The sequence below is a fragment of the Gymnoscopelus braueri genome (assembly GCF_963280865.1).
Source record: "Gymnoscopelus braueri genome assembly, chromosome: 11".
Lineage (NCBI taxonomy): Eukaryota > Metazoa > Chordata > Actinopteri > Myctophiformes > Myctophidae > Gymnoscopelus > Gymnoscopelus braueri.
Window position 1 is genome coordinate 23,451,462 of NC_137613.1, and position 138,715 is coordinate 23,590,176.

General features: G+C 40.7%; 11 protein-coding genes across 16 annotated transcripts in view; 4 read left to right on the forward strand and 7 right to left on the reverse strand.

Moving 5' to 3' along the window:
* Positions 1-323: 323 nt before the first annotated feature.
* Positions 324-13,035, reverse strand: atp6v1c1b (ATPase H+ transporting V1 subunit C1b). Its single transcript, XM_080441378.1, has 13 exons — positions 12,876-13,035; positions 10,126-10,316; positions 9,174-9,241; positions 8,605-8,690; positions 7,979-8,073; positions 6,905-6,996; positions 6,282-6,380; positions 5,703-5,771; positions 4,255-4,347; positions 3,848-3,941; positions 3,004-3,101; positions 2,279-2,402; positions 324-1,921 (listed from the first exon to the last, which is right to left on the reverse strand). The coding sequence occupies exons 2-13, from the start codon at positions 10,255-10,257 to the stop codon at positions 1,823-1,825; spliced, it is 1,149 nt and encodes a 382-aa protein (XP_080297504.1). The 5' UTR covers positions 10,258-10,316; positions 12,876-13,035; the 3' UTR covers positions 324-1,822.
* A 7,102-nt stretch (positions 13,036-20,137) lies between these two features.
* Positions 20,138-34,472, forward strand: azin1b (antizyme inhibitor 1b). The gene is made up of 11 exons (XM_080442440.1): positions 20,138-20,324; positions 22,875-23,018; positions 24,253-24,450; positions 25,797-25,970; positions 26,993-27,165; positions 27,531-27,744; positions 29,311-29,385; positions 29,822-29,987; positions 30,472-30,587; positions 31,377-31,594; positions 32,062-34,472. The coding sequence occupies exons 3-11, from the start codon at positions 24,349-24,351 to the stop codon at positions 32,123-32,125; spliced, it is 1,302 nt and encodes a 433-aa protein (XP_080298566.1). The 5' UTR covers positions 20,138-20,324; positions 22,875-23,018; positions 24,253-24,348; the 3' UTR covers positions 32,126-34,472.
* Positions 34,473-46,117: 11,645 nt separating this feature from the next.
* Positions 46,118-58,374, forward strand: adnp2b (ADNP homeobox 2b). The gene is made up of 4 exons (XM_080443237.1): positions 46,118-46,449; positions 48,081-48,202; positions 50,886-50,990; positions 53,799-58,374. The coding sequence occupies exons 2-4, from the start codon at positions 48,095-48,097 to the stop codon at positions 56,682-56,684; spliced, it is 3,099 nt and encodes a 1,032-aa protein (XP_080299363.1). The 5' UTR covers positions 46,118-46,449; positions 48,081-48,094; the 3' UTR covers positions 56,685-58,374.
* Positions 58,375-59,876: 1,502 nt separating this feature from the next.
* Positions 59,877-63,271, reverse strand: ggcta (gamma-glutamylcyclotransferase a). The gene is made up of 4 exons (XM_080442302.1): positions 63,067-63,271; positions 61,656-61,801; positions 60,901-61,033; positions 59,877-60,349 (listed from the first exon to the last, which is right to left on the reverse strand). The coding sequence occupies exons 1-4, from the start codon at positions 63,175-63,177 to the stop codon at positions 60,224-60,226; spliced, it is 516 nt and encodes a 171-aa protein (XP_080298428.1). The 5' UTR covers positions 63,178-63,271; the 3' UTR covers positions 59,877-60,223.
* A 687-nt stretch (positions 63,272-63,958) lies between these two features.
* Positions 63,959-68,855, reverse strand: snrpd1 (small nuclear ribonucleoprotein D1 polypeptide). Its single transcript, XM_080443153.1, has 4 exons — positions 68,713-68,855; positions 67,296-67,372; positions 66,680-66,871; positions 63,959-64,184 (listed from the first exon to the last, which is right to left on the reverse strand). The coding sequence occupies exons 1-4, from the start codon at positions 68,724-68,726 to the stop codon at positions 64,108-64,110; spliced, it is 360 nt and encodes a 119-aa protein (XP_080299279.1). The 5' UTR covers positions 68,727-68,855; the 3' UTR covers positions 63,959-64,107.
* A 3,771-nt stretch (positions 68,856-72,626) lies between these two features.
* On the reverse strand, positions 72,627-78,724 carry LOC308094842 (receptor-transporting protein 3-like; the record flags this gene model as incomplete). Its single annotated transcript, XM_080441668.1, has 5 exons — positions 72,627-73,408; positions 75,945-76,110; positions 77,639-77,692; positions 77,986-78,009; positions 78,700-78,724. 5 exons carry the CDS (start codon positions 78,722-78,724, stop codon positions 73,093-73,095), a joined length of 585 nt encoding a protein of 194 aa, XP_080297794.1. The 3' UTR covers positions 72,627-73,092.
* Positions 78,725-84,105: 5,381 nt separating this feature from the next.
* LOC308094844 (uncharacterized protein) lies at positions 84,106-93,512 on the reverse strand (the record flags this gene model as incomplete). Its single annotated transcript, XM_080441670.1, has 7 exons — positions 93,246-93,512; positions 90,515-90,556; positions 88,416-88,633; positions 88,132-88,162; positions 86,702-86,865; positions 86,553-86,583; positions 84,106-84,287 (listed from the first exon to the last, which is right to left on the reverse strand). The coding sequence occupies exons 1-7, from the start codon at positions 93,508-93,510 to the stop codon at positions 84,106-84,108; spliced, it is 933 nt and encodes a 310-aa protein (XP_080297796.1). The 5' UTR covers positions 93,511-93,512.
* Positions 93,513-101,069: 7,557 nt separating this feature from the next.
* LOC308094656 (uncharacterized protein) lies at positions 101,070-114,403 on the reverse strand. The gene is made up of 5 exons (XM_080441424.1): positions 114,335-114,403; positions 110,389-110,688; positions 105,090-105,331; positions 101,873-101,948; positions 101,070-101,375 (listed from the first exon to the last, which is right to left on the reverse strand). Exons 2-5 carry the CDS (start codon positions 110,669-110,671, stop codon positions 101,116-101,118), a joined length of 861 nt encoding a protein of 286 aa, XP_080297550.1. The 5' UTR covers positions 110,672-110,688; positions 114,335-114,403; the 3' UTR covers positions 101,070-101,115.
* Positions 114,404-115,029: 626 nt separating this feature from the next.
* LOC308095960 (uncharacterized protein) lies at positions 115,030-126,329 on the reverse strand. Of its 4 annotated transcripts, none has more exons than XM_080443147.1 (16): positions 126,222-126,329; positions 122,968-123,104; positions 122,409-122,557; positions 122,220-122,308; positions 121,223-121,363; positions 120,645-120,745; positions 120,176-120,233; positions 119,783-119,832; positions 119,641-119,693; positions 119,238-119,464; positions 117,556-117,866; positions 117,120-117,245; positions 116,849-116,978; positions 116,710-116,757; positions 116,543-116,614; positions 115,030-116,393 (listed from the first exon to the last, which is right to left on the reverse strand). In XM_080443147.1, exons 1-16 carry the CDS (start codon positions 126,289-126,291, stop codon positions 116,065-116,067), a joined length of 2,091 nt encoding a protein of 696 aa, XP_080299273.1. In that variant the 5' UTR covers positions 126,292-126,329; the 3' UTR covers positions 115,030-116,064. The 4 variants fall into 4 exon arrangements, with proteins under 4 accessions (XP_080299273.1, XP_080299275.1, XP_080299274.1 ...); XM_080443149.1 differs by lacking the exon at positions 126,222-126,329 and adding an exon at positions 124,626-124,773; XM_080443148.1 differs by lacking the exon at positions 126,222-126,329 and adding an exon at positions 124,070-124,198.
* Positions 125,157-130,002, forward strand: psmb4 (proteasome 20S subunit beta 4). The gene is made up of 8 exons (XM_080443152.1): positions 125,157-125,292; positions 126,283-126,409; positions 127,856-127,935; positions 128,039-128,185; positions 128,339-128,420; positions 128,854-128,970; positions 129,290-129,378; positions 129,821-130,002. Exons 1-8 carry the CDS (start codon positions 125,177-125,179, stop codon positions 129,831-129,833), a joined length of 771 nt encoding a protein of 256 aa, XP_080299278.1. The 5' UTR covers positions 125,157-125,176; the 3' UTR covers positions 129,834-130,002.
* Positions 130,003-131,351: 1,349 nt separating this feature from the next.
* rfx5 (regulatory factor X, 5) overlaps positions 131,352-138,715 on the forward strand; it is a 14,550-nt gene continuing 7,186 nt past the window's right edge. Inside the window, exons 1-8 of one of the 3 annotated variants that reach the window (XM_080441340.1) lie at positions 131,352-131,379; positions 134,079-134,240; positions 134,693-134,726; positions 135,256-135,338; positions 136,094-136,219; positions 136,570-136,686; positions 138,059-138,137; positions 138,623-138,715. The exon at positions 138,623-138,715 is cut by the window's right edge and continues 106 nt beyond it. In XM_080441340.1, the coding sequence (XP_080297466.1) occupies positions 134,119-134,240; positions 134,693-134,726; positions 135,256-135,338; positions 136,094-136,219; positions 136,570-136,686; positions 138,059-138,137; positions 138,623-138,715 (654 nt within the window). In that variant the 5' untranslated portion in view covers positions 131,352-131,379; positions 134,079-134,118. Of the gene's footprint in view, positions 131,380-133,785; positions 133,869-134,078; positions 134,241-134,692; positions 134,727-135,255; positions 135,339-136,093; positions 136,220-136,569; positions 136,687-138,058; positions 138,138-138,622 lie in introns of those variants that run through there. The other 2 variants (XM_080441342.1, XM_080441341.1) reach the window with 2 other exon arrangements.

Consider the following 138,715-nt stretch of genomic DNA (forward strand, 5'->3'; position numbering starts at 1 on the left):
TTTAACAGAGTATAATTTGTACACACTACTGATAGAAATGGAAAAATTAACATTGAGGCTTTTACTGTGTGGGTAATTATGAATATATTATTTAAAAGAATGAATCGTTTTGGAGTCTGATGCACAGGCAGATGCTCAGGTAGTTATCGGTTGAAATTGAGTCTATATCCTCTGTTTAGCGGGATCCAGTCAGGAAGCTGTGTTGCTCCTTATACCTGCGTCATCAAACAATATTGATCATCACCTCATCAATAACATCAATGATAATCACAGAAGCCCATGGAAAAACAATGCTGATATTTACGTTGTTTCCAACAGCCACATTTATTCTGCAGTACATATGCATGGACATTTGACTTCCAAAGAAAGGGCATTTACAGTATATCGCACATACACATTTATTTTTTTATACGTTTTTCACTTTTTGACTGTCTTCATTTTTCAATGACATTGTATCGTCAATACAGCATTTGCACATATATATATTATTTTCTTAAATATAATATACAGAAATTGTGGTAGCATACAGTTAAACATATTGCTTCTTGATAAAATGAGCTGTATTTCACTTGACAGTAGCTCAGTTGCATCTCGTCACATCTACTTCTAAACAGATATTCCACACAGAGCTAGACGGACACCACACCTTCAAAACAACAAACAAATGACCGTTTCTACCCATTGCTTTTATAATCTTAAAATAAATACGGTCTTTAACATACATATATACTGTGTATTTGTACCATTTTCCCATGAACATGAACCGATCCCTTTACTAGTAGCAGATAAAGGGTAAAATCCAACTACACTTCAAATTCTCAGTGTCATTTCTCTCAGAGTGTCTTTACAGTCTCTGGGTTAAATTAATGCTGAGGATTTTACTGTGTATATGAAGTCCAATATTCACCATGTCCATTGTTGCCCTAGTGAATGTTATAACCCTTAGGACATCAACAATGGCAACTGTCCAATTAAGCTTTTCAACCTGGGACAACCTTGCGCAACAACCTATAAATCAGGCTTTAGACCACGTGTGAGAGGGAAATAGAGACATCGTCACAGAACTTTAAGACAAAAGAGACAGTTCAGGGGTCCCTTATGCATCAAGCATGGTAGAACATCAGCTATATACATCAGCTATAATCCTCTGCGGTGCATTGCATGGTCGGTCGTTCCGGCCGAACACAGATGGCGAAAGGGAAAGCCATGGGAAGCAGGAGGAGGGTGATCTGTCCCTGCACTAAAGCGACTCCTAAACGTTGGTTGGGGTGCCTGTTCAGCGGGGAATGGAACAGGGAGGGATAGTTTATTCCTGTGCACACTGTATGCCCTCTCAGTGAAACTCTTCACTGTCGGGTGAAAAGAAGTGGCTGGCGACTCCATTGGAGGAGATACGGGGTTGTCTCTACACCCTGATCCAAGATATAACAGTAGGGGTTGACAGTGACAGGGACTATACACATTGGGGGAGAATTGGCGTAACAACTAAATTGGGGAGAAAAATTTCCCAGAAGAAGAAGAACTCAGTCTACCTGTAAACAGCACTTCTGTTCCCCATAGCTTCATGAATATGGGCCATGGGTACGTATAAAGGAATGTTAAATATGAAAGAGAGAGGTAGAAAGAGAGATAGAGAGAGAGATTGGGAGATGGAAAAAAGGAAGAGAACAAGAACAAATGTAAAAAATGAAAGCTGGTAGCTTGTTTGAGTTGTGTCAGAATGCTGCCTCTGGTCGGCAGAGTGGGTTTCCATGGGCAGAATGGATGTCTGGGGGTGGGTTTCCGTGGGTAGGACAGATGTTTGGGGGTGGGGAGGGGTGTCTTAGAGCTTGAAGTCGAGCATGTTGCAGTCAATCTTGTAGTAAACGTAGGGGTAATACTCCTGCAGGCTCAGATTCAAACCTGGGATGTCCATAGCAGCCTGCGGATCAGAGAGCAATAAACCACTTAACCACAAAAATGTTCTACATTATTTAAAAAACAGATGATCTATTTTAAGCTTAACCAAATTAACCACAAACCTTTTCTTGAAGTATTTTTAAAACAGCTGATCAATGAGCTATAATGCGTGGCACCACATTGAATGCTTATAGATCTGTCATTTTGTGACAGTTTTTCACCTACAATGGCTTTAACCCGGCCAGGGTGCCCAGGGAGCCGTGAAGTGGCATTGTGACGCGTTGTGATCGTTGTGATCGTAACTTGTGCACTCCACGTTGTGATCAACGTGAAGTGGCACAGAGCTGCAGGTAGTGAGAAGTGCAAGGAGGAGACTCACGTCGATGATGTTAGCACTGCTGTCCAGGTGTTTGTAGAGGTCATACAGAACCTCCCGCAACTTCTTCATGTTCTTCTTGTTGGGCTGACACAACATGGCCTGGAAGTTGACCGGAAGACCATATCTACAATAGAGGAATATGAAGAAAAATTGAATCATGTGGATCTCAGGGTCAACATAGGAACCACGTGGCTCCAATGTGGATGTAGGACTTCATGTGTTCAGTTATCTATGACTTATGACTCCATATTACAGCATCGTCTCAGCCTGATCAGAGCCCCCGTTGACTTCCATTATGAAATTTAAGTTAAATATTTCAAAAAAATATAAAACATAGTGTAAGTGGAAACCAATAAGTGGAGTTACTTCTGTGGCCTACTGGCAGCTTGCACAAAAAACGTAGGGCGGTTTTCTTCAGACACAGAGGCAGAGAGACATACATTCTTAAATGGCTAGACTCGATCACCGTCTTACAAAGGTGAATAAATTAGGCTTAACCCATTAATTACTTAACAAAACATATTTTCCTACATGTGATACATGTAGTGCACGTTCACAAGATGCTACAGAAGATGATTTTGTCACCTTTGCTTGGTGATAACACACTTTCTTTCAATGTATTTTTTTATGTAGCATTAAACAGCAAACAGCTATGGAGGCTAACTGTTGCAAGGCATTAGGTTATGTACAGTATGTAAAACAAGTGAGAAGGAGGTCTTCCTCACCTTAAGACCGACTCCACAAATACTCGCAGGGCTTTGATGTGGATCCATGCGATGAAGGCCTCGCTGAAGTTCACTTTCAGCCATCGTACCAAGGGCCCCTATATGAACCAAATTTGCATTTTAAGGAGACACGTTTTAAATTAGCAGGACACCAAAGAGTTAACCACTTTCAACCTGGGCCCTATATTAGGCATGTCATTATTGGTGAGATTACAGAAAATGTAAATAAATTAAAAAAACGTAGGTGCTCCGATGGCCTTGTGGTTAAAGCGCATACGTATTGGCTCGCTGCAGCCTGGCAGCGAGTCGTCGTTTCTATTCCCGAGCCTGATGACCTTTGCTGCGTGTCACTCCCCGTCTCTCTCTCCCCCCGTTTCCTGTCAATCTTCACTGTACTATCAAAATAAGGGCTGAAAAGGGCCCCAAAAATATATTTTAAAAGATTTGTCAATAGCATATGTATAACTCATTGCTTGTGAGCTTGTAGATTGGCTATTTTAGATATTCTAAAGATTAAGTCCTTTTGAAAGAGGAGGCAATTGTTGCAATTAAATATGCAAAACCAAACCCTGTTCAGCTCGACATGTATGAGGTCTGCTGCATTTACACATTTTCTTTGTAATAAAAAAAGAAAGAAAAAAAGACATTAGTTAGGGTGACCAAATATTTAGCCCCTCAAAATGGGACCCTTAAATCAACGTGCATGTTCGTCATGCATGCGCACTGCCATTCATGCACAATTTTGTAGTTGAAAACCGGGACATATTAGAGTTTTTGGGAGACGCAGCTTGAAATCGGGACAATCTGGTCACCCTAATATCAGTTGTGGTTTGAAAAGACATACAAACTGTTTCTTCTTGTCTGTGGACAGACGCGTCATCTCTTCTTTGTCGGCCTTCATCTCTTCCTCATTGTACTGAAAGTCACGCACCGTAAACCTGGCAAACACGGCACAAGAGAGAGGCTGGCCATGAGTCACCAGGCGCGCGTACACACACTCGCGCATGCGCACACACACACACACACACACACACACACACACACACACACACACACACGCACACGGGTCATGCTGACTGGAGTGGCTGTTAAGCATGATTATGATTGGCTATTTCAATTGTTAGGCCAAAACAAGCCTGTCATTGAATGGGGACAGAGAGCAAATAAAACACAACACGCGGGGGGGTCCCTTTAGAGGTGGAATCTACACATGAACACATGAATGGCTCAAGGGAAAGCGTGCTGGTTTACTTGTTTTCCCTGGCTTTGTGCTTGAAGTCGTCGATGGCCTTCCTGAAGAGGGTGACGCTGAACAGGCCACTGTCGTTGTCCTCAAACAGGAGGCTATGGAGGGGGACACACAAGGACATCAGCAGGAGAGTTGGAACACAGGTTTTTAAAAGATAGAAATAATAATAATAATAATAAATCACTTATATACCGTAGCACCTTTCTACAGGGTACTAGATGCTTTTAAAAACAAAAGAAAGTAACTTTATTAAATCAAAAAAGAAAACAAAAAGAAAATAGGGGCTACAAAATATGATTAAAAACAAAACAAAAAAAAGCAAGCTCTGCATGTCTGAAGAGGTGGGTTTATTAACCCATTAAAACCGCTTTGGCTATTCAAAAATATCAGATATACAAGCTCATAGCGCATCACTTCGTGCCGCGCTATGAGCTTGTAGATCTGCTATTTATGAAAAATCATGAACATTTGTGCAAATCTTTGACAATATATTCTTTAAAGCAAACATTTTTAACTCTAATCCTTGCTTCTGGGCGGGTCCCTGGAACAACATATTTTGAGATGGGGTCGGCGGCAAAATACATACAACAGTGACAGTGATCTAGAGAGGGACAGGAATGGCAGGGGAGAGAGAGGATGACATGCGGCAAAAGGCCTCAGGTCAGATTTTACAGCTGCAGGAAGGACAATAGCTAATCGGTGGCGTATCTTTTGGCCAAATTGTATATAATGGTATTTATTGTGCCTCTGTGAGCCTGATGATTGCAAAAATCGGTTGTCTTGTGTACAATGATTGAATTCATTGTACATTCAAGTTTCACAACATCATCATTGTGAAACATAAAATTTCAATTTCCGATTAATAGTTTCACTTAATTGTGCGGCCCTACAGTATATGCAATCACCCATATCTACCTCTTTCACTACTGTCCTGTTTGATCAACCAAAAATGTCAAGAAAATAGCACTAGCACTACAATTTATGAAAGAATCTACATTTCCATATCTCCTCAATGAACAGGATGTCCTCCAATTATCATAAAAGCAGATCTTTGAATAACAAAAATAACTGAGTGGAACCACTTAAAATCCCATGATCCAAAACAAAGTCCTCTCAACAATCTCTGTTTTGGAACAGCGGATGTGCATTTTCCCCCTCCAGGTCACTTCAGTGAAGGGCATCGTATATTTTCTGCCAACAAAGGTTGCTAGGTTACCGCATCACACCGTGCCTGCCAGTGAGAGGCTGCAATTAATTACAAGAGAGGGGGCTGATCCGAAATGGACCTCTAAACAAGGTATTCTAGTGTTTGAGATCATATTTGGTCTTTTTCGATCAGTCGAATAATTGAGAAGTGTTTCTTTTGCTGATTATTTAAAAAGAATTATATATCATCGGCACAACCCTAGAAATCGAATCTCATCTATTGAATGTAGGTGCTAAAACTTACGTAGTAGAGCGCGGTACCACCATATCAGACAGGGTTTCATAGGTCTTCTGCCAGTCAGTGTAGCCTATCCTGTTCACAGTAAAGAAAAATATGTTAAATACATTTAGAGAAACATACGATATATTGGAAGAGATTATATTGATAAATCCCAATGACTTAAAATAAAGGTATTCCAACAGGTAGATGTGTAACGTGTTGTATGAAGGTTCAGGTCAGCCTGTGTAAAGTTTTCAATCTACCCTAATTTATGCTTCGTCTAGTGCCTTGATTTTCAGTCAGTTGTTTTTATAGAGAAAATAAGAAATTTGTTGAGTCTTTATCAACTCAATCATCTCAAACAGACACTCTCCCCTACAGTAGGTCCTCTGTGCTATGTATGCTATGCTATGTCTACTGAATGCAGCTTACCATTTGTATGATATCGTAATTTTTTTATGTATTATTTTTTACATGGCAAAGTGTGCTATTTCTTAAATGTTATTTTTGTACTGTACTGGGGGTTTTATTCCTATATTATGAAATGTGCAGAATAAAAGTATGACTGAAGTTGACCTGCAGAGGCCGATGTGGAGCACTTACTTTGGGACGACCACGATCATAGTAATCAGGTACTCAGAGTCGAGAACAAAATCGTCTTTCTTCACTATGTCAGCAAGACTCCTGGTCAGCAGGCTCCCCCTACAGCACAATGCATATACAGTAATATCACACACATACAAAATATATCTCTTGGATGATGAATAAAATAAACAAATAAAAACACATATGAGCAATACAAAGTTATTTGTGATTTAAACGACCATACAGCATCCGGATTCACAAAACAACAGGAAAAGCATAATAAGATGTTAGGCAACAATGTTGTCTTTCAGTTGGGTTTAAACTAAAACTCAAGGGCACAATTTTCACCTTCAGACAAAACGTCTGACAGTTACAGTATGTCAATACCTACAGAAGCTGGTGCCAATGCGTTACAGGTTAGCTATTGAATGGCCATTCAAGAACTACTGTATATATGGTAATTGGAAGAATTAACCTTAATGGAGGATTAATGACCAACCGTACTTCAGTTGATACATGACATGCATACATCAATCCCGTCGCAACGCTTTGTTAGCTTGAAAATCTGTTTAGTTTTTTAGGCAAGCAACACCGTCATGCTACACCGTCATACTACAGACTACAAATGAAGCTTTACTCACGCATTCTTCCTCTCCAGGTTTTGCAGGTTGCCCTTCAGGTTGTTGTAGGCGGACGCTCTCGCCTTCAGGTCGTTGTCTATCTGAGACACTTGCTACAACACAAAAGGGATGCTGGGCAATAAGTGCTCAGGGTTGGCTACCACGGAGCACTTTTACAGGCAAAAACATTCTAAAGACCCCCAGCTTCTGAAATATACCGGGGCATATCTTCTGCTGAGATTATGTAACATTTTACAAGCCTGGGTCATGTCTAATGATTAAACTGCACTTTCTGGAGTAACTCCTGGAAATATAATATAAAATAAAATAGAGATAATGGAACATAATTTCAGGTAATGAGGACTATTATAAGTGTCTCAAAACTAAAGAATATAAGTGAAATGTGTCTCCACCGCTCTCACAATTTTACAAAGGAATTTACTACACTGAATTAACGTCTGTGTTTCCTGAAACCATCACTGGATCTGACATTATGGGTCAATAGAGATGCAAGGACAGTAAAGGACCTCTAAGAAATAGAATAATCTCTATTTATCTCAAAGCTTAAAATGTGGCTAGAGCGGTTGACTGGGAATCAAAAGGTTCCCGGTTCGATCTCTGTTCCTCCAGGCATCACAATGTTAAAGTATCCTTGAGCAAGACAGTAGACACTGAAATCCTAACTGCGCCCCAACGAGCAGGCTGGTGTGTACAGACTTCAAGACATCTTTCACACACCTCCATCAGTATGTGAATGGGTGAATGGTAAATGGTGAATTCAATCCAAAGTGGTTTTGTAATGTGAATTACAATATATTCACACACCGACAGGAGGAAACCATTCAAGGCACCAACCTGCTCATCGGAAGCAGTTAGGTTTTCATTGTGTTGCTCGAGAACATGTCGACACGAGGCCAGGAGGAGCCGGGGACCAAACCGTGAACCTTATGATTCCAAGACGGCCACTCTACCTCCTGATCCAGTGCCGCAGTGAGTGAACGTAATGCACATTGTTAAGTGGCGTGCTTTGGATGGAGGGGCTATACGTAAATCCATATAAATTATTCAACTTGTTCACATGCCACTATAGACTACCTTGGAAATGATCTCCGAGATGTTTTTCAGAGACTGTTTGATGGGGTACTTGGCCATGTCCCACTGGAATCTTGTGACATAGGTGACAAGGTCAACTGGAAAAGACACCACACAAAAATACTTTAAGCATTTCTCACTGCTCAACCAATTTTTTACAACTATATATAGTTTCAGTTGTCCCCCATTGTGATATTTCTTGTGACCCTTGTAAAGAATGTACCGTTTCAAATTTAGATTCTAGGAGACATTCATTCATCTCTTTCAGTACAACGGGACAGTATGATCTCTTACTCCTTTGAATCAAAGGAGTAATGCTTTCTTATGGAAGATCAGGTCTGTGCCCTCAGTTGCTGCAATACCTTTTGCACCACCTACTGTATCTGGGGAGCAGTGAGTAGCAAAATCCAGAATGTTCTTTTTAAATCAAATTAGCAGACTGGAGTGAATGTCAATGTTTTTATTATTCTAGTTATGGGTCACTCTCTAATTGTTACTTTTTTATAGCTTCTATTAACAACATGTGATGTACTTTTGGGAACATTGCTTTTTGCACACACACACACACACACACACAAAAAAGTGCAATACAAATAAATGTAATCATTTATTATTCATAACATTATTACCTCCGTTGGCCAGTAGGTTCTCCTGGACTTTGTCTCGGCTGTCTTCCAGAACATCAGCCATGTACTGGGCCACCTTCTTCACAACACTAGAAAGCCCCAAAATAATAACAGTTCAGAGGCATGCCGAGACCACTTTCAACCCGGCGTCCTTATTTTGGGCATATCATTATCGGAAATGTCGTATTTTGAAAAATAGCAAAAACAGCAGATCTACAAGCTCACGTCATGTCGTGATGCAACACATTGTGAGGTTGTGGATCTGCTATTTTCACCATGCGACACCGCATGAAACAGGAAGTGGTTAATGGCCAAGTGATGAGGAGAAGAGGCACATGGTGACAGCAGCAGCCTTTATGATACTGAAGTGCTAGAATGTGATATGCATTCCTCACATAACTGAGCTAGGGAGCCTCTTTGCTGTCACCACTAACCATACTGCTGTGGTTCCCAACATGCAGTGGACACAGAAGTCAGTGTTACTTAACTTCATAATAAAGATTTTTTTATTTAAATCATAAAATATCAGATACTAATATGGGGTTGGTCCTACTTATAGCAATACACGTTACCCCTCCACAAAAGTGTCCAATTTCGCCAGCTCGTCAGACAGGCCCACCAAGACATCTAGCGTTCCAACCTGTTGTCAGACAGAACATAGAATATTTCAATACAAACTCATAAGTATTGAAAGCACAACACCTCATGATGTTACCTGCAGTGTTTGCCAATGCCCTTCCCACACTGAACTGAAAACTCAGCTCATGTTTGACTTTGTATTGTTTTTATTCTGGCCTTGAGCGTTGAATGGAATATGATCAGCCAATTTCTAAGACCGAAATGCGAAATTTTGAACTCAGTTGACAGCCCTGGAGCTCTTGTAGCACAACTCAAACCCTGCTCCTCAGAATAACACTGAATGCTGGGTGTGATTTTGTACGTACTTTATCATCTAGGCTAAATACCTGAAGGGTCACTTCAACCACTGCAAGTCCTGTCAAATCTTCCCAAGCACTACATTTCTTTTTAAATTATATTTATTATTTATTTTCTATTACATTCCACTGTCTAAACCAAATTTTTAATCATGTCTATATGTTTGTTTGTCAGGTACATTTCTTTATTCCACTGCATGTCTTACAGATTTTTTGTCTTTATTTTTTTTAAAGGAAAATGTGACAGCAATAACAATATGGGGGGAGGGATGGGGAAGGGGAGAAAATGAAAAAATGTCTGACTGACTTCATGTCTACACTGTGAACCTAATAAAGATATTTGTTAAAAAAAATCTTCCCAAGCACTGTAAAACCTGATTTATACAAATTTTGTGACAGTGACGTGTGAAAATAGTAAATAATTTTCAGCGCGTGACACTGGCCTGCAACTAAGCCAAGGCGTATAGTCAAATAAACAAATACATCAGGCTTCAGCTGCTCTGCATAAAACCTGTCGGCTAAATGAAAGACAAGGCTTAGACTGAAAATATTTTTTGTCAGACACAAACACATGGATGCAGCTCATGACCTTGAGATCCGGGATGTTGAACTTGCTGTTGTTGGAGATGTTGTTGGTACGCGTGGTGGCCACCATCATCTTGTCCCAGGTCTGCTGGCACGTCTTCTCTCCCGGCGCCGAGATCAACCAGAATTCAGCCATGGCTGCTGCCAGAAAGGTACAGTACAGTAGTCCACCGGCTCACGGATACAGAGAATTCACTTAGGCAAGGAGAGAAGGGGATCATTTATTTGATAGAATGCTACTGAGGCACGCTTGTAGTTCGAACCAATATACCACTTAATAGTGTAAGTGATATTTTTGGGGTTAAAACAGTGTTTTATTAAAAGGTCAAAGCTCTATATTCCGATAGTAATCTTTGCTATAGAGTCTTTGTTTAGTAACAGGAGTCTCCCCGTCTTATTTTCATGTGGGGTTGGCAATTTCAGTCAATTAGGAGAGAGTACCCATTTTACAGTGTTCCAGTTCCAATTTTGTCTGCACACTTCTTTGTGTCATCACTCATCACTGCTAATTTCACTTGTTTATCCTGCATCCTGTGCGAGTTTTCTCTCCTGAATGGATAAAATCGGTATCCCGACCTGAAAATGCATTTTCTGTTAACTAAAGAGCTAGCTGCTAGAGAGACGGGGAGACTCCTGTTACTGAACAAACACTATAGCAATGAGTACTATCAGAATATAGATAATCTATATTCTAATCTAGTCTAGGTGACGAGGTCAACTGAGAAAGACATAAATCACACAAAAATACTTTGAGCATTTGTCACTGCTCAACCAATTTGTAAAGAATGACCTTCGTAAAGAATGTACAGTAACCTTTCAAATAAAGATTCTAGGAGACATTCATTCATCTCCTTCAGTACAGGGACAGTGTGATCTCTTACTCCTTTGAATCAATGCATTCTTATGGAAGATCAGGTCTGTGCCCTCAGTTGCTGGAATACGTTGGCACCACCAGTCTGGGGAGCAGTGAGTAGCAAAATCCATAATGTTCTTTTTAAATTATTCTAAATCTTATTTTAACATAATAAATAAAGAAATCACTTACCCCACCTTTAATTAGCTTAGTTAAAACTGACCTCCGCTATCTTACTGCTTTCGACTTCCTCTCTATACTATACTAACATTGTGTAACTGGCACTGCCCTCCAAGATAGTAACATCAAAACGTATAACTTAACTTAGCCATCTGATTGATTGATTGAATACTTTATTAGCAGTTTGCAAAAACTGCTAATTGTAATAAGTCCAATGTCTAAACATAACCATTTATAACATTATACCTAAACATAGCATCTATAACCTAATGTCCAAACACAACACCATATACCTAAACTTAACAATTAACAATTTTAAACTTGCCCAACAAAAACATTGTCATGAAACTACAACAAAACTTAAGGCATAGAGGAAAGTACCATTATTACACCCCTGGAAGAATCAGTGTCACGTTGCAAAAAAACCTTCCTCTTTTTGGTCTAAATCCAGATTGTGTTCCAATCAACACCAACAGTCACGAGTGTCGAGTTATTCACTGTACTTGATGTGATCAGAGGAGATCAATGATTGAATATCATGTGATGCTGATATAGTGTGTGCTCAAAAACACTTCAGAATATTAGCCATTATACTCATTGAGAGTATGTTGAATAAATAAAATGTTCTGTGACATTGGAAGCAGTGGTGTAAAATAACTAAGTACATGTACTCAAGTACTGTACTTAAATACAATTTTTAGGTACTTTTACTTTACTGGAGTATTTCAAATTTTCAGTACTTTTACCTTACTCCACTACATCTCAAAGGCAAATATTGTGCTTTTGCTCCCCTACAATTATTTGAAAACTCAAGTTACTAGTTACTGTAGATTTTCATTATTATTACAAAACATACATTACCCACTTCAGCCCTATATACATTTAGGCCATTTGAAAATAGCCGGTATACAAGCTCACAATGTGTCGCGATGCGACGCATTGTCAGCTTGTAGATCTGCTATTATAACATTCTGAGCGTGTAGATCTGCTATTATAAGATTTTTATACATTTTAAAACATTCTGCCTTTCTACTTTTGGTACTTTAAGTACATTTTGATACCAATACTTTTATACTTTTACTCAAGTCTTTTACTTTTAGACAAAGTGTTTGACTGTACTTGTGCTGTTTTTACATTTCTGTCTAATAAAATATTCAATCAATTCAATCAATCAAGTACATTTTGAATTCCAGACTTTTACTTGTGACAGATTACTTCTGCATTGCAGTATTGCTACTTTCACTTAAAATGTAGTACTTTTTCCACCACTGCAATCTAGTGATTGGATATCATGCGACATGTGATGATGTGTGTGTGTGTGTGTGTGTGCTCAATAACACTTCAGAATATGAACCATTATACTCATTGAAAGTGTGTTGAATACATACATGTGTCTCTGTGACATTGTGAAGGTACTGTTATTATGGTCACTCAGCATTAGATCACTAATATTAACCATTATATTACTCATTGAGAGCATGCTGAATAAAGACATGTTTCTGTGACATTGGAAGGTACTGTTATTACGGTAACACAGCGTTAGATCACTAACAATAACCACTATACCCATTGAGAGAGCATGTTGAATAAATACATGTTTCTGTGACATTGGAACTGTTATTATGGTCACACAGCATTAGACACTGCTGGCATTAGCCTGCTAGCAATGCAGTCTCTCAGGTTGTCACGACACACGGTATTCGTTTAATTATTGCACTTACCAAGGCGTTCAAAAGGATTCCGTACTGATCCACAACGCGGGACAATAGAATAATGTTTAAAAAACTCAGATATGTGGACGCATTATATCTCTGATAAAGAGTATTATGAATATTATGATGATGATGATGAGCCCTGCAGGTCCTTCAACAGAACATCACACTCCAGTCAGCTGATCTGAATCGTGCGCATGCGTACAACCGTTAGTTTAGAGCCGTTTAGAACACAGTCTCCCAAACAGTGGGTCGGGACCCATGTGTGGGTCGCGGACACATTTTTATGGGTCGCAAGTAAATATCCCTTTATTTTTCGTTTCCTAAATTTTGATTTAATTATTATTATTTAAATAAATACATAGGCATGAATTAAAAACAAATTCAATGTTTTTTTTTTATAAATACGAATAAATCTAATAAATCCCGTATAAACAAATGTTTAAGAATTAAGTCTTTTGGGTCTCGAGCTTAATTTGGTCTCGAGCTAAAAAAGCTTTAGGTCACATAGCCCGTGCGGACACGGATTGTGATTGGCTAGTCAGTTGTTGTCAACCGTCAACGCAACCGACACAGAAAACATGAAAGAATAATACCATGGCATGCTCGCTGCACTACTTATTTAAACAGCATAGTGTTTTGTCCGGGGGATAAGAAACTCGTGTTTGTTGTAATGGCTTGGCTTTCTTTGACATTGAGCTATGAGCTATCTTATGGTATATGGTTGGGATATCATGTGCCGAATCCTGGCGGCGCTTACTGCACTGCACTACCTAATAATGTCACTAGATGGCGATGTAGCAACGTCACTAAGGCTTTATTTCTAGAAACAGTGATATACATTTGTATTGAGGTCCATCAAATTGCTATGTCTATCTTCAAGAGGCCTTGCCTTTTCCCAGGCCGCAGTTGTAAATAAGAATGTATTCTTAATATCTTGACATTGAAAGAAAATAATGTTAATTTAAGAGTTCTGTCTTTCAGATTAACCTTTACGGTCTATCTAATAATTCAAATCATAGACACTATCTACATCTTTTTGTGTCCAAATTATGTTTTTGTCTTGTTATACTCTGATTCCAGTTTTGGACCAAAAACAAAGACCATCTGTTGCACAATGTCTCATACAATCAGAACAGAATTACACACTCATACTTGACTTACTTGACTTAAACCCTTTTGCTCATTGGGGAGCATAGGTCATTTATGAACTTCTTCCAGTTTGTTCGGTGATGGGCGATCTTCTCTGCTTCCCTCCAAGATGTCATTTTCCCCTGAGTTGCGCCTCGACAGACAGCTGTTTGTGTCCTCCTGGTTTTCTTTCCCCCTGAGGATTCCAGGTTAAGGCCTGCCTGGTTGTGTTGGAGGGTGGTTTCCTGCATTTAATTTGGGTTTCAATTTGTTCTTGTTCAAAGGTTTACCAGAGCTCTTCAGTTGTGATGGCATTAGGCCAGTAAATTCCAATTCCAATCACCCGTTAAGTGGATAAACATGATTACAGAAAGATTTATAAAAAACATTCAGCAAGGTTGGAGGGTGTCCCTCCCCAGACAAGGATGACGCTGAACTGTCTGTCTGTCTGTCTGTCTGTTTAGGTTTTTGGTAACACTTGATATGCATCCCATGTCTATAATGCATAAACATACTTATAATGCATTATAATATGTTTTAAAATATCAGGATTAACTTTATTGTCACACCACAGGTTTACAGGTGTAAAACTGTGGGGGAAATTAATGTTTTGTTATTTCCATAGAGAAAGGGAAGAAGAAAAGGGGGGCAGGGGGAGCCAGGGGAAGAGATATGAGGGTTCCAGGTTAAATACTACCTGTTTAATAATACCAGTTCATCAAATGTAATAGGTGTGGTGTGGGGTAAACGCTTGAAATTAAATAATGGCTGTTAATGGCTTGATATAATTCATTGCGCGATACTTATTCCTCTTCTTGAGATTGTACTCACATTTCTGTGGAACTTCTTGACCTCCGACTTTGCAGTAAATTACAACATTGTAGGTCACCAGGTCATTTAGTGCACTGTTTCTCAACTAGTGGCCCATGGACCACTGGTCCATGATTACAGGTGGTCCATGTCTGTCTCGTCTTGGCGTGGTGGACAGGGACAGAGTCTGGCCCTGTACATATTCTTCTGCCAGTGAAGAAAAAACACTCTCACAGTGAGTGATACTGTATGTAGTTACAAAAGGTAAAATACATTAGGTTTTTGCTGTAAGCTCTGGGAATTCTATCTGACAACTCATCCAGAACTTCAAGTGTTTCATATAATGTACCTCTTGACAGAATCTGTGGACATGTCAATGAGCTGATCCTCTTTTGTAGTAGTTAAGCTTGAAGTACTTTTGGAATTGAAGCATAAGCCTCCTCAAATGACCACTGATAATGATGATAATGTTACGAAGTTTCTCCAAAATGAAAATAAAAACTTCACTCTCCTCCATTGGGAATGTATGGTCAGGGGCCACATGCAATACCTTCACAGACCACCAGTTGAAACCCCCTGCCAGACGATTAACCAAGCCGGAAGCACCACGGTGCATGGATTCGAACCCCTGGACTCCACGGTGGTGGGCAGGTACTTTACCCCTGCACCACCTGAGTGCCGTTGTTTGGGTTTCCAGTAAAGAAATCCAGCCTTCAGACTATCAACGTCTTGTCCCAGGTTCGATTCCAGGCTAGGTCAGCATATGTGTTGATGAAATGAAATTTGTCCCTGAGCAAGACTCTTAACCCCTAATTGCTCACAGGTTCTCATTGGAAACAAGACCGCAAGGACTTAATTGAACGACCTGTTAAAAATAGGAATTATCCTTAAGTATTGGCTTTTCCTGGTTGTTTACGATGCCAATGTTTTCTGGGCCACAGTGAGAACACAACGTCCCCTGTTGAGACTTTCTTAAAAGGTCATCATGGCTAGAATGGCTTGACTATTATCAACGTATGCCCTATTTTATCATTCATCACACAACGGTGTCGCACAGTGTAAATAGACATTCTACAAGCTACGATTTGTTAGCTTGTAGATCTGTTATTTTAATTTGTTTCGTTTTTTCCGACCTATGATGACATGCCCTAAAAAGCGATGTTATGCTTGAAAAACACTTCCCTGTGTCATTCATTCACTGAACTCCTGACCGACCACACTCACTGAAGCAAGACGGGTTCATCTAATATAATGGATTGGAGTTCATAAAATTACACTTGTAGCAAGAGTGTGAGATGTTAAATGATGTGATGAGGAATTGTTGACAAATAAACTCTCAAGGTACCCAATAAGCCCTTAAATCTAAACAATCCCCTGCATTCCATGAAATGTTGGCATGGGCTCAAATACTGGGCCAAAGGCGTGTTTTGGGCATTCCACCTCCAAGTCCTAAATTCTAATTCCATTAATTTGTGCTCAAACCAAACAGTGTGTTCACTAGTGTATTGCAGTGGTTCTCAAACATTTTCATCTCAAGGACCACCAAATTGATACGTATTAAGCTGACCCCCATTTGAAAGGGTTTTGTGCCAGGGACCCTCATAAGATATTTTTTATTTGGTATATTTGGTAAATTAAACTGTTCCTCATTTTGCTGGGGGACCCCCTGGAACCCTCTCAAGGATCACTGGGGGTTCCTGGAGCCCACTATGGAGTTAGGGGTTCAATGGTGCGAGATCACTATACTGACTCCTCATGCATCACAAGAAATAGGCTGTGAGATGAAATCTGGATAGGGACGAGCTGGTTGCTCAGCCAATCAGGGGTTCAGGGCACATACAGTAATGAAATGAACTGCAGATGATGTCAGGGGATACAATTAATTTGACTCATGATTTGTGTCACCACTTATTTCAAGATTGAAGACGGTTTAATTTGTCACTCCCTCATACAGGTATACAAGCAGCAAAATGTTGCTGTGGCATAAACAAGACTAGCAACAATACAATATAACGACAAGATAATAATAACAAAAAGAATAATGGGGATTTAGTATCTGGTTTTATAGAGTGTAACGTAAGTTTAAATGCACTTATATAATTAGTACATTGGTGAAGTATCATTCCCTTCGTCTCTCTCTCTCTCTCTCTCTCTCTCTCTCTCTCTCTCTACCCTCTGATATAGGCTCATAGCCTCAAACCTTGATGATAATTTGAACTCAACAATAGGGCATACAGTACAGAAAGTCAAGTTCAGTCAGGATGTGAACAGATTCACTCATTTTATGTTATTCATGCAGGCTTTTCTTTTCTTTGCTGATTTATAGCCTTTTGTACCAGTAAACCTTCTGTATCCTTCTCATCCGACTCAACTGTAGTTCAACAGAGTTGTTCTTTTGGCAGTCAGACAAATGTCTTTGGGGCTCATGGGTTTTTGCCAGAGACAAATCAAAGATTTGGCTGAGTACTCATTGACACATTTTTTACGTAATTCATTCAACAATCTCTCTGTGCTGCAGAGCGGGTTAGTTATGTAAGACTTTTGCTTTTATTTGGGGCAGCTTCTTTGAATCCTCAAGACAAGGTAAGGCAAGTTTATTTGTCTAGCACATTTCATGCACAAAATGTTCCCAAACCTCTTTTCTCTTTAACCACGTAAAGCACTCAGTTGACCCGCAGGGTTCTATACATTAGGCCCCCTCCTATTTGTGCTGTGCACTAAATCAGTGCACAGCACCCTCCAGGGGGGTTCCCACATGACAGTAAAGTGACAATTTAATGCCTTTTTAATACCTCAAAAAAGAAAAGAAAATAAAAAAGACCATTACTGCATCAAAACTTTCAAAAGTAATCAACAAACTATACTATAAAATTGTGAAAATAGCCGATCTACGAGCTCTCAACACCTCGCAACGTGTGGCGTTGAGAGCTTGTAGATCGGCTATTTTCAAAATATTTATGTGCGGACGAGTCAAACTAAATGTAATGCTTCAACTCCTACACTTCCAAGTGCTTGTCAGGGTGGGGGGTCCCCAGTTCAAATATGATTCTTTTGGGGGGTCATGGCCTGACAAGGTTGAGAACCATTGCTCTAAATATCTTCTGTGAAAATAGCCCCAAAATAGGGATGCCATGTTGAAAGTGGTTAATTCAATGCCTATCAGAATCAACAATTCACAACTTAGCCAGAACTGTACAGAAATTCCTGTATAATTTAAATAATCTAATCTAGAAAGACTTTCTGAATATGTCTAGCATAATGCCTGTCCAAATAAACACCTGTTCATGGAATTGCACTTTTTATGCATGATAGCATGTCACTTTTCGTGCAGACAAGCCTCACTTCTTGTGAAATCTAATCCCAGACAAAAAAAAAAGACTTTGCCTTGTCTTTGTCTTGACCTCTCATGTTTATATTTAACTTTTCTCTATTAATATTTAAAAACGGGTCAAATGAACAATTATTTGTGAGTTGTGACTGTAGCAAAGATGATCAGTGCTTCTTAACCATTTACTTTACTTTACTTTATTTGTTTATTTAGACAGGACAGAGCATATTAATGAACACCCCACAAAAATGCAATGGAAATACACCGAAGAATGCTCATTTTCATCCGTAGTCCCCACAGAAAACATTAAACAGGCAACAAAACACAATAACAATAGACAAAAAAACACTGACAAAGGCAAAGAGAATACATAAACACATAATACATATGTATACACATACCTATTTTATGTATGTACACATACACATACCCATAAACACCAAGTTCACATACATACATACCTACACACACATTTAAACCCTATCTCCATTGACCAGAGTAGACTCCCTTCCTTTTCCCCCCAACACCAAATATCTTTGCAGAAAATATTTGATCTACAAGCTCACAACGTGTCGCCTTGTGACACATTGTGAGTAGAGCTTGTAGAATGGATGTTTTCGCAGAATGTTTACCCCAGAATATAGAGACACTACACGTGGCACTCAAATGGCTACAGTAATACTAATATGATGTCAGCTTTAAGCCAAGGGTACAAAGTTTCAGTCACACCCTCAGTGATTATGTTTGATGAACTTTGGAAATGCAATTAAAAACATTTCAAAGAGTAAGTTGACATGGTGAGGTGTGTATTCATTGTGGACGGTGACAATTCAGTATTTCAGCATTCTGCTAAACACTAAATGTAAGTAGTAGGACTAGAACGTTAAAGTAAACGCTGTTATTCGGATTTGTTGAAAAGATCGATTGAGTTAAAATCCCTGCTTTATCTCTTTATCTCAATGAGAATAATATGAAACCAAGTGGTGAACGGCACACTTTTTCTGACAAGAATCCTGACCTGTACACTTATACAGGTGTTGTGACTAGATACATTTTTGGGGGTCTTTGTTTGTTTACGTGGTGGTTGTTAATGTGCCTTTGCAATTGATCAGTTTCTAGGCACAGAGGGACCCTGGTAGGAAAAGATGGTTTGATTTACATGAAATGCAACTAAATACGAATGTCTTAATGTCATATTTGTACATAAGAAATACATTCATAGTGGTGTATAGTACTGAAAAATATCGTTGAAATAATCACTCATAACTTTTTGTATCGTTATCATTTCAAGTAATAATAATAATAATACCTGGAATTTATATAGCACTTTTCTAAGTACTCAAAGTCGCTTTACATGTGTGTGTGTGGGGGCCAGGGGGAGAGGGCGAAAAAAAAGAAAAATACTTTTAAGGAGAAAAGAAACTAAGATAAGGCAGAGTAAGTAAGTATAAGTATAAGAGTAAGTAAATTGAATCACAGTGAAAAGTAAATATTGACTTGGCTGCAAACCCAATCAAGGGACCTTGATGGTCCCTGGACCCCAGATTGAGAACCAATAATAGACCACGAAGGAAAATAGTTTCATTCAGCTCATGCAGACCTGAAAACAACAAGAACAATTGAGTGCTATTGAACCGCCATCTACAGCGTATATATGGAAGGTTTTGGGGAGGTTGCATAACCCAAATAAACATAACAAATCCAAGTGGTGGAAAAAGTAGTGGTCTGACATGTAGTGGGGTAGAAGTTAAAGTATTGAAAATTGTTAATACTGAAGGAAGTTAAAATACCTCAACATTGTACAGTACAGTACTTGAGTAAATGTACTTGTACTAGTTACGGTAATAATAACAATAAATAATTCGGAAATACATATTTGGTGGTGGTTGGAGAGCGGCGGGACGTGATTGGTCGAACTTGAACGACGAAGGCCCCGCCCCCGGGCGGTTGACTACGGTGGTCGCACTACTTCCTGTCCGTATCCATTCTCCTCCCAGCAGCCAACAGAGAGAGAGAGACGAACACACACACACTACCGCTCCACCGCTCCGTCCCTCCCCGCACACACACACTAAGCATATGGCACCAACAGGCCGCTTTCTTTCTTACATCGTTGTGCCCACTACTCTTTAAAAATTCCGCCGAAAAAGAGAAGACGATTTTCCAAGACATTCTCGCCGTTTTCTCACGTAAGTAACGCCGTTTTGTATCATATGTGACTTGTTTCTGTTTGTTTCTCCGTTGTGAGTGACTTCCATGATGAGCCCCGCGGGTTGAGCAGCAGAAGCAGTGTTGCCATGTCGGCTACTCGGCTTATTATAACCCACTTCGGGCTTCTTTTTCTGTAAAGTCGCTTGTAAATATTGGTGGTTGATTTTTTTGGGACTTATTTCTAAAGTGTAGGGCTTATTTGGGCTAATATTTAAACCAGTGGTTCTCAAATATTTTCATGTCATGAATGATGAATTGTATTTGTCCCCTTAACCCCCATCTGAAAATGTTTTGTGCCAGATTTGTGTTGTTATTCCACATTTTATTTTCAAGATTTAAAAAACTAATAGCAGAGATACAAGCTCACAGCGCTTGTGTTGTGAGCTTGGTTAGATTGGTTATTTGCTGTGGTTTAAAGTGTTATGTGTCGCTTCTTTTGGACTTGTTTTCCTAGACCTGGGTTGCTTATTTCTCTCTCAAAACCTGGCAACACCGAGCAGAAGCGGAGCCACCATGGCGGCCGAGGCAATGCTAGGCGGCGGGCTGCTCTTTTCTGCTCGGCCGCACATGACACACCGCCACGGCCGATTCAGCCTGTTCGTTCTCACCGTTACGTTGGATAATCTCGTGAATCAGAGCGTTTCTTTTGTCACACTGTACTGTAGATTTTTTAGATTTTTAATGTGCTTGCCGTTTTGAGATTGGGTTCTTTCTGAATGAACTGGAATGTTATGTAGCGACGTGTATAAATGTATGGAAGCTGTTAACAGCGCCACTAGCGTTCTCTATACACAGCCATTCAAATACAAGTGTCATGTTCAGCTGTATACACCAACGGTTCTCAAACCCGCAAGGGTCCATTTGGTTCCATTCGTAATCGTAGCACCGTCTCAGAGTTACAAATTGATAACTGAAGCTGTTCAAGATCTATCTGTCACATAGGTACTAGTTTGTAGTTTCATCACATGGTGGGCATGTTATTACAACACTATTACAACACTGAAGTTAGATCCTTCAAATATCTTGTGCTTAAATCACGTTTATACCTTCAGATGTCCCTGATATTAACGAGAGAGGGAAAATACAAGTGTCATCTGTATACACACAGTCCAATCCTCAGGGTTTTAGCACTCTGAGAGGGTACAAAATGGAACCAAAATGGCCCCACAAGGGTACATACCCTCTCAGAGTTACAAGTTGATAACTTAAGCTGTTCATGATCTATCTTGTCACATAGGTACTAGTTTGTAGTTTCATCGCATGGTGGGCATGTTATTACAACACTATTACAACACTGAAGTTAGATCCTTCAATGAAATCATGTTAATACCTCCATATTTTGTTCAATGTCCCTGGTATTAGCGAGAGAGGGAAAAATGTGTCCCTGGCTGCAAAGTTTTCTAACTGGGCACAAGAGTGCTTGTATTGTTGTTATCAAGCATTTAATAGTGACATATGTGTTGACATTGTATCAGCATTTATTTTTAACTAGTTATAATGGATGTTTTTACAAGGTTGGAATGTAAAGCCATTAAGCCCAGTTACCATAAAGGGAAAGTTACCTAATGTATTGATTGTGTCGGTTACGTTTAGAACAGAGGGGCAGAGAGCAAATATGACTCAAGGTTGTTGGTTAACTCTTTTAACCTCAAGACAGCGAGAGCACTACTGTTACTGTAAGCCAGTGCCACCCACTGTAGCTGTATTAAGCCACCCACACTAGCCTGTGACAACAATGTTCTTTACCTAACGTGAACACACGTGTGTGTATGCCTGCATGGTTGTACATGTCAGTGACTCAATTGTTTCCCCTAGGGCTCTATACCTGGCCCCTCCTTTTCCTCTCTCTACACCAAACCTCTTGGCTGAAATATTATATAATAACCTTAATATCTGCAAATAATGCAGGATTTGTTTCAGACCAGTTCAGTCTAGGAACACCACCAAGACTGAATTGGTCAGCACAGAGACTAAATGTCAGACTAAACGTTGGAAGAGTGTAATTAACCTCTAATATGCTGTTATTTGAAGAATGTTTGGTTTTCACTGTTGCTTGCTACACTTAAACATATTTGTGACTCATAGTCATATTATTGTGTATTGTATCGCTATTGAGATATTTGGCATAACTATTGAGGAATGACATTTTGTCCATATTGTGAAGCCCCAGCGTGCGCAGGCACGTGCACGCCCTCCAGTAGCACCTAGACTACGTTTTTTTCCCTGCGGGAGACCCTGCAATCGACTATTTTCTTCGAATGTTTGACAATTTTTGCCAAATGTTCGCTTATTATGGTGACCTGCCAAGAATAGAGATGCGAGACCTCATGTTGCTTAGCAGTACAGTGTTCTTTTATTGAACTTGTTCCTTGTTCACAACCCTGTGGGAACGCCTTGCAACCCACTTTTGGATCCTGGCACTCTGGTTGAGAAACTGTGACATAAAACCGTGTCAGGTTTGACTTTGGCACACATTCTTTTCTATGCCTTCTCTATGTAACAAACTTTGCGTGCTCTTCATCCTGCAGGGCTCCCCCGTCTCTGCACAGTTGTATAGGCGCTACCCAGAAGGCCTAGGGGCGGCTCTCTACCGGGAGCACTTTGACTTTAACGCAGAGCCGCCTTGGGATCCTAGCTGATAGTGGGACACGTCCATCTCCTGACTTGTCCATGTGAGTAGCTGAGCACACACACACACACACACATTTTTAGTAGTGAGTAGGACATGAAAATGTCAAGATTTCAGTAGATCTGCTATTTTCGGTGCATGACACCGATGTGCAACCAAGTATATATCAGGCATAATTCGTCTCCAAATGCCTAACCCCAACCTGAATCTTTTCCTAATTTATACGTTTTTTTAAACCATAAAACTCTAGTGAGGATCAGGAAAGTTGTTCTCACAATGTCCATTTCTCAAATTATGCTATACTTGTGGGGACATTTGCCCTCACAAGTATAGTAATACAAGTACACATACACTCCCTCTCTTTCTCACTCACTCACACTCACTCACACACACACACACACACACACACACACACACACACACACACACACACACACACACACACACACACACACACACACACACACACACACAATGTTATCATAACAGGCTATCAGTTGAGAACCAGACAAATCCAGAATCAGCCACTCATTCAGTGTCTTCTGAGGGGAATGTGGCTGTCAGGTGTTCAGTGAAATGTTTGCAGTGTGTGCACTAATCCGCTGGTCTGATTTCATTTGACAGTGGGTTGATGTGAGAGTAGAGTCATGTAGTCTCTGACCGTCTGTCATGCATGAGGAAGTCACGTGTGCTGCTGACGTGTAACAAATCTGACATGTCACACAGAGTCCGTCTCTTTCAAGTCCCGCTAGAAAATGTACTATATGTACTACTAAATGGGCTGCAACTGTCGATGATCTTCTCAGCGATTATTATTCAATCGATTACTTTTCTTTGATTAATTGAATAATTAATAGTTTATATAATCGACAATTGATTAGTCTGATTAACCACTTAATGTATACTTGAAATTGACCACTTAAGCCCTATTTGATTTCATTCATTTTTCCTTATGATGACATAACCAAAACAGGGCCGCCAGTTCGAAAGTGGTGAAAAATCTGGATTATCTGCAGAATTGCAGGTATTGATGCAAAAACAAAGAAGGCAAATCAATAATGACTAATATATTGGTCAGATTGATATATCGGTCTTTGTGGGTGAGAATGACCACTGTGGAACTGAAAGAATTGTGACTAACCGTGCATGTGCATTGTATCTGTTTATTCTAGATCTGGGTAAAAGTTCACTAATGTGTTGTCTATGTGTTTCGTCTTGTCTCCTTTACTCAACGGAGCAAGCTTTTGACCTGATTGTTGTTTGTTTTCTTGTGTTAGTTTGTTGCATACCGGCAGAACCCCATCGGCTCAGTCTCCCCTTGACTCGCTGAACTCCTCTTTATGATTGTAAGCTTACTGGACTACGGTTGAGAGATGAAAGGACTTGCTGACGACCCCAGCTATGTCATTGACCTCCTGGAGGGAGGAGTGACCATTGAAGATGTCATCGACGGACACATCTGTGAACAGGCTCTGGTCAGTTCACAATACACCTGTTGATTGTTCTTTTTAAACCTCATAAAGACAGGGCAACATATCTTTTTAAATCCTGGAAAATCTAATAATGTGAAAAACAGTGCCCATGTTATATAATTTGACATTGTCTCAACATGTGAACTTGAATGTTATTAGCTTTTAGACGTTGTTGTTGCTGTTAAGTATTGAAACGTTTCAGGACACCAGGTTTAATGTGCTTAATTAACTGCTTTGGAGCTCATTTCACATAAGTCCATCAGGAACATTCACCTGATTCTTATTTTGACCCCTCTGTCGATTTTATCAGACACACTAATCCTCTTGGCCCTCTCTGTCAGGTTAAATGGATTGGATAGGTATAAGCCATGTAATCCTGACCCCCCACCATAGCTCTACTTTGTGCGTTTACACCTGTTTGCCACACAAACATTACCACATGAACTCTAGCATCCCTATTCTAGGGCAAACATTCTGCGAAAATAGCACATCTACAAGCTCACAACGCGTTGCGAGCTTGTAGAGAGAAATGCATGTGGACCTAGTATAGCGCCCTGGGGGGGCGCGGTCAACTAAGTATATAGGGGTTAAGTGGCTTTTAAAGGTAGGGTGAAAGTCAGATAAGGGACAACTTCAGACATTTACATACTAGTCTATATCTGGACAACAATATCAGTTGCTTTAAAAAAAATATGATATGGAAATGACCTGCTGCAGTGATAAGTTCTCCATAACTGCTGAAAATGCAGCTGTGCGGGTATAAAGAATCATGAAATAAGTGGAGGAAGTTGCTAGATTTTCCATAGTTTATTGACTGTGTATAATATTGGCCTATAAATGTACATTATGTGTATCTCATTCTAAGCTAGCTCTATTTGCAATGCTCTGGAAGAAGCCTCTATTGTTAACTGTGAAATTAAATGTATATTGATGATATACAGTAGGTATCCTTCATTAATACAGAGCTTGGGTGAGTTCTTCCACTTCCACAAACAAATTACTGAATGTTTTCTGAATGTTGGGGGCTGGTGGATTTAGCTGTTCAAACACCAATTTCCAAAATAAATATAATATTTATTGTTCATGAGAATACTGTTCTTAACATATGTAATTTGAATTCCCAGCGTTTTAAAAGGAGCCATTTGCCCTGTCTTTAAAGAATCCCATTCTCTAGCAAGTTTTTCAGTGTCATTTTTAGTTTCTTTTTAACTGATGCGATAAGTCGCGACTCGGTCATCAATGGGGTGCTGGTCATGTTACAGGTCACAGTAACAAAGCAGCCTTTGACCATAATGGCCATAACTCATTGTGCTCACTCAGTGTATTCTTTATCCCCGATTTGTCCCCAGGCGGAGAAGAGCCCGTTTGTAGTTGGTGACCTGGGCGCCCTGATGCGGCAGCACGTGCGCTGGCAGAGCGCGGCACCCCAACTGCGGCCATATTTCCCAGTCAAGTGCAACAGCAGTCCGGTGGTCATCGAGGTGCTCTCCTCCCTGGGACTTGGATTCGTCTGTGCCAACAAGGTGAGCAGGCTCCATATACGAGTTCAGATCGCTGCCATTTAGTAGTAGGGATGCACGATATATCATTGTTCATCATCTAATATAATAATGGTATTGACCTGAAAATAGTCCTGATAGCTCATACCAAGATTATGGCACATCATTGAAATGTATGTGCTCATCTCGTACAGTAGTGAAAGCAGTGTGTAGTGTGGTCATGGGTATTTTCAGCACAGTTGTTCATGCTCGATTTGTCATGTAGGAACCACAAGCTGTGCTGGTCCAATGGCTCGTATGAAAGCACTTGACCTTGTGGTCCAGTTATGTCATCAATTGATTATTTGTCATCTAAAGACAGCTGTCCTCTCAGCTTATGCAACACACTTGCCATATGCCATTTTACCACAGTTTTTTTTTGTTTTGCAGTGCTCACAAACACTTTAACCACTTTAACCTGACTTGACCGGTCTCCCCCAAGGGTCTGTACTTGGTCCCGTAATTTTTTACCTCTTGTCGTTGAAAATAGCCAATCTACAAGCTCACAACGCGCCGTGATGCATTGTGAGCTTGTAGTTCGCTGGGGCTCATGTGGTTAAGCCTTATTTTTTTTCTTCGGCTTACGAAAGTGTCGCACAGCGAAAATAGCCGAACTGCAATTTGATGAGCTTGTATGCTATTTTCACTTATGATGTTCAATATAGGGACACCAGGGTGAAAGTGGTTTAATATTCCTAGCGTGAATCAAGCAGTTTATATTTTAATGAATTAAGTAGTTAACATTTGTATTTATTTTATTTTAACTTCTGTTGTTTTTTGTTATTGTGTGATGTTTTGTTATGTAAATTGGTTTTATTTAATATAGCTGATTTGCCAGTCGTGGATTGACACTATTCTGTTGTTTATGAGAGGACCACAATGGAAATAAGTCCTGGACTTTATAGTGTTCTATCCTCGAATGCTTTTTAGCCAACATGTATGATTTGTGGCTTATTTGCAATTTAAACAAGCCAAAAGTGTAATAATGTGTCCTGTTATCACCCCAGGCTGAGGTGAGCATGGCGCTGGAACACGGCGTACCCCCAGACAACATCATCCTGTCGGGTGTCTGCAAGCAGCTGGCCCACATCAAACATGCCGCCAAGAACAACGTCCGACACCTGGTCTGTGACAACCAGGCCGAGCTGTGCAAGATCGCCCGCGCTCACCCGTGCGCCAAGTAGGTGACCACAACGAGCTGTAAAAGCAGGCCTGCTTATCTCTTGTTTTGATTCTCTGTGTGCTCAGCAGATCTGAAAAGAACATGATACAAGGCTACGTAATTGCAGTTGACATGGGAGTCAATCCATGTCGTTTTTGGATTAGTTTTGGATCAACTGTAGTTTTTATTTCTTGCATCTCGTAAATCTAACAAATTGATTTTTTTTAATTTATTATAAAATAATGTATTTAAAATCATTTAGTTTTGACCTTTCGTTTTTTGTTAGTTATTATCATTATTATGTTTTCTTTGAAGTACATGTAAACCTTCCATCAGCGTTGTGGTTATCCTGTACTTAACGTTTTGTTCCGTCTTCACTACAGGTTGCTGCTGCAGCTGAGCACCGAGGCCCACGCGGCCGAGACCAGCATGGCGTTCGGCCTGTCCCTGAAGAGCTGCCGCCACCTCCTGGAGTTGGCGAAGGAGCTGGGCGTCCAGGTGGCCGGGGTCACCTTCCACGTCCCCACGTCCTGCCCGGACCTCCAGAAGGCCTACGCCCACGCGCTGTCGGACGCCCGCTGTGTCTTCGACATGGGGGTGAGCACACCTATGATGACATTTTCAAAGGTTTTAAGACGGTGGTTCTCAAACCTTCTTATTTCAAGGACCCCCAGTTTGATATACATAAGGCCACGGACCCCCACAAGTCAATATTTGCTCTGCTCGTCCCCAAATAAAATAAAAAAACATTGACACCTCTCTTCTGCATTTCCAATAGCCTTAGTGAAGGCAACATTTATAAAATCTTCCTTGTGTTTTTATTTCCACATCATGCCACATGATTGATAGTGAGGAAATCACAGGAGTCACTGTGAGGAGCTATTAGGCCTACTATTGTTTAAGTAGGCTACACTGTTCCTCATTTTGCCGGGGACCCCCAGGGGTCCTTGATGGGATTCCAGGGAGTCCCCAGCTGAATGAGGAACAGTTTAAACACTCAAGCCCATTTTATTTTCTAAGAGCTCACAGTGTGTTTTGTGAGCTTGTTGACAAATCCTTTTTGGGGTTCCCTGCACAAAATCATTTTTAACAGGCGTCTGTGGCCACATAGTACATATTCATTTAGGGGTCCTTGACTTGAACATATTTAAGAATCACTGGGCTACACACAGTGGCAGGGACAGCGCAGCTAGAGCGGCCACTCAGAGCAGTGTTTTCAGCTCGTGCTCAGTTTCATGTCCAGACATGTTCACAAGGAGGTGGGGTGGTGGCAGGGTAAACCGTATCTGAGCTCAACAGACCAGCTTAGCAAAAAAAAAAAGTATCAAGAAAAAACCCACTTCTAAATTCAATCGTTTTTTGCTTCATCACTTCCAATTTCACTTGTTTATGCTGTATCCTGTATGAGTTCTCTCTCCTGATTGGGTACAATTGATATCCCGACCTGAAAATGTATTTTCTGTTTACCAAAGAGCTGGAGAGACGGGGAAACCCCTGTTACTGAGCAAACACTATAGCAATGATTAACACATCGGGTGCCAGAGGTTTATTAAAAATGTATACGTTCAGTGCCTGCTATTCTTCCATCCACTTATGTTGATACCTTTCGTGCTGTAGAAGCCCCGACGCGGAAGTGCATGTAAACAAAGCGTGCGTGCGAGACGGCGGAGGGTCCCGACTAACGCCTGGAACAATAATATTTCTAACGCGATCCTCCATTGCAGAGTGATCGCCGATCGAAAACGGCTCGCTTCCACCACGTTAAACGAAATGGAGATATTAAGCTTTTAGTCAAGGAGCTAACATTGGAAAGGCCGACCGGAAGGATTTTTGACATAGATCCACATCCGGCCTCTCCTTCTCAGAAACTCCTTGGATGATCCCAAAGTTTCGTTAGAGCGCCCCACGTGCGCCCAACGTATAAAAATAAAATTGGGTCAAAAACTGTCCGGATCGTTTTCGACACTTCTCGTTTGGATTCTCAAAAACGGTCCGGACCGTTTTTGGCACTCGATGTGTTAATATCAGAAAATGGCTCTTTCACACTTTTTAACAAACATCTCACCCAATATTGAGATACTCACACCCTCTTTAAATGAGCATTGAGGATTTTACTGTGTACTGTAATAACCAAGTGTGATTGTTGGCTGTCACTCTGTGCAGGCGGAGCTGGGTTTTAGCATGAACATCTTGGACATCGGTGGTGGATTCTCTGGCTCAGACTATCAGCTCAAACAGGTAACCAAACAACTGCCTTCAGCCAAGTAATTAGTCCCTTACCAGTGAAATTGAATTATAATTTTATTACATTTGAGCATTGAAATAAAGTGTGCTGATCCTGCACACATTCTGCATATATTTCAAGTACAATGTAGGCATTTAGCTTGTATCCAGAGTGACTTACCAGTGTGTGTGTCACTGTGTGATCAGAGTAGGCATGAACCCTAGTCAACAAACGAGAAGGTACAAGTGCAAAGAGAAGTGTAGTGCCTCAAATAAATGAACTAGGTAAACATCAAACCTAGCATCCTTCTAAATAATATTCTTAACATTAATCAGTTAAATTCATTTTTGTGTTTAATTGTGTAGCTCTACAAAGCTAATTTGCTGTATCTGCTTTGTGTGTGTGTGTGTGTGTGTGTGTGTGTGTGTGTGTGTGTGTGTGCGCGTGCAGGTTGAGTGCGCGGTCAGTCCGCTGCTGGATGCCTACTTCCCCCCGCTCTCCGGGGTGCAGGTACTCGCCCAGCCTGGCAGCTTCTATGTGGCCTCAGCCTTCTGCCTGGCCGTCAACGTCATCAGCAAGAAGGCAGTGAGCCAGCACTGGGACAGCCTGACTCCAGGTGGGTGATTGTACGACATATATCAGATCTACAAGCTCGCGACGTGTTGTGAGCTTGCAGATCTGCTATTTTCGCTGTTAAAAAAAAAAGTAAATGGGTAAAAACATGTGATCACACATTTTCAAAATTTGCCCAAAATAGGGATGCCGGGGTTAAAGTACTTAAAGTCCAGCACACCCTCAGACTCTATTTTTCCCCTTCTTTCACCCTGCACCGTGCTTTCCCCTTGCAGTGAAAGCGCAGCACGGTTGCCCGTACACGTCCAAATCGCCTCCGAGCTTTTGAGATTACCATTCACATCTAATCTAAGCGCGCCGCGGTTGTGCAATAAAACCCCGACCGTTACGTGGCCGTTGCATAACAGTGTGTCGCAAGAAAAACGGCACAGATTGAATTTCCCACGTGTGGAGGTATTCACTTGAGGGAGGGCGGGCTGATATTTCACATCCTGCATTTCTGAAGTACTAATGTGTATTTTGTACAGGAGACCCGAGTCCCGGCGGTGAACCTGAGTTCCTGTATTACATGAGCGAGGGCGTGTACAGCTCATTCAGCCACAAGCTGCTAGGGAGCGCCATCCCCACCCCGGCCGCACACAAGGTAAGCAGCAAGCGAAGACCTATTGCTCCCGTTCCAGCCATCTGATAGCAACTCCAAGCTGAATGGAGAAAAGAGGCCACGAAATGAGGCCGACGATCAGGGGATAACTGGAGTCACCCGGATGTTTACAAATTGTGCCCATGAAACGGATACTATTTTGTTTTACCAGGAAGAGATCGAGCATCTTGTTTACCATGCGAGTCCTCGCCATGGTAGTAGCTGTATAAAATCATATGAACCACTTAGTCCATATTTCATACTTTAATCTGGGACGGTGTAGCACAGCCAAAGTAGAAATATATTTTTTTTAAATGAATACAAATATTTTCAGTATTTTGGAAAACATATGAAAAATTTTGAAAAGCTTTGGGCAGGTCATTATAGATAAACGTAAAAAAGTGAAAATAACAGATCTACAAGCTCACAACATGTCACAATACGACATTGCGAGCTTATAGATCAGCTAAATTCGACAATTTACTCAAGTGGTTGGATATCTGGCATCAGGGCAGTGTAGGGATTCACAATCACCACGTGGTAGCGAAAAGCAGAAACGACTCTGCAAGCCTTGCGGGTTGTTTTAATGCAGAACACAACAGTGGTTCTTCAAGTGGGGTCCCCCACCCCCAGGGGTCCCCGAGGGGGAATCCAGGCGGGTCCCCAACTAAATGATCGGTAACACATGGGGGATCCGTAGCCTAAAGCGTGGTGAACTGGGGGTCCTTGAGATGGAAAAAAGTTTGGGGATTGCTGGTTTAATTAATTTGACTGTCTCTCTCTCCCGCCCAGCGTGTGCTGCGGGCTGATGAAGCGGTGCACCCCAGCAGCCTGTGGGGCCCGTCTCTGGACCAGCTGGACCAGGTGGTGGAGCGCTGCCTGCTGCCAGAGCTCAGCGTGGGAGACTGGCTGCTCTTCCCCAACATGGGGGCGTCGGGCCTGCAGGATCTCAGCTCCCTCTGCGCCGCCCCCCAGCCTCCCATCTACTACACCATCTCCACATCCGAATGGTGAGTTTCCAGAGGTTTTAAGCCGTTCGCTGTCGGGTGGAAATGTCCAAAAACTGTTACTTTTTGAGAAAACTGAAACCTGCAGTAAAATAGCCGATCTGTGATGCGTTGTGACCTTGTAGATCAACTGTTTTGGGCTATCAATGCAAGGAAACTAGACTAAAATCATCTACCGCTTTAGTGCTTCCCCATTAATCTGTTACTCAGAAGTCTGATTTCAAAAATCATAAAGACGTTGAATTGTTATTCAGGACATTTAGAAAAACTAATATTAAGCCCTATTTCGATTTTTTTTATTTATGTTTGCCTATGATGATATTCCCACAATAGGGACGCCTAGGTTAATGTGGGTAAATGCCAACATGTGGAACATAAATCACCATATCCAATTTAAGCACAAGTAACAAAGAAAGTGTTTGAGAATGACACAGTGTTGATCCGTTGTGCTTTTGCTTTGTGCCCCTCAGGTTTGAGATGCAAGAGGCTGGAGTGTCCCTGGACAACAACACCCTGGTCCAGTACAGCATGTGACTCCGTCCTCTGTGGCTCCGCACACCCTCTCTCCTCCCTGCCTCCTCCTCCTCCTCCCCCGCAATCCATCACACACGTGGGAGGCAGGACCTAAACGCGGTCAACATTCCAGCCGACTTGGAAAATGCAGTGTCCTCCATTCAAATCAGTTCCCCCCCCTTTTTTCTCTCTCTCTCTTTGGGAAATAAAGAAATGTTTAAATGTTCCATACCTCCCAATAACTCACCTTTATAGTAATTGGGAGGTATGGAATCATAATCCCCACGACCCCCGTCCCTTTCGCTGCTTCCCCAAACAACCTGTCAAGCCGGAAGAACACCAGGCTAAACGTTATGCAACAAAATGGACGACTCTTGCCGAGATGGAGCCCCCCGCCCCCACCACTTAGGGGGCGGGGGGTACGTTTTATGTCCTTAAAAAAAACGAAAATCAAATCCAGTTTACATATATGTACAATTGATTTTAATCTTGCTCTGTCTGTGTTGATTTACTTGTCTTTTGTAAATCACTTTTTGTCTGTTCAACATCAGTACATTTTAATGTCTATAGATGAATTTCTTTTCCTTCCCCTTGCGGTATTTAAAGAGAATCGGTGCTTTCGAGACCCCAACAGATGAATTTGTGACACCGACATAACCTGTTTTCTTTTATTGCAATTATTATATATATTCTTCTGTTTATTATTTATTGGATTTGAAGAACACATGCGTTAATAGGCTCCATCTTTAACCACTTTAACCCGAGCATCGCTATACTGGGCATGTCATAATTCGGCAAACATGCATCAAAAATTGCTACAATGTACAAGCTCACAACTGGTCGCGACATGTTGTAGATTGGCCAAAGGATAGACCCCTGTGGGACCCCGGTCAACTAATTATATTATAGGGTTCAAGTGGTTAATGTTTGTGTGCTTTTCCCTTTCCCAGGTTTATGCTGTGAACCATCCAACAGTATTCCCTGATAAGATATCGATGTATTTAATTTATGTCTTTGTTGAGGTTTTTTGTCTTTTCCTGAACGCTACATGGATTAAGTGTGTTGTGATTTGCCATTTGTAACCTCAGTGTTCTCACTTTGTTGGAAAGGCATGAAGGAACCGTTGTAGTATATGATCACGTCTACGCTGTGAGCCATCGCACCCCCCCCCCCCCCAGTAAAACCCGGCCCTCCAAAAAGGCACTCCTCTCTGAACTAAACATGACGAGATATATTTTTCTTCCTAGTCTGTGATGTAGTGAGGTGTAGCAGTGGTAATGTTTTTAAGAAGATAGAGCCCAACTAATTTCAGAGCAAGGGGATGTGCCGCGGTTGCTTGCGTGATGCTTAATTTATGCTACGTCGCAAATAGCCGAAAATAGCTGATCTACAAGCCCACAATGTATGTAGTAAACTACATACATTGTAGTAAGACGGCAAATTATTTGCAAGTCGGTAGAGACACGTAACATGACACGAAATGTGGGTACAGGACAAATATCTACAACAAATATGAAATATGTTTATATTATCATTTATAATTATAATATAACTTTTCACAATAACTTGTATACCGGCTATTTTCAGCGTGTAACGCCGTTGTACGGCGAGATATGAATCTGACTCAAAGAGGTATTGGCCCTGATCCTTATTACGCTTATTCAGCATCACTCCCAAACACTAGCTTTTAACCACCAGCAGACAAGGAGCCCCATTCAGGAAACCGAGCAGTGGAGTACATTAAAAATGAAAACACTCTGTATGCGACAGGTTGCCTATGAAATGGGACACCTGCCAGTTGTCATCAATAAGCCATTCTGAAGGAGTTTAACCCATTGAAACCCGGGAAAGCATCCGTGTCATTTTAGATCTTAGCGTTGGCTATTCAAAAATAGCAGATATAAAGCTCACAGCACGTCACTTCGTGCCATGTTGCAAGCTTGTACATCTGCTATTTTTTTTATTTAAAAAATAAATAAATCTTGAAAGTGAAATTTTGAATAATTTAGAATTACGAAAAAGTTTTGAGAACTACCGATTTAGAAGGCATTTGTAGGATCGATCTCAGGTCTTAATGGGTTAAAAACCAAGTGTCTGTGTGGATGTAGGCAGCAACTCTTCCTCATGCCTGTCTAAAGTAAGAGTGAGGAACGTAACATGGAGTGTCTTGTACAGCTAAATGTCTAATATTGGTAAAGGTGACACGAGTAAACTGACCTGACAAATAATCCTGCCCCGGCGTGTTCCAAACAAGTAATGTATTTGGTAATTACTTGCAAAAGCACTAATGGACCATAGCCTGTTTTGACTGTAAATTGTGCTTGTTAAAGTAATGAAAGTGATTAATTTAATACAACTCTGACTGAAATCATTCTGTGTGATCTGTTTTTTCATTTTGTTCAGTGGTACTCACACGTGAGACAAAGGTATTGACAACATCAAAATATGCGTACTTAACCAAACATAAAAATACTCATGTAGAACGGGCCATTTCACAATCATGTTATTGGAATGTAAGTAGTAATGCCATAATATCTCAAGAACTATTCTTTTTATTTGTTTATTTGTTTCCTAGATTGGTAATGCATTAATTTGCTCTTCACTTTACCAGCTGGTAAAGGTGGGGGTGATTTTAATTACTTAATGTGCTGTACATAATGTAGGAATATTTGTTACAGTGGAGTAGAAGTATCAAAAATTAAGATACATAAGTAAACATACCTCAAAATTACCTGAGTTGATGCACTTACCTCTGTTTATTTCTTTTTGTGGTTTACATTTTGGAGGAAAGATTGTGACTGATTGTTTCTAATATTAATGTAATTACCACGCCCCACCAGGTGGGGGTGCTGCTCTGATTTGTTTTGTCTGTGAGCAACTTTACAGGAAAGCATTTCCATGGAGTGACATTCCTTTAAGGAAAGATGGATGGTGGTCCTTAGCCCACCTCAGGGGCGTCAATTGGGTATGGCAAGGTTGGCTCAAAAAAAAAAAGAAATCATGAATAGTTGCTTAATGCAGGTGTAAGACCATTGTGTTTCTACTGTGTTATAGGTCAAATGCATAGTTTTCTATGCATTTCAGGGGTTTTGGGGGGTTTGACCCCCCCAAATAAATATCTGCCCAGGATATGTGTCCCTTATTTTAATCTCTGGGAGTTGGCAACCCTAACCTTGCCATACCTTAGCTTTTGCTGAACTGACCCCACTGGCCCACCTGATAAAATTTTGGGCTTAATTAGGTCGAGGTCAAAGGTCATGAAACGTTCAAAATTAGTAGATTTTCCAAGGTGGATCAATGCCCAGATCGCTTCAATGGAGGTCTGCAAAGTGGGTACCAGGGATCCTTGAGGGATCCAAATCGAAATGGACCCTTACACTTACAGGTCTGTAACACAGAGTTATGGGGGTCCTTGAAATTAGAAAAAGTTTTTGAACCACTGCACTAAAACATCTCCCACTTACTTCAAATTGCATCTTTTTTGCTTTCAGCCAACTTCGCAATATCTGGAAGTCTAAACAATATAGCCTTAAAACCAAACTCAGGCTCTACAACAGCAATGTTAAGTCTGTCCTGCTGTATGGCTCTGAGTGCTGGAGAGTAACAAAACAGGATATGAGAAAGGTTGACGTCTTCCACAATAGCTGCTTACGATCTGCAACATCTTTTGGCCAAATAGAATCTCGAATGAGGAACTTTATAAGAAGACAGGCAGCTTGCATATGTCCCTTGAGATAAGGAGACGGAGGTTAAGATGGCTCTGTCATGTATTGAGGATGCCCAATGAAAGGTTACCCAAAGTTGCCTTGAGATGGACCCCAGTTGGGAAGAGAAAGAAGGGTAGACCAAAGATCACCTGGCGAAGGACAGTGATGATGGAGCTGAAGGAGATGGGTCTTTCCTGGGACGAAGCGCAGGCCAAAGCACGAGACAGGATTCAGTGGCAGTGTATTATTGCGGCCTTATGCCCCAACCGGGACGAAGAGGATAAGTAAGTAAGTAAGTAAAGGGTTGTATTCTATTTAGCTTTTTAGCTCACTATAATCATATTTGAACAGACCTGATGATGGTGAAGCAGATATTGTAGGTTAAGTAGGCTAGTTCTAACCAATGCATCTCCCCACCATACAGTAGTTCTAGCTTTAATCTATTATCAATTATAAATGTGGACACAAAAGGGAGACGGGAGTCACAGGACACAATGATTTCTCCGACTCTGCAGTATGTGTGGACATTGTAGCTCACTTGTGACTTGCATGTGAACCACATTGATTTCTTTCCACCTTATCAGTTCTGTGCCAAACATTTTATAATAGTGTCATACCTTTTTGTAATATAACATATCAGAAAACATTTCCATGTGTATACTTCACCTAAGTCAATAAATTAATCATAGCTGTATGAGCATGTAGGCTGAAAACATCTAATTACCCCTTTAACTGCAAGCAGTCCAGCTACTTGTTCTGTTACCTGTTTATTTCTCACTAGAGGTTCACATCTAGAGTTTGGGCCGCTATGTGGCCCTCACACCTACGTGGCACCACCGATCCGACTGATATTCCCATTTATGGAGATATCTGTATCTGTCAGTCCATGTCCCTTTTATGCCCATATATGGAGATCCCTGATGTCATCAATATATGCCTATATATGGGCATTATGATATGCCCATATACTGTATGGATATCTCTGTATCTGTCAGTCCTTGTCCCTTTTATGCCCATGGAGATCCATGATGTCATCAGTATATGCCCATATATGGGCATGCCCCCTTTTGTGCCCATATGTGGAGCTGATGCCATGACAACAGATTGAGGTTAGACAACACACTCCATATTTGGGCATAGCTGCACTACTTATATGGTTATGCCTGAGTCATGGTAGCCTAACAACACTGTTCATATCATTGTCTGGGGCTCATAAAGTAGAAACAACACCAATAAATACATAAATCCTTCAATAAATGCACAACATCTCTGCCTGTGTGTGTGTGTGTGTGTGTGTGTGTGTGTGTGTGTGTGTGTGTGTGTGTGTGTGTGTGTGTGTGTGTGTGTGTGTGTGTGTGTGTGTGTGTGTGTGTGTGTGTGTGTGTGTGTGTGTGTGTGTGTGTGTGTGTGTGAGATTGAGTGTGTCCCCTGCATTACTTGAGTACCGCCGGCGTGTGTATCAGTATCGCCGAGCACCCGCCATGTGGGAAGTTGGTTGGATCAGCGGTTGTTCCACAAATGATTAATAAATTCGCAAATAGTGATAGTACCGACATCATAGACTGGCCTAGACTCCATATTTGGGCATAGCTGACACTGAACTCCATATATGGGCATAAAAGGGACACAGACAGACAAATACAGAGATCTCCATATGGACATAAAAGGTACACAGGCTACCATATAAGGACTTATTACGCTGATCTGTGGATCTTGTGCGTGAAACATATAGCTCAATGTCATAGCAACCAAAGGGGTATATACTGTAGGCCCACCTCTTGTTCACTGTAACTTTGTCACTTTGCGGCCTACTTGTTCATTGTTAGCTTTTCCTTTTGCTATTTGCGACAGTCTGTTGAATCCATCTTCAAGTAGCCTTTTCAAACGTGGCCAGAAGACACCATGGTGGGGGTTGCAGCCTTTCTAAAGAATGTGTGGCATAAAGAGCCAGTGATATTTGTCTCCTGCACTATTGGACTTCTAGGCATGGCCCTTCCATTGGTCAGTCCCTGGACAAAGTACAGCGGAATGATGAATGCTGCTACCCCATACAATTACCCTGTCCCTGTGAGAGATGATGGAAACATGCCACATGTTCCTGCACATCCATCTGAACCAAAAGGAAATAACTTAGATTGGATGAAAAACCTATGAAGCTTCAGAGTTCGGAATGAGTTGTACCCTTTGTTCCTGTCTATCTGCAGACAGGGAGGGGGCATTGCTATTTTTCAGGGCCGTGCAGACCACTGGAGGGGCAGGTGCTCAAAGATCATAAAAGGGCACAATATGACAATTTTGGGAGGGGAACATTTTTTGGGGTCCCTCGTGCCATTTCACACCAGAAATAATACATAATGGAAGCAAGATGTTCCACAATAACTTGGCCCATGTCATTCCTGCTATCACCCTGGGCTATCTCCTCTACCTCTTGCATCTCTACCACAAACAGCCTGACCTAACATGTTCACTTTAAGACGAGGGCAAACTAAAGCCAGGAGCTAGTTTACTTAATTATCACATTGATTGGAAATAGGGGAAACAATTAGCCTGACTATACAAACCAAGCTAACAAAAGCTCATGAAATTAACACATCTCAGTTTTGTAACTATCTTTCACAAAATGTGAAGTGTGAAAGTGTGGTATCTGAACCACTGACTTCATTAGGTTTTGGTAAAGGTTCTCCTGCACTTTTGTAGTTGCCAACAACGCCATATTGTAGTTAGTTTGATGTTCCAGAGGTGTGTATGAATGGTTGGGGAATGAATTGAGGCGTCACTCCAGTCAGTGAGGTTACTTGCTTCCGATTTATTTCATAGTACAAACAGAGTTCCTATGGACCCTGAGGTCCCTCAGCCAGCTCCACAGCCTCACGGCTTGGAGTGGCACACACACTAAGTTTACATTTTAGTCAATCTTTATAGCAGTGACCACATTTAGAAAAAGAGGAGGTACATGTGTGGGTGGGTCAGCCTTGAAAGGTGAGACCCCACCTAGACAAACAATAGATCACACTTTGAGTCCCTGGACCCTGATTCGATTTGCAACTGTATGAGCCAGGAAGGGGGGGATGGCGACACAGGCCTAGACCTTCTGTCTCCCCAATTGGGAATGCTAATTGTACCCCCCACTCTGCAGGCTAGGGCCAACAGTCACCTCTCTGAATAAACTCTACTGTCTAGGCCAAAGTAGACGTGTGAAGTGAAGTAATACTAACAAATGGCTTAGATTTGTAGGCTATGTATGTTCATGAAATATACTTCAAAAGCAACAATTTATTGATGGGGGAGTGAACTTATTTTGTTTGTTGAGTGCCTGTCACAAGTTGTTTGCAATGCAGCTGCGAGATGAACGAGGTGGGAGGGCACTTGACGTCACTGCATAGATGGGTTTCCCGTTTGTAAACATGAGGGGATGATGCGCGCGCAGTGGAGGGAAGAGCCTGTAGAGGGCGCTATTACCCGCAGCAGCTCTGGCCATAGTACATTGATAAAATAAATGGTCTTCACCGGGTTTAATGAAAGTAGATTAAATGATGCAGTTTGTAATATCTTCTTTACTCAATAAAAATGATTTGTCGGAAGTTGGATCTGTCTGTATATAATAGCAGCATTATGCCTATTATGCCTATAATAGCAGCATTATGCCTATCTAAATCCCGAAAATAACAATAGAGTGAATGGCACTTCCGGGTCGTTCTACCTCCCGCATGCGCAGATTGCACACTCTGCTCTGTGATGACGTCGCGCGGAAACCCATCTATAGGCAATCTGGGAACCCATCGTCAAATAAAAAGGAAAAACAGCGCCCTCTGCTGTTTTTCACTTGTTCATCAAGCGCAGCGATGGATCTGTTCTTGAAACTGACTGATGGCTGACTGATGGCAGTAAAAAACATTTGACAACATTATTTGTCAAATGTTGTTCTTGATAAGGCATCATTCAGAGGCAAAAGGGCAGGTGCCCATGCACCCAAAGCCGTGCCTGCAATCCTGCATCGTTGCTGTCGGGTGGAAGCCTTATAAGTCCAAAACTGTTACTTTTCAGAAAATGTAAAGAACATAATGTTCCAATCGATTCAATGTAGTTATTATTTAGTCACAAACTCTTGTGAATACTTTTCATTGGTTCAATATTTATAAAACCCACAGACACCTAATCACATTTGCTTTCCAATTCTTTTTTGCAAAAAGGTCACTCAGAATCAGAATCAGAATCAGTTTTATTGTCACATCACAGGTTTACAAGGTAAAAAAGTGGGTGAAATTCGTTTTTGTACATCGTTCCCATCGCAACGTTAATTTCCATAGAAATTCGCATCCACATGTTCTGAGCTGGAAGATCGGATATTTGCTCTACTTTTTCATGGAACTGCATTACGATGAAGTAGATGAAGTAGGGAATTTATTTACGGGGGGGGAACTAAAAGTTGAAACAAGGAGATAGGAGGTTTCTGCTGCAACTCCAGAAGTAGGCCTACTGTAGATAAGACACAGGCATAGATGGTTTGGACGGATGGATGGACGGATGGATGGATTAGATTGATATGGATTGATCGACATGTTGGTGGATTTAATGCATCTTTCATTGTTCTCACATGTGTTCAGGACTGTCCAGAAAACATCACTTTAACATCACCTCTGTCAGCCCACAAACGCTCACTCACTTGTGACTCCACCTACTGGCAAGTTGGGGAGGTTGATACTGTAACAGGGCTTTTTTGGAGGAGATGGATTGTGGAGGCTGGAAGACAGAAGCGAGAAGAGAATAATAATAATAAACTTTATTTGTATAGCACCTTTCATGACATGAAATGCAGCTCAAAGTGCTTTACAGAGCAAGAATACAATTACAGTTAGAACCAATTTAACAATAAAGCAAACAAAAATAAAATAAAATAAAATAAAAGCAAAGGCAAAAGCAAAGGCATAAAACAACATTAAAATAGGGAATACAGTGAGGAATTAAAAATCAACCAAAGAATCAGCTAAAAGCAAGAGTGAAGTAATAGGTCTTGAGCTGTGCTTTAAAGCTATCGACAGAGGCTGCCTGTCTTAGGTGTAATGGGAGTTTATTCCACACTGTCGGTCCGTAAAAGCAGAATGCTGCTTCACCGTATTTTTTATATGTCATTGTAGGCACCTCGAGCAGGTCAGCACTTGAAGACCTGAGGGCCCGGTTTGGAACATATCTCTCTAGGCAGTCAGAGAGGTAGGTAGGTGCCAGACCATTTAGAGCTTTATAAACTATTAAAAGAATTTTAAAATCAATCCTATAAACAACCGGGAGCCAGTGTAGTGAAGCAAGAACTGGAGTGATATGTTCTCTCATCCTGGTTTTAGTTAAAATTCTGGCTGCCGCATTTTGAACAAGTTGTAATCTGTCAGTTGTTTTCTTTGGCAGGCCAGAGTAGAGTGCGTTGCAGTAATCAAGCCGAGAGAAAACAAAAGCGTGGATCAGCGTCTTTGCATCGTCTAACGACAGATAGTCTCTAATTCGAGCAATATTTCTAAGATGAAAGAAAGCAATCTTGGTGACATGATTAATGTGTGTATTGAAATTCAATTCAGAATCGATAATCACCCCCAGGTTCTTTACTGTGGTGTTACTTTCTACAGCCAGGTTACCAAGTCTACTTGTTATTGATTCTCTCTGCTCACTGGAGCCAATTATGAGAACTTCTGTTTTATCCTCATTTAGCTTAAGAAAGTTCTCACTCATCCAGCATTTTATACTGGACAGACAGGTCAACAATGGGTCTAGAGCGCAGGGGTCGTCTGGAGCTACTGAAAGATACAGCTGGGTATCATCAGCATAGAAATGGAAGTTCACTCCGTGATCGGCGATGAGTTCTCCCAGCGGTAGTATATACAGGGAGAACAATAAGGGACCCAGAATTGAGCCCTGTGGAATACCAGAACAGATGTTGTGTTTGTCTGAGTCAAAGTTAGCTAGACTGACAAAATAGCTTCTGCCTGTTAGGTAGGGGGGTGTGGAGAACGAAAAGAGCCATGTCCAACTAACTTGACTTGTCTTGAACCTCTGGAACCTCAAGTGCCCCATGGAGAGCCTGCTGACAGGCTGCCTGCATCACAGTGTTCTATGGAAACGGTTCCGTCCACAACTAGAATCACTACAGAGAGTTTGATTGATTGATGTAGTTTATTTAGTGAGACATGAGAATAGTACATGACAGTACATAACAGTACATGGAAGTACAAATTCACAATACGGTCTACTAAACTGGAACTCTCATTAAGCTTGTTTAAGATGAGACCCCCATGCACACAAATCATGATGACATATAAGAGGCAGACAGATATACACACTGACACTACTATACAGAATGTCATACAATCAGCTTTCAGGTTACTGGTATGAAGAGAGAAAAAAATATATATTTATATACAAAAGAGGAAAATGAAGGAGGGGGGGGGGCAGCACCGCTGCTAACCATTTAACTCTCTAGTCTGAAACATACTTCAGTTACAGCTGTACTTTTTTCAGTCTACAGTCTACACCAACTCTGACAAAAATTGCCGATATAGCTTGTAGATCTGCTATTTTTGGTGAATGCTCCCCCCAGAATGGGCATGATGGGTTCAAGTGGTTAACTCAACAGCCATAGCTGACTGGGGAGAGGTCGCCTGGGAATCAGAAGGTCCCCGGTTCACACCCCGGTCCACCCAGTCTAGAGTCTTTGAGCAAGACACACTTAACCCCTAACTGCTCCCCGGGCACTGTGTTAATAGCACCTGATAATAGCTAAGATAGGTAAATGCAGAGTTAGCGTGACAGAAAATACACAAGTGTATATGACAAATACAACTCAACCTTGAAACTTGAATCTTGATCCATGACAGGACATTCTATTTGATTGTTTTGAATAATTAAGGCCACATTTATTACTGGTAAAACTCCTCTCTGTAAGCGCCTGGGAATCAGAATGACTGGCTTGGAAGGAAGGTGGTCTACACCCTCCACAAGTCAAATAGTGGGGGTCAACACTCAACAGTGATAGGGTCTACAGTGCATTACACATGGGAATTGGGAATTACTAAATTGCGGAGAGAAATGAAAAATCACACCCTGTGTGAAGTGGGCGGTGTCTTGCTAGCTAATCACAATACTGAATGGAGTCAACCAATCATGTACAAAAAATAAATACATTTATTGAAACACTCTTTATGATGGAAGAAACCATAACTTAAAAAAAACCAAATTATGTTTTTTTTTAAGTTATGGTTTCTTATATAGGGCTATGCACATGTGTCATGTGACACTGGCCAATCACAGTCCTGAATAGACTGTGATTGGCCAATCACGGTGCAGGGTTTGCTGTACAAATATCCAAACCTCACTTGTACATTTTTGGCCAATCACAGCGCAGGATTTGTTGTACAAATATCCAAACCTCACTTATAGGGGCGGTTTCACCGCCCAAAAATAACAAGATCCGAACAAGATCGAGAAGGGGGATGAAAAACAGTATTTTGTATTAACAAGGTCGGGACCCAGTGCCATGAAAAAATAATCTTGTCAATGATGTTCTTTTTCATATGGGGTGACATCTTTCTGAACGTCCCAATAGGGTCCTGTATGGTTAATTTCTCACCTCCATTTTCCACCATCAGGGTCCGCCAGCTTATTCATTAAGCTATAACAAACAGACCTTTTCAATACTCACTAGGCCTATGCCTGTTTGAAGACATTCGACTGCCATGAGGTAGTTTTGGTATTTTTGCAGTATTAGTATTATTTTATTGTCTTGCCTTTTATGATATCTCTGCTGTCGGGCAGAAACCAGTTAACTCCAAAATGTTCATTTTTCAGGAAATGAAAAAAACAAAACAAAAAGTGGAGTTAGGAGGTTTTGCTCATCATTGATAAGAACAGCTGAATGGACCTCCAAGCTCACAATGAGGTTGGAGGTCAAAAGGGTGTGGAGCCTGGAGTCAGCAAAACCAGGTAACTCCACCCCCCTTTGGTGGAGTTAGCTGGTTTAGCAGAAAGTTTGAGGATCCAACAGAGTTAGCTGGTTTTGTCAGAAGCGCTTTTTAATAATTTTCATTGGTGCAATATAATAATAATAATATAATATAATAATATTTAACACACAGACATAAAGGGTATTCAATAGCACTGATTCATGAAAAAAAAAGAAAAAGCAGAAAAAGTTAGCTGGTTTCTGCCCGACAGCACGCAGATTTGTGACCTTGCTTGTACCCATGACTTTATAACACACGCACGCACGCACGCACGCACGCACGCACGCACGCACGCACGCACGTACACGCACGCACGCACACACACAGAGGAACCTCAACTGAAGCAAGTTTTACTGTTTTATCTTCTTATCCTTATTTAGACAGATATCAATCAATCAATCAATTGAAAAGGCAGAGGAAAATCACTCATTGTTTATAAATTTGTCCACAAAATGTAAAGTGTTGAACTTTGGTAAAATCTTTGAGGTAAATAGTTTTTCCTGTGTTCCATGAGTGGCAGCTAGACAGGTCACAAAGCTGAGTCCTTTTAGTTTCGGTAAAGTCGATTTCATGTGACACATCGAATTATGTAACACTAGCCTATAGGGGTCTGATTAGGGTTAGGTTAATATAAGGTTTTAGGTTATTGTATCATTGTTACAGGCACAATGAAACGTGATTTTTGTAACAGTAGGGGTAAATAATGCAATAGCTATCTTGTGTTGCATAACTGTATCACAGCTATCTGGTGATGTTCGGGCCTTTTCACATAGACCCTATTAAATGAACCGAACTGACTCCTCTTCAACTGGACCATGAAGTGAACCAACAGAAAAAGGACTTTTTGCGTTCAGATTGTCATTTCATTTGAAAGAGTAGCCTACTCGGTTCCCTTTCTGATCAACTTCAGCGCTGATGGGGCCTCAGTCCTCTTTCTGTTAACAGTTCACACTAGAAGTTATTTTTAGGGTTGGCAGGCACAGCAGGTGATCTGTCTACGCCTACGGCAAGCCTAGAGTTATAAAAACGGCAGAAGGTGAACTGAACCTGGAGCACTTCGTGTTCACAATGCACAGGTTAAGCGAATTGTAATCTCTGAACTGTAATCAGTAGCACCACTGCCTTAAACATGTAGTGTTGTCGTTAGAAGGAATAAACACAGAAGCACCCGGGAGGAAGTGGACTAAGAAAGGGGAGGAGCCAAACCGAGTTCCTATCTCTACACAAAAAAAGGAGATGGTTTCCCCAGAGACATAAACAAAAGGGGAAAAAAAAATTTTTCTTTTACCGAATAGGTTCCCACCCAGATTGAACAAACTGCAATGCGTACTAGAAGTGAACCAATCGTACTCATACGGTTCACTTCAGAGTTCAGACTGAGGGGGATGAGTTATTTTCACGTATTCACATAATGGAAAAGAACAGCTGAGTCATGGTCTGAGTCCACTACAGGGGCTGAAAGGGTCCAAGTGTGAAAACACCCTTACGCTTCTCCCGGAGACCTCACCTAGCTACATAAAAGCTACATAAAAAAATACATATTTCGTAAAAATTACACGATTGTGACCTAAAAAAAGCATTGAACCCGACCAAAGTTAGCTAAAAGGCCGAGAAGCCTGTGTACTGCCTGGTGATCATAATCGAAGCATGGCTTTAGGCTATCATCCGGATCTGTCATTTGTAAAACGAAATGTACAGTTTTTACTTTTACAAAAATGGCACATAACGATCATTTTTAATAGTTCGTAATTCATTGTTGTATATCCGAAAAAGTCTGTGAATCCACCTATGCTGTGTTATGGATTTCAATTTGGAATTATTTTTCGAAAATTGTTCAGTGGAGTAATGTAGTTCTACGCAACCACTAGAGGGCACATGATTTCACCGCCCCTCCCCTATTCACACGTCAAATGGCCTGATATGACGTCACCACCACAAAAAATCTGCAAGACCGCCCATTTAGCTCAATTTCTCGACATCTGATTGGTCAGCCTCAACACGTGACTGTCTTTGGCCCGTGAGAGCCACACCCCCAGCCTCAGACCAAGCTGTCAGGTGCAGCAGGGTAGCTAAACATCCAAATGAATGCGCCTTTTATCACATTTATCTGGGAAATCAGGTACTTTTTTACAACCCAGTGGTATTTTGGAGCAACATGTTAAAAGTGTTATTACAAAAAAACACAAAAACATTTGTTTTAGCCTGTTTCAGGCTGAGAAGAATCTGATTGGCTCCCCCGCGCCGTATGCAAATAAGCCAGCTCAGACGTCAGTTCCTGGATTCGAGCGCCATTTTTTCCCTCCTCAGCAGCAGGAGAGAAAAGACAAAAGCAGCGTTAAGGGGAAAAAATAAAATAAAATAATAGATCTGCGTTAAATTCACCCGTTTATGCTCGGGATCTAAACAAAGGCCGGCACGGATCATTGCACCGCGCGGCGCGCGGACCCAGGACGTCTCTCTCTCTCCCTCCCCGTGGGCGTCGCTCTACCACCACGGTGCTGCTCCGCTGCCTGGAAGTACACACTGAACAACACACAGCAACACACACACACACACACACACACACACACACACACACACACACACACACACACACACACACACACACACACACACACACACACACACACTGTGGCCGTCAACTAGCGTTCAGGTAATCTGTCTGTCTGTCTCTCTGTCTGTCTCTCGCCGTGTCTGTGTGAGAGATTGTGTGAGATAGATACACACTGTGTGTGTGTGTGTGTGTGTGTGTGTGTGTGTGTGTGTGTGTGTGTGTGTGTGTGTGTGTGTGTGTGTGTGTGTGAGAAAGGGTGATGTCTGTCTGTGACACACACACACACACACACAGCATCCTCCAGGCAGCTGCCCACTGGCTGTCTGTTCCCATGAAAGCTGCAATGAGATCCATAACTTTTATGCCTGCCCCGGGATTCGAACCCTGGTCTCAGGTGGCCCTGCCCCTGAGTGGGCAAATTCCTACCGCTCCAACAAGATATATTGCATGTTCTGAGCTTCAGGCATTACTGCTACCTGTCAAACCAGTAGGTGTCGTACCCTACACAACATGGAAACAAGTTTCGGATTGCAGCTTTTAAAACACAACTTCTCTCTTTAACCAGCATACACACGTGATGAGCATGCATGGGAGATGACCTAATGTCATGTACAATACATTGGTTTCCATTTGTGTTTAAAAACAGTTTAGGGGTGTGGATGGAAGAGGACGAGACAGCTATGTGTAGCCTATGTGTGTGTATTTGTATTTGTATTATATGTAACAATGCTTTATTTGTGTGTATATAGGGGCTCGAAAATGAGATGCTGCATCTCAAGGGGCTATCCTCTCAAGATCAATTCTAACCTAAATATCATGTATCGTTAAACAACTATTATTATTATTATTATTATTATTGTTGTTACCAACCCAGTCCTCGAAACAGCTTTGGAAATAAGTCCTTTCAATAATGCTGTCCTTTATTTATTTTTATGTCACACTCCTCTTTTGAGAGATTGTGCTTTTAAATGCCTACCAACAATCAAATCAGCTCAATAGACAGTAACATTCTGAGTGTATATTCAAAACATTTGAGTGTAAACAATTGACCTAAACGGCTCTATTTAAAGATATATTTTTTAATTTACTGGCAACCTTACACCCCTACTTTGCACATGTCATTATCATTATAGGCGGACATTTCATTAAAAAAATTGCCGATCTACAAGGCAGCTCACATTGTCATTTTGTAGATAAGCTATTTTTGCCATAAGATGAAATATATAGAGCTTAAGTGGTAAAAAGGGCCTGTTTTTCCATCATTTGTTACACTCATATTGATATATCATATTTCAGATTAAATTGGTTGCCTTTGCTGATGTGCACATGGTGCCTTGGTTTTATGTATTTATTCATCAGCAGCACTGACTGCCTAATTGTTTTAGCTTGTACAGCAGTGTTGCACAAAGAAAATAGCAGATCTACAATGCAAGCTCACAACGTGCTGTGAGCTTGTAGATAGGCTTTGTTCATTGTGCGACGGCACCGTGTGATGAAGTATATACAGGCTATTCCTCTGAGGCAAAACAAGGGCAGTGTATTCCCTATAACTTACCTATACAGTAACTACATCTCTGATCTGATTAGCAGATATATAGTATGTCCATAACACTGAATTATCATTCATAGCTGATGATAATAATTCAGAGTAGTCCAAATATAGTCCTAAGAGTTAATAATGTTCTACTACAGGTATATAACAAGTATGTATTTGTTTTCAAATGTGTTAGGCCTCCGAGACACGATGTATCAGATTCCAGTTCCAAGCGTTGAGAAGATCCGGAAAACGCGGAGGAAAGTGAAAACGGTGCTGAGCGAATTTGGCCTGGAGGAATGCCAGAACCTACTGAAGGTAAGCTGAAACGTTGTTATGGCAATACACAATCTGGTCATTTGGATTGCTACTTTGGATAAGCTGAAATTACTTAACTTGAATGTGCACAACTATTGCTTTTATCAGCAAATCACATGAAGGGGTAGGTGGAGGCAGAAAATCTATAAACTATGTAAGCTAGCTATATGGGGGGGGGGGGGGGTTGGTGTATTGTAGCATAAATGCACACTCTGTGCTCAATTACATTTCAGTTTTCACAGGCAGTTTGAATAGGTTAGGTTAGTTTTATAATTATCACCATAGAGAAATTGGTCCTACTCACCAATCAAGAGTTGCTGTCAGAATCCTTGCAGGCCTGCTACATTAAACAACAGTAGTTACATAGACTATCCCTATCAACTATTATAAATCCAAACATCAACAGTTAATTCCCTGGTGTTTAATTTAGACAAAAGTCAAAGTGAGTAAAAAAGAAAAGAAGAAAGCATTACACAAGTTGATACCTTGGTGTAATTCATTGAGGTATAGGCTTAATATTGGGATATATAGAGTGAATAGGCAATATCCATAATGACGGTCAACATGACCTCAATCTTGTGACCATGGCATGCCTTCAAGGGCTGTTGGATAAAAGATGTTGTCATGAATAAAAGGAAAGCTGACTTCCCTTTCTGGGGTTTAGGAGCTTATGGTGCAATGTCAGTTCTTTGACACTAGGTGTTTCAAAAGAAAGGAGGCTAGGTCACAGTGAAATTGCCAAGACAGTCCAAGAGGGGAGCTCTGTCTCTGTCTAGGGCCTCTCCACCTCCGGACCAGCCAGCCAATCAGCATTTTCTCCGCCTCCAGACCAGCCATTTGGTGTTTCCTCTGCCTCCAGATCAGTCAGTTGAGATTGTTCCCATTTTGAGGTGCAACAGTTAATCGAACTAATCGATTTAATCGATTATAAAAAATAACCGATAACTGAATAACAATCGATTAATAATCCCTATTTTGGGCATGTCGTTATACGTAGGTGGAAACTTTTGATTAAAAAAAAATCAAAAACAGGGAAAATAGCACTACTACACACCATAAGTGGTTAATCAATTCATTGATTGATAATGGCTACAAAAATCATCGATAGTTGCAGACCTATTCCCATTCTCCAGCTATGTTGTTCCCATTCTCCAATCGTTCTCTCTGTACTTCTCAGTAGCTTAGAAGTAGACTCCACTCCTTTTCCCTGGCTGGTTGCTAAAAACAACTGAAGATCAACAACTGAACATATGCGATAGTACCAGCTCAGTGGCCTTGTTGTTGGAGTGCAGTGTCCGTCCTAAGATTAGGAGGTTCGGGATTCAATCTCCTGGCCGGGTCATACAAAATGGGACCTAATGCCTCCCTGCTTGGCACTCAACTTCAAGGGTTGCATTGGGGGTCCCTGCGACATACTAGCGTCATGTCCAGGGGGTGTACTTGTACTGTACATCATGGCTGGGGGATCAAGCCGCCTCGCGCTACAGAAACAGGAGACAGGCTCCTGCCCCATGGGCTACATGGCTTGAGAACCACTCGTTCCAATTTCCAAGGCTACTCACTCATATCTGCGATACAAAAGCCATAATATACACAGTAAACATTCAAACTGTTTAAATGGACTGCATTTATATAAGGGCACTGCATTTATATAGCGCCTTTCTACAAAGCGCTTTACAATGTATTTTACATGTATTCACTACAGCTGTGTTTACATCTGAAGGTATCTCGCCTGTTGCGTGAGATGGAGTGTGTTCCCCCGTGAACACACTGCGTCATTGTCAGGACGACGTCACATACATCAGGAAGTAACACAGACATAGTAGTAGCCTATTTTTACACTTGTGAACGACATGACTGAGCCCGACCCGAACCCCCGACCAACAATTATAAACATAAGTCTGACCCGGCCCATCAGGTACCGACAGGCTTCAGCCGGGTAGCCTACCTCTAACACTTTAAGGACTACATACCTAGTTGGTCATGCCCGCAAGTTTTTTTTGCAGGCCACTCCCCTTGTGCAGCATGGGCAAAGGGAAACCACCAATGACGATGGCCAATGTTAGTTAGTTTATTAGTTTCCTTATCTAAACCAAACCAGACATGCCTGTTTGCTCCTATCTGCACGTTTGCTCCGCCCATTCCTCCTTATATTCCCATGTAACGTCTTAATTGCAGAGCCGTCCAAGGCAAGATGGTAAGGTACACCGTCTTAGCTCTCATAGAAAATCCAAATTAGAAAAATGTGATAGATTGGTAGACTGCCTATTCTTTAGACTAGAGGCTTATTTTGCTCAAGCCGAGGGACCGAACCGGGAACCTTCCAAATTCAAGACGGCAGCTCTACCCCCTGAGCCACTGCTGCCCCCAATTTAACTACCAGTTAACGTGCAATGCCAGCTATTTTGTATTGTGTTCATTCATTTTCAGTCTAGAGTTCCTAAAATAAGACAAAACTATTAGCTAACCCACTTCAGAAACCTGCATGTTGGCTGTAGTACTGTTTGACAAAACAAATTTAGATTAGCTGAGACGTCTCTAAATGAACACTGGTCTCATTCTATGATTGGCTGTTGCACTTTGGCCTTTCTCACAATTTTGGGGGTTGTGTTCGATGTTTTGTGTGAAAGGATTATTATTAATAATAAATAATAATAATTGTGTTTGTGTCACTTCTTTACAGGAGCTCCATAAAGACTCGGAGGTAAATTCAGATGAAGACGACAACTTTGAGGAGACGGAGTGGACTGACTTTACGGATGGCTTCGATAGTAAAATGAAGAAAAAGGTAAATATTAAGTTTCCATACGCATCTGAGATGTGTGTGTGTGAGGTGACTGAGAATAGATGAACTGAGCCCTGTTTTATATCTCGTCGTCATACGTTGGTGTCGCGCGGTGAAATTCAACCATCTACTATTTGTATTTTAACAGTTGTGGAGAAAATAATTAGCCTATAATGACATGCACAAAATAGGAATGCCAGGTTGAAAGTGTTACTGTACTGAATCACATGACCTTAATTTGACCTGATTTCCTTAATTTACATCTTCCGTAAATACAGAATTCAACAATGTGTCTCCATGTTTTACAATGTCTTGAAAGAATAATATAATGAATTTATGTATTTTGAATTACCGGTATACAAATTATATTTTAAATTATATTATTTTCTGTGCGTTTTCGCTGATCTTTACAACATTTGTTAAGGTTTCTTACTGGAGGGATGTTGTAAAGATCGGTGAATCTGCGCAAATGATGTGCACATATGATCGCGGTGAACACATGGTCCCTCCGCTGCTTTCACTCATATTCTCTGCTGCTGTTCAAACAAAAACTAATTTGTTCTGAATTCCTATCATATATGCTGTCACAGGCCCACCATAATATTGGGGCGTTTTTGTTATCGCAATGTCATGATAATGACAACATTTGTACATCCATAATAACGAAAGAATATAATTTGTTCCTTTGTATATATTTTCTCATTGAGTCAGGGGGTGTTTATCGTTTCATTCTGGATTATCTTTTACAATGTTTTGCTATTCAGAGGTCTGTCAGCAATTAAAGGCATAGCATGGTTGTGGTAGGGATATGTTTTGGTTAAAATAAGTGTTGAATAGCTCTCTATTCTGATTGTTTGTTCAGTAATGGGATTATTTAATGTTTAACCACTTTGAACATGGCATCCCTATATGTCATTATAGGTGAAAATTAGGGGTGTCACGATACGCCTAATCCACGATTCGATTCGACTTTCGATTTTAAGGTCACGATTTGATTTTCGATACGATATATATTTTTTAAACGTCCCTTTTTTCAGCTTTGAGGGCTATATGATTATTAATTTAGGCTATTGTCTTGATTTGTAAAGAAAAACACATGTTTCTCAATAAGTCCCTTTTTTTATTTGAATAATATCAAATGAGAATAACAAAAAGGGTTTTATGCTCTTACAACAACTTTAAGATGAGTTAACAACATTCTTGTGAAGCTCTATAAATAAAATCTAAATACAAAGTTGAACATGTAAGAAAAAAGGATCCAAAGACAACTGTTATTTGGCTACATGTTCTTAAACATCTTAAAGTAAGTTCACATTGTTTGAACAGGTAAGAGCTTTAACAAACAAGAAATGTGAATAATAAGCTAAGCCAGGGGTCTTCAACAGGGTTTTTTTTTTTACCTTAAAGGGTTAGTTCAGATTTTGAGTATTTTCTGTAGGAAATACTTACCATTAATGAAGTGGTTGCAAAGGTGTTAATTGCTTGCCCGAGTCCCGTGGTCAGAGTTATGGTCCGAAGTGGTCCGAAGTAGTTCCGGTAGATTTGTATTGTTGACCTATTTCTACCATATAGAGCAGGTTTCGTTCAATTTCAACCCCTCTGTCACATGGTACTATTTTTTGTGTCATATATTTTGTGCGTGAGTAGGCTGCCGCGGCGCAGTTATTCTGGACACAAACATTAGTACCATGTGACAGAGGGGTCGAAATTGAACGAAACCTGCTCTATATGGTAGAAATAGGTCAACAATACAAATGACGCTAGTTTTTTTTATTAATTTATTTTTAATGAGCGGCCCCCACCAAATCTACTAATCTACCGGAACTACTTCATATTTATCAGAAACAGACCATAACTCTGACCACGGGACTCGGGCAATCAATTAATACCTTTGCAACCACTACATTAATGGTAAGTATTTAGAAAATAATCAAAAAATCTGAACTAACCCTTTAACCCCATCCCTTTTCTGAGGTGAACTTTAGCCAAAAATAGCAGATCTACAAGCTCACAACGCCTCGCACTGCTAGGCGTTGTGAGTTTGTAGATCGTCTATTTTTGGCCGAGAGGTATAGGTGTAGAGGGGAAAAAGAGAAGACGTAGCAACTATCAATGTGGAGCATAATCGACAAACGGTAGCCGTTTTGTCAACAACGCCCTCATAATTCACTGGGAAGCCAAAATATTGCCAGACTTTTGACTTAAAGGAAGCCGGAGGGTTTTCCAATTCTTCCGTTTGTGTATCATCATTACCATCGCTGGCTTCAGCAGTGGCCATGGTGAAATGTAAAGTAGTAGTACAGACGCAACGCTACAGCGGTCTCTCTCTCTGTCTCCTCCAAACTCCTCTGGTGTGTGTGGGTTTGTCCTGTCGTCTTTTTTTTCTCCCCCGTCGTAAGCACACATGCGCGATGCACGGAAAAACACAACAGCGGCTCGAGCAAGCATGGCTTCACCCGGACGTGCAATCGGATGTGCGCATGCGCGGGAGTATTTTTTTAAAATTAACCCTTAAATCGCGATACGGTTTTTGATTTCGATACACTGTATCGAACGTCATTTTCGGTTCGATTTCGATACGTATCGAGTATCGTGACACCCTTAGTGAAAATTGCTTTGAAAATAGCCGATCTACAAGCTCACTACACGTCACATGTGAGCTAGCTTGTAGATCAGCTATCTTTACCGTGCGACAGCATCGTATGAAGTATGAATCATGCTAAAAAGGTTAAAATATATCTAGAATATTGGAGAATTTGATAAACTGTCCATAGTTCAGCCTTCATATGATGTGTTTGTGTGTTTTTCTAGTGGCCGTACCGGACCCAGGCACTGTGCTGCAGCCTGTGCAAGTATTCCACCAAGAATTCCTACTGCTTCGAGAGTCACATCAGCCGCCAACATCAGTATGAGAAGAAGGACTGCAGTCTCGCAGCCTGCAGTCATTGCCCGTTTGTGGGCCCTCCCAAAAACATCAAGAGGCATGCGCTGCTCTTCCACAATGCCCCTCTGCCGGCCGCTCCCATAGATCCCGCAAGGCACAAGGTGCCTGTGGCTACCCATCGTCCAAACGAGAGATACCAATGTCGTAAATGCGGATACCCGACAGCCACCATCTTCCCTTTAAAGAAGCATATCATTCTGAAGCACCTCCCGACTTTGGCACAACAGTTTATTGGCTATAAAACGGATAACCATTCAAAATTAAGGATCTACTGCTGTAGGGTGTGCAAGCTACAAACTGGGTCTCTAGATCACGTGATCCATCATATGTTGATAGAACCGGCTCACACTATGGTCAGCAATCAGGTGCAGACCTTTATCAACGAGAGAAATTTTTACGTCTCAGCGACACCTAACGGATTCGGTGGATATTCAACGTTCTCATTCATCGCTCCTAAGCCACAGCAACCTCATGTCCTCAGTAATGGGTCCTTGGTTTTGCAACACAACCGGCAACAACCTGGGACACTGATGACGCTGCAACAGCTGCAAGGAGCTCCGACCAACTTGATTTGCGCCCCAGGGCCTAACCAAACACTCCTGCCGCCTCAGGCTTCAGCCTTAGTGCAGCTAGCTAGTGCCGAGGCTAAAGGTCTGCTGCAGCCCGGCGCCACTATATCCCTTCAAGGCGCGTTGGCCCAAGGACGGCCCATGGTCCAGTTTCCCACGACAACACCCAGCACCTCTCTAAAACAGGCCATGTCGGTCGCAGCTCCAGTCCCTCGACCACTTATGCACAATCCTCCAACCCAGCCGGGCGTTCTCCCATCTGGAGTCAACATTTCAAGGGGGGCTGCTTCTCCATCTCAGCCCCAGAAAGCCTCCACAAACCTCCAAACTCCCCAAGGTACCATGATGACTTCACAGTCACTGTTAAATCACCTCATCCCCACTGGCAACAAGGTGAATGGCCTGCCCATATATACTTTCGCTCCAGTATCGGCCGCCAGCTCTCAGAGCAAAGGGACGCCTCTGGCTCCAATCAGGTCAGGGAGCAATTCTCCTGTGCAAGCTAAGAAATGGATCACCTGCCCACTTTGCAATGAGCTTTTCCCCTCCAACGTATATGACATACACACAGAAGTAGCTCACAAGACTAAACCTGTTACGTCGAAGTGTGAAAGCCTTGCTGCCCGGGCGCTGTTCTTGAAGAAAATGCCCGACAAAACGGTCAAGTGCTTAGTGTGCAAAATCCTCCTGTCGGAAAAGGGGGTGTTTGAGCACCTACTGCATGGCTTGAATTGTGTTTACTGCTCGGCTTTGTTCTTCTCGATCAAACAACTTGTTGAGCACGTGAAGGAGCACAATCCTACAAACAAGGCCAACTGTGACTTCCTCAGACAGGAGTTCAGGGTGTACACGAATAGCACTGGGAAAATTGTGTTCCCTTACTTTGACATCAACACCACTGCGCCGATGCAAGTCATAGGAGACACCGAGTTCCATTTAGCCTTGATCACCACCTCCTTCGATCTGATCTTCTTGAAGATGCAGCCCAGCACCCACCCCGAAGTCTGCCACTCGGCTTTGAAAAGCAGCAGCTTATATTGCCCCTTCTGCGACGAGAAGTTCTTGAATGCACTTGAGCACCTGCAGCATTTGAAACAGAAGCATTTCGTGGCACCCACCATCCACGCCATCCTAAAGACGGAGGCGTTGAAATGCATATACTGCAACGGGGTGTACACGGGAAAGGTCACGCAGCAGGCAGTGATGCTGCACATCCAGCGCTGCCGGTGTTCACCGAAGAAGCAACCAGAACCACCCAAGGTCCAGGAAACTGTTGAGGTGGCACCCACTCCGCCCAGACGGGGAAGACCGCTAGGGTCGACAAAGCCAAAGCCACTGGAACAGATCAGTCAGCCACAACCACAGCCACAACTACAGCCTCAATCACAGCCACAGCCACAGTCACACAGTCTGTATTTCCTCCAAATGCCACGGATGTCTCCTATGATACAAGGATCATCTCCGTCCATTATCCTCCAGGCTCCCTCTGTGCCGATTCCGAAGCCTCCCGTCGGACCTGTAGAAACGGAGGCTGAGCTCGAGAGCAAAAGGAGGCTGGAGGCGGCGTGGAAAGAGGTGCTTGAGGCCAACCGGCGGGAGAGAGAGGAGAGGTCAACCATGATGCGCCAGAGGCGAGAGCAGGAGAAGAGGGAGCAGGAGAAGAGGGAGCAGGAGAAGCAGCTGTCCCCAATCTCACCCGAGATGTCGGGCGACTCGCTGGTCAAGCTGGCGCTGGAGCCCAGCCCCAATGATACGCGTACCCCCGACACGCTCAAAGAATTCATGTACAGATACTTCCACATCAGCCCCTACATGTCCAGAGTCGAGACCGAGGAGCTGTGTAAGAGACTGGACATGACCAAATCCGAAGTGGTCCCCCACTTCACTAATAGACGCAGCCGCTGCATGAAGTACCTCAAGAGGAATAAGGCCGTGGTTTTCATGGGCTTCAACATGGTGGAGCTGAGCAAAGTCAAGCACAACCTGTTCATCCCCGAGGTGCAGGCCGCCGAGCCGGCGGAGCAGACGGACAAGGGCAACGAACCAGAACCAATGGAAGAGTCCACAGATCCTGAGAGAACGGCTGATTCTGAGCCAGCTGAAGAATCGGGGGAAATGGAGGGCACTGTAATCAATGCAAATGTAGATGCCTCTGACAAAGCAGAAGAAAGGGGAGAAGCTTAATTCGGCCCAGTGTTTTCGCATTGTCAACTATGTTGTACATACAATGTATTTTCCAGTACTGTATGTAAAGCAGTTTCCTGATGTAGCCGTCATTGACATTGTCCTGCTGGAGTCGTTTAATTTCGGTAGTCTTTTATCTAAATAATCGAAATCTTCTCATAACCATACGGCTGATTTTGAAGCACTTTGATGGCACATGTCATGAGCAATGCTGATTCTTGGGTAGGTCTAAAATAAGACGGTGTAACTCTTTAGCCCGGAACACAAATTACTGTAGGCCGTCAGACAAAACTCGCTCAACAATCGCTTTTGTTACCGAAGTGAATATACCTCATGTGCTGTACAATACAAACAAACAACCGATCCAAGGAACGGTCGTTTTCAAGGTTTAAATCGGTGGTTCCCAAACTTTTTAGCTTGAGGCCCAAAAGAGAAATTGCATGTCTCCCCGGGACACCCAAACTATAGTGAAAATAGCCGATCTACAAGCTCATGCTTGATTGATTTAAAAAAATCAATTTATGGATTTTCTTTATACGTTTGTTTTGAAAAAGGATGTTTTATTTCAGAACAAATTTGATTTCCTTCTTTTGAAATAATTTGAAAAAAGAATTAGGAAAACAAAAAAGGGATATTTACTCACGACCCATACAAATGGGTCTGCGACCCACAAATGGGACCCGACCCAATGTTTGGGAAACAGTAGTTTAAACCATTAAAATGAGCTCATCCAGCTGGTAATGTGACATTTGCACACTTTGCTTCAACATACAATTAAGATTATACATTCCCCACATATATTGTTTCTGGCAGGGATGGATGGATGTTCTTAAACCCTATTCTGGGGCAAACTTTCGCCTTAAATGGCAGATCTACAAGTTCACGTGTCGCAGCGTGATGCGCTGTGAGCTTGTAGATCAGCTTTTTTTTAGGTGAAGATATTTAGTGTAGAGTGAAAACAGGAGCTCTGGGGGACCCCAGTCAACTAAGTATATAGGGTTTAACATATGCGTGCCATTTCTGCTTTTGTTTTGTTTTGCCAAAATTATTTGTCTCTTATTATTTGTAGTGATGTTCACTATTTACGTTGAAAGTTCAGTTCCCACGATGATGTGTTGACTTTTTAGGGCTATGTTTCTTGGCTGTTATACCTTGTGTTTTCTCACCTCTTCACTGTGTTCTCTCTCAGTAACACACCTCTTAGGAGAATGTTTCTTCCAGCCTTAGAGCTTAAACTGTAAATCTTCAATAATCCTACTAAGATGTGATTGTTGAATTTGTTCCTAGATACAGTGAACACTTGCTTCTAAAGTTTCTAATTTATGTTACGTCGCGCGCGATGGACGTATGAATTCGGGCTGAAGTCACAGACCATGGTGTTTGCATGTGATTTTGGTTCAATGTTACTTTGAAGTCAGACTTTAACCTGCGCTGGTTTGTCCCTAACGGTTATAACACATTTACAGAGTTCTGTTGTTGATTATTATAAGATTATTTCATCCTGTTAGTGGGTCCCCCTGTGGATGCCGTGTTTATAACTTCCTGATGATTTTTTTTGTTTGTTTTGTTTTTTAACTGTACCTGTTGCGTTTTCTATGGCTCTCAAGGAACAGAAAAAGTTTGAACATGGTAGAGTCTCTAGTTCTGTCAGGGGCTATTATGTGGTATAAATAAAAATGTTTATTATTGAGCAGTGGGTTATTGTTCATTACATTTATGTATTCTTTAAATATTGTCCTGCTATACTACAATGCCTCTTCAAGGTTAACTGTCGGTGTTTTTTTACTTAAGTAAAAGTATCAATACTGCAATGTAGAAATACTCTGTTACAAGTCCAGAATTCTAAATTGACTTGAGTAAAAGTACAAAAGTATTGGTATCAAAATGTACCGGTACTTAAAAGTACCAAAAGTAGAAAGTACTCATCATGCAGAATGTCCCATTTTCAGCTCACAATGCAAATTGTGAGCTTGTACATCGGCTATTTTCAAATGGCCGAAATGTATATAGGGCTGAAGTGGGTAATGTATGTTTTGTAATAATAATGAAAATCTACATAGTAAATAGTTGTAGTGGTATAAAAGTATAATATTTGCCTCTGAGATGTAGTGGAGTAAAAGTACTGAAAATTGGAAATACTCCAGTAAAGTAAAAAAATACCTCAACAGTTTACTTTAAGTACAGTACTTGAGTAAATGTACTTAGTTACTTTCCAAAATTGCTAACTGTTCAATTGATAAAAATTACATCAACTATTACATTACTTGAATCAAGGATGATGAATGCTGTCGCTGGACAGAAACCTTTTATGTCTGAAACCGTTACTTTTCAACCTGTGGGTCGGGACCCCCAGGGGGATCCCCACATGATTTTGGGGGGTCCCCAGATGACGGTAACGTGACAATTTAAGGACTTTTAAGACTTTTTTTAATACCTTTTAAAAGAGAAAAATGAAAAAAGACCATGACATAATCAACAAACTATTCTACAAAAACTGGTCAAACATTGGCCAAATTGTCCAATAATTTTGAAAATAGCAGATCTACAAGCTTGCAGATCTACAAGCTTGTAGATCTGCTATTTTCACAATATTTATCTGTGGAACCGAGTCAAACAAAATGTAATTCTTCAACTCCTACAATTCCAAGTGCTTGTCAGGGTGGGGCTTGTTATTTTGGGTGTCCCCAGTTCAAATATGATTATTTTGGGGGTCCCCAGTTCAAATATGATTATTTTGGGGGGTCATGAGAACCTGCACTACAGTGTACTATGAGTCTAGACAGACATGGCTGTAAACTGCAAGTGGTTGGCGGAGGATACAACCGTGATGTGGTATTTTTAGTTAACCCATCCGGGAACGCATCTGTGTCACTTTAGATTTCTTTGGCGATTCAAAAGTAGCAGATCTACAAGCTCATAGCGCGGCATCGGTGCCGCGCTATGAGCTTGTAGATATGCTATTTTTTTGAAGAATCATGAAAAGTTGTGCAAATCTTTATATATATATATATATATACATTTTTAACTCAAATCATAATTCATTGCTTAAATATTTATAAAACCCAGACACGCACACTTAACCACCTGGCGTCCCTATTTTTGGGCAAATATAGGCGATATAATCGTGATGCGTTGTGAGCTTGTGTTGCAAATCAGCAATTTTCATGGAACACTATAAAAGTAGGGCATGTATCTATGAAAAAAACAATTGGTTTATTAAAATACAGATATCATTGCATTTTCAACACTTGCCCCCCAAAAACCTTTATTCCCAGTCATTTTGGGGGCATTTTAAGCTAAGCAAATGCAGAGAGAGAGTAGGCCGTGGAATGACATTCAACAAATTGTCTGGCTGGCCCGGGAATCAAACCGGGGACTCACTGAGTCTGCGCTCATGTGGTATGCACCCTAACCATTTAGCTATCAGGTCACCCTGGACATATTGAAATAATTCGATATGAATTTGAAAAGTGCCAGCCCAAAGTCTCCTGGCCATAGTGAGTGTAGTAACTCCTTCTGTCCACCAAGCGGTGCTGGTCCTACTTTTTGGCTATTGCAATTTGGTCCAGAACAGAGGGACCACTGTAGTTGTTGGTTTTCACAGCCTCCAGCTTCTGCAAGTACTCTGCTGGAAGACCGTTCTGTTCTGCTCCCAGACACACCACCTGATAAATCACAACCAGTAATTAGACTTTCAACAGCACACGGAGCAAATAAAGCAAATATAATAAAATATACTAGAAGAATTAAAAAGGTCTAGAAATGGTTCTCAAAGCGGTACTTTTTGTAAGGTGTCATTGGAGATGGAATATGTTTAGAGGGAGGGGGTTAATAAAATAAGGGATGTGTTTTATCTATCCATTTGTGAACAAATGCAGTGAGACGTTTCATGCTGATAAATACATTTGTGATCTGTATGTGTGCATGGATTTATGATCAGTTCAGCCAGATCTGTTGTGTTACAGTTGATAATGATTTGTTCCCTTCATCACAGTTAATTGTGCAGGAAGCAGAATATAATGTGGTTCAACTGTCCAGAAGGACACAACAAAAGGCAAGTCATTCACGTAATTATGGGCAGCGGAAATAGCCAATCTGCAAGCTCACAATGCGTCGCATCACGAGGTGTTGCGAGCTTGTAGATCGGCTATTTCCTCCCCTTTGATGTATAAAATAGGTGGTTAATCTGTACTGTGTTTAACTAAGTGGGTTGCACCTGTTTGTACTGAGGGGAGGGAGGGCAGGCATGGAAGTGGTTCATCTGATAGGTCCTGCAGAGCTCCGGTCCACTGTCTGTCTCGACGGTCACCTCCAATGGAGAGTACAGTCCCTGCTCCACCCCTTCCTGCCTGAAAACATGCACAATACAGGACAGCTGGAGTTCAACCAGCAGCTCAGACAGCGACACGGGCCATCATGCTGTGGGCGTGTGAAGACTGCAACTATCAATTCGTTTCTTAGCAATTACTCTATCGATGACTCTTTCGAATTAATGTTGTGCCAATTTAGTGAAGATAAACGATCTACAAGCTCCCAACACATCGCTTGTAGATCGTTTACTTACACTATTTTTGAATTTTGTTTTAAACAACTTTTCGCCTATGCCATGCCCAAAAATACGTATCGATTATTTTATTATATAATTGATTAAAGCTGCACTATGTAACTTTCTTCTTCTACCCCGGATTTTAACCCGGTTTAAATCTTGACCTTCAGGTCAAAATTTGTGTCCGAACTTTTGTCTAGGTGAGACATGACCTTTGACACGTTCTAAATGTCTCAATTGAAGAGTAGTTAGACAAAATACAACCACCCCAATTGTATAAGTGATATTGTATTAACATACTCTACCATACAGATTGGACAAAATTACATTGTATTCATAAAAAAAAGTTAGTGCTGCGTTAAATCAATTCGTTTCATTAACTGTTGTGTGTGTGTGTGTGTGTGTGTGTCGTGTGTATCACTCACTCATCCAGACTTGTGAGGTTGTCATTGTTCATAGTCCAGACGACTCCCCACACCTCTCCACCGGGACACGGTTGGATGGTGGCCGTTCCACCATGCCACCTGCAGTCCACATGCTCACCCCAAAGGCCAAAATTCAGTACATAGTCCTATATGAGGGACAGGGAGGGGGGTTAGTGACAGTGTTGCTATGTTCGCTTATTATAAACGACTTTGGGGTTTTCTGTAAAGCCGCTTGTAAATATTGGTAGTTACGGGTTACTGTTTTTTGGGATTGTTTCTAAAGTGTAGTTGCTTATTTAAAAAGAAAAATTGGGCTTGCTTCCTAAATGTTGTTTAAACCAGCGGTTCTCCACAGATTCTTCAAGATTTGTTTTAAAATAGCAGATGTGCAAGCTCACAACGCATCACTGTGAGATTGTAGATGGGCTATTTTCAAATAGCCAATGTATTATGTTTAATGTGCTCATGTGGCCTAGATTAGTCCCTTCTTTTGGGCTTGTTTTCATAGACCTGGTTGCTTATTCTCTCGCAAAATCTGGCAACACAGGTTAGTGAAGAAGTAATAAACAGACATGGTAAACATGATACAAATTAAATAAGGGACCTTTGTGTTCATGTACAGAGGGATGGTTTTAGAGAACGCCCAATAGTGGCCATGATCACATTCAGCAATTTGTTTAATCAACTAAGATAAACGTTTATTTATCCCTGGATTTGAAATGTAGGTGTCATAGCAGCAACTGTAAGAATGAAGCTAGAATGAAAAATAGAATAATGAGCTTAATTAGATTCTAGCACTAGATATCTGCAGATTCTCTGAATGTGAATTAATGTGTAGCCTACTGTCAATCAGTGAATATATACATTAATACAAGCCTATGTAGCCTACAGTCAATCAGCAGTTTGAAAAGCATGGATAAAAAAATCCTAAATCCACCCATGTAAATGTACACAGAAATATGTATGCAGTAGTATAGCCAGTCTAGTCTACTATCTTCAATGTAGTGATCGACCAATACATTGACACTCACTATTCCATGTGTAGTTAGTGTATTTTATACTTGTCTTTCAGTCTCCCAGTCCATTGACAGAACACTATTTCATGTGCAGTTACACTGAAAATGGTTACCTTCAGTCCAGTATGTGACACCATTTAATGTGTAGTTGGTGTATTTTATTTTTTTTAACTTTCCCAGTGTATTTGGTTTTCTCTGTACAGCACTTTGTTAACCCTGAACAAGTTTTAAAATGTGCTTTATAAATAAAGTGGATTGGATTGGATTTTATACCTCATTGACAGGACACTATTTCATGTGCAGTTCATAGGTGTTACACTGAAAGCGGTTACCTTCAGTTATCCATTATATTGACATGACACTATTCAGCATGTGGTTACACTGATAACGGTTACCTTGAGTTTTCCAGTACAGTGAAACAGCGCTGAGGGGTTCGCCAGCTGCAGTCTCTCTTTCAACAAATTGCTTCCAAACGCAAAATACATGAAGTGACGAGCGCTCGACATGTATAATAATAGAAATTATACTGTGTAATTAATATATTTAAAACGAGAACTCATTTGGTGGCTCATCAACATCAGGCGTTCGGCAGTGCCTCCTCTGGTCCTATGGCCGATGCTTCATGCACTTCCGGTTCACATACTTTGTCGTAGGACGGTGTTGCGCACTGAAAATAGTTGTCTATTTAAGCTCACGTTTTAAGCTTGTAAGTCGGCTATTTTCGGCGTGCGACATCATCGTACGTCGTACGATGAAGTTTAAAATGAGAATAGCTGATGAAACCATTTATTTTTCAATATTTAAAGGCAATATCATAGAAGCCCATCATTCTTAACCTCATTTGTACATTACAAAATACTTATTGCACCCTCTACTGGTCTACAATTGGATGTACTTAAAACGTGTACCCAGATTCAAGAGACTTTCTACCAACTGCAATATACATATCCATCAATATAGCTTTTTTTATTACATTTTCAGACATCAAATAAGCACTCCCTCCTTGCATGCTACTTTTCCTATAATGAAAACACTGATGCATGATAACTCCTGCAGGCCTAGTGCAGAAACATGTGTCAGTGTGGTATGTGTTGTCTATTTGAATAAAGTTTGTACAACGCCACACACAGTATTTGTTCATGACTACTCAAGGATACACATTAAAATGAGAAAAATAACACAACAGATCTTTATTCAACCATACTTCTGAAAACTCAAATTATACCACAAATCAAACCAGTCTGCACTGAACAGTCACTCACAGGGTTCAATAAAACGCAGAGCAGACAGTGTTTCTGTCCATGTTGGAACATTTTAATGTACAAAAAAAAAACAAAAAAAAAATGAGTTTCCGCATTTCCTTGGGGAAGGTAAAAGAAAAACAAAAACCTGTACAAAACAGTGAGACAAGACTGACAGCTCCGTTGGCATGGCGATCATCTCCTGGGCCCGCCTCGGCCCCTGCCTCTTCCTCGGCCACGTCCCCGTCCTCTGCCCCGCCCACGACCAGCCACTAGAGAAAACATTTTATGTTTAAATGGTTAAATACTTTTTCAATGTTACATGATCAAGTACATAACAATACAGTTGTGTATGAGCTAGTGGGTGAAAATGCGCAACTGGAGTATTGTGTGCATGGAAATTGTACAGCTTAAAACCCACTTTCAACCTGGTATATCCCTATATTGGGCATGTCGTTATAGGCGACAATAGCAGACAATTACTGACAGCACGCATCGCAATGCACTGCAACGTGACACCGGCGTAAAACAAAGTACAAAACAGAACTCAAGTGTTTAACAGGTATAAACCTTACAGTTGTGTTCCTTCAGGACAGCCATCAACCCACAACTCTGCCAGACTGGATCCAGCACCAAAACTACTTCTGCTACAGCTTGGCTTTAAAGAACCAAACCATGTCCAAGTCAAAACATTGATTCATAGGACTAGCAGGTTTTATTCATGGCTGCCTTCCTCACTTCTTGTGACGCCGTCGAAGAAATGTGAAATCATGTTGCAAACTGTACAGGTTAACAGAGGCCAACAGGGTAGAGTCTGGCCTATTGCGTCGTCTCCAACAAGAGAAGATACAATATACAAGATAACAAAACCAACCAGCTCTTGCCGCTAGAGTGTCCGCATTGAGATTGGGAGGCCAGGGTTCGATCCCCGGGCAGGTCATACCAAAGAGAAAATGGGACCCAATGCCTCCATGCTTAGCACTCAGCATCAAGGGTTGGATTGGCGGTAAATCCTTGCGACATACTAACGTCATGTCCAGAGGATGTACCCGTACATCAAGCTATCTCACGCTAAGGAGATAGGCTCGGGCCTCATGGCTCGGCAAGGCTGACACAACCTTGTTTATCTGTGACCATATCAAGTCGCCTACAATCTGATATTGAGTGACAATGACAACCCATTGGAGTGCTTGATACTGGTACGATAAATCTGCCTCTAGAAAAAAAAACACTACCAACACAATCAACACTGATATCAGAAATGGTAAGATGGTTAACAAGCCAATACAAGAGATAAAGTAACCAAATTAGTCTTTAGGTTGGGCCAACTGCATGCAATTTGCAGAAATCTATAATTCACCGAACTAAAACTATATCCTGTTAATCTGAAGAACATTTCATTAGTATATGGTAAGACAGACACAATGGGCTTGTCCTTTCATAGATGTGCTAGCAGTTTATTTATAGGCATTGGGTGCACACCGTTCTGTATGATGGCGCTTTACAAATTTTAAAATGTTAAGCCTAGACTCCCAATATATTTTACATGAATGGAGGCCAACTTCTGAACATTACAGTTTCACTACACACATTGAAGAAATAGGACCAGTGGTCTAACTCTGTAGTGGTGGACACTAACATCGAGGATCCCTGTTCCCTGTTCTGGCTTTCCATTTACAAGTAAAATTTCAACCAAGCAACGCCCAAAAGGCTCTCTTCCCATGGTCACCGTTTATGCGTTTACGTCAGCATCCAGACATATGCCACTAACCCAGACGAATACATGGGCATCAGTACGCACAGTGAGTAGTATGTGTAACCAAACATGTTTGGACAGATATGGCATCACCCTAATAAATTCTCACTCCCCAGGAGATATCAGTTATAACCAGGGAAGTGATCTTGTGATTTTCCAAAAGGTGGCTTCATAAAGGTCTCCCCGTCACACAGACCTAACGGGTTCTAATTACTTGGGTACTTGTTAGAAGGGGCCGCACAAGCAGTGACTCAGAGTTACTGAACAGTGAGGGACAGTTAGCTCCACACATAATGATATGGGGGGGCCATAGTTGAGTGGTTAGTGAGCCCGCCTAGGGAGCCAGAGGCCCCGGTTGCCCCAGGTACGATTCCAGGCCACGCCAGCATATGTGTCGATGAAATGAAATTTGTCCCTGAGCAAGACTCTTAACTCCTAATTGCTCACAGGCCCTCATTGGAAACAAGCCCGCAAGGACTTTCATGAACGTCCTGTTAAAAAGGAATTATCCTTATCCTATCCTATCCTCCTGTGCTCCAAACTGCAGCAGGGAACTACGTTATTGGTCATTGCATTGCCAGACCTTACAACATGGTTGTGGAAAAAGACACTCATTGGAATTAAATACACAATTGATGCTTGATATGCAACTAGGGCTGGGATCCTTTAGGATTTTAACAATTCCCTTTAACGTTCCAATAGGGGTTTCCAAATGGACCCTAACAGGTCTATAACTCTGAGAGTATATAAATGGGACCAAATGGACCCTTACAGAACCATTTGGTTCCACTTGTACACTCATAATTATGGTGGTCCTTGAAATGAAAAGCTTTGAGGACCACCGGTATTGTAATTGTATAGCAGACATTAAGTCCACATACCAGCTCTGACAGTGTGATAAAACCGGTCCCGGAAGCGGTTCCGGTTCCTCAATGTTGAACCCGGTTCTGGATCCCAACCCTACATGCAACCTGTTGAAGACCCCCCACTGAGCCCTTCTACGCTCCTCACCTGCTTCTCTCTTCTTGGACTTGACCTTGGGCTCAATGTCCACCAGCAAGGTGTCCAGTGGCAGGCTGTCGGGCAGGATGAAGTAGCGGATGTTGTTGCCGCGGATGCTGAGAGACTCCAGCTGGGTGGGTTCGCGGTTCTTCAGTGTCATCTTCACAGCTTTAAGGTGGGTGTTCATACTCACATCCACACCTAAGAGAGCGACCGTGTGTGTGTGATTAATGCGTTAAGGATATGTACATCTATAATAGCCTGTGAGAAACTATTGTGGCTTGTGTTGTCACTGTTTATTTGTGACATCATGTATGTAACTAAAGAGCAAGATTTCTGATGGTCACAAAATTACACCTCATACTTAACCCATAAAAATCGGGAAAGCATCTGTGTCATTTTAGATTTTTGTGTTGCCTATTCAAAAATAGCAGATATACAAGCACACAGCGCACGCAGCTGGTACAACTGCTATTTTTGAACAATTTTGAAAAATCTTTGAAGTGTGAGAACTACTGATTTAGAAGGCATTTGTAGAATCGGCCTCAGGTCTTATACAGAGACCTGACTTCATGAAATATCTCACAGAAAACAGGCCACAGTGCAAAAGCATTGGAGAACATACCTGTGATGGTTCCATGGACCTGGGTGCCATTTTTCAGTTCAATAGTGACTGTCTCATGGCTGAGTTTCATCAAAAATCTGCAAGTGAGCAACAAAAAAACGTTATAACATTATTTTAAGGTATAATCTATCACATTGGGTACGTATGCATCCTCCATGCTTGCTGGACAGTAATAAATGATCTTTTAAGCAAGTTGCACCAAAGTACCGTAGTGTGATTATACTGGATCCTTCAATCCAACAACTCATTTTATTTAATCCTGTACTTAAAATCGATCAAGACGATACCTATGGAGTCTGGCATAAGAAGAGATCGAATTAGTAGCCTAAGTGTAATGTGCAGGACTTTTGATGCAATGCCTGTTCCTCTCCTATGCACCATACAACTGTGAGAAAGACACATTTTGTATATGCCTTTATTGAAACCACAAGGGAGACCCTACAGTAGTTTCAGAAAGTGTTGAATGGTGTGATGATTATACAATGGTGCTAAAAGGATAACACAAAAGGGCTTGTTTCCATTGTGGTCGGTTGAGGTGCTAAACACTGAAATTATTCATCCTGATGAAAACACCTAAGGCATTGGTTCTTAACCTGAGGTCTTGAGGGGGTCTCAGCTAAATGATTGAAAGTTAGGAACCAAAACAAACAAATGGACCCTTGTGGGTCTGTAACGTTAACCCAATGAGTTAAGAAAAAGGGTTTTGCGGTGTAGTTAAGGTCCCACTCCACATATATATTATAACATCTTATCAAATAGGCTCCTAATGCACTTCAAACTGGTGGTCCTTGACATTAAAAGGGGCTGAGAATCACTGACCTATCGTATATGTGCATAAAAGCATACCTACACTAACACTATTTCCCGGTTTGAGGGTTTGAAAATATGGTCACGTTAGCAGTTGTTAGCCACTTAGCATCCACTTCCAAAACAAAGGGGAGAAGTCACTACAACAAAAGCCACGATGCTTCATTAACGGCACATATCTAGTGTTTAATCTGGATGTTAACCACATTAAACAGTTTAATGCGACAGTTTAATTATGTCTATTATTTCAAGTTAATAGACAGAAAGCTAAACATGGCCTAACAACAAACACCAGCGACCGCAGGTTAAGACAAATCAACGTTACAACAATATACCTGTAAAACGACACAATCATTACTACGCAATTATGCTACATAACCGTACAATGTACAGTTTGAACGAATTGCAGTCAGTTTATCCTCCAAGGAACTCATTGGTTCATTCATTCATTATGGAATCCACTCATTTACAAACACTGCTTCCCGCAAATTCCCCCAAAGAGCTGCACTGGCCATCCTCCTTTATCTACATGCATCCGTGGTCGGCAGCTCGTTTTTGGCCCAAAGTGAAGACACGTCCAGCATTCTGATAAGTATTTAATTCATCTTACCTGACTAGTTTCATGTTGGTGATGGACGTTCAATATTAATCCTCCACCAAACACACAAAAATTACGGCGCTTTTCAGTGCTTCCACAGGCCGCTGTCGTATGCGATTACGTTTAGCGTCGCGCGGACCTGACGTCATCCAAGGGCGACTTTCTTACGTTTGTAGTTTTTAGGGTGGTTGTTGTCATTCAACGGGGTTGTGGTACTTTACCGCCACCTTCTGGTCAGGAGTGACTAACATGCCTTCACCAGATGTACAGGTAATGCAGTTGGGAGACCAACATACCATCTTTCTGAGAGGTCTGATTAGTTTAAGAGGCCCGGAGGTGAAATGGAAGCACATTTAATATGGTACCAGTCAGATAGCTGATAACTGAATAATGATAGAGGCAAAGTTAGCCTACACAATCCCATGTGTATTTATGTAGTTTTTTTTTTCATTAAATGGAAACACAAATTGGCCTAAGTCATTACATCTTCTTATGTTACATAACTGACAGACAGCGTTATTTGTATGCCAATAGTCATACATTGCTACAAACCTTTTGGGCGAAATGATTAAGAAATATCATATAGTTTGTTTTGGTTCAGTTTTTTCTGTTTTCTGAAAAACGTAAACAAATTACATAGGCCATTAGCAAGGTGACGACTTGAAAACCTGTGATGTGACAAGTAAAGCTGATTCTGATTCTGATTCAAATGCATATTATAATATTTATTTAAAGGAATTGCAACACAGCTTAGCAATAAATCAGACAGTTAACAAATCCAAATAATACGTCATACAATTAATAGAATGTAAATTACATCACTAATAAAAACAATAAAATGAATGAATATTTCCTGCCACACACAAGGACAACAGGAGGACAAGGTGATGGACAAAAGAAGAGAAAGATGAAGAGAAGAATTGACTAGGTCAAGCATTATTCAGAGCACAGTTGAAATAAAGTCAAGTATGTGTGATGGGGTCAGTTTTGCAGAGTTGATGTTACTGACTGATTGAGAAAGGACCTGCACCTGCTTGATTGGGTGCACCTGGGCATGCAGCCTTTTAAAGGCAGAGAGCAGTGCAGATAGAGGAGAGCTGTGGAGAGGGGCAGAGGACAGAGACCTGGCTGGAAGGAAAGAGAGTGGCCATGGACGGGGGCTGATCTTCTGCGGGCTGACTCTCTTAAACCTCTGCATTCTGAGGAGAACTTTCTCTTTGGCCCCTGCAGCTGCACCCTTCTCAGTAATAATGTCGCTGGCCTTGGACTCACCAGGGCCAGCAGAAACAGGAGATTGAGATCGGTAGGAGTGGAAAACCCCCACATGTGACGGGGTCAGTTTTGCAGAGTTTCATGGCTATGGACGACCCTCCCATGGTTTTGGATGACTCTTGGGGCCTCAATGCAAGGGCTGATGGAGACGACGTCCCCGGTGTACGCTTCAGTCTGAGGCTGGAGGACAGTGGAGGTTTTCCAATCATCTAAAACTGTGATCATCTAAAACTGTGATCGATAAAAATCTATATCACAGCTCATGAGACAAAATGTTTTCGAAGCTGAAACATGTTGGTTCACGTTATCAGCTTGCAGCTCGTCAGTACCCATTGTTAGAGTACTTGGAGGCCAGTCTATGACATCAGTACTATGATGTCAGTACTACTATGACGTTAGCAGTGAGAGTGTTTGTCTTCTCTACTGTATATCGGTACCCGTTGCCCGGCAATGGGTACCCACCCAGTGAGCCATAGTCGGCTATTAGACCTCCGTCTAAAACGGGGTTATAATTGGTCTAACAGTGAAAGATTATTTTAGACGTCTAGGCTTAGCCTAGATGTTGATTAGCTGTTTTTTAAGCGTCTATATATAGACGTCTATATTATAGACGTCTATATTATAGACGTCATTTCAACGGCTATAATATAGACAACAAAAAAACAAACAGCTAATCAAGTCTAAAAAACTTTCACTGTTAGACCAATTATAACCCCGTTTTAGACTAGCCCTTAGACGTATTTTAGACGTCTAATAGCCCGAAAAATGCTCAGTGGGTATTGTCAGAGTACTTGGAGCAGTCTGACATCAGTACTATGATGTGAGTACTATGACGTTAGCAGTGAGTGTGTTTGTCTACTTTACTGTTGTTGCGTGAATATCATCAGAGTCGGACAAACTTCTTAGTAGGCCTATGCAATTAAATCATTTTATTTCCTATACGGTTTAACAATACTAAAATCAGGGGAAAGGGGAGGTGGAACAATGGGTTGGCATGTCATCTTCAAACAATTTCAAATCAGATCCTTCAAATCGGTCATGAAGGCAGGTGTCTCTGTCTGCCTAATAAGCACAGATAGCCTGGTCTCTGGCACAGATGGGCTCAATCCCACTAATTAGGGATGACACTGGGATGACAATGGTCACTGTCCTATTGTCCATGAAGTATCCTAAAGTGCTTTAAACATTACATAAACATTACATTCCACTTCTATCTTCAACAACTGTATATCGGTACCTGTTGCCTGGCAATGCGTGGCGGGCAAAAGGAACAAAGTGCTGTAAAGCAGGGGCGCTGGAATGGAAAATGACATGGGGGGGACACAACGGGGGACGCATGCACGCACGCGCGCGCGCGCAGCGCCCCAGGGACCACACATGGTCCCTGGGCTATGTTTAAAGTTTTTATATTTTTGTATCATTTATACAAGTTAATTTACATTTCTGGTTAATTGTTCCTAAACAGTGACACAGTGACACACATTTCGTTGGTTAAACGTTAAAATCGTCTCCTAGTATTTAGTTTCAATTTGCACTAATAGAGCCCTACACCTCAAAGCAATAAATATCAACATTTGAATGTAAAACTAGTGCCAGACACTTTTAAATATAAGGTTATAGTCAAAAAATTCACACAGACATCTTTTGAAAATAAATGCAAGTTTATTTGAAAGAAATATATCATGTAGGCTATGTTATCACAGATCAGGACATCACATTGATTGAGAAACATTTCACAAATAGGCCTAAAGGTGATTCAATGAAGCAAAATGTGTAGATTAAAAAGCATTTCTTCATGTAGGAATGAAGAAGGGAACTGCAAAGATAACTATTTATTTTATATTTTTGGACATAATGTAAAAAGTAAAACATTTAATCCATTAATCTCCATTGAGCTCACAGATTTTATTTGAAAGATTTGATGCAGATTTTTGCAATTTATTTTCCTTTTTTAAACCTTTTCTTATTTACATACTCTCCATTCATTCTCTACGTAATTTGCTACAACAGGTAGTTCCAACAAGCAATCTGACTGGTCAACTAGACATTTAGAACATTAAATCAGCATGATGCACACCTAGTGCTCAAATGAAAAATGGCCAACTGTGGATGTTTTATTGCCTTTATATAATTTTTACCCTGTATTTCCCATTAACTGTTTTCTTTTTTTTTTGTCTTGAGGATGTTCATGTTAATTTGAATTTGACTGGACCTGTGACACATTTGGGCCTCTATTTCTTTCTAATAACCACCATCTTCACCTAGAGCCTTGAGGTCAGCCGACCAGCTGCTGCTGGAGGTGCGGGCAACACCCACGAAAACAACCAGGGGTGACCGGGCCTTTGCGGTGGCTGCTTCCAGGCTCTGGAATAGTTTGCCCATATGCATCAAAGCGGCCCAGACGCTACTTTTAAATCTCTTTTCTCCCTGGCCTTCAGTGATAGCTGATGTAGCCATGTCTTTTCCCTGACTGGTGCTAATGTTTGTTTGTTTTATTTGCGCTTATTTTTTGTATGCTATTGTCTGTTTATATTGCATTGTTTGCTCTTTGTTGTGTTTTTTACCTGTACAGCACTTTGGTTATGTTAAATGTGCTATATAAATAACCTTTGATTTGATCTTGTTGGTAACAATTGTGCGTCTTTTTCGTGTGTTTTTTTTAAACATACTTAGCGATACTATGTCATGTTACCAGACTCCAGACCAGAAGCTCCTGCCCACCAACGCAGGGTTTTTCCTCTGCAGGGCATCCGGCTTGGCTGGGCGCTCCAACAAACACAATTGGCCATGCTCACCGGTGGGAAGCTGGACAGGGAGGCTTGTTGTTGTGCCAACAGCTCCTGCAGGTTGGTCAGGGTGGTGCAGGGTACATTATCTCTGGCCTGCAGTACAATCGATCCCATAGCCTGAGGGGCTGTGGTTTCAGACTGAAAAGTCAAAATAAATTTAGCAAAAAAGCATTCACGACGTCTTTAAACCCCACATCTAACCCATAAACCCTATATGCCTAATCCTAACCCTAAACCCAACATTAAAAAAACAAAAACGAAACAAACAAAAAAACCTGAAAACGCCCATTTCTCTTGTGAGGACCAAGTATAGCCAGACAAGCACACACGTCTAGTTGATACAGATGTGCTCTAGGCAGGCCTCACACAAATTTTTCTTGTGAGGTGTCACTGCTTCCACATCAAAATCATCATCATCATCATCAACACCATCATTCTGAATACACTCAAACAACTTGCACAGGGTTTTTTTCACTTCCTCATCTGAAAAACCCGGGCGTATTAACTCATCAGGGCTACATTCACATGCCTGGCCGAAGCACCGCATGATAGCAGTCCCGCGTCGTGTGTCGCTCAGCAGCCTGTACTTGAACACGACCACCACCTTCCCTGGGTTCCATTTCTTAGAGCAGATGTCACAGTGAAACCTGGCAGGTGGTGGAGAGATTGAAGGAAGGCATCAGATACAACATTCACATCAGTCAATGAACTCAAGTAAAGGATGTCAGTTATACACCAGTCAATCATACTCAGGGAACAAGAGCTTGTACAAATAATTGACAACAAGTAGGCAAGGCTAAGTGGAAGGGTCAGGGTAGTGTTTCCTGAAGAGGTGGGTTTTCAGCCTGCAGCAAAAGATGGGCAGTGACTCTGCTGTCCTGACATCAGTGGGGAGTTCATTCCACCACTGTGGGGCCAGAACAGAAAAAAAGCTGTGACCGTGTAGATCGGCCAGAAGGACCACTGAGCGACGGGGAAACCAGTCGCCCCGAGGCGGCAGACCGAAGTGGTCGGTCGGGCGGGGGTGTAAACCTCGACCATAGCCCGGAGGTAAGAAGCAGTGTTGGAAAGTAACTAAAGTAATATGTAACTTAAAGTAATATTATTACTCTTTTCCAGTAACTAGTAAAGTAACTAATTACTTTTGGCAGGGAGTAATAAGTAAAGTAACTATTACTTTTTAAACAATATGTAATAAGTAATATATTACTATGTTTTAGTAACTTTTCCAACACAGTGTTGGAAAATAATGTTTTAGTAGCTTTTCCAACACAGTGTTGGAAAGTAACTATAAAGTAATATGTAGCTTAAAGTAATATATTATTTTTTTCCAGTAACTAGTAAAGTAACTAATTACTTTTGGCAGGGAGTAATACGTAAAGTAACTATTACTTTTTGTAATATGTAATATGTAATAAGTAATATATTACTATGTTTTAGTAACTTTGCCAACACTGGTAAGAAGGAGCTGTTCCTTTCACTGCCCTATAGGCTAGCACCAGGGTTTTAAACTGGATGCGAGCCGCTACGGGGAGCCAGTGTAGAGAACGGAGAAGGGGAGTTGTGTGGGAGAACTTGGGGGCGGTTGAACACCAGACGAGCCGCAGCTTTCTGAACAAGCTCTAGAGGTCTGATGGCAGACTCCGGGGCAACGGCAAGGAGGGAGTTGCAGTAGTCCAGGCGGGAGATGACAAGAGCCTGGATGAGCACCTGCGCTGCCTTCTCAGTGAGGAAGGGGCGAATCCTCCTGATGTTGTAGAGGAGGAATCTGCAGGACCGCGTCACTGATGCGATGTTTGCCGAGAACGACAGTGGTCGTTCAGGGTCACACCCAGATTCCTCGCAGTCTGAGTTGACGTCCGGGTTATGTTGTCATAGTGACGTGGCCGTGGTTTGTTTATGGTTATGTTGTCGTAGCGACGTGGCCGTGGTTTGTTTATGGCTGAGTCAGAGTGATGTCATAGGTCCGCCCGCCCCAAAATCATATTCTGCATATATTAAACTTGCTATTTAGATGAGGTATTGCCAATGCCAACCTGCAGGTTCTCTCACATATCTCTCATATTCACAACCACAGCAAGAGATGGCACAGCACTGCCTCCTTAATCCCTCTGTCAGATTTGTGATAAAAATACATGCATACAAGTAATTTGTGGTAGCACATGCACCCAAAACTCTATGTGTTAGTGCTAAACATTAGTTTTAATTAATACCGAACCAAACCATTAACCTAATACTGAGCACTGTGTATTTGTTAAACAACAGTCTTTAAACTAATTTCTGAGTTAATTTCCAGCTAAACCACAGTTCCAACAATGAACTAGACAATGTTTTTGAGATGGAATAAAAACAGCAAATAAGACAGTTTCCAATGTCAACCATATACGATGAGGTATTGCCAATGCCAAACTGATGGTTTTCAGCATGTTTACATCTCTCTCATCTCACAACCACATCAAGAGATGGCATAGCTGTCAGCCGTACTGAACCAAACCAGTACCAAACAGAACGTTGTGTTGACATTGTCACACCATAAGTGGTGAGCTATTTAATTTAGTTTAGTTTAGTGTATTTGAGAAACAAATAAACATAACCAGTGATTGCTCTCGTCCGTTTTTTTTTTGCAGCCACAGACTGCATGGCGTAATAAAAGCTTGTTGTACTATAACCAGTCAGGGCGAGACTGCAGAACATGCTGGCTTACCATGTTCAACTCAGGGTAGCTCTAATCCAGTTCACACTCTGCCATGAACTGTGTAGTTCCCAGAGATTGTAAAGTTAAGAATTAAGAAAAAAATTAAGAATATAACTTTGCGACTCACCGAAACAATAGCGGTTTTACGATGTTGAAAGTCTATTCTCGGTGGAGGGAAGCCTCTCAGAACCTTGTTACAGCCTTAATATTATATATATATAGTATACTGTATGTTATGTTATAAGATTGGGCTGTTAAAAGATGTGAAACTTTTAGGTTTACACATATTTTTAAATACCTGTGTTAGAATGTAGAATGTGTAAAAACATTCTGTAAAATTATCATACCTGCCTACAAGCCGTTTATAGTGGCATATCATTAAAATCTTTTTATAGAAAGAAATTGGGGAACACACTTGCACACTTAAAATGATCCTGATATCTGATAATCAGTCACATATGTTATTGGCACAAATACATTATACATACATTGCAGAGGCATGGCATCCGTAGATAGTCCAACCTTTCTTCTCTTCCTCTTTGGAGACTTTGAGCTTCAGTCTCTCGTCAAAGCTAAGACTCCAATGGTCTTTGCAGTCCAGTTCTTTACCCACCATGTTGTCAAAGATGTCCAGCCACTGTGAGGGGATCCAGTCTGTGCACAAGGGCAAAATATTACACAACTAGAAAAAGTGCTCCTCGTGAGCACAGGTCTCCGCCAGGTCAGGTAGGTTATTGTGGGGCAGCAATGTTCGGAATTGGCCAATCAGGATGGAATATGAAAAATCGGACAGAAACATCTTGATCACTTGACTATAGAGATGTGTACCGATTTGCATGATGTTTGGACAAAATTTGTATGAGTAATATAAAAAAGAAAAGTGTTGCAAAAATCGGCCTCCTGGTGGCACTACAATAGGGCAATGTTAGAAGGGTGGCATTTGTTCCTCAACGTAGTGCAAATGTGCGTGCAATCGGACACTGCGTTCATGATATGCGGCATTTTGTTCAAAACGGGCCACTCCTGCAAACTTTAGATGTCAATCTTAGCCAATCAGGATGGAATATGAAAAATCAAACAGATTTTGATCATTCTTGATCACATGACTATAGAGATCATGTGTATGGATTTGTGTGAAATTTGTTATAAAATCTGAAGGCTTAATATAAAAAAATCCTAAGTCATGCCCCCCCTAGTGTGTGCCGTCGCGAATACCCCCGAGACGTAAAATGGTTGCCGTTTGGTCGAAATCTGTCCCAAGCCGTCACCCAGTAGAGAGACAGTAGGGAGTAACTATTCAAACTATGAATATTAGCGCATGTCTAATCTAAACATAGCATCATGGAATGTTAGAGGTTTGGGTCATTCTATTAAGCGCAGGACAGTTTTACCTTTGCTTCCATAGATTTACTACAAGAAACACAAATTACTTCAACAGGTCACTTCAAACTTAAATAGGACTTGGTTAGGCAGCTTCTCCTCCTCATTTAAATGTAATAGTAGAGGGGTTGCATGTCTTGGTCTGAAAGCAGGTGATTAATTGTATGGTGTATTTATGTAGCGCCTTTATTCAAGGCGTTTTACAATGTGTATCACATTCACCCATTCACACACACCTCCTGAGCCACTGCCGACACAATTTTGTCATGGATCCCATGGCCAACACATCACCATCCACAGCAATGAGATCAAAATCTTCCATAACCCTTTGGTTTATTTGAGGTGGTTGGAGAGAAATTCTTCTAGAAATTATACCTTATTTTTCCAGCTGACATAAACCGTACTCTAGAATAGATGTTTTAATTCCAAGTAATATACGTAGTGCATATAGTAATATAATGCCTTCTGGCACTTCAGAACGAAAATTCAGTGCTGTGCTCCCAGAACAGCCAGAACACACACTGACCATTCCGACTGAAATAAGTAATTGCAAAATGTGATGGTTGCAGCTTGTTTGGTACTCTCTAAACACAATTCAACATGCATCTACATACATGTAATGGAAACAAGACCGCAAGGACTTTTTTGGACGGACCTTTTAGGCAAAGTATAAAAAATGTAATTGTGCTGTTTACATTTTTTGCCTAATAAAATGTTCAATAAATCAATCAATCAAGACAAGTAATAATCAGGTTTATACATGGGATGAATTGAATGAATTTTAAAAGATGAAATGTATTACCTTCTCCTGGAATTTCTGGTTCTTCTTCAGAGGAATCTTCAGAAGTGTCATCATCTTTGAGACAGACACAAAATCCACACAGAACCGCTATTACATTACCTGTACATTTCAACATTTTGGTACATTAAATTGGTTAATTTAATATACGTATATTCATTGCCCCACAAAGTGATACATACATACACAGACCTTTGGATTTGAATGTAATTTGTATAGTTTCAGTAGTTATGTAGTTGCATAGGTAATAATATATTGCAAATACATGCTCATACAAGTACTTGATGTGTTCAGCTATTTCTGATGCAATATAGTAGAAATGTTATGGGAAGAAAAGCATGGTTACCTACCATCTCCAGAATCAGAATCTTCACCTGAATGAAACAAGACAATTTCAAGAAATAGCAATGAGTGGTATTTTTCGCATAAAGGATACTACTAATAGGCGAAAGTGAATGTGATTTTGACATGTGGTCTGTAGATAGATGCCCCTCAACATGTGATCAGAGTTTGGAGTTGATTAGACAGGGCATTCATGATTTATGGTGGGGGTTTTATGGTGTTTTTTGACAAATCTATTTCAAAAGGTAATGTTATGGACATCTATTTAAACGCTGGTGCAGGACAACGTACACCCATCACAAGAAAATAAAAGAAGAAAAAAAATAGCAATTAGCAGCTTGATGCTCAGAATAATCTATACTGCACAAATAAGCAAGCAAATAACATTTTAACCAGGTTTGGTCCTCGAAATTAATTAAATTGACCCCTGATTCTTATGTAGGCTTGTTGTGAAACATGATTTTACTAAATGGGAAAAACTGCATTTTCTCTATACACCCAAAATGCAAAGACAGATATTTTATACGGAATGTGTCAGTAAAATTACCAAATATATTTTTGAAAATCCACCAAATTTTGGAAGCCCATTATCTGCGGTGGTGGACAGCAGGGAGCGATTTCTGAAAATAAGATTTTGGTTTTGGTCTATTAATTCAGTTTGTTTTCATGTTGACAAGACAAATGAATCTTACACTCCCTGCTGCTTTATGCTCCTTACTGACTCTGTACTGCCTTATGCTGCCTCATTACTGCCTCCCTACTAATACAAATTTGTCTTAGTTCAGAAAACTCTTAACCTCAGATCCAATACTTGGCTAAGCTATGTCGTGCCTTCATCAAAATCTGAGACAGGTAAAAGAAGTCTTTCTTATTTTGGGCCATGGTCACGGAACAACTTTCAGACCAGACTCAAATTGGCTTTCCTGATTCTTCTAAGGAGTTTTAAAAGGATTACCATGGACTTACCAGTAATGCTCCTGTTCTGATGTGTAACCAATTATAAAACATGTTTTAACACAAAAGTCACTTGAAGAAGCGGCTGGCACTAATGTCTATTCAAGTGTATATTATTCTGAAACTTCTGATCTGGCATTGTATCTTTGCATTAGTGAAGCCCTGCCAGTTCATACGACTCACCTTCCTTGTCTCCTGGGGCGTCAGAAGAATCAGAATCAGTTTTCCCTACATCTTTTCCGGATGCCTCCAGCTCTTTGACATAGTTGGAAGGGAAAAGATTTTGGTTTTGGTTTGTTTATGGAATTTTTCTTTGCAGTTTAGCCCCATCAGTTGATTTCCCCAAACATTTGGTAGGCGGAGATCCTCAATTGTCTGGCTCTGCGACTGCGAGTATAGTAAAACCTAGGAGGGAGGCCCTTCAATACTGTTCTTTTGGATTCTGTATGGCCCTTACCTTGAATCATTAAAGCCTGTTCTTCCAGCATGAGCAACTGCAACTGGAATTCAAATTTGCGCTCCTTCTCCTCCTCCTGCTCCTGTGAAGACAAAGTTCTGCTGAGTCGCCATGAAATAACTTTCAGAAAGACCTAAAACGCAATTCAATAACCTATACACAGTTAAAATACAATAGAATAATCAAGAGTTACATCTTGTCTTTTTAGCAGATGCTCTTACTCTGAGCAACTTATTAAATGCCAGCAGACTGGAGTAAACAGCATGATCTCTAGTCAGTCAGTCAGTCAGTCAGTCAGTCAGTCAGTCAGTCAGTCAGTCAGTCAGTCAGTCAGTCAATGTGTTAACAGGATAAGAGGTCAAGTAAACAGAGTTCCAAGAAACCAATTAGAATACAACAAAAATACCCTGGTATACGGTCATGGAGAAATATCTTCAGCCAATAATATACTATCGCTAGTACATATACTACTAAGTTACTTTGGATAAGAGTGTCTGCTAAATTCCTAAATTGTAAATTTAAATAATGTACTTCACTGAGGAAGGTACAAATACAGATACATAATTTGAATACTTTTTAAATCTGCTCTGAGGAAGGCTGAGGCCGAAACACCTGAATGAGAATGTGTATCTAAGCCAGTCTTGCAACATTTTGGAGTGCCTGTTTTTCCACTTCGGTGGTATTTGATTCAAGTTATATTTATAGCTGAGCACCCACTGATTAAACAAATAAGGCATCCAGAGGAAGCGCACCTGCTTTTTATTTTACAGATACATAATTATAAGCATCATCAAGCAATTTGCAGGTTGAAACAACCACTGACTGCATTTTTCTTTTCAACATTCTTTCTTTTTTTTCCTCTAAGGTATTTAAAGGTTTGACCAGTGCAGTTTTATGAAGAAGAAATGAAGAAGGATATATTCTGACCTTGGTTGGAGGCCGGGTGGCCAGGAGAGGATGTTCCTCATGAAGCCCAGTGGACTGACAGTCAGTGCACAGGTCGTAGTCAGGACACACTGTACACTTAAACCTGGTCCCACTAATACTTCCTCCACAGCCGTCACAAATCACACCACGGTGGACCTTCTAAGGATCAGGGCGGCAGGGTGGAGAAGGGTTGACAGAGGGGGTGAGACCATCGAATTCAGTCATAGAGAAATATCTTCAGCCAATAATATATATATCTGGATTACCTTGCTTATTAAGTTGGATAAGAGTGTCTGCTAAATGCCTAAATTGTAAGTATAATTACGTACTTCACTGCGGAAGGTACAAATACAGATACATCATTATTATAACATTTATTCCTTTTTTTCTCTGAGGTATTTAAAGGTTCGACCAGTGTAGTTTTCAAATGAAGGATATACAGTACTCTGACCTTGGGTGGAGGCCGGGTGGCCAGGAGAGGTCGTTTTAATATATATGTGTGTATAGACCCCCCCTTCCCGCGCCACTGCCCGACGCCTAACCAACCGAGTGAGTTGAAGCCCGAGCTCTACCCGAGAACGAACAAAACATTGAATAATTGAATTAAAGGGAAATACCACTCATTTTCAACATAACAATATGTTATTACTATACCTTTATACCTGAAATAAGGAAAAATGTCCCCCCCCCCCCCCTTCAGTGTTGCCTAGAACCGGAGAATACTTTTTGGAGGGTCATGTGATCAGTCAGTGGCCGCTAGTGATGCACGGGACAGCCCATTGCCCGTGGGTCCTGCGGAACTGGGTTAAGATGCAATTGAAATTATGAAAAGCAGGCACTTAATAGCTTCTTTTTTTTTGCTGGACAGGTGAGGGTCGTTGATCTATATATATTTTTGCGGGCTGGGTGGGGCAGGTTGGGCATTCATAGCGGGGCGGGCGGGTAAAAAAAAACCTGGTCCGCGCATCACTAACGGCCCATGTTGAGTCATAAACTTTGAATCCAGTCTTTTGATCAGTTTGCTCCCCAGCAGCGTCAAGACCATTGAGAACGGTTAACACAGCTTCAGTAACTAACTACTTCCTCGAGTTCAAAATAAGACTACCATGGGAAACTTGGAGTATTATGAATAGTCAGTGCAGGTTTTATTTTGAAGTCTGAGTCTCTATTAGCTTACCTATCTGTATCTACAGTAGGTGGCCAGTGACTTTGGCCAGTTTCACTTTCAAAACCTTTGCATCATGCACGTCACACAAACAGAATGCGAAGCGTTTTGTTGATATAACAAGTTTGTTCATATAGAGTCCTATCCACAAATCCACCATTTAATTTCCACAATCCACATTATCAAAACCATTGGTGTTGTGTGGATTGGATTCGAACCAACATCATCTCGGGTCACGAGCTCCATGCAAGAGGTGTGGAAGGAAAATGGCCAAAGTCACTGGTCACCTACTATATGGTCTGTATATGTTCATTCATGTGTTTATATAAATATGATATGATATATAAAGTGGACTCTGGCTGAGGAGTCCACTTTTGGCTGAGGGGGCGGAGCCAAAAGTACACCCTGCGTATATCACTGATCACATGACCTCAATCAATTATCCTTTTCTAGGCAACACAGAAGGGGGGGGGGGGACTTTTTTCTTATTTCCACACAACAGCTCTAAGGTGTATTAAAGACATAGTTCAATGTTGAAAATGAGTGGTCTTCCCCTTTAAAGGAGGAGTTCACCCAAAAAATGACTTATTTTCTATCAATTACACACCTCATGAAGCCTTGAATTCATGGATTTATTTTTGTTTTTGTGGCATTCCTAAGCCAATAATTTGATGACCGGGTGTATTTCCAGTAGGAGACACAAATAATCTACTTTGTGTCTCCTACCGGATACATTAGCCGGTAGGAGACGGGAATCAAATTATTAGCTTAGGAATGCGACAAAAACAAAAATTGAATCCATGGATTCTTTTTTGTTTTTGTCGCATTCCTGAGCTAATAACCTATGACAAAGGTGCAATTGATAGAAAATAAGTCATTTTTTGGGTGAACTCCTCCTTTAAGTAAAAAATCTTCCACCACTGTTTAAGATACATTTCAAAACTCTGTCTGTTTACACAAAAATGTCATGGTTTGATAAGCCATTTATGTAATAGACGCGACGACGGATGGCAAGATTCTCAACGACGCACGTTTGTATGACTATTTTCTGGTAACCAGAAGTCTCGCCCCAAAACACGCGCGACCCCATTGTTTTCGCGGACCAGCGGTTCTTGTGTTCTTGCATTTGTTTTACTGAGGATAAGGTTAGAAAAAATAACCTTATCTTACTGATGTTATATATAGGAATAAGGTTAGGGTTTGGCACCGTTTCACTGAGGTTACGTGAAGGAATAAGGTTAGATTTAGCCTTTAGGCCTAGTTTAGGTGACGTTTAGGAATATCAGGTGAATACCGCCGAGTTGGCCTGGGGCGACTGTATTTTGGGGCGAGCGTTTTGGTATTCGATTTTATGTTAGAGCAAACCTCAAATCAACGGTGAGAACATTACAAAGGACTTTGATTTAAACACAGATAGCGACAAGCAGCATGCGTAGTTAAAGGGATACTTCACTTTAGGGCCGGGGACACATTTAAAAAAAATATTAAAAATAAATGAAAAAAGTTATGGAAAATTCATGGCCCCCTCACGCATTAGAGTGTCCTACTAATGTGTGAGGGGGCCATGAATTTTCCATAACTTTTTTCATTTATTTTTAATATTTTTTTTAAATGTGTCCCCGGCCCGAAAGTGAAGTATCCCTTTAATAAAGGGGCGAAGCATGGATTTACAAGACTCTCAACTAAGCATGGCTAGTGCTCAGTCTCTTTGTAGACCCGCATTGCATGCTGGTAAAAAGTCATTTTGAGGGTGAACCTATCCCTTTATAGCCTGGTAAACCCTCCCTCCGGAAATCTCAATTCCATTTGATTCCTGGAGTGAGTCTGGCATGAACCGCCTCTCTGCAATATTGGCTGTGTATGCCAAACGACCGCGCCTATCAGCGTCGTCGCTCATTGTTCTGTGATTGACAGCTTACGTTGGCCAATCAGGTGGCGAGTTCGAGTGAGCCCAAAACACGAACGGCAGCCATCTTTTTCTTGTGCGGCCAATTTTCCGCTATTTTTTTACTTCAAAAAGCTCTCTAACTTCTATTTTGAGGCACGGAATTTACTTATAAGATATCGTTTGGATAGAATGTAGTTGTTTAACTTCATATATGTGGTCAATTAATCATGACAAAGCCTATTTAAAAAAAAATTATTAGAGAACCGGTAGGGGCGGGCAGTGACACCATTGTACCCGAAAAAGGCAACCCATTTTGGGTATGGCTGTCTCAAAAGTCCCGTCGCGTCACATTAAGACTGGTTAACTGCTGATTGGCTGAAGGGGAAAAATTATCATTGGCTGAAGGGGTTGTCAGTCAACGGTATTACTCCCGCCCAACTCCAGCACAGCCAATATTGCAGACAGGCGGATCAGGCCAGACTCACTACTGAAATGAAATGGAATTGAGATTTCCGGAGGGAGGGTTTACCAGGCTAATCCCTTTAAGGCTCTATAGAAAAGTAGAGTGCCAAAAACCACCAGGATTTTCAGAGATAGGCTTAAAAAAAACTCAAAAAGCATGATTTTGGGTGGAGTGCGTCTTAAACCCCGCAACATGAGAAATTGAGAACTCTAAGGAAGTTACCAGTACAGATACATCATCACCACCACCACCACCACCATCACCATCATCATCATCATATTCTGACCTGGGCTGGGTCCTGGATGGCCAGCAAAGGATGTTTCTTATGACGTCCAGCGGACTGACAGTCAGAGCACAGGTCATAGTCAGGACACAGTGTACACTTAAACCTGGTCCCGATGATACTTTCCTCACAGCCTTCACAGATCACGCCATGGTTCACCTTGGAAGAACTGGCTGGAAGATGAAAGAAGGGAAACAATAAAAACGTAGTAATACAGCTAGTGTACAGAATGTGATTGATTTAAACTATTACAGTGTGACTTTACAGACAATTTAGCGATTGTGTGTGTGTGTGTGTGTGTGTGTGTGTGTGTGTGTGTGTGTGTGTGTGTGTGTGTGTGTGTGTGTGTGTGTGTGTGTGTGTGAGTGTGAGTGTGTGTGTGAGAGAGAGTACTGTTCTTTAATAAAGGTTATATCCACCTCCCAGCAGTAGGGGGGTACCAAACGCTGTAGGGAGCATACACTCACTGTGATACCTAAATAGGAAATCAGATTCTACCAATGCTACTGGGAAAACGATGGGATACAGCCAATTCAAATAAAGCTTTTCTTTTTGTTTTCAGGTAAATGTGTTTAATTCTGTAAGACAAGAATGTGGAGTAGTGTAGTGAAACTAGGACCCGCAGTATACGGGGCTAGACCCGTATACTGTTATGTTCATAATTCATATGTTTCAGTTCAAGACTAATCTTTAATGCAACATAACAATCACAATGTGATCCTGCGTTTTAGAATGTTGTCTTTATATATGCATGGGGAAAGATATTCAGCAATATAGTATGAGTTAAATGTTCTAAAAGCTATGGAAGAGTGCCATTTTCAGTGCTATCAGAAAATGCAATGTGTGGGGAATCGTATGTCAGTACAGTGATATATCCTAGCAGCAAGCAATTTAGAGAGTATCCTTAACCTCTATTTTAGTTTCCTCCGTGTGACAGCCCCATTCATGAAATGACTGAGCACACCCCAAAACCAGCACTTTATAAAGAATCTTGGCTGCATGTTTATTGACAGAAAGTTGCTCATAACAATGGTGGCTATCTTGGAAGCAAAGTCATGGCAGAGACAAAGAGGATAACCCAAGCTGTCCATAGAGGTGCAATATTGGTGATGTTATTGTTGTTTAATACAATCAGATAGGACTTCTATGTTTTATGCCTTTAAATCTAGTCCCATATTGCGCTGATAAGACCAATGGTCACAGAGTTATGGCCATTTGAAGTGTTAACACTGCTGTAGTGCCCCATGTTTTGGTGGAACTATTCTAATGCCAGTCCAATGAACAGTGTTTGTGCTAAACTGGTGTGGATTGGAGCAACAGTGCGCTTGTGGCCCCCACATGTGGCCCCTGCTGTGACTATTGTCATGTCAGACCCCTGAACAGTGTTGATGGCAAGACTGGTGTAGATTGGAGCAATGGTGCACCTGTGGCCCCAGGGTCCCATGACGTTGCCCCTGGGGGACAGTGTTTGTGGCAAGTTTGGTGTGGATTAAAGCAATGGTGCACTTCTCAAGTCCGGATGTTACATTTGTGATGTCCACCGTTGGTCCGCCTGGTGTGACTATTGTCATGGTAGACTCCTGAACAGTGTCTGTGGCAAGAGTGGTTGCTGTGGATTGGAGCAACAGTGCGCCTCGCAAGTCCGAATGTTACGTTGTGACGTTCACCCACCGTTGCTCCCCCACATTTTGCCCCTCTCGGCAATTTTAATATAGGATTTGGAAAACTGTAATGAGGTTTATTTGGTTATTAAGAATAGTTAATGCAAAGTAAATGGTAGTGTTTTTGAAAATCACTACCTCCTACCAATCCTACCAATGCTATAGGAAAGCAGTGTGATTTGGGCTGAAGCTGGCGATTATCTTCTTAGCGATTATCCTATGGATTACTTTTCCATTACTTGAATAATCAAGCAAGTTTTTTAAATAATTTGTTTTATTTTTCATATATCAATGAATCAATGTGAAAAAGTGCTAATAGATTATTTTTATAATCGACTAAATCAATTAGTCTGATTAACCACTTAAGGGGTAGTTCACCCCCGAAATGACTTCATACAGAAGATGGCTCCATAGTCAGGGATGCATTGGTCAAGGGACGCGATAACACGCCGTGCAACTAAACCGCTTTCCCCCTTTTTTGAGCAGAAGCACGCACTCCTGCTCAAAGAAGCAGGAGCACGTGTTCTGTATGGATCAGCAGAGTCAGCTTGTTTTCCGCTGTATCTGATGCCCTGGAAGTTAAGACCAGGAAGTAATAGCCAACCTAACACAGAAACAGGCATAATGGTGCCACCTTGGGGGAGGGTCCAAATAGTCCTCTATATGGAACCTGCTACCTTTTGCCCATAATTGGTTTGGGGAGAGGGTTTGGGGTTTACTGGTAAGGAAGGAGGTCCTTTATTTGAATATTGCTCATTGAAATCTGTTTGGTCCTACCTTGATGAAAGGCCTCCTCCATCTCAGCAACCTGTAGAGAGAGAGTTGACAGAACCACAGTCAAAGCCGAGGAAGCTACAAGTACAGATACATCAGCAGCAGCAGCAGCAACAACAGAATAATGAAGATGAGGAAGGATAAATTCTGACCTGCATGGCCAGCATAGGATGTTTCTTATGACGTCCAGCGGACTGACAGTCAGAGCACAGGTCGTAGTCAGGACACAGTGTACACTTAAACCTCGTCCCAATGATACTTTCCTCACAGCCTTCACAGCTCACGCCATGGTGCACCTTGGATGAACTGGAGCGGCCTAAATAAGAAGACCGAAATACAAAAAAAAAGAAGAAAGAAAAAACAATTTGGACTGGTGGGCTGGTCAAATAGCTGTGATTGGCTGGATGGCTGTTCAATCAATCTAAATTGGCCAATAGGTTTTCATATATGGGGAACTGAATTTCCTTTGATGCAGCGCTGGATGCAAAGTGACTATATTGAAAGTGGGAAAAAAACAGAACAGTCAGGCAAATGTGAGGGGGATGAAATCATGTGTCTGTCGCATCCCCTGCATCCCCCTCGGGTGTGACGCCCACGCTGTAGCCTGCAACAGCTTCTACAAACGGCCGTGTCATGTGTCTTTCTCTGAAGTGTTTATATGTAGCCGATATGTATGTTTTCTTTTTCAAAAACAGTGAACATAGAATATGTTGTTCTTAATAGCTTTTCTGCCATTTTTAATGGTCTTCAATTCACACCTTTTGTTACTCTACCTTCAGGTTTTATCCAAACCGCACAAAGTTTGGTACACAGGATCTCTGCAGCCATGTGATAAAATGTGTCATAATGTTTTTTATATTCCATGTTTGGTTATAATTGGCTTGCACATTTTGTGGGGCCGGCCTATTTTACAAAACAAATGTCATAAATGAATGCATGAATGCATGAATGCAATGAATGCATGTCACCTAAAATTTTACTCACGTATTGAGGAGCCTTTGGTTCCACCCTAAAATAGTCAATGCATTTTCCCATTGGGATTTCCAAAAATATTTATATCAATTATTTTAAGCTTAGAATCAAGCCATCCAGGGTCCTGGTGTGAAAACGGGTATTTATTCAATATTATAGTATATCATATAATTATTATTATTTATTTTTTTAATCACAGAAAAAAACATGATTCACCAGGACCCTGGATGGCTTGATTCTAGGCTTAAATTAATTGATATAAATATTTTTGGAAATCTCAATGGGGACAATGCATTGACTATTTTCTAGTGGAACCAGAAAATGGCCGCCACTGCTATGCCCTATAGGGCTCAGCACCAAAGGTGTTTTGACTGTGACCAATAGGGGGTGCCAAAATGGAAAAAAAGTCTGTTGCAGAAACTAGATTGTTTAAAGACCAATCTCAAAATGGTTACACTTGTTCTCGGGAATCATGTGACAATGAGCATTAAATTGGCCAAGGTTTTTGGCTAATTTTTATCTAAGGGACAGGGTTTTGGATTTACAGGTAAAACCTAGGGAGGAGGTCCTTCATTTGAATATTACTCATGTGAAATCTGCATGGTCCTACCTTGACGAAAGGCCTTCTCCATCTCAGCAGCCTGTGGAGAGAGTTGACAGAAAGACAGTCAAAGAGAAATATTTTCAGCCACTTCCCATGCCAAGCCACAAGTACAGATACATCATCATCATCATCATCATCATCGTCACCATAATCATCATCAGGCACATTGCAGTATGAAACAACCACTGATTGCATTTGTCCTTTCAATGTTCTTTCCTTTTCTACATTACATGAGATTTGTATTTAACGGTTCAACCAGTGCTGTTTTCAAATGAATGATAAATTCTGACCTGGACTGGGTCCTGCATGGCCAGCATAGGATGTTTCTTATGACGTCCATTGGAATGACAGTCAGAGCACAGGTCATAGTCAGGACACAATGTACACTGAAACCTGGTCCCAATGATACTTTGATCACAGCCTTCACAGATCACGTCATGGTGCACCTTGGAAGAACCGGAGCGGCGGGGTGGAGCAGGTTTTTGGGAGGAACGCTGCTCTTTCTTCTCTAGAATGCAAAACAACACTTTATCAGTAGACTGAGCAGAGCCATGGCGGTGGGGGCTGGAAAAGCAGTGGGATCGCACTGTGGTCACACTGGGGCTCACACTTGGGAGGCCTCGCACCAGGCTGGCATTTTTTTGTCCTTATTCTTATTTTTCTTATTCCATATGTCTATAATATCAGAAGCTTAAAGGGTTAGTTCAGATTTTTTGAGTATTTTCTGTAGGAAATACTTACCATTAATGTAGTTGTAAAGGTATTAATTGATTGCCCGAGTCCCGTGGTCAGAGTTATGGTCCGTTTCTGATAAATATGAAGTAGTTCCGGTAGATTAGTAGATTTGGTGGGGGCCGCTCATTAAAAATAAATTAATTAAAAAAACTAGCGTCATTTGTATTGTTGACCTATTTCTACCATATAGAGCAGGTTTCGTTCAATTTCGACCCCTCTGTCACATGGTACTATTTTTGGTGTCATTTATTTTGTGCGTGAGTAGGCTGCCGCGGCGCAGTGATTCTGGACACAAACATTAGTACCATGTGACAGAGGGGTCGAAATTGAACGAAACCTGCTCTATATGGTAGAAATAGGTCAACGCTAGTTTTTTTAATCAATTTATTTTTAATGAGCGGCCCCCACCAAATCTACTAATCTACCGGAACTACTTCATATTTATCAGAAACGGACCATAACTCTGACCACGGGACTCGGGCAATCAATTAATACCTTTGCAACCGCTACATTAATGGTAAGTATTTCCTACAGAAAATACTCAAAAAATCTGAACTAACCCTTTAATACATTTATAAATGTTAATCCCATAATCATATTTATTAATAGTCAATCACAGACCAAAAATGTTGTAGGCTATACTGGTAGACTACGTGATGACATAACAAAACCCGGTCACAACCGTCCCAGATCGTCAGGAGAGAGAGCCAAACACGTTTATTTTGAAGAGGAGGAGGGTAGAAGTGGAATGGAAACACCATTCCTAAAAGAATGGGCTTAAAATTCCATCACTGTGAAGTTGCTCGTCATGGAGCACAGTTTCTCAAAGTTACAAGGAAAGGCAGGAGGAACTTCTGCTGCTCGTATGTGGTGAGTAACATCTGATTCATGTCAATTATAGTATGTGCTTAATTCAATGTGGGCCGGGGATGACTGCTTTTTTGTTTCTATCCAGTAGTTTGCTCTATATGCAAACAAACTATTTGTATCATAATTCTATTGTCTATTAACAGTGAAGTGTAGTGTAGGTTACGTAAAAAGCTGAAGGACTGGCACACAATGAGCGTTGAACGCATTATATTATATTGTGTCTGAAAAAAGTATGCGTCATGTCACGCTGCACACAACTCGGTTCTGGGCCTTCGCATGTTATTCGGAATAAGATGTGTTCTAATAAACAAATAATGCAATAATATATCATTACGCAGGTACTGTATGGCACACCGAATGCAAACGCATTTGCATTCAAGGCTCACTCAAGTACCCTTGGTGAGTAAGCTACTTGATGAATTCAGCTAGGCCATGCCACTTTGTCTAATTTACAGCAGGTATTGCTCATTAGTCAAAACCGCTTCCAAATGATATGATCGCTGCAGTGGCACTGAACTGTGTGTGCATGCATGTGCGCTAGGTGCACAATGTATGCTATGCAGGCACACATCGTACAGTTGTTTCTCAGTATCCATTATAATCATCAACATTAAATAAGACCTATAAAAGGACAATCCAAAGCGGTCTAAATAGCATTTAGTGTCCTGTGCTGTGCATTGTGATTATTTCTCAAGTGATTTGAATGTGAATTTTCATCAAAACACACAATTTGCAAGAACATACATCCAAAATATGTGGGTGTGCTGTGACCATGGTGTCTTACCTGTTTTTCTGTCCCTCGATTTCTGTTCACCTTCACTGTAATCTGATGAGAGAGAGAGAGAGAGAGAGAGAGAGAGAGAGAGAGAGAGAGAGAGAGAGAGAATGAAAATACTGGTTTCACATTTGGTACATTACATTACATTACAGTCATTTAGCAGACGTTTTTATCCAAAGCGACATACAATAAGTGCATTCAACATAGCAGGCAAGGAAACTACTAATCACCAGAAGTCTTAAGTGCATTCTCTTCTATAACAAGTAAGACGCGCGAACGCGGTAAGCGAACGCAAAAAAAGAAAAAAAAGAATGAAAAAAAATATTTAAAAAAAAGTAACCAATAATTTTTTTTTTTTTTTTTTTTTTTAAATCTGCGTTAAAAGGAGCATCTTAGAAAAATACAAATTCACCAAAAAAAAACTTGGAATGTTTTTGAACAATTCAACAAAGTGTTTGAAGTGCCTGTTTCACCCACTTCCGGGGGGCGGAGCCAAAATCCGAGCCCGAAGTATTTGTTCGTAGACCCCCACTTAGGGGGGGTAGAAAAAGTTTGGGAGCGATTCGGGCACTTTTCATTTAACATGGGGTTTCAATGGGGAGTTTTTAGGAGCCTTCTCCGGGGCGTGGCTTCCGGGGGAAGGGGCGGGCTTAAACGCAACCTTGACAGGTGTGTTCAGTTTTCAAAGACCTTTCATTTGATGTATGGTACGTCTAAATTGGACATTTACTTATCTCAGAGGAGCTGCACACAGGCAGTGCACACAGAGACACAGAGACACAGACAGAGACACAGTGCACACAGAGACACAGAGACACAGAGAGAGAGAGACACAACCCAAGCAGGGTTACATAGTAAGCTCCACTTGGTCGGAGGCGCGGCTTCGCCGCGCCTCCTCCCGCGTTCGCAACAAGCAACTAAGAGTATACCTAGTGTGCTGGCTGAGACTGATGTCCGCCAGTGGGTGGTACTGTTTTCTGAAGTTACTGGGAGCGTGCCTTTATTTTAGGACAGGTGTTTGAGATTTGTAATCAAGTTCCTGCTCAAGGTGTGCTAGATTTCTGATTAGCAGGGCAGCGTACCAGTTTCAGTTTGGCGTTTGAAGGCAGACAGATGTCCTCTCTGTTTTCTTGTGTGACAAAGCATTGTCTGTGAGTATTATGTCTATGTTTATGATTACGTATATCAGAGTAATGTTCATTTATATGGTACATTTGAATCCAATTGATGATGTTTTTGTTATAATTGTATTGCAGTTTTACTCCTGGATTTTGAGTAAAGAGAGTTAACACCTGATACCCTTGTCCGGAGTTATCTTTCTGCCTAACTGCGCCTGTCAAAGCAGTGAGGGCAGAACACCTAGTGCTAAGGTAAAAGTGCAATATATCAGTTACCTACTTTCTTAAACAGATATAGCCAAATAGGAAAATCAAATGAGCAAGAGCTAAAACAAATAAGTGTATTGAATAAACAAGATCCAATAAAACAAGAGCTCGTACAACTAATTGACAACAAGTAGGCAAGGCTAAGAGGAAGGGTCAGGGTAGTGTTTCCTGAAGAGGTGGGTTTTCAGCCTGCGGCGAAAGATGGGCAGGATACAATTGCTTTGAACCGTGCCCGAATACGATTGCCCCTCCCCCACCGGTCAGCTTTCACGTTCATAATGTTTTTCCATACTCGAGTACATTTAGGGGGGATCAAATAGCTGTGAGCTTCTGTGTTTCGGTACACTTGGGTTTCACACCTGATGCGTACCCAAGTACAAAAGTGTACTGCAGACCACCTTTCCCAAGTGGTGTGGATGTTGAATCGTCCCTGGTTACGGTATAGTGCTCACACTCATCAAGCCTCTAGCAGGCGGGCCCGGGTCCGGTCCCTATGTACTAAACAACGCTAGAAACCAACACTGTCACAGTTTACGCAGGAGCTTTTTGAAAGGACCATGGACCTCATTAACCAAATGTCTGACATTGGTTGATTGATTGAATACTTAATTAGTTAAAAATGTAAACAACACGGAAGTACAGTAAAAGCCTTGGCTAAAAGGATACACACAAAAGTTCTGGGGACTTGTTTCCATCGTTGTCCTGTGTATTCAATTCATCAACAGAGCATAGAATATTAACACATTAATAAATGTAATCAACTAATACAAATATCTATATTTACAGAGGAATGCCTTATGCTTGCTTGGTAACCCCAATGACACATCCACTGTCATGAACCCCTCTTCTCTTATATCTAAACTAGGACACTACAAGGTGACGATCCTTGGTGAAGAATTTGGGGCAGACATTTTTCCTTGGCCTCCAGGGAGTATGCGTGCACACACACACACACACACACACACACACACACACACACACACACACACACACATACACACATACACACATACACACACACACACCAAAAAAACGTTCAAATCTGGTAAGAAGCACAACAATTTGACTGTACCATTCTTTTGAAAAATCCCATCAGTTGTGTACATCAGAGCTTTATTGATTACTGAGGGGAGTGTGTGTGTGTGTGTGTGTGTGTGTGTGTGTGTGTGTGTGTGTGTGTGTGTGTGTGTGTGTGTGTGTGTGTGTGTGTGTGTGTGTGTGTGTGTGTGTGTGTGTGTGTGTGTGTGTGTGTGTGTGTGTGTGTGTGTGTGTGTGTCATTCAACACATTTGTATTGTTATATTATAGCATGTATATGAAGCATGTAGCCATATTTAACTTATCTTTATCTACCTTCGACAGTCTGGAACTTCTCCAATACACCCATGTCTATATCTTCCAGAACCACCATTATTATGTTCCAAGCTTTCTCAGCGCCATAGATCTTCTTCATCTTATTACTGGTGTCCACCCTGTCAAGTTTCTCCAGCTGGACATACGGGATATGTTTGGGGAGCCGTTGATGTTCCGCAAGAGAAGTCTTGAGCACTTTGAAGTCCTCATCGCCCAACTCCCTCAGAATTTGGATGATGTTGGCTTTTGTCGGTGACCTTGCCATGGTTGGTCCCTGAAACAAGCAGAAGAAGAATGAATATTCCATGAGAACATGGAGGGAAACATAGACTTATCATCATTCTATTTGGATGTGAAAAGATATACATGTAGTACTGTAAGTCATGTAAAGTCATTATGATTATGCATGCACTTCATGGTATCACAACACCTCCAAGGCCTTAAAAACAAGGCTCCAAACATCCCAAAACAAACTTGTAAGGCTACTTCTTGGCCTCAATCACAAAACCCATCTAACCCCTGCTAATTTTTCTAGGATTGGATGGTTGAGGACAGAGTACAGCAACTTGCTATGGGCCTGGTCTTCAAGATACACCACAACATTGGGATCCCCCTGTATTTGTCAAAATACTTCCAAAATGTTAATGAAGTCCATGATCATAACACCAGAGGCAGCTCCACAAATCATGTTCAACCCAGATTTGGCTCAACTAAGGGAATGAACTCGTTCTCATGCTATTCATCAAAAATGTGGAATGCCCTACCAAAAGGAGTAAAGGAGTGTAAAACCCTACTCACTTTCAAAACTGCCCTAAAGATACACCTTCAGGAGGCTGCAATTCGAAAATGGCCCCTGTCTAAGTCTTAACCTACCCCCCCCCCTCTTTCATTTTCCTCTTTTGTATATATATTTTTTCTCTCTTCATACCAGTAACCTGAAAGCTGATTGTATGACATTCTGTATAGTAATGTGTATATCTGTCTGTGTCATCATGATTTGTGTGCATGGGGTTCTCATCTTAAACAAGCTGCGTGCTTAACTGAGTCTTCCAGTTTAGTAGACCTTGTATTGTGAATTTTGTACTTCCATGTACTGTGATTCTCATGTCTTACTAAATAAAAGTACATCAATCAATCAATCAATCAATCAAGGATGAAGTGCAGGGCACAAATGTAGTTGTCTGACAACGTAGGTTCGGGAGTAGAGACCACCCTCTGCTTATCACGGCCATGCCCCGTTCTCCATGCTTCCCTATCTACCACACTTGCCTTCACTCATTAGCCACTCCCCTTTCACGATCAACTGCATCCACTACACCTGCCGTTGGGCCGTGTTTTTTCGATTACTTTTTTCATTTATTTTATTTAATTTTTTTAATGTATTAAATTCTTTTCATTTTCCAAAAGAAATATAAAAAATAAATGAAAAAAGTTATCGAAAAAACACGGCCCCCTCGCGTATTAGGAGGGCAGGGTGAGTCACCAGAACCAAGGATGGGTGTTTTTGATGAATCTAACATGTTAAAAATTGAGTTTGAAGTTATAATGGGTTTGTATAGGAAGGGGGCGTGTCTGATAAAATTAATATTAAATATCTAAATACTGAATCAAGCAACTTAAAAACGGTCTGGGGGGCTCACAAAAGCCTGAGTAGACGATAAAATGACCAAAAGTTTTTTTGAAAGTGAAATATCCCTTTAAGTAGAGGTGTGGTCTCTTACTAGTGAACCTATAGTTTGAGGAAGCATTATTTCTACATATATTTAATGGTTCCAAAAATGTACTAGGCGTACTAGGCCTCTTTCTTTTTCACGGCAATCGGACGCTGCGCTCATGATTGGCCTTTTGTGCAAAACAGGCCACTCATGCAAACTTTGGAAGCCAATCGTAATCAGAATGGAATATGAAAAATCGGTCAGATAAACCTGATCACATGCATTTATCCAACATGATAAAGTGTGCAGCTTCTCTTCTCACACAGTGCATTTCAGCCTGTCAATCACTGGGACAGAGCGCATGCAGCTGAGCGGACAGCAGCACATCGAAGGAAGAGGCCAGCTCCTTAATTACTGGCTGAGAACTGCCATTGAACACAGTATTGTGAAACCTTTCACTCATATAATGCAGCTTGTCATTAGACACTGGCACATTCAATTTGCTAAAATAATTAAAATGTTCAAATCCGGCAATAAACAGCAATTCACCAATTACAGACCAATCTCTCTGCTACCACAACTCTCAAAGATATTAAAAAATATATTCTTGGTCGTACTGGATGATTTCATTACAAAACACAAACTGTTGTCTGAAAACCAGTATTATATAACAGATTACATAGACAAAAAGCAGTTCACAATTGGAGTATTCATTGATCTTAATAAAGCTTTTGACACCACAACCTACTTATAACAAAGAGATACAAAATCAGAGGAGTTGCATCTCAATGGCTGAGGAGCTATATTGACAACAGACAACATTAAGTACAATTGGGAGAATACAAATCAAATCATAAAACTATCAAGTGAGGGGTACCACAGGGAACAATCTTGGGTCCCAAATTATTTATTATGTATATAAATGATCTGTGTACGGTATCAAATCTAAATGTGTAGCCTACTTTTTGCAGACAGCACAAACATCTTTTGTACCAGGGAAGATATCCAGCAGCTTTTGCAATTCATAACATCTGAACTAAGTACATTTAAACAGTGGTTCCACAACAATAAACCAAACAAAAACTAAGTTCATAGTCTTAGGTAATCGTACAATTTCCGTTAGCATTTCCATTATTAGCAAGGCGAGACACATCTTCAATACCAAATCATTACTGTGCTGCACCATGATATTACCATACTTAACCTACTCTATAGAAGAAGTATGGGGAACTACCTATAAAACAACCATTCATTAATTGTCCATTCTACAAAAAAGAGCCGTAAGAGTTATACACAATACCGTGATCACACTAACGTTATCTTTTTGAAATCCCACATACTAAAGTTCCCTGATCTGGTCAAATTCAAAACAGCCCAAGCCATGTACAGAGCAAGAAACAAATGCCTTCCAACCAATGTACAAAATAGATTATTAAACAAAGAGGGTAACCATAACCTAAGAAGCCCATTAAACGTTTAAAAAAAAAGAAAAAAGAAAAAAAAAAGAATGAAAGAGAAGAAAAGAAAAACACCAGTTTGAACTATGCTGCTCAAGATCAGGTGTATTTCATTTTATGCTGTGTAAATGAATATGTGTGTTAAACAATGTGTAAATGATAGAGTTTTTATATGAAAAGGATATTTGTAGATTGTTCATTTCTACCCATAGGCCTACTACTGGGGGTAGATTGTCTATGTACACTTTGACTACATTTATACCTATTAATATATTGTTATTATCAGTGTTGGGCTCGTTACTCAAAAAAGTAATTAATTACTCATTACTTGTTACTCTTTTCAAAATAAAACTGTGTTTTGATTCTCTATATATATATAGCCTTTTGCCTTAAAAATGTAGGCTATAACAACCGAAAATGCCATAAATCATAAACGCAACATCCATAATGAATGAATTATTAAATATTTCATAATTAATAGTCTAAATTGTTATATTAGTCATAGCAGTAGTTTCCTTACCTCAGTGTAGTTGTAGTTTGTGTAGTGAAACAAACAATAGCCTACAGCAACTCAACAGACCTCTCTTTCTTACTTTATTTTACTCTGTCTGTATATCCTACTATTTATCTATCCACTCACAGTGGGTTGTACCCACTGTGAGTGGATAGGAACTTTGAGGGTGGGCTGTAGACTGCCCCAACCAATCACATCATAGGAGCAGTATTCATATTGTGTGTGCTATTTTTCCTTTGGCTAAATGTAATTGTGGGATTGCCTTAGCGATCACACTAATGTTATTGCCACTATATTTATTATACTATATTCCCCACGTTTTTTGACACTTAACTAGTCCTTCATACTTTTAGCTACAAACTCTGTTCCAACTCTACAACGTTTGGCCTCCTATTAGACCCTAGCAACTGCCTGTTAGACCCTAGCAATCACTGTTTTACTCTAAAAAACTCCATTTTACACTATTAAACACTATCAAAACTTTTAACACGAATACTTTAACACCTTTCAAACCTTTAACACCTTTCAAACCTTTCGAACCTTAGACCTTTCAAACCATTCGAACCTTACCACTGCACATTAAATCCAGCTCCACCATTGAAAGTTTTAAATCCACCCTAAAAACCCACCTCTTCTCCATTGCCTTCAGCTCAGTCTGAGGGCATTCTTAATTTATGGCCACTGAATGTATTTTTCCTCTTTTTTGGTATTTCTTTTATGTTCTCCTATCTTTGGTGTTTTTGTTTAGGTATTGCTTTATGTTTCTTTAACTATGCTGTATTTTTATTAGGTTATACTATTGTGATTGTAAAGCACTTTGGGTCAACTTCTGTTGTTTTTAAATGTGCTATATAAATAAAGGTGACTTGACTTGACTTGACTAAACCTTTCAAACATTTCAAACATTCAGAGCCTTAAACCTTTCAAACCTTTAGAACCTTAAACCTTTAACACTACTAATAACTACATTATAAAACTATCAATACTCAATACCATCAACATTCTTAGCGATCCCACACTGTTTCTTCAGGAACAGTACTTTCTAGTTACAAGTTCTATACACTCACTCTAACAGCAGAAACTGGTCACAGACAACTCTTGAATTTATTGCAGTAAAGACAGCTGTATTTTGGCTTCACCATATTGTCAATGCAATATATAGAATCTTGGACTCTTGGTACCTATATGAAAGAGGGTTTGGGTGGTATTTGATGAGCGTCAACAACTAACAACTTGGATATGAATGCATTGATATGGGTTTTTGCTAGGAGAAACAGGAGACTGAATTAAAATAAATGAATATTCATTGGTCATATTCAAGGAGCAAGGAATGCTGGAATTTAAGCCCTTTTCCATGCAGTTCCAATTAATGGCCCAGCAGATGTCACTGTTTCACCTCCTGCAGGGCAGTGAAGGCTGCAGGAAAATTGATTTAAAAAAAAAAAAAATTACCTTTGTGCATTTTTCAGACAATTAGACAGGGGATACATCGTTTCATCATATATTTTGTTTTTTCCCCCCGAAAAGAACATAATTTCATCATAATTTTTTGTTCTGTTTTCTTTCAAACGCCCTGTTATCAAATGACACTTAGGTCAGAGGGTGTGGCTTATTACTCTCATCAGTGTTGTCTGTTCTTGTTTGCTGGAGCCCCCCACACTCTGAGCCCCCCACCACCTCACGTCTAAAATACACTTTTTGGCTAGAAAAATCTGGTCTATAGAAAAATTCCATTGACAGATCTGTAGAGGGCCCAGTGGAGTAACTAATTTTTTTTCGTTCATGAGATATGAGGGCCTTGAGGGCAAGGTATTTATGTTAAGGTATTTACTGCTTGTGTTGTTGACCTGAACACTTGGCTCTGTGGAGATCAGATCTGAACTGAAGATCTGTTTTCTTTCAAACCATATAGGTCCGAGGGTGTGGCTTATTACTCTCATCATTCTTGTCTGTTCTTGTTTGTTGGAGCCCCCCACACTCGGAGCCCCCCACCTCACGTCCAAAATATCCTACCAAATGACCAATTTCATATGACACATTATGCCTTCACAAATTTCACATGTATTTATTAGTTTTATAGCTATACATTTTTGGAGTGAATACATATGTTTAGATGCCTGTCAGATGGTCAGACAATGCTGCTGCGCAGGTCTAAGATGGAACAAACAGGTGTAGTCAAAGTATGCACGGTCTCATATAATTAGCTATTATTACTATAATTGCTTTTATTATTATTGTTATTATTATTATAAATACCTTGCCCCTTGAGGGAAAGGTATTTATGTTAAAGGAACTTACTGAAGATCTGTTTTCTTTCAAACCCGATGACACTTAGTTCCTCTCATCATTCTAGTCTGTTCTTGTTTGTTGGAGCCCCCCACACTCGGAGTCCCCCACCTCACGTCCAAAATACATTATTATTATTATTACTACTACTACTACTACTACTATTAGTATGGTCATATAATGGTTTATGATTCTACACTATATAAGAGCCAGGAAATCTCTGCTTCAGAGCATGGAAAACTCTAGTGTGTCTTTACAGCACGTATAGGTTGAGACAGGTCTGGAAGGGTTCAAGACTGTATGGTTTACTCTAGCTTAGAGCTGGGAATTCTCTGGAGCAGAGCCTGGAACACTCTTATGTTGTATTTTATTTTGTATAATGTCATATTATGTATTTTCATGTATTTATGTATCTCCTACGGACCCCAGGAAGATTAGCTGTCACCCGGTATCAGCTAATGGGGATCCATTTAATGAACAATAAACAATGATCACAGATTCTGACATTTATATTCACAATGTACGGTAAAGACAATACTGTACATATGTTGCATTTGAGATTTTATTGATTTACAAAGTCGTATTTCTTCTACAGTCTTCCAGGTGTTTGTGCTTAACTACCTAATCAATGCATGGATCAAAGCAAAATAAAATCTCACGACTGAAAATGTTTGACCAAGTCCTAATGTGTGATTTGTAAAACAGTGTGAAAGGAGCCCCCCACACTATCAGCACTCATTCCTAAATAATTAACACAATATATAAAATTATGATGTTCATGGTGTTACTATTCATTGAAAAGGAAACTACTGATGGGAGCAAGTGTTTGTAATGGATTATGGTTTAATTTGTGTACAAAAGAAAACAACGCAGGGGAGAGAATATATCCGTGCAGGTCACTCTGCTAACATTAAGAGTAGAGCAGACATATTATCAGTGAAAAACTTTCTATGGTCAGTTAGAGAGTTAGTTAACCCCAATTTACAATCTACAATAAGAATAGCACTCTAGCCTATCCTTTAGGGCCTTGAACCTTGGCCTAGAACCTTGCTTAACATCGTAAAACATCTTCAGTAGCCTAAAGTTTAGGCTACTGAAGATGTTTTACGATGTTAAGCAAGGTTCCTGACTTTTATAAGAAAAAGTCTAAGCTGCTGACAAGTACATCATACAAATATTGATGTTGTGAAACAATGACATTTTGTGGAGAAATACACAGAAGATAAAGCATCAGAACAATGGGTCTCATTCACCAATATTCTTCGTAATTGTCTTCTTAAACTTCTTCTAAAGAAAACTCTAAAGCAGTGGTTCTCAAACATTTTCATGTCAAGGACCCCTACATTTATATGTAGGCTACTTGGCTCCAGACCCCATCTGAAAATGTTTTCTGCCAGAGACACCCATAAGAGGAGATGTGTGATTAATACGATTAATAACATTTATCAAAAATGTTTTGAAAATAGCCGATCTACAAGCTCAAAACGGGCCGCAATATAATGCGTTGTGACCTTGTAGATCGTCTATTTTCTGAAAAAGTATATCATAGGGTTAAAGTGGTTAAACCTTTCCTCGTTTTGCTGGGGACCCCTGGAACCCCCTCAAAGATCCCTGTGGGTTTGAGAACCACTACTCTAAAGAAAAAAACATTATAAATGATAAACAATGTTATTGTAATTTAAATCCTATATTATACAACAGTAACATTTAAGAGAACAGAAGAACCAATTATTTAGCAAAACATAACAGCACTCAATTGTGCGTAAGAGAGCTCTTGAGTGTGTGTAGATTCTGTTCTTACCTAAGAACAAATCACAGCTAAGAAAAGATTGGTGAATGTCGTAATTTCCGTGAAAACTGCTCTTGCAGGCTTATCACAGTGCTGTCTATCTATCCTCCATGACCTACCTACAGTATTAACCCTTCTCTGCTGTGGCCTCCTACTGGTGAGCTGAGGGCTACAACCACAGTAGTTCACTAAGGGTAGGGTCCAGCTGATGAACCAGGTCAATCATTGTGGAACTCGCCTTGTTTCCCTTTCTCCGCACCATGTCGATAATTTCCCGTGCTTTTTCTGCCCTGAGAAGTTTCCCCATGGCTGAATCCATTTCATCAACGGTGATAACTTCCTCATCCAGAAGTTGGTCCAGTAGATTGTTCAGGGTGGGCTCTGAGACTCTTTGAATGAACTCATTCCTCACAGACATCAGCTCCTTCTCTGAAAAAGGTGTGGAAGCACCTTGAAATGGGACAAATTGTAAAATTAGTGATAGTGATAATTATAGGCTACATACATAGTGTACACACACACACACACACACACACACACACACACACACACACAAACAAACAAACAAACAAACAAACAAACAAACAAACAAACAAACAAACAAACAAACAAACAACAACAGCAACGGCCACTATAGAGCGATTTGACAAAAAAATGCAGTTTGAAGCTCGAACCATGTTGCAGAAACATGATTTATTTTTATTTTATCTATTTTCTTTCCTTTTTTTTGTTTTCCTTGTTTGCTTTTTTTGACCAAACTTCACCAAATGTGATACTCTCTCAGGAGTTGATGGGTCAATGGGTGTCAAATGGCTTTTTGATTTTCCCTGCCATTTGTCTATAATGTTGTCTCTAAACATTTTTGGGGGGTGGTTTGGTAAAAACTTCATTTGAATACTGCTCTTTTGAATTCTGTATGGCCCAACCTTGATACATTGATGCCTGGTCTTCCAGCTTGAGCGACCGGAGTTTTTCAGCAAAGGTGTGCACCATCACAGGACCCTGTGAAGAGAGAGTTCTGCTGAGTCCCCATAAAATCACTTTCAGAAAGACCTAAAACCCAATACGATAACATACAGACAGTTAAAATACAGTAGAGTAATACACAGAGTTACAAATTTGGCACCCCAATTAAGGAACAGTGGGGTGCCAAAATTGTGGAATTTGTTTTGGTGGAATGGCAAGCGTCTAAATATGAAGACTTGAAAATGGCTTAAGTGGTCCTTGTACGCATTTCGGCGTCAAGCCTTCATCAGCTATGTGTATCTCAGAAATGTCACCTATGTTGCTGAACGTGAGTGTTGTGTTGAAATCGGATGTATTTTAATTGCAATCAGGGTGAGCACATGTGAACCCACCTTGTCAAATCTTAATCCCAATAAAGCACTCTCTAAATGGTAAGCCAGTATCTGTGCCATAACTGCACCGGTGGTTAAGACTAACTAAAAGCTAGTCAAAACACTATACGTACAAAGTAGAAAGGGAAAAACGTTGGCAGTGAATGACACATCCTTTCTATGGGAAATTGCATTTACCTCCCTTTGTGGTCTCCTGATAGATGGTTTTTCAGGCTACTTTTGAAAGAAACCAGAGATTTACATATTTTAATGCATGGTGTCAGGGCATTCCACATTTTGGTGGTAGAATGAGAATTTTCCCATGTTCGTTCTATACTTGGGTAGTACCAGATTGTTGCTCCCTCTAGTATTGTGGCTGTGTCACTCACTTTGGTGAAGTAGTAGTTAGTCAGGTACAAGGGTATTGAGGGCAGTGCCCTTTTGACTTAAATACCAATCCCATTTTTGGGCGGTGAAACCGCCCCTATATGTGAGGTTTGGACATCGACATTCGCTGCGCTGTGATTGGCCACCATTGTACCCCCCTAACCCTGCACCGTGATTGGCCAATCACAGTCTATTCAGGACTGTGATTGGCTAGTGAAACATGACACATGTGCATAGCCCTATAAATAGGACTATGCACTTAAAAAAATTATGGTTTAAAAAAAAAAAAAAAAAACATTTATGTTTTTTTTTAAGTTAGGGGTGTACAATGGTTGGTCCACAATATTACTTTTCTTTAAGTGAACTTCCATCACTGTGATGACCACTGTGACCACACCGCCCACTTCACACTGGGTGTGATTTTTTATTGCTTAACCCTTCTACCCTGAGCCATCCTTGACAAGCAAAGTGTGTTGGAATTAGGTGGATCATGGGCTTTAGGCCAAGAAGTAGTCAAATCAGTTTGTTTTTGCCTAGTTTTTAGTGACATTGAGATGTTGGAGAACCAAGAGGTTGACTTTCTTGATCACTTTTGATGGCATTTTCTCACCTGTCAGTTTTCAGGCGTTACAAGACGAGGCTGAGACAACCTTCTTACTCAAAGTGTTATTGCATTGTTGTTGGAATCTCAACACTTTCCTCCAAGGAGGACAGCCATTACTTGGCACCCAAGGTCATCAATTACCTCTGTGGTCTGGTTTGGGAAAGCCACGGACATAGACATGTCTTGCCACGGACACGTTTGTCTGTGTACGGACATGCTGATGACCTGTGGCTAGAATGTGACATTTTGACATTGTTTTCGTTTAAGTTCATTGCATTCACCTGTTGTGCTGCTGCGCAATAGGGCAGGTCCCCGCAAGACCAGGTTGACCTACCCAGGCCCATGAAATTCATAGGGAGTCATGGTAGTCAATTATAATGACATCTGCTAAAACTGACTCATATACTGATGCAGAACCATATAGGCTATATATTGTCGCGGGTATTTTTTTTAATTTTTATTTCAAAACAATTTCAAATGGTGAAAATAGCCAATCTACAAGCTATAATTATTAATAATTAAGATATACTATATTCTAAATAGTGAAAAATCTACTTAAGTCATTAGTGCAAGTTCAATCACATTTAATTCGAATGAAAATAACTTGTGGGGAAAATACATAAAATGTGAATCTAATGTGATTAATATGACCCCTAAATCCAGGGCTGAATGTGACAAATATTGAGACCAATAAGCTATGACTTTGTACAAATATTGGTAATTTGCAAGCCCCCAGAACTACGGTAGAACAGTGAAGCGGCCATTTTTTTTTTTTTTAATTACAAATACCCTCTTTTGTGACATGACATTTAAACATAATGAAGTACAACATAGCCAATGTCAGAAGAAACCTGACTAGGCCGGTGCCCAAAGGTACCCTAGTATCAATAAATAAAGTTGCAGTCCGATGTATGGACAGTTCAAATAGGGCCTAAAACATGTATTGTAACATACATTAGGTTTATATGTCATTCTATACTGCAGTTTTCTTCTCTGCAAATGGACCTATGACCTATGACATAGACACAGACACAGACGTAACCTATATAATTTGTTTGTGTTCTTTGATTGATCTCTCTTCCCCCCCTTCTTCTTCTTCCCTTTCCTTTTTTCCTATGGAAATAACAAAACGATAGAACTCGCGTCAGTTCCACTATGCCAGCAGTGGCGTGGCAAAATTATGTTTTATTTCTGGCAGTCAAAGAGTTAATAGGAGAGGCAGTTGTAGTTCAACCTTTTACTTAGGTAATTGACTGCTTCATTCTGAAGTTGTTTTTAGTTTTAGCTAGAGAGCTAATTTATTCTCCATTTGTGCTTCTCCCACATCCGGCTGTGGCATCGACCCGTGGCTTTCCTTCCGGTCCATCCGCAATACATTGAATTAAGCCCATTTTATCCCGTCAATTAAAGTACTTTCTCGTTACTTTTTTTAAATTTAATAACTTAAGTTTATCATTTGTGTTTGTATTGTTCATATAATTTACCGTGTTTAGTGTTGCCAGTGCGTTTAACGGTGTCTGCAACACAATGTAACGTGTTTTGTTGTTGTTAGCCAGTCTGCTACTAGCTCTCTAGGCCATGGCTCAAAATGGTAGCGCAAGATAGCTTATTTCCAGTTCAGGCCAAATGAAGATGCAGATGTTTCCCAAACAAGTTACTGTACATTTTGGCCACTGTAGGAATATGAAGCTTGTTAACCGTATGCTGTCACTATGGTTTTTATTTTCAATATTCTCTCCTTTTCTACATTCCCTGAGGTGGGTAATTAGAGTTTCGACCAGTATAGTTTTCAAATGAAAGAGGATAAATTCTGACCTGTGCTGGGTCCTGGATGGCCAGCAGAGGATGTTTCTTATGACGCCCAGTGGACTGACAGTCAGAGCACAGGTCATAGTCAGGACACAGTGTACACTTAAACCTGGTTCCGATGATACTTTCCTCACAGCCTTCACAGATCAAGCCATGGTGCACCTTGGAAGGATTGGGGCGGCGGGTTGGAACAGGATTGCTGGAGGAGGGGGTTGTACCACAGAATTTACGACGATGTTCTTTCTTCTCTGGAAAACAAAGAAATCTTTATCAGTAGTGATTGAGTAAAAAACTATAAAACCTATATTGTGTTCTGATACACAGGCTGTATTGTGTGTGTGTGTGTGTGTCTGTGTGTGTGTGTGTGTGTGTGTGTGTGTGTGTGTGTGTGTGTGTGTGTGTGTGTGAATTTACAGGATCCTATTTTGCGTGTCTTAACTCTTTGGCTGCCAGTCATATTTTGCTATGGCCCACATTGCCAATGACAAGAATGAATAAATAAATATTCTATGATTTCTCAAAGGTGAGTGAAAACACTCGAAACTCGCTGGCAGTGGTGTGGCAAAATTACCCTCGGTCTTAAGTTAAGTCATAAGACCTGGTACTTAAGACACGCAAAATAAGGCCCACAGTGTCACAATCAATGACATTAAAGCTATAGTGGGCAACATTCATTCCAGTGCATGGTTTAATTTCATGCCAGTACGTCAAACGGGGCATGACTTTGAGAATTTTAGCATTTTTCAATCTATTGCTATTGCGTTCCCCTTTGGCCAATCAGTGTATGATAATTATTTTGCCCATGTGGCATGCCCCTCTACCATTCTGCCAAGATGAAAAGTGATGTTTTAACTGCCAAAAACTTCTGAAGAAAACTAAGAAATAAAATGACATTTTGTTTTAATGGGCCAATAATGGAGGGCCAGACTCTGCTTATGTCTACTGATAAGCATACAACATTTTGTGGTGTCACGTGAAAGCATTTGTAAGTATTTGCATTTTTATGAAGCCACACCAGGGCTTAATTTGTGCCGGAGCTCGGCTCCGGAACCTGATTGCTGCACTCAGGGAAATCAAGAAGCTGTTCCGTCTTATCAAATACACATACAATACAATACAATATTTTTATTTTAGGATATTTATAATTAATTGAACTTTCATATTTTCCCCTCAATGTCCCTTCCTGCAATGGAAAAGGACCATGGATGAAATGAAACCAAGTTTGTAAATCGCCACAAATTAAACACTTTAATTTGCTGTTAGAAAAATGGTTGCACCCGTGAGCTGAGTGATCTGACTCCTACGCTCACTATATTAGTTGCAGAAGGCCTCATGTCAAAGTAGTTGTCAATGTTTACAACTTAATGAGAGGGCATGACTTTTAGTCAGATTCATGAGCTCCGGCACCTAATCATTTAAAAATTAAGCACTGAGCTACACCCTCTCCATTACAATATCCATTGGCTCATGTAGGCTTCACTTTTTTTTACGTCCAAACTTTTCAACAGGGATTTTAAATAACTAGATTTTCAGCCTTCAAATCCAGTCCTATATTGCGCTGAAAATTCAAGTGTTAAACATGGCAGTAGCTCCCCATTAGGGATGGACATGTGGACCTTTTTTGGTAAACGTTTAACCTTTGGACCGTTTAATCTATGTTTGGGAAGTTCAAAATTAAATGGGGTCTAACACATGTATTGTAACATACATTAGGTCTATATCTCATTCTATAAGGTTGTTTTCTTCTCTTCAAATGTTTCATTTATTTATATATATTGTAAAATATTGCATGAGGAATAATTTTAGATTATAATTAAGTGATTTATTCCAGTAATATTCTGTTGATATTTTGTTTATTTTTATATTACTTAATATTGGGTATTAGTCCTAAACGGTTAGTAAATACACATTCCGGTTAAATGGTTAACCGTTGAACCAGGCGTGCCGATTTATGTGCTCAACTCGAACCGCAATAGCCCCGCCCCCGACCGAAAATCTTTTTTTTTTCTCTGTCTGGGCTATTGTTCTAGGTGTTAACGGCGCGTTAACACCTATCTGCGTCCTGGTATAGTAATGGTAATGGTAATAGTACTGCAAGTTTGAGCCTGACATCTGAGATTCATGAGGGGGCTAACCAATTGAGCGTGGGGGCTTTGGTCCCGTACTTCCCATATGTTCACATTATGACATTGTTATACAACATTTTATTAGCTTCGAAATAAGTCTAAACAGTAATATATCCGACGTTGTATGAATAATAGAACCGCGCTCCTCTGCTGAGTTCCCCCGCTGTCGGAACTCAGCCCCTCCTTTCTAGAGAGAGCGTCAAAATCCCTTTAATAATGAGGCCATCATTAACCTCGGATTTAGACACCAAGTGATCATCTTATCCCACTAAAGGGTCTTCCCTCGGCCCTATTTTACTAAAACTTATATTTATCTGCAAATTTAGAAGAGCCTAGTAAACATGTTATTTATAAATCCAGTTGGATTTATTCCTGTCAATCCACTAGTTGAGAGAACAGCTGTCAACTTAAATAAAGGGTATAGGACAGTGAACAGATGCCCCATTGAGTGACCCCTTCCAGCTGGGCTCACAGATCACAGATAGCTGCTTTGGAATGCCAGGTAGATCCTCGAGGGAGCAGAGACCCAAGAATTCAGCCTGATCCCACTTTTAGATTACACAGCCCCCACCCGCTTCACTTAGGGCAGAGGCCAGCTGAGTCACTTGACCCACTCAGCTACGGTCGCCCTCGAGCCTGTTTTAATGACTTTACTGTTGGTCCCATTGACATGGAACATTCTAACAATTTGTATTTATAATATATTAATATCCTAATAATTTCATATTCCATAACTTCAGTCTTGAATACACCACAGCGCCTATGCGTTGAACTCTACCATCCCTACGCCCCATATGTGTTACTAAACATTTTGGTGTGACCATTTTCATGGCAAATCCCTGAACAGTTTTTGTGGGGAACAGTGCGCCTGTGGCAACCAGGGCCCCCTGGGGGCCACATGTGGGTCTCTGTAGTGACTATTCTAATGGCAGAGCCCTGAACAGTGTTTGTGCCAAGTTTGGTGCAGATTGAAGCACTAACATGGCCCCTGGGTTCCCCCAACGCTGCCCCAGGGCCTGGTGTGACTATTCTAATGGCAGAGCCCTGAACAGTGTTTGTGCTAAGTTTGGTGCAGATAGGAGCAACGGTGCGCCTGTGGCACCCACGGGGCCCCTGGGGGCTACACATGGTCCCTGGTGTGGCTAGTGTCGCAGTCAATGTTTGCGATCAGAACAATGTTTGTGCCAAGTTTGGTGCAGATCGGTGTGCCTCGCAAGTCCGGATGTCCCCAGGAGGAGTTAAGTGTTTTACAAAAAATGGCGGAAGCTCATGGGTCACAGTGGCAGATTTGTTCCTCAAGAATAGAGGCACTGGCCCTCATTTATCAACGCGGTGTAGACCAAATAATGGGCACACGGCGAGATCACCGCAACTTTCGGCATTTATCAATATATCCTGACGTTGACTTTAGCCTACCGCACACTCAGATCTCACGTCTGGCCGGGAGCAGTTGTAGACTACAAACTGCTTTAACAGTCATTCGGTTAAGCTTGCAGATCTGGCTGCATTGGCTATTTGAAAACAGCATATCTACAAGCTCACAACGGGTCGCATCCTTCGCAGCCTTCGCAGCCTTCATCCATTAATGTTTATAATTCATTCATCAATGATCACTCCATAAACGTTCAGATTATTCACTGCCTTGCCTGCTATCTCTCATTTAACGTGGCGTCACGGCAGCCCTTGACTCAAGAGGGAATACATTGTTTTATTTTAGTGTAACTACAACACGCACTGCGCACTGCTCGTAATGGGTTAAATTAATATACAAACGTATGGTATGATTCATGACGATGAGATTGGTGTCATTCATGTAGGCTACTTGACAAAGATTGTACCATCATGGAATACATGAAAGATACACAGAGTGCCAATGCTACACTTGTCTTGGGCTTGCAAGTAGGTGCGTGTGTATGTGTGTGTATGTCAGACGCGGACTTGAAAGGGAGCAAGGCGAGCGGGGGCAACTTCATGCTTTGTTTGGTCGTATTCTGGTTCTTCAAGTCATAAAATCGGGGCGTTTCGAGAATATTTAAGGCTGTGTTATTTAAATGACGCTCGTTTTCAGACATGAGATTTATCAAAACTCCGACCAAATGTACGCTAGGATTGGCTGTATAGGATGGCTTCATAAATGTGACTTTGACGTTGGTGTACGGACGAATTTATGGATTTCTTTTTTTTTTTTACGCTCCATTGATAAATGAGGGCCATTATCTGTAAGCAAGTTTCATGGTTGTAGGTCAAACGAGGCATGACATGTGCCTGTTCAAAGGGATATTTCACTTTCAAACATGTTTGGGGGTCATTTTGACGTCTACTCTGCCTTTTGTGAACACCTCAGACAGTTTTTATGTTGCTTAATTCAGTATTTAGATATTTGATATTCATTTTATCAGACACGCCCCCTTCCTATATAAACCCATTGTAACTTCAAACGCCATTTTAACCATGATAGATTAATTGAAAACACCTGTCCGTCCTTGGTTGTGGTGACTGATATTTGCCTTTTAATCTGGAGGGGCCGTGTTTTTTCAATTGCTTTTTTGATACGTATTCAACTCTTTTGGAAAATGAAGAAATTCAATAAATGAAAAAGTAATTGAAAAAAAACGGCCCCCTCACGAGAAGGACACTATCAGTCACTAGAACCAAGGACAGGTGTTTTTGATGAATCTATCATGGTAACAATGGAGTTTGAAGTTACAATGGCTTTGTAGAGGAAGGGGGGATGTCTGATGAATATCAAATATCTAAATACTGAATCAAGCAACTTAAAAACTGTCTGGGGTGTTCACCAAAGGCAGAGTAGATTAAAATTACCCCAAACATGTTTGAAAGTGAAATATCCCTTTAAGGCACATACCACATAGGCTCTAATTCAGCCTGACAGCGTTCGATTGCCCCAAAACAATATATATATTAAAACAATTAAAAGTTCACATTTTCAATCGATTGCTATATGTCCCCTTTTGGCCAATTTAAGTCAGATTTGTTTCAGCACTTTTTGGCAGGACCCTCTACCATACTGCAAAGTTTCATAAGATAATATACTCTGCATTTATGTAGTTTATACAACTGCAATATTCATTGACTCAGGAAGGCTTAATTTTTTATACAGTATATGGATCTTACAAAATGTGCATACATGTACCCATGTTTAACTTCTGTTGATCTACCTTTTCTTTTGGTGGGTGTTGACACAGCACGTGAAAATTTCTCCACTAGATCATTCCTGTCAATCTCCTCCAGAACCCCCAGCATGTACTTCAGACTGTCAGCGCCGTAGGTCTGATTTATCTTAGCACTGGTGTCCAACCTGTCAAGTTTCTCCAGCTGGGGATAGAGGATCCGCTTAGGGATCCGTTCATCTTCAGAAAGATGAAACTTGAACAATTTGAAGTCTTCGTCTCCCAGCTCAACCAGAATAGTTTTGATGTTGACAGATTGTGAAGTTGCCATGGTTGATCCCTGGTAGGCTACAAACAGAGGAAGAAGTGACAACAGGTACAGAGTAAAAATTGAGACTTTGGATCAAAGTAAAAAAAAAATGCATCAACTTGTTACAAGTAATTATTTTAGTTTTTCTCAACTTGAAAATTACCCTTCTCCAAAGCAAATATATTCACTTACTTATTAAATAAGTTATTACAACCAATGAATATTTTTAATTATAATTAAATCACAATTTTTACTTAAAGCAATGTACTCTCTTTACATGCATTAGTTCTTTCACTTTTGTTTAAGGTTATCTTAAGTTACCGTAAGTTAAGAAACTTCTTACAACCAATGAATATTTTAAATTTGAACCAAATCATGAATTCTCTTTGAATGAACTTGTATTTTCGCTTTTATTTAAGCTCATATCTTAAGTAACTACAAAGCAAAATTATGTATAAAACAAAGTATTTTTTTCTCTTTAACAAAAACTAATGCGTTTGCGTCAACCTGTTACAAGTAAACTGTATACTTTACTACAAGTTGAAAAATACACTTGAAATTACGAAGAGACAAATTTATATTCAACATTTATTATGGCGTCTTCCTGAGAACAAATACCATGAATACAAAAAATCTGAATCATTTTAACAAAGTGCCACTTGCATGTGCACGATATACATTCACTTCTGAGTCTGGCAAACCCAACAAATCTCAGATCCAATAAAATAACGCTTGCACACAAAGAAGTGAGGTAGAGGCAGAGAGACAGGGTGAGATGAAGAGAGAGAGATGCAAAGAGATACATACATTTTTCGAGGCAAAAGTGCTTCGGTAAAACATTAGCCCTAAACATGGCAACAGTACATTTTCTAAGTGGCAAAGTCTTATACAGTGCCAGATTAAGACAACAATGCAAAAATGTTACCAAAATCCACATGTCTGTAACAGTCATGTGGAACATTTAACATACAATATCTGCAGTGATATTAAAAACAAATTGTCATGAGGTCCAGGCAAAGGTATTTTACACATTCACAAATTGCCTGCCAATAACATGACTGGCGGACCATTTTGAACACATCTTTGCCATTTGCTAGCTGCCAATGGAGTGTTACCTCTTCCTTAAAAATAGCAGAGCCTTAAGGCTATATTAGTCTAACCCAGTCTGTCTCACAATCAGTCAGTCAGTAAATCAGTCAGTAATCCTATCAGTCTGTAACAGTAAACAGTCAGTAAACCAGTCAGTCTAACAGTATACGTAAGGCTCTACTAAATCATCAATATACAAGATCGGCAGTCTCAGAAAATATTGGGGGGAAAAAAGCTTGTAAACAGGGACTGAAACCAACAAATACTGTAGCTCCTGCAAGAAGTCATCAACAGCCACACCAGAGACAAGAAAACCATGCTCCAATTTTGGGGCGGGAACCCCTATTTGTAACTATACCTTTCAGGACGGGAACTCCTGTTGGGGTTCCTGTTGCTATATACAGTATATAGCAACATACATTTGTTGTATGTACAGTATATAGCAACATACATTTGTTGTATGTACAGTATATAGCAACATACATTTGTTGTAATGTTTGAAGTTTTTCAGAAAACTAAAAAAAAAAATGATTTAGAAGCTGTTTTTAGAATCTGCCTCAGGTCTAAATGGGTTATATAAAACTGAGGCAAATTTACACTATAGAACAGGACACATCTTCAACATTTTGCGTTTCATGGACAGAAGCACTTGACTCATCATCTGAAATATTCTCCTGCAATTCATTGCTTGAATCTTGAGAGGGATGACTACGTTCTGGCCTTAAACTCTGAGCAATGCCAGGCTTTAAATTAAATCATTTATAGAAGATGCCTTGTGTTTTCTGGACACAATATTTGTCTCATATGGGCACCCTTGTTGTCAGTTCAGCCTTTTCAGTGGCAAGTTGAGGGTGGCTCCTGGACAAATGACTCTTAAGGGCATTCCAGGTCTTAAACGAACAAGGGCAGGTTACATATGTGCATGGGTAGGCATGACGACGTAACAGTTTCAAAATGTTAACAGATGCTGTCCAATGTGACACAAATCTATCAAAGTTGTGCTTGTTTGTATTCACACAAAAGGCATGTCATTCTTTTACAAATAAAAACAAATTCAGGGACAGAATGTTTTAACCCATTTAGACCTGAGGCCGATTCTAATAGTGCCTTCTAAATCCTGACCTAAGTTTTCTGAAAAACTTCAAATATTTATTCAAAAATTAAAAAAAAAAGTATGTTGCTATATACTGTACATAGAAACAACCCCAAAAGGGGTTTCCCGTCCTGAAAGGTATAGTTACAAATAGGGGTTCCCGCCCTAAATAGTTAAACGAAATGTGAGTGATTTGTAAGGCTCTCATTTAACCTTGCTCCAAGTAAATAGTTTACACAAGATCTTGCAAGGTTCTGTACCCTTTGGACATCTTTTTGCTCTCTGTCCATGAGGCTCTGTTAGAATCTAAAGAACATAAAAATCCATCCCATTTTGGCTGAGGTTTCACAGGTTGGCTCAAAGGCTCCATCTCTATCCAAAAAAAACAAATGAAGGGACAGCATGTTTTAAACGGAATGTGTGTGATTTTATATGGCTCACACTGCTCACACTGCTCCAAGTAAAGATGTGATTTGTAAGGCTCTCTTAACCTTGCTCCAAGTAAAGATGTTATTTGTAAGGCTCTCTTAACCTTGCTCCAAGTAAAGATGTGATTTGTAAGGCTCACTTAACCTTGCTCCAAGTAAAGATGTGATTTAAGGCTCAGAATTAACCTTGCTCCAAGTAAAGGGTTTACACAAGATCTTGCAGCTTTGCAGATCTGTACCCTTTTTGACATCTTTTTGCGCTCTATGTCCATGCAGCTCTGTTAAAATCTAAAGAACATAAAATCTGTCCCATTTTGGCTGAGGTTTTACAGGTTGGCTCAAAGGCTCCATCTCTATCCATACAATTCTTTTACAAATAAAAACAAATGAAGGGACAGCTTGTTTTAAAGGGAATGTGTGTGATTTATAGGCTCACATTTAACCTTGCTCCAAGGAAATAGTTTACAGAAGATCTTGCAGCTTGCAAGGTTCTGTACCCTTATGACATCGTTTTGCTCTCTATGTGGCTGTTAAAATATAAAGAACACAAAATCCGTCCCATCCGGCTGTGTTTTTAAGATTTTTCATCATTTTTTAATATATGTTTTGGAAAATGAAAAAAATTAAATACAATAAAAACATTAAATAAAATAAATGAAAAAAGTAATTAGGAGTATTAGGAGGTGATGAATCTAAAAATGGAGTTTGAAGTTATAATGGGTTTGTATAGGAAGGGGGCGTGTCTGATAAAATAAATATTATCAAATATCTAAATACTGAATCAAGCAACTTAAAAACTGTCTGGGGGGCTCACAAAAGCCTGAGTAGACGTTAAAATGACCCAAAGTTTTTTGATTTATTAACAGGACACCAAAAAGCACCCTATAGTAATGTTGACCCACATAACTTGAAAAAACGTCAAATTTGACACAATAGAAGGGTCAATAGAAGTCACATTAAAAGAGCTTTCAATCGTTGACAAAAGGGAACATATTGTGTAAAAGAAGTCATAACTCTAGTAGCAATAGCAAATATCAATATTAGTCTTAGCAGTACAAGTAGTTCTGTCCTTACCTCAGTGGAAATTGTAGGTTGTAGAGAGAAACAATCAATACAGCAACTCAGGTGTCTGTCTGTCTGTCTGTCTGTCTGTCTTTCTGTCTGTCTGTCTTTCTTACTTTCTTTTAGTCCCTCGAAAATAGTGAATATTATGTTAAATATTTATCTATCTATTTACTGTTTCTTTCTCTCTGTCTCTTGGCCTGTAGTAGAGAAGAAGAATAGGAGAATGCATCCCATTCCCCTCCCAAATGCCCCCTACCACCGAAAGTCCGTACTATTAATTAGATGTAATGACTACCCTACCCTACCCTAGGCTACGGTGGTTAAATGAGGTATCATCGCCCTCTACAGGCTTACAAGCTTAGTTCATAAACTGTCTGTAGTCAACACCATGAAAAGGCAACATTGAGTCATTCCTTTTGGGTCACAAAAACCTATTTTTAAAGGCTTTTTATCATCAATTGAAATGTTCCCTTTAATATTGTGTAAAATTACCTTTATCTTCATATCAGAAATTATCTTGCTTTTTTCAGTAGACACCAAAGTAGACTTGAGATATGACTACTAATTATTTATTTTGTATCCATATACATTATGCCATTCACATAAAGATGTATATGTGCTTTATTGTTGGTCATGTTTTGTTTTTAATAAATTAATAAATTATTAATCATTAATATATAATTGTATATACAAATATGGATTTAATGCCTGCGATGGGAAAATGTTCTTCTGCAATTTAAATGTCTAAGTCTACGTGTTGTGGGCTATTCAGAAAAGTAATACACATTGGTAAAACTTTCCCTCAAATAGTCCAGATCGTACCCGCTTGGTGGAATGCATTTATGGCACCCCTAAGGCCAGAAGTTTTGATACACTCTATAGAAGCTCTTTCAACATGTGATTCCAATTTGGGTAGGATGTATTTTGCATGCATAATGCCGTGTTTTTCCAATCTACCAATCGTAGCCAATCGGAATGGAATTTGAAAAATCCATCTCGATCTCATGAATCCAGAGAGTATATATGTAAATTAAATCTGTAGTAGTTTACCTAACCTTTTCTCTGGCTATACCAGGACATGATGACGTGTGATTCAGACCCTGTGTTGCTGGAATTGATAATGTAAGGACGGTTGACCATGTGAGACTTGGTGTAAGGAGCAGCACAGCCTCTCAAGAGTGCTAGCAGGGATTTTAGACTTGTTAGTCTTGTTCTTCGCTCGCCTAACTGTATTAAACCAGGAATATGTTTCAACCAAATTTTGTATGGCCTAACCATAAATCAATCCATCTCTAAGTAAACCAAAGAGCTAGTAGATCCGTCTGGTTTAACCAACACACAAACCAAATCACCCTCAGGGAGGGAAAGAAAAGAAAAGAAAAGAAAAGAAAAGAAAAGAAAAGAAAAGAAAAGAAAAGAAAAGCTAATCACCGTCAATCATAAGCATGTTTTATCAAAATCTGTGAACAATAAAACAATGGTAAAGCGCTTCAGTTGTAAAAAAATAAATATGTATATAAAAAATAAAGAGCCAACAAATAAAAAAATCAACAAACACAGAATGTATTCATTCACAAGAATGTCACCTTATGAGTGGGTCTTGTCAAAAATGTGTCTGAACTGATACATTATTATTTGAAATCTGAAGAATGTTATACCTGACCAATAGATTTGAGATCCTGATGATCACATTTCTCATCATCATAAACCATTAGGATCCTCAGCAACACAGAGTTCTATTAAGGACGAAATAAAGGTCTGCTCAAACCCAGCTCTTCATAAAGGGTGGGATCCTCTTGATAAAGTGCGTCAATCGTCTTTGAACATCCTTTGTTCCCTTTTTTCTTCACCATGTCGATGAAATGGCGTGCTTTCTCTTCCCTGTACTTCTCCGATCTGATAGAGGTCATCTCTTCATCGTTGAGAACATTCTCGCCCAACAGGTTGTCCATCAGACGATTGAGCACAGGCTCCGTCACTCGCTTAATGAACTCTGACCGCATGGTCTTCAACTTTTCCACTTCCTGTGATGGTGTCATTGGCATGTTTGGCTGACTTGGGCCACCGCCTGGATGGTAAAATGGATGGAAAGTAAGGCCTTGTTTTCAGATACAATTAATAAACTGCCTGTTCCTTTTTTTTTCCTTTTTTTTTTTCTTTTAAGGTTACAGTTATTTCACATGTATTTATCTCATGAGTAAGGAAATGGAAAATTACCTGGCTCATTGATGGAAAAACATCTCTTACTGCTGATTCCTTCACCTGATGCATCACAACTCTGCTTTCTAGCTGTAAGAAAGATTTAAAAAATAATAATACTGGCTGGTTCTACAATGCTGAAAATCCTTATATCACACAAAGATAACCAAATTGATCATGCTTACACATTTTCCTTTTGCTTGGATTTTTCTCTGTGCTGCCAGCCAAGTCATCTGACATGAGGACAAAAGACAGGCATGACCATTCAGAAATACATTGCAAGCATTAATAAACAGACAATAAAGTAAACAGTTGACTGTTTACCTTGCCGGATGGGTGCAGACCATGCAATAACATCAGCACCACTCGCTTTAAGATACAATCTGAAGGGAGGTGACTGTGCCTCGTAGAATGCTTCAAAGAAGTCTGTTGCTGCTTGGGGGAATGGCAAGTCCTACACACACATCATATTAGTAATTAACCTTTATCACACATTCATAATAAATACATACGTACATCATGTTAATACCTTTACAATTACAATACCATATACAACCTTCACCATGCACGTGGTAACCTGAATGAGCAAACACACCTCAGGTGTGATATCCCCTCTTGGCTCACTCGTGAGATGGTATTTCCTCTCTGCCAGTACACAGCTGCGTGGCTTCTCAACCATAATTAATCGCCTCTTTGATCTGCGCAACTCCCTCTTTATGTCCTGCCACACAGGACAGCAGGTGGACAAGGTGATGGACAAAAGAAGAGAAGGAGAAAAGGCAGGGGAGTAGGGAAGCAAAAAAAGAACAGTCAGTTCCTTCCAGAAAAGATTGTCAGGTTATCAATACTACTAGACAAGGTTAAAAGATTGGTCTAAATGAGGGTTAGAAGCATTGATGCATTTTGACAAGTCAAGCATTTTTCAGAGCAAGGTTGATAAAGTTCAGCAATGCTTTTTAGTCATCTAAATATTGATAACAGTTGGTCACTGATAACCAATCTTTCTGTTCCCATCGTGGTGCCCTCCTCACTTCTTTATGCGACGTGTTCTTGATGGTGAGGTAGATGCGGAACATGTGATTGTTGTCACTACTGCACAGATCCTCGTAGACCAGCACCTCTCCATGGTATTCCACCAGCGTCGTCTGATTCTGGGTGATGGAAGCAATAGCGGGTGACAGTTGGGGTTCCACCAGCTGCGTTGACTGGAAGACGCCACCAACAGGAGACAGGGAGGACACCTTCCACTTTAGATGGCTGCCTGAGAATGTGACTCTCTCAATGTCAGAATGCTCGTCACCAGCGATGTGCAGAACACCGAATACGATCTCATTTTCCGGGGCTGGGTGTAAACAATGGAAAGGGGGTAGGGGTACGATACTTTAAATGGACGGTTTTGTAGAGTCACAAAACAACATGCATGGAAGCCACAAACAAGAGAAACCAAACAAAAATAGTTTGAGCAAATCTTTACAAAAATATCCCGGTCGGATACTGTGGTTGGGTTTTACCTCATTATAAAAGGTACTGTATGTTCTCACTGGGCACGTTGAGGAAGCTGGTGGACGTACCACACTCCCAAACTGTCTGTTTGATGAAGGGTGCTTGATTTCTTATATATCATATATCTTATATATTTCTGGGAATGGCATAGAAGGGATGAGTACAGTTTGTGTGTACTGTATGGGAATGGCAGAGAAGGGATGAGTACAGTTTGTGTGTACTGTATGGGAATGGCAGAGAAGGGATGAGTACAGTTGCATTGCTGGGGTTTCAAAGGGACAAAAGCACATACAGAAAGGTCACTTTTACAAAGGTCACTCTCAGGTCATTAGAAGTAAGACTGGATCAGAAAGTCAGATTTTTTGTTTGTTTTGGAAATGACACCAGTCTCATATAGGTTCCTAATTGATGGAGATTACAATTCTTCCTCATTTTTCAATTAACCCCAAATAACTATTTTAAAGCTCTTAACTGTTTAGGTGAGTTGTTTAAGTATTCTATAATTTATAATTCTTCAAATTAAAGTTACTTATTGAGCTGTGTTTTCCTTTACAAATCAAGACTTGATAGTCTAGCAATAGCATAGCCATCCTTGCTGATCATTTATTTATTTATTTATCGAAAATAATCAAATTGTTACCTTAACACGGAAAGTAAAATCAAATCATGAATTTGGAGAATCGTGACGCCCCTTCTGTACCGTCCACTGAAGTATGCTTCTGACTTAGATTTAGGCAAGAAACTGGTAATGCAGTTGCTGAATCTTGGTTCAAATTGTGACCGAGCAGCACAGCAAATAGATGGTCATCGCACAGCTGCACACTTTACAAGATAGATTAAAAAAAACGATGTGTAATGATGTAAAAAATACTTAAATAAATGTTTTAAAAAATGCATAAATCATCTGCAATCAGGTTTAGTGCTCCTTTATTTTTTTACAGGGGAGACTCACCAATGACTCTCAGCTGATTGTGTAAAGTCTATCATTCATGACCTTCTGTCATGTCAAGTCCAATTAAATGAAAGTTTTAGTTTGTGCTCATGAGGATGCAGTTGTGAATTTTAAAATAATTTGATCATAAGGGCCCCTTGAGAGTGTTTTGCTTCCTCTGTGCTGAGAGTCTAGCTATGTCCCTGGGAAGATGTTTAGGTCTACAGTCAATAATAAATATCTCTGGCCCACCATTGGGTCCAAAGCAAGCATTCTCACCAGCCAGGCACAGGAAGTGGGGGAGCTGGATGGACTTGAGGGCAGTTGCATCGTTATTGACTGTCTGTATGTCGAATATGGGGCCAGCAATCCTCCAGGGGTCCCGCAGGGAATTACCGAACTTGGACCAGGACAGGATGGAATAACGCAACAGAACTGGCTCCATCGATTCAAATATCAGCCCTGTGAACGCACACTCAAATTCTCCCTCTCCTTCCAGCTGAGCCCTAAAGTACACACACACACACACACACACACACACACACACACACACACACACACACACACACACACACACACACACACACACACACACACACACACACACACACACACGTGGGGAGTCAAATTAGAAATAGACCACAACATACTGTATCAATGGGCAGGTGAAGTCCAGACTCACTGCCAGCACCCTGGGAAGAGCTTCTCAGGAATGATCCTCTCATTTCCATAGCTCTGCCGTGCAAACAAACACAGGAGATCATTTAGGATCACAGACAGCCAAACATACATCAAAAAGAAAAGTATACTTTGGGCAAACTGACCTGCTGGACGTGTTTGCAGTTCTCACAGCATGATCTTAAGTACACCTCATCTGGGGGGCAAATAACATAAGACATTGGTTCTCAACCTTTTCTGGATCAGGGCCCACTTGAAAATCTCTTGTGTGCCCCCGGCCCACCCATCTGACCACTTAACACGGCAGCTGTGCTAAGTGGTCCGATCGGTGGGCCACGCGCATTTTCAGAGCATGTTTATTTTAATGATCGATCAAAAGATGTTTACAATGTTTACACTGAAAGGCTCAACTTCAGGACCAGGGGTTGATTATGGGCAGCAACATGAGAGTCAAATGTTATCAGGATGTGAAAGGGGCCAAAGTTCTGAGAGAGGTGATCCATTAATTTCATCCAGGTGTAGATTTGTTTTGCTCTCACCAGAATCCACATCCTCCTCTTCCTCCTCTTCCTCTGGTGAGCTGTTCACAGAGGGTACCTAAGAATGATGAGGTAAAACTAATTAAACTTACATTTTTAAAGATGTGTTTGTTATCAAAGAATTGACATAGTTGGGCTAATTCCAGATTTTTTATTCAGCCAGTCTGATAAATGAACATTCAGAATGCTAAATTTATTTCATGTATGAGGCCTGTTCAATTGTAAATGCTTATAGAAAGCATTAGATCACATACAACTACAATATTACAATTTAAAAGGGATTCTTTGAAGGTCTGGCATAGAACCTAAAAAAGCACAACAACCAATTCATAAGCTAATTAGAGGGGAATGTCTTTACTTATAATTCTTAAATAAGGTAGATTTGCAAAATATGCCCATTGTCCAAAGACATAAGATACAGTACCTTATGTCTTTATCTTTTGTGGATATACAGGTAAGAGTGATTTACCTCTGTCTTGTTCTGTTCCTTTTCCTTGAATGCATCAGGGAGGACAGAGGATGGAGGATGGAGGACCAGCATGGAGGGCGTTGATCCATCCAGGTCCCACCCTGTAACAAATTCTTCAGTCTTTATTCATGTCATTAAGTCATGTCATTAAGCTTCTGATATTAGACATATGACAAATTATCCAAACTATAGATGCCCAATAGATGCCCAAACATTTGAAAGAAATCAATTGTTGTGTATTTCTAAGTCAAAAGTCTCTAGAAGTCCAATCTTAATTATTTAGTGTCAAACGAAAATGTACTGCGTGATTACATCGGGTCTGTCTGGGTCTGGCAAGGCAACGGCACCCCGGGGTGGCACCCCGACGGCTGCCTGAAGGGCAAGTACGAAAAAACCTTAACGTCAGACCATGCTCTGCATGGAATTGCGTTCTGCACTGCTCTGGGCTGAGGTTCCTACATCAAAACAGATCCCAGTTAGCCAGAGCACAGCCATTTCTTTAAATTGCGGTTAAAGAAAAAAAATCTATGTTGAAGTCACAGAACAAATAATTAACTTTTGACTTGGGTATCACTCACTCTTATTGTAGATGGGGTTGGTGATGATGGGGCTAAGGGGGCGGGTGCAGTGACCACTGTCGTCCGGAAGGAACACCTGGATGCACAGACGCACCACTTTCAGGTCATACTCCTCTGTCTGCAGCAGCTGCTCACGGGGCACTGAGGTTGCACACACAACACACATGCACGCACGCACGCACGCATGCACACGCACACACAAACACAAACACAAACAAAACCGAGAGGGGCTCAAAAACACACATTAGCTACTCCCACTTAAATATAACACAGGCACACCTGAGGGAGTTGCGAGGATCAAATGCGATCTTTTTTCATTTCTTTCCACAGGACATGACATTTCACATGTGGTCTCCCATTGATGCACCCATACAAAACACAAACGAAACATCTTTCCTACTATAGTAGGTCTAATGTAGAGCTACAACCTACTTTTCATCAAAACGAGCCGTCCTCAAAGCTGGAAAAATAACATGGGTCTCTCTATGTATAGACTAGTGCACACTGCACAGAGAAGCGCAGGTGTAGCTTGTTGTCTACAATTACTAAAGAGACGTTCATGTTTTGTTTCGCTCATGAATCATTTCATGGAAGTTTGATCTGTGAATATTTCCAACTCAAACGCTAATAAAAAGCAGAATGAAACTGGATTTCAGATAACTACTGGCTACTGTATATCTCTCTCCAAACACCTCAGGAGGAGGGGAGGCTCCACTCGTAAACAATAGAAGCTTCTTCAACACGTCCACTCGCTGAATGTAAATTCACCGGACAATCACCGCACCCATTCACACATTGAGACGTTTTGGGCTGTATCAGACATTACCCTGACTTAAGTCAAGGGTCCTGCCAGCATAAAGTCTGTTGCATGTCCGATCCTACTGAGCTGGAATGTTGCGTTCATACATACAGCCCTCTGTTTAAAGTCTGTGTAGAAAGTGGAGGTAGAAGAGGAAGAAGAGGAAGAGGTAGGGAAATCCTGACAGGTTGGACTCACCATTGAAGGGGTTGATGCCTCTGGCCATCATCTGCATGATGGCATCTTTCACATAGTTTTTCATCACACAGTGGACGGAAAGCTGGAATCTGTATGAGCAAAGTCAGTAGTTCTCAATTTCAGCCTGGACCCTACCCGAGATAGATAGAGTTTGCATGGTGTAAACTGTTAGAAAGAAAGTGAACTCACGAGATTCCCCTACATTCAGGGCCAAACTCAGCCTCGTAATAGCCATCTTTGCAGTCCTTCCCCACCAGGTAATATGGGTGGGGCCTGTACGGCTCATTCTTTGTGACCAAGGTAACACGTACCCTTCCCTTACCACGGTAATTATGGATCTAGGGAAGAGATTCAGGGATGGGGAGTGTTGAAGCTTTTTTCAATTGACTATATACAGAGAGGAGAAACAATATCCTATTATAGCAATGAAGAATAAAACAAACAAACAAACAAACAAAAACACAAGCTCATTTTGGCCCAAAATGTGGAATGCCTTACCAACAGCCATCCCTCATCCACATTTAAAACTGACCTAAAAACATGGCTGACCGCAAATTACAATTGGGCTTTAAACAATTGTTAGATGAAATTGAAGATATGCCAATATTTCTTATAATATATATATATATATAATATATTACATGTCTTAATTATGTAAATAAATTAAACTGTTATGCATAATTCTATGTAATCAATTGTGCAACATAATTGTGTGTTATTTGTGAATCGAGGAGTGGCCTCTGCTCACCAGGATACTGGGGTAGGTCCTGTTGTTGACAGAGCTCGTCTCTCCGGGGATGCTCTGTGGGCGACCCTCACACTTGTAATAGAAGCGTATGCCCCTCTGCTTGGGCTGCTCAAAGATCTGGATCTCTGGCTCAGTCACTGCATTGACACAGACAGATACCAGAGGTCAGAATGAAAATAATGGATGAAGGGGAAGGGACTGATGGCATGGGTGGGTGGAAGGGATGAATGGGATGAAATGAAAATGTAGATCAAGGGAGTGATAATACTGTATTGCTTAATATTTCTCTCTCTTTGGGTGTTTTCTGATTTATTGCACACATGTGAACACTCAAAAAGAACTCAGACCCCTTTGAAGCAAACCGAACTGCAGTCACCAGGCTTTTCTTTTGAACACTTCTCCTTTCACTTGAGCAACGCACAAACACTTTAACTTGAGTCATTATACGATTTATAACAGGGTTATTACAGTTAACTAAAACTAACTAATAAGAACGAAAACTTGAATTGGAAAAACATTTTAGTTAATACAAACTGGGCCAACTTTGATCTAGCCATTCATGACGGTCGTCCGTCACGACCGACATGGATGAACTTCAACCTGGTGTTTGCATTTTCTCCATTTAGCCCGTACAGGTGTAGGTGTATTGCACTCTGATACAATATAACTCTATGAGAAAATAGCTGCCGATCAGATTAAAATGCTTTTTATTGAACAATACGGATGATACGGGTACTTCTGAGGGGTAGAATTGTAACATCCGTGGCCATGGGTAAACACTTTATATTTGGAGCAAGTGCAAACACCAGGTTGAAGTTCATCCATGATGGTCATGATATCTATGACAGTCATGTTTCAGGGCTAGGCCAACTCAAACAATGCAAGAACAACCACACTTACAAGTTACAACAACACATCTGTGTTTGTATTTCCTTGTTTTAATGTGTGTTCGGGAATATGGATGGAAATGAGCTGAGCTCTACGCTAAATCAGGCATACAGGCATATTGTGTATTACATTTAATTCATAATCATGTGTTAGTGCCCATGTGAACTGTCCCGACCAAATAAACAAATAAAGTAAAGGAAAGTAACAAACTTACTTTCCAGTCTCGCGTGGACAGTGTACTGTTCCACAATTTTCGAATTACGGAAGCATTTGAAAGTTGTGAAAGTTGATTCACCGAGATTCACTTCCCGTAATTCCTCCGCAGTCTGTATGTGTGTGTGTGTGTGTGTGTGTGTGTGTGTGTGTGTGTGTGTGTGTGTGTGTGTCATGGAGCTATGTGTGTTTCACTGCGTGAAATGTACCCAGAAACAATGCTGCACGCTGCGCGCTGCACCTATTTTGGAATTGTACGTACCCACACAATTTTGGAAGGATGTATCTCGTTATAGCCTTTAACTTTACTGGCAAAATGTATTTTAAGAAGAAGTAGAAGAATCACAAAGACACCCATGATGTACCTGTCAAATCACTTCCAAAAACGTCAAAGACGTCCACAAACAACACCAGAGGAATCTCCGCTATATCAGGTTCAACCCAGATTTGCCTCAAACAAGTGGTTACATTCGTTCTACTGCTGCTATGCCAACATGTGGAATGCCAATGCCCTACCAGGCTAGTACCAACAGTCACACAAAAGTGTGAATCCTTACTTCATGGAGGAGATCTCTGATGGTGAAGTCAAAGAATGGGACCCGCACACCGTCAGGAACTTGCAAAAAAAATAAAATAGCTCTTTTCCTTACTTCCTTACTTCCTTACTCCTTACTTCAAAACCGTTCTAAGAGCACTTAGGTGGCTGCAATTCGGAACTGGCCCCTGTAAAAGTCAAAGCCTAGCCCAAACTGTTTACTGTATTCTTTGTTTTTGTTTTCTAACTGTTTATGATGTTTTGCGTAGTGTAATGTGTAATGTTTCGATGAATTGAGTACAAAGGACCCCAATGGAAACAAGCCAATGGTTTAAAATCCTCTAAGCAGCCCTTGTATTGAACTGTACTTTACTGTGCTTTTTTTTTTGGCAAACTGCTAATAAAGTATTCAATCAATAAATCAAAGTGTGTGTGTGTGTGTGTGTGTGTGTGTGTGTGTGTGTGTGTTTTTCTTGATTATTTTCAATAAAGATTTGTAAAAAAAAAAGAAAAACTGCGCATGTATGTACTTGTTTTGTCGTCACTTCCGACAGACAGACATCATCATCCAACATGGAGGCAAGCGGCTTGAAGTTGAATTTCTGGGAGAATGGACCCAAACCCGGACAGTTGTACTCCTTCCCGGGGAAGAGCCTCGGCGCCGGCGGTGGTCCCGTCCGACACACGCTGTAAGAGACGCTCCGGTCCCGTCCTGTTCCCACATGTCTGTTATAATACTCTGTGTTCTGTTCTGTTGTTGTGCTTCCACCGGTGCTGCTGTCTCATCATGGATGGATGCTAAGCTAACTAGCCAAAAAAAAAGAACAGATCTACAAGCTATCACCGCGCCGCAGTGCGGTGCGCTGATAGCTTGTAGATCTGTTCTTTTCTCGTGAGCGACACCGTCGTACTGACGGAGTATACATGAAGATGCTAAGCTAACTAGCTACTTCAACTTGGATCCTTGTTAGTTCAACGCGGATCAATAACTCGGTGTGAATTAAAATATCCCCACTTGATTGATTGATCGTCAATCGTGAGGGGGGCAACTTTGATTTGATCCTCAGTGTTGATTCAATGGACAGCTAGCTAGCTATGGTTGCCCAGCTAACATCGCTACTTGCAAGTAGCGACAGTGAATGGAAAGCTATTTTGTTTATTAACTTAAGATGTCAAATACAAAGCGTTCATAAATAATTTTAACAACGCACACTAACTGGAATAGTAACCTTCAGAAACCCCCATGTGTCATTTAGCTCAATAATAGAGCTTTAATGAGGACGTAATTTTGTTGTGTCTGTCTTATGTTTTAATCTCTAGATGGATATATAGACCTTTTATTGATACCCTTGGGGAACACATGTTAATGTTACAGTAAATAAATAGTGGACAGTCACCCTCGACTAAGTTACTATAAATATTATGTACAGTATGACACCAATACATATGAACATACATTTATTGCCTATGATTGGATATACATGAGTGGATGCCAGAGTGGATATGAAACTGATATGTACAGTGTCAGCCGGCCTACAACAGGGGGTATATGGATAATGATATGTACAGTGTCCTTCAATATCTTGTCTGAATGAGTAACACTGCTCTTTATTGTTACCTGACTGTCTCCTGTCCTCTACCTGTCCCCTGTCTTCCTCTGTCCCCCCCCTCTCTTCCAGTAATCCCATGGTGACGGGGACATCAGTGTTGGGGGTGAAGTTCACCGGAGGAGTGGTGATCGCAGCGGATATGTTGGGTTCCTACGGCTCTCTGGCTCGTTTCAGGAACATCTCTCGCCTCATGAAGGTCAGACGCATGGGAAAAGGCACATCATAAGTCTTGGTGATGTAGTGACTATAGCAGGGAACGTAACAAACAAGTGAAATTAACTACATAACCAGTACAGATCCTGTCACAAAAAGGAATTTGATACTGTATGCTTGAATATAAGCCTTTTTTTTACATCAGAAAAAGAGAGGCCATTTTATTTAGGATGATTATGCTTTTACTTCATTATCATAATAATAATAATAATAATAACTATTTAAAATTACTGATCAAAACAAGGTTACAAATGAAATACAATCTGCAACAGAATAAGAAACAGGATAGGTTTAAAATATAAAATGCAGTGAGAAATAACTATTAAGGGAAATTACACAAACGATACAATTTAAAAATGTTATGGAAAGGCCTTTTCATAGACCATATTCACACGGCGGCCATGTTTCTATGAAGTCAATGAAAGTAGCCACCCCGGGTGGCGGCACTTTCAATGTTAAATTCCAATATGGCTGCCGTGTGAATATGGTCTATTGAGGTAAGTTTTGCAGAAGTGATTTAAAACAAATTTATACAGGGTTAATTGTCCTGGAGCCAGCGTGAGACAAGTTTTGCCTCATGTCTCCTTGCCTCATGTGTTCACTAGCCTGAACACTGTCACTGTCATGGTTTTAATAGTTTACGAAGAGCTTCTTAAATTTTAAACAATCAGAGGCTTTCTTTCCCCTGTTGGTTTTACTTTTGTTTTCTCGCTGCTGTCTCCACCATCATTCCATCCTATTGGCTCTCACACTGAAAGGGGAATTCCAGGAAGCTTGTGCCTCCCATTTTTTTGGTGCTTGATGTTTTTCTGACAGTGCAGTGCTGCGACAATGTTGAGACATTGCTGCACCCACTGTATATACTTAAAGTACCATACTTAAAGTACTAAAAGTAAAAGTACTCATTGTGCAGAATGTCCAATTTCACAATGTTCAAAATGTATAAAAAATCTTTTGAAAATAGCCGATCTACAAGCGTAGCATCACGACGCATTGTGCGCTTGTAGATCGGCTATTTTCAAATGGCCGAATGTATATAGGGCTGAAGTGGTTAATGCATGTTTTGTAATAATCAAAATCTACAAATTAACTCTTAACTAAAGTTTTCAAATAATTGTAGTGGAGTAAAAAGTACAATATTTTCCTCAGATGTAGTGTAGTAGAAGTAAAAGTGTTGGGGGAAAAAACCCTCAAAATTGTACTTAAGTACAGTACTGAAGTAAATGTACTTAGTTACTTTACACCACTGCATATGAGCAGCACTCCTCTCCAAAAGTTAAACCACTCATAACCCAAAGTTTGCATATAGTTTAGCTGCGCATGTCACCGGGTATGGACTGGACTGGATGAATAATATGAGTAACTAAGGTGATTGTAACTGTAACAGCGGAATTACGGTGTCTGATTTTGTGTTGTTGCTGCATGACAGGTGAACAACAGCACTATACTGGGAGCATCAGGTGACTACGCTGATTACCAGTACCTCAAACAGATCATCGAACAGATGGTGTAAGTATTCACTCTTCACTGAGTATGTGTGTTAAGATGAGTACTCGGTTTTCTTTCTTTCTTCATCCTTACTCTCTACGTCTCTGTGCTATAATGTCTCCAGTATAGATGAGGAGTTGCTAGGCGACGGTCACAGCTACAGTCCAAAGGCAGTTCATTCGTGGTTGACCAGAGTGATGTACAACCGCCGCTGTAAGATGAACCCTCTCTGGAACACTGTGGTCATAGGAGGCTTCTACAACGGAGAGAGGTATGGATGGATAGTTAGCTAGTTCTTTTTTGTTAGTTCCATACTGTAGGTCATAGGAGGCATCTACAAAAAAAACACAATTTTATAAAATCATAATTAAATGCGATGATTTCTTTTTGTAATAAACCTGTTGTCCATGTGTTGTGCCTTCAGTTTCCTAGGTTACGTCGACAAGCTGGGTGTGGCCTATGAAGCTCCTACAGTAGCCACTGGTTTTGGCGCGTACCTGGCACAGGTGAGGAGCTATGTGTTTATATCCTCTACAAAATATTAATTTATACTCCAATTGGGCTGGCGATTATTCAGTTGATTACATATTTGAATGATGGTGAAGCATTGTTATTTTTTTAATATATGTACATCAACGAATAGAATGTTATTTTCAAGCAAAAATAATGAAAATGGCAGATCTACAAGCTCACAATGCATTCACTCTGCGATGCATCGATTATCGGTTATTTTTTATAATCGATTAAATGTTGCACCCCATTACTCATTGCGCAAGGACGTAGCCTAAAACAACAGATCTACAAGCTAACAATGCGATACCTCGCTGTGCGTTGTTAGCTTGTAGATCTGTTCTTTTTGGCAAATGATGTTAATGTGTGTACTTGCAAGTAGTTAACTAGTGTGTGTGTGTGTGTGTGTGTGTGTGTTTGCATGTGTAGCCCCTGATGAGGGAGGTAGTGGAGAACAAGGTGGAGATAACGAAGGCGGAGGCCAGGGAGCTGGTGGACCGTTGTCTCAAAGTGCTCTACTACCGTGACGCTCGCTCCTACAACAGGGTGAGTTGATCCAGTACGATGCTGCTTCGACTGGGCAGCTCCCAGTGCATTGAATGTGCAGGCCTGATTTACATTTGGTGGTATGACGAAGGGTCGCATGGCTTTCCGATCTACAAGCTTTAAGCCCTTCACATCGTGATTTGTGCCCAAAATAATAAATTCACATACAATGACATGCCCAAAATAGGAATGCCAGGTTGAGTGGTTACACATGAAGTAGGCTGTGTATGTGTGTTTAATTACAGACTCTGTTTCCCAGAATTCTTTAGATTTCACTTGACTGGTGTTAATTTGTTATTTATTTTATTTACTTTTTCAGCATGAGATTGCCATAGTAACAGAGAATGGGGTGGAGATTGAGGGTCCTCTGTCCTCAGAGACAAACTGGGACATCGCCCATTGTGTCAGGTAAGGTCGAAGTTGAAATGTCAAAAGTTAAATGCTGCATACAAGAGCATTAGAGATTAACCTAAAAAATGATTCATATTCAACATTGTCATATTTACTTTAAACTCCCTTAATTTACATAATAGACTTAAAAAGGGACTGAGATGATCTGGTCAATTATTTTCCTTAGTGTTTAAAAGAAGCCTTGCTGTTGAATTCTTCATATTGCTTATTAATGCATGAGGAAGAATTCAGTATAGAATTACTGCCTGTCTTGAGGGAGTGTGTATATCTATAATTTTGTCCAGTACTATATAGAATCGTTCTCAATATATCGGCCAGACTGAGATACCTGCGGTCGGGCAATAGTGTATCATGTATTGATGTGGATGTATTGATGTGGTGTCTGATGTATTAACGTGTTTGTCTGATATATCTGTGTGTGTGATATCTCTCTCTGCAGTGGTTTCGAATGAAGAGGAAGACCATCTACTCTGTTGCTGTTTTCGTGATTGTTGCTTCACACCACTTCCATAAAACATGCATACGTACATACTTTAGGTTTCTTTCTTTTTTTTCTTGTTCATTGCCATTTTTTGTAAAATTAAAAAATAAACTGTCTAAAAAAATAAAAAGATAAAACTGCTTAAGTTGTGTTTTTGTTGTTGGCGTGTCATGCTGCAAAGATTGTCGGGCTTGGGAATCATACCCACGACTCGCTGTCAGGCTACATTAGAGCCTATGGTATGCACCTTATCCACTCGGCCATCAGCACCCGAAGTACATGATGAATTTGACTTGACTGGTTTCAATCATAGTTCAGAGATATCACCGTAACAGAAATCAATCTGTATTTAATATCACAATATTTAATTACTATTCTGCCCTACAAAGCAAAAGTGTAGTTCCTTGTTGTAAACAAATACAGACAGCTTTTATTTTGCATGGTTGAATTGATAGAATTCTTTGAGTTTGTCTAACTGAAAACAGTGTTGTTGGGGCAGTTTTAAGGAGTGTAAATACATTCTTTGTTAAATTTTCGAGGAATATGCATGCTGTTCCTAAAGTCAATAGGCGTTTATAGGCTTTGTGTAGCATAGTGGTTCTATAAGCAATTGCATTCATTGGGTGGTTTCAGAGAGTTACGAGGTTCTGTAAATGCATTTAGAAAACAATATAGCAATGCATTCATATTAAACAGAAAATGCACTTTTGAATACTTGAGTATTCAAAGTGATTAGCCTACTCCAGTACTTCTCATTACTGGATTCAAGTAAAAATGTAACTGAGCCACTTTCCCTTTAGTGGAGTAATACTTGATCAGGAATATTTATACTACATGTATGACTCAATTAATGGGTTTTTGTGTTCTCCACTGGTTCAACTTCTCAATGTGGGGTCCTGAGACCCCCAGGGCCTGGGGTCCTTGAGGGAGTTCCAGATGATCCCCAGCTAAATGATAGCCAAATGGACCCTTACAGATCTTATTCTGAGATTGTACAATTGGAATTGTGTTGCGAATAAAAAGACTGAGAATCAATCACTACTGAAAATCTGTTTTGATCCACACCACAGACTCTTGTATTGAACCACACATTAACTACTGCCACCATGACCTAAACAGTCTGATGTCAATATTATGATCCCTTTATTTGAAATGAATACAACATGAAAATGAAGCCCATTATGTGCGTCCATGTTTTATTATGTGAATGAATTAATGTCCATGCTTCACTGTCTACGTAGAAAATAGAGAAGTTAACATATTCACATTCTTTTTTCAAAATTGTACTTTCACTTTCGTTGCTATGGAAATGTCAGTCACTGGGCAGACCCGAATAAATCCCAGTCCAAAAAAGAACTCCGCTCAACCAATCATATTAAAGCCTGGTTCTGTATCCATGCAGAATCCGCGCAGCCAGCCAATCAGAGCAGACGTCGTCTTTGTAGTCAGGCAGACATCACACTGTCGTCCAATCACAAAAACATCTGAAAGGGGATTTTTGCTGTATCCTGGATCAGGTACTTTTCTTTTTCTTTTGTAAAATAATTACTCGGGTGTGTTTCACCTGACGTGACACAAAACAGTCACATAATTTATAAACTATTCTGTCGAATTATTTAGAAAATTTCTAACACGCGACACATTGTGTTTTTAATGGGGTTTCCATTGCTCGCTAATGTTAGCCAAATGCAACTAGCTCAGCTGGTTAGCATGCTATGCTAGGTTAGCGGCTAACGGCGAACGTTCACTTGACGTAAACCACGCGCTTTATCCCCCGTTAACAATATGCACGTGAAAAAAAAAACTACAGCTAACGAGCGCGCGCGGGGGAGCTATTAGCTAACGGCTAATTAATTAACACACTTCGTCGCACGAGCCGCGCGTCGCTGGACAAAAATGACGTAATGCCATTTAATGAAGAAGAAAGAAAATTGTGTCGACGCTAGCGCGTCATTTTTTCTGTGTTGAAATTACGTCATTTTTGTCGCGCGTGGAAAGGCCCGTGCGACGAAGCCTGGTTGATCCGCTGACAGTTAACTGACAGGCTAACGTGCAGCCTGGCTGCTACGGCTCGGTGTTGCATCAGAATGGGTGACCTATCGAATAATGTCTCCTCTGACCGAATACAAAACGGCCAGAATCGTTCTGGTCACCGTTTTCGATAAAGGCCTCCATGGGGGATAAATGTGGTGTGACTTTATAAGTCAGTCGTCATTCACAACCTGCTGCTTTCATGCTCTGTGCAAGTGCAACAATAATATACCAATGACAATTAGGTCACCGACTTGGGTGCAACACCAGTGTTACTACTACAGTATTACTACACTACAGAGATATTGTCTGTTCTGACATGACAGCCGGTGTGACTGACTGGCGCGTGCCGTGAAGCATACTCCATTGCAAAGTACTTACTTTTTTTATTTAGTTAAAAGTATCAATACTGCAATGTAGAAATACTCTGTTAAGAGTAAAAGTACGGAATTCAAAATGTACTTGAGTAAAAGTACAAAAGTATTGGTATCAAAATGTACTTAAGTACTAAAAGTAGAAAGTACTACTCATTATGCAGAATGTCCCATTTCACATGTTTTCAAATGTATAAACATCTTTAGAAAATAGCAGATCTACAAGCTCACAATGCATAGAAATGTATATAGGACTGTAGTGGGTAATGCATGTTTTGTAATAATAATCGAAATCTACAAATAACTAGTACTAAAGTTTTCACACACAGCTGCCTATCTTGTTTCATGTCTGTCCAAGGATATATTGATTGACACTTTGACTTATTTTCTTTGCCCGACTCCATAATATGTATTTAATTATTTATTTATGATTGAAATGGTTTACATAAATAGTTCTGCTGATGTCCATTACTCAGGCAGATAAGTTTGGACGTATGATGTCAGAAAAAATAGCTGTATTCCATATGATGCATTTTGCCCTACAAGTTAGCATGCAGGAATGGGGAAAGTAGTCAAGAAAATAGAAACTTGTTTTCTATCAAATATTTATCAAAGATTTAAAATGTTCTTCTCATACATCCATATAATCCAGTCAGATTTGGATGCATATACTGTATGCTTAGTACTTTCATATGTCACAACCACATAACAGTGACAAACTATGACACTAACACTAACCTCTGGTTTGTCATCTGTAACATGCATCACATAGTACTGATTTATTTTTATTAATGGTCAAATGATCGTCTTGAACTCATCAAATACATATTACTGCAAGACAATACTGATTCCCACCCTATCGGTTTGCAACTCAGATGGCGCTGAGCCGACGGCACAGCCATCACATCACTCATTGCTGATGCCTTGCTCAGGCCTTTGTCCCATTAATGGCTTTATTTTTAGACTCAGCATTTGCAAGTTTTTTTTTACACATTTGAGCGAATAACCAGTTAATGCTGGCCAAACACAGTTGCGCAGTTAATGAGTGTTTGAATATTGCTTTTTTTCTCCAGGGACTATTTTCAGTAAGCCTTTTCAAATGAATAGGCATTTTAAAATGCTTTATAACACAGTGGTGATAACATAACTTTGACAAAAACTAAACGCACAATTACATTAAGCATCTTGGATTACCTGCAAGCAAGTTTCAAGTCCCTGCAAAGTTTCATACTGTACTCAAATGAATGGAAACCATGGGCTTTCCTTGAAAATTAAACAAACCACTGTATGCTTTGTAAAAGGGTGCTCAGTAATATCAAGTATACCGGCATGAATGTGTTCAAATAACATGGGTCACACTGTGATACATGGGGTTTGCTGTATGTCGCTATATAGTGGTTAAGGTCCCTTTAAGAGACTGTGGTTATTATGGGATGCTGAAGTAATGCGCAGAGCGCGCGCTAAAACAAGGAAGTATGATCTGCACTGTAAAGGAGTGTATGTTCTGAGTCTGACGTTGAAACATGTGTGCGTGTCAGTCTTTTCACACTCATCAGAATGGTCAGTGAGATCAACATGATAGACCACGGTCCACCAGTATGGTACTTTAAAATTATTATTATCTGTTTATTATGATTACTTATAGTAATCACAACTGTTACAAACTCAAGCAACTCACTCAACCGACCACAATCCAATAATATTGATCAGAATGCCACCCTGGACTTTCCTGGACTTTTCTGTGTGTATTTCCTTGTCCATCTTGTTTGCATGTCTGTATCAAAGCAGTGATTTGTGCTTCTATCCCGTAGATGGCGTTAGGGAGAAGCTAGGCTGTGTGTAGCAGCAGTGATGTCAGAGGAGCATCGACCCCCCGGCAGGAGGGGAGGGGGGGGAGGAGGAGGAGAGCTGGACCCGGGGGAGGGAGAGACAGAACCCAGCATGTTACTGCAGAAACTCAAGACCAACATCTCGTAAGTTGACGCTACTACTACTACAATACTACTTACAACTATTTACGCTTCATCCCTGATGTAATCAGTTCATGCCCATGTATGGGCATACCCAAATATGGTCATATTGGACGAGTTGGTGGTTCTGGACAACCGGATCCCCATATACAGTATATATGCCTATACAGTATATGGGCATACCGGTTGGATCGGCGCTTCTGGACAACGGCCTATCCGACCGACTCGACACCGGGCACTGCACACTGAAGTCGATCGGTCAGATGGTTCTCGAGATATGTGAACTACAGACACACACTTGCCACTGATAATGTTTTAGGTCCTATTCATGCAGAAAAAAGTAGAATATTCTAAAAGGCTAACAAACTGTCAATCAGCACATGAGTTGAAGTATTACACGAGTTGTGTATAAATGTTAAAATAAACTGACTTAGACTGTATGTTTTATCTAACAGGAAGAACGTACAGGAGAAAGTAGACAGGATTCTGGTGAGAAACTAACACACACACACACACACACACACACACACACACACACACACACACACACACACACACACACACACACACACACACACACACACACACCGACACACACACACACACACACACACACACACACACACACACACACACACACACCACACCCACACCCACACCACACACACACACACACACACACACACACACACACACACACACACACACACACACGCACACACACTATCACCATGTTTAAAACAGTACGTTTTGGGAGACTTAAGGCCCCCGCATGCTACCAAAATGAGGTGGTCACCCTATCACCGCGGTGATAGGGTGACCACCGATTTTGGTAGCATGCGTAGGCCTTTACTTAGTGGTTGGTAGAGTATTTAAATGCTATATATTATATTATAGCACCAGATGGTGGATTTAGGCTGTGGCTTGTTCAAAATATTATTTTTCTATTCTATAATATTCTTCTTCTACTAAATACTATAATGATGTGTCATAATTATCTCTGTTGTGTTTTTAACAGCAAGACGTTCAACGATTCAATGACAATGACAAGCTGTACCTTTACCTCCAGCTGCCCTCAGGACCCAGCTCTGGGGACAAGGGGTAAGCGTGTGTGTGTGTGTGTGTGTGTGTGTGTGTGTGTGTGTGTGTGTGGTGTGTGTGTGTGTGTGTGTGTGTGTGTGTGTGTGTGTGTGTGTGTGTGTGTGTGTGTGTGTGTGTGTGTGTGTGTGTGTGCGTGCGTGCGTGCGTGCGTGCGTGCGTGCGTGCGTGCGTGCGTGCGTGCGTGCGTGCGTGCGTGCGTGCGTGCGTGCGTGGGCAGGGGTTTACATGCGTGTGTGGTCGTGCATACGTCTAGGTGTGTAAAAGCCTCTGTAAGATTCCTCAGAGCAAGTTAGTATGCTGTGCTGTCAGACTACGTAGGACAGACTCATCATTCATACATTTTTCCTAACATAAAGAGAGGTGGAGTGTGCTCTCTCTCTCTATCGCGAGATGACAATCTGTCATGTCTGTCTGCACAGACATGTGATTGTGCTGTTGATGAAATTGACATTGAATAACACTAGCGAACCCTCGCAGCTATGCAGGCGCAGCAAGCAGCGGCTGTGGAATGGCCTCACTATCTGATAGTACCACAGTCCGTTGACGCTAAAAACGTTGGGACTAAAAACCTTTATTTTTAACAAGAAAAAAAATCGTAATTTTAACATATATTTTGTATGTGTGTGTGTGTGTGTGTGTGTGTGTGTGTGTGTGTGTGTGTGTGTGTGTGTGTGTGTGTGTGTGTGTGTGTGTGTGTGTGTGTGTGTGTGTGTGTGTGTGTGTGTGTGTGTGTGTGTGTGTGTGTGTGTCCACAGTAGTGGGGGTGACTCCAGTTCAATGAACACAGCTGATCAACTCCACACCTGTAACTGGATCAGAAGTCACCTGGAGGAACATTCAGACACCTGTCTGCCTAAACAGGATGTCTATGAGACGTACAAGTAAGTACACACACACACACACACACGCACATGCGCACGCGCACACGCACACACACACACACACACACACACACACACACACACACACACACACACACACACACACACACACACACACACACACACACACACATTATTCAACGTTATTACTGTTGTAATACAGTTAAAGATAAGAAATTAGCTCTTTATTATCTTTTTCCTTGTATTATCCTTTTGAAAGATGTGTGCAAATATGTTTGTATAATAAATGCATCTTTGTGTCAATAAAGACGTCAATCAATCAGTCTAACCGTGCGTGTATGTGTGTGTGTGTGTGTGTGTGTGTGTGTGTGTGTGTGTGTTTGTTTCAGGAGGTACTGTGATAATCTACAGCATCGACCGCTGAGTGCCGCAAACTTTGGTAAAATAATCCGAGATATTTTCCCCAACATCAAAGCCAGGAGGCTGGGAGGACGAGGCCAGTCCAAATATCCTTTAATGACATTAATTATTATTATCATTATTATTAGCACACCAGCTTGAATCCAGCTCTTAATCCAGAGCGATTTACAGTAAGCAAGGTAAACACAAGGTACTGTAATATATATCAAATGCATAGAGACAGTGCAGTGCAGAGATGTGACTTATATTCATTAAAATGCCTTGATTGGACCCGCGGGAGAACCAATGAAATTAAATGCTGCCCTCAGAAGGCATTCCAATGAATGAATATAAGTCTAACGTGCACTGTCTTAGTAATCTAGGATCATCATAGGTAAACCAAGAACCTATCATCAGTCTAAACATTCTATTATCGGAAAATAAACAATATAAACATTGAAACTATACAAACTATAGGCCAGGTCAACAAATGAACCTGGCATCTTGTCTAAATCACCATAGGCTAACAATCATAAATGAGTTGATAATCATAGATTAGTTATTTAAATCTAAGATGAAGAAGTACTGTACCTATCCTATTATACAATAGAGAGTCGCGCGCATGCATGGCTGTGTGTTTGTGGGTCTGCGTGGTTCATACAGGCGCTCATGCTCTCTCTCTCAACAACACAAACTGACGGTCACTCGACCATGCTCTCTCCGTTCTCTCTCTCAATACAAACTGATGGTCACTCGACCATGCTCTCTCCGCCAAGACAACGGTACGTTTCGCTTTCGCCTCTGCGCACCGCTGTTGCAATGAACGTCTACAGGCTACTAGACGAGAGCCCCGTGCCAGCGGCTAGACGGAAGGGTCGCGCAGCGCCCCGCACCTCTAGTAACTTACAAGAGGCATCATTAGACGGGACCCTGCTCTAAATTTTTAATGAATTATGGTTTGTCATGTGCGTCGGTGCGTGCGTGTCATATCGGCAATATGTTTCATGTAGTTGGAGCGTGAATGCCCCCGCTGGGCTCTCCTCCGGTCTTGTGTTTATTGTGTATTCCACTATTCCCTCCTCATTGCAGGAAGAATAGGAAGGCTACAGGCAGAAGAAAAGTAGTAACGAGATGCGCACACGCGTTATTGCGCTAGTCCCTCCCGAGACGCAAGTGTATTCATTTATTTGCGCGCTCATTTATTTGCGGTATGTTGGATTAAGATTTGAAGCTATTCCGCTGGCGTTCATGACAAAATGATGTTTTTTCCATGACCTTGAAATGTATTCTGGTATTCAAATGGCACACAGTGTACACAGCTTAAGAATAAACAAGATGTTTAGAGATGGGAGTAAGTAGTCATAGTCAATAGTAATAGCTCCTTACCAGAGTTCACCTATTAGGAAGCAAAACTATGATAAATCCAATAGAATAGAAGATGTTTTATTGTTAATATTCCTTAACCAGTGGGGTGGTTACGTACTGTTACAGTGGTATCAGAAGGAAAACTGTCCTGAACATGCCTCTACTGCCAAACCTGGACCTGAAGAACGACCCGGTAATAATACCACATAGTACACAGTACATGCACACCATACTCACAATTCTGCAGTGCACGCATCAGTACAGTATAATAATAAACATATACAATATGGTGGAGATATGGAGAATTTCCCTACTGCAATATTAGACTGCTTTTTAAAAATAGTGGTCTGGTCTTTTTAGTGGACTGGTTTTGTAGTGGACACATCCAACACTTAACCACTTAAACCCTATTTTAGTTTATCAGAGTCCCCCAGGGGTCAATACAAGGCCCTCTCTTGTTTTCGCTCTACACTAAATATAAAAAAATAAATAATAACAGATGTAGAAGCTTGTGCGCGTTGTGAGCTTATAGATCTGCTATTTTTGCCAGATGTTTGCCCCAGAATAGGGACGCTAGGGTTCATGTGGTTAAAACAGTTCTCACTTTCTGTCTCTTGTCCTCTCCTCTCCTTCTCCTCTATGTTTCTTGTCTCTTCCTCGTCCGCTCGTCTTCTTCAGTCCGAGCTGACAGAGTTGGTTCAGACTTACAAACAGGAAGTGACGGACGCAGCGTGTGAGCTGATCTGTGATTGGGCGCAGAAGATCCTGAAG

What these genes read in the sequence shown, in the direction of transcription:
- atp6v1c1b (XM_080441378.1), bottom strand. Translation starts at nt 10,257, where the DNA reads ATGGCTGAATTCTGGTTGATCTCGGCGCCGGGAGAGAAGACGTGCCAG. An exon ending in TCTCGGAGATCATTTCCAAG is followed by an intron (nt 6,997 to 7,978) that starts GTAGTCTATAGT and finishes TTTGTGTTGTAG; the next exon opens with CAAGTGTCTCAGATAGACAA. An exon ending in CACAAAGCCAGGGAAAACAA is followed by an intron (nt 3,942 to 4,254) that starts GTAAACCAGCAC and finishes CGTGTTTGCCAG; the next exon opens with GTTTACGGTGCGTGACTTTC.
- azin1b (XM_080442440.1), top strand. Translation starts at nt 24,349, where the DNA reads ATGAAAGGACTTGCTGACGACCCCAGCTATGTCATTGACCTCCTGGAG. An exon ending in GCTGTGTCTTCGACATGGGG is followed by an intron (nt 27,745 to 29,310) that starts GTGAGCACACCT and finishes CACTCTGTGCAG; the next exon opens with GCGGAGCTGGGTTTTAGCAT. An exon ending in CTGGGACAGCCTGACTCCAG is followed by an intron (nt 29,988 to 30,471) that starts GTGGGTGATTGT and finishes TATTTTGTACAG; the next exon opens with GAGACCCGAGTCCCGGCGGT.
- adnp2b (XM_080443237.1), top strand. Translation starts at nt 48,095, where the DNA reads ATGTATCAGATTCCAGTTCCAAGCGTTGAGAAGATCCGGAAAACGCGG. An exon ending in AATGCCAGAACCTACTGAAG is followed by an intron (nt 48,203 to 50,885) that starts GTAAGCTGAAAC and finishes ACTTCTTTACAG; the next exon opens with GAGCTCCATAAAGACTCGGA. An exon ending in ATAGTAAAATGAAGAAAAAG is followed by an intron (nt 50,991 to 53,798) that starts GTAAATATTAAG and finishes GTGTTTTTCTAG; the next exon opens with TGGCCGTACCGGACCCAGGC.
- ggcta (XM_080442302.1), bottom strand. Translation starts at nt 63,177, where the DNA reads ATGTCGAGCGCTCGTCACTTCATGTATTTTGCGTTTGGAAGCAATTTG. An exon ending in AACCTCACAAGTCTGGATGA is followed by an intron (nt 61,034 to 61,655) that starts GTGAGTGATACA and finishes GCATGTTTTCAG; the next exon opens with GCAGGAAGGGGTGGAGCAGG. An exon ending in CCTCCCCTCAGTACAAACAG is followed by an intron (nt 60,350 to 60,900) that starts GTGCAACCCACT and finishes GTGATTTATCAG; the next exon opens with GTGGTGTGTCTGGGAGCAGA.
- snrpd1 (XM_080443153.1), bottom strand. An exon ending in GGTCCATGGAACCATCACAG is followed by an intron (nt 66,872 to 67,295) that starts GTATGTTCTCCA and finishes TCGCTCTCTTAG; the next exon opens with GTGTGGATGTGAGTATGAAC. An exon ending in GTCCAAGAAGAGAGAAGCAG is followed by an intron (nt 64,185 to 66,679) that starts GTGAGGAGCGTA and finishes TGTTTTCTCTAG; the next exon opens with TGGCTGGTCGTGGGCGGGGC.
- LOC308094656 (XM_080441424.1), bottom strand. Translation starts at nt 110,671, where the DNA reads ATGGCAACTTCACAATCTGTCAACATCAAAACTATTCTGGTTGAGCTG. An exon ending in AACACCCACCAAAAGAAAAG is followed by an intron (nt 105,332 to 110,388) that starts GTAGATCAACAG and finishes TTTGTTTTCCAG; the next exon opens with AGAAGAAAGAACATCGTCGT. An exon ending in CCATCCAGGACCCAGCACAG is followed by an intron (nt 101,949 to 105,089) that starts GTCAGAATTTAT and finishes CTCTCTTCACAG; the next exon opens with GGTCCTGTGATGGTGCACAC.
- psmb4 (XM_080443152.1), top strand. Translation starts at nt 125,177, where the DNA reads ATGGAGGCAAGCGGCTTGAAGTTGAATTTCTGGGAGAATGGACCCAAA. An exon ending in TTGGCGCGTACCTGGCACAG is followed by an intron (nt 128,421 to 128,853) that starts GTGAGGAGCTAT and finishes TTGCATGTGTAG; the next exon opens with CCCCTGATGAGGGAGGTAGT. An exon ending in ACGCTCGCTCCTACAACAGG is followed by an intron (nt 128,971 to 129,289) that starts GTGAGTTGATCC and finishes TTACTTTTTCAG; the next exon opens with CATGAGATTGCCATAGTAAC.
- LOC308095960 (XM_080443147.1), bottom strand. Translation starts at nt 126,291, where the DNA reads ATGGGATTACTGGAAGAGAGGGGGGGGACAGAGGAAGACAGGGGACAG. An exon ending in AGGCATCAACCCCTTCAATG is followed by an intron (nt 121,364 to 122,219) that starts GTGAGTCCAACC and finishes GTGCAACCTCAG; the next exon opens with TGCCCCGTGAGCAGCTGCTG. An exon ending in GTCTGCACCCATCCGGCAAG is followed by an intron (nt 116,758 to 116,848) that starts GTAAACAGTCAA and finishes TCCTCATGTCAG; the next exon opens with ATGACTTGGCTGGCAGCACA.